Below are 144,179 nucleotides of genomic sequence, written 5' to 3'. Positions count from 1 at the left end.
GCCTTCAGTACATTCCAAGGATGAAAGATAATTCATAAAAGGAAGCTGACAGGGGTAAAGGTGATCAAAGTACCAATTATTAGATATGATAATGAAGACTGGAATGTAGGCTGGTAAGATTCAAGAAGTACATGTCATGTAACAATAAACCTTAGTTCCTTTATCTGTATGGGGAGGGAACCCTACACCCCAATCCTTTTCTTATATGTGTCCTTATAGCATGGAGGTGACTCTGAATCTCAAAGACTGTGGCAATAAAATATAGACCAGGAGATTTTCCCAAATTAGAAAGGTATTAAGGTATTAGCTAAGTAACATTTATTAAGAACCTGCCATATGCCTGGTCCCATTCTAAGTGCTAGAGATACAAATAATGACAAAGTATAGAAATATCGTCTAGGTGAGATATATGTTTCTTTTCCAAAGATCAGCCTGAATTCAGGGATTTTGTAAATTGTTGAATTTTTCAAAAGCAAAAACTGTCAAAGGTCTTAAATTAAATTCAAGAGAAACTTGAACTGTTACCTTCATTGGTAGAAAGAATATTAATATGGATGAAATTTGATCCACTGAAAATAACACAAGTTTTGGTTTTAGAATGGGTTCATTTCCTGCCTCTGACACTCACTATCTAACTGATCTTGGACAAATAATTTAAGACTGATCTTTAAAATTTCCTGAAAATTGGAAGGGTGAACTAAGTGATTTAGAAGAGTGAACTCAGTGATTTCTGGGATCGTTTTCTTTGGTCCTATATTGATTGATACTTAATATATTATGGGGTAGGTAGGTAATAATTGCATTGCGTACCTCCAAAAGATGGTATCAAGAAAGAACTTGTCAAACTGTATATGTAAACTGTCTAACAATGGTAAATATGCAAAATGCTAACTATTCAGCTTTGACTTGATAGTGTGCCTGCCAGCCCAGGGATAGAATCCATAGCTCAAGGCTTCCACAATGCGTCATTTCTGTTTTCTTATTACAACAGTGCTATTATAAGGAAACCTAACCTGATAAAGTAGGCAGATTTGGATCTAAACAAAAGTTCTAAAGAACAGAATGTCTTTCTTTTCCCTTCTCCCTCACACCCCATGAGTTTCATTAATTGTCCTTATGTCGAATTGCATGAGGTTCCTTCAACAGGAAAAATGGAGATGTGACTCTGTGAACTTTGGTTTATAATCTCTCCCATTGTCTGGGCCCGTAGAAGGACGCAAAACAAGCTAGCAAAGGCATCATCACTAGAATACAGTGTTTCCAGTCTTGGCCCACCCCCTTCTGATCCCATTAATTATAGAGGGGACAGGACAATGTTGGTTCCCCCTGCCCCTTCAGGAAAGGAACATAAGTGTAGGGTAAATAAAGAGTGTCATGTCTGGGGAACTAGGACGTGGTGGATTAGAAAATTACAGACATCTTGTGCAAGCTCGGTGAGGTTTTCCTTGCAGGATCATACCAATTATGCAGGTCTTTCTATTCACATAAAGCATTCATATAATCACCGCCACTTACAACTGGCCTATTCTTGGAAGATGACAAAGCATGCATTGTAGAGGGCTTTATTAAACAATTATAACAGGTGAAAACTTCTGCATTCCTTTTTCATTATGTCTTAGGCACTTAGGCACTGGGAACAGGAAAGGTGCTGAGCTGCTTACATACCTGGCCCAGGCCGTGCAATTTTGAACCTGACAAGCTAGTTAGATTCTGGCTAAGGAGCCTAGAATAAATAATGCTTTCATTGTCAAGCCAGAAGGAAAACCTGCAGCTGCGAAGTGTGGAGGTAAATACATGAGAAAGGAAGAAGATTATATGCAGGGTCAAAACCAATGATAATGTATCTTGCCTACTATTCTGAGGAACTTGGTATGAAAAAGTACAGGTTTCAATTTAGGTAATGTAGATTCTGCTGAAGCTAAGCAGAGGTCTGTGACCATGACAATCTATCTCTTATAGACTGATGTATTCTGGAGGTTGATATATCATAAAGGAGAGTTAATTCAGGGGGGTCACCTCTCCATATTTCTCCTCTTTTTCCCTTATGCCTTTGTGTTTGCTTGCAAAAGAGTCTTGGGTCGGTGTAGGGTTTTTGCTTTAAATATTGCCCCTGACCCAGATAATGTCAAAATGTCTGAATGCTTGCAATACTCTTTAAAAAAAAGAGCATCTCTAATGTAATGCAAATGCACATCATGGGGAAATTCCAGCTGAGAAAATGAAGCCTTATATTTTTAAAACCATATACATGTCAATAGCCCATTATTCTCCAGTTTTAAATGTAATTGCAGCCCAGCTTTGAATGAATTCCTGAAATAATAAAATGCACCAAGTAGCAAGCCCCGAGTTCTCCAGTTATTTTACCCTTGCTCTTCCTCCTCCCTAGGCCCTCCCATTCCCCTAAAGCAAGAGGAGACTGTAAAGAAAAGAGGCAATGAAGGAGGGGCTAAGAGAGAAAAGTGAAAGTCATAGACTTCTTTTGAATGTGTAATTGGAATAACATGTGCAAAGAAAAATATGCTGTCACTACAACAAGCATGCATCTGGAGCATTTATCGAAACATATTATGGTCCAATTTTGCATGATAAATTATTTCCAGGCAATTAAGAATACTTATAATTATTTTCTTTGGTAAGGAATTCTTTCTATGTCCAATTTTCCTTTAAAGCTAATGTTTCCTGTAATATCTGAAGAACAATCATCTTGAAAGAACCCTTTCTTCAGTATGTGCTCTGCTCCATGACTCTCTTTGAGATATTTACCACCTGTGGAATAGGATCTTTATAACCAGAATTAGTAAGTTCTACTATCACATGGCCCTGCCTCCTGCCACTCTGTCGACTCATCTTCTCAGGAATATTCCAAGAAATGTCTCTCAGGATCAAAACCAGCATTGATTAAAATAACAGTGTGGAGGCTTGGAGTGATGTTTCTCATATTTTTTTACCTCTTCTCAAGGTGGCAGAATCTATATCTCATTTCAATAAGTGAAACTGATGTCTCAATTTCCAGGAATAAGAATGACGGACCTACTAAATGCATTTCTGGAAATAGAAAATGCATCATGGAGACTCTTTCGAGAACTGGATGCAGTATTATTTAGTGAATACTGCATTTGGATAGCAATTTTAACCTAGCAAATCTATTTAATGTGGGGGGGGGGAACAAAAGATTCTTTGACTTTATAAGGTAATTGTTCTAAATATGATTTGTGGGCCTATGAACTTCCTCAAGTATCTTTGGTTTGGTAAAGAATGGAGACTGGAAAAACTATTAGGTGGTAGATAATTGTCAAAGGGTGAAAGATGTGGGGGGTTTTGTATTCTGATAGTAAGAAATTGTACAGACATTCATTTACTTTTAGCAATTTTCTACACTAAAATATCTTTAAGCATTCACATCCATCAGGAGTGCTATTCCTTTTGCCTAAAGATTTGAAAAAGGTTCTTTAACATTCACAGATCCTCACAAGACTTATGATAAAGATAAGCTTAAGTCTATCAAATAGATAAGCTTAAGTCTATCAAATAGATAGGGAATAGCTAGTTGACACAGTGGATAAAGCACTTGACCTAGAGTCAGAAGGATATGAGTTAAAATTTGACCTCAGACACTTAGTAACTGTGTGACCCTGGGTAAGTCACTTACCCTGTTTGTCTCTTTTTCTTCATCTGTAAAATGAGCTGTAAAAAAATAGCAAACAGTTGAGGTATCTACAAGGAAAAATCTGAAATGATGTCCCAGAGGTTAGACACAACTGGATAACCACAACAACAGATTATGTATCTAGATATGCAAAACTTGAATTGAGAAACATAGATTTAGTCCAGAAAAGGAATTCTGAGGAGATTTAGGTCAATCACCTCATTTCCAAGGTGAGAAATTAAAACCCAAAGTCATTGCTAAAAAAGAATTGAGCTGGGATTTAAATCTCATCTAATTCCTAGGACTCCAAACCAGTACTCTTTCTGTTGTGCTACAGAAAAACACTGCATTCTTGACATTCATTTCCCTAACTTAACCTTAAAAACCTTTCAAGCACATGTACCTACTCCACACCCCCACCAAACTGGATGATTTGCAATTGATATCAACCATGTTCCATCTTTCAAGACTCAATTCAAATTCTGTATCCTGAATGAAGTGTTTTGTTTTACTCCTCATTCAACATAATCTTGCCCTCCTCTGAACATTGCAGGTTTTAACATCACAGATTTATTTTTCCAAAATAAATTTTGATTTATAGTTATTTATGTAAATTTCATCTCATATGAATAAGACAAGGAATTCACTGTATAGGGTAGAGAATTAACCACAATATACAAGCACAGCTCAAGTTGGAAGAAATGGTAAGAAAAAAGAAACAAAACATTCCAATAAAAGAAGGTATTTGAAGTACATTTATCCCTTCTGTATCACAACTTTCCTTAACCTAGTTTCTCTCCATAAAGGGTCAGTATAAGAAATCAAATGAGAAGTTTGGTTTTTTTGTGGGGGGAGATTGGCAGAAGTCACAGATGACATGCAATGGTCAGCAGACAACATTAAAAAGTTTAGAAACACAGAAATGCATAAAATCTAGATATAGAACTGAATAAGATCAACCCAAATTTTACAATAAGGTACCATAAACACCCCATAAAATAAAAAGAAAAACTCAGACTTATCTGGTATGAAGGGAGAACCAAAAATTTTACTCAGATTTTCGAGATCATGGAGGTACTCTATGCCCCCTAAACCCTGTAATGTGGAAGGGGTAACAGTACTTAACTGGATACCTTTGTTATTTATTTTATGTTCCTAGTCACCATACTGTAGCCATTATATTTACATTCTAATGATTATGAAACAGCAAATGAACCATGAATTTACAAACCTAACCTGAGACAAAAGAAACAAAGATCCCAAGGGACATTTATCATTTGGACTATTTCTTAGACTTTTCTTGAGAAAGGGAATCAAAGCTGTGTCAGAAGGGCAGTTCCATAAAATAAGGAGATTGTAGATCCCACTAGTTCTTGTAAGCTTCTTGAGGTCAGGTGGCATATCTTTTTTTTTTAATTTTTCAGCTGACATATCTTACTCAGATTGGAAATCTCTATCATGTCTAACAGTTCTCTGGTACACAACAGCCACTTTGAAAATCCACATAAAATATTTTGTGAGCTTGAAAGAACCATGTAAGTATAAGCTAATATTATGAGAAGTAATAACAAGATGCTTATACAGATTATTATTAGTAATAATAATAATAAAAAATAAATATTGTCCAATGAATGTACTCAGCTCAGAATACCCAGGTTCAATAAGCTTGAAAAAACTATATTCCCAAAGAGAGACTTCTTATGGCCAGGGGTTACTTCAGTCAAAATCAACTTACCTCAGTTTTAGAAAGTACAAGACTTAGATGATGTAAAGCACTGAATTTATTTTCTTTGGTTAAGTTTTGCCTTTCTTTTTTTTTAAAGAAATACTAGGGTCCTCAAAAAATATTTGCTGAGGTGTTACTGGCTACCTTCAAGCTTTCATCTTTCTTTAATATATGTCACAGGATGAATTCATAAAAATTCCACCTATCTGTTTCCCATCAAGATGAATGTCTGTCACTGTTTGAAACCCTGAGGACAGACAAAACTGTAAAATTAACTCCACTTCTGTCCGAGGGGGGGAAATACAGATAAAAACAGTCTCCTCAGGACTTAAAGTCTGTGGTGGTTGATTAGTCCCTGCAGTAGGGAAAATTAAATTTTGTGGTTGAGACCAGCATGCTTGGATGGTTTAATAATGCTATGGCCATCATCCAATGGCTGACAACCAAAAAACGGAGGTACTCGCTGTACTTTACTCCCTCGTGCAACACCTGAAAATCCTGGGGCGAAGCAAACAGCAAATTAAAGCTCAAAAACCTTCACCTGCAAAGCATGTACTGTACAAGGAACTCATTTTAATGCTTTCTGGCTGAAGTCATAGGGGCAGGAACCTCAAAGGAATGACAAAGGTATCCTGGGAAGTTCTCTCAGCACCTTCTCGCGGGGTTTTCTTTGTTTCATCCCCTTTCTTCTGACTCGAGCTGTGCTTGTAGCTTCATGGTACATTCTCAATCCAAATCCCAAGCTGTACAAGTGCCAAAATGCACACTGAGTGGCAATCAATTCTCTCTCTCTCTCTCTCTCTCTCTCTCTCTCTCTCTCTCTCACACACACACACACAGACACACACACACACACAAACATACACACATGCACGTTATGAATGAACATATACATGAAGGGCTGTTGTTGATTGAAAAGGAAAACATTTCAGACCCTGTCTCCCATAAATCTCTCATGGAGCCCCTTATAATCCAAAATGGCATCAACATTGCTTTTGACCATCCAGTTAATCTTCAGCTTTGGACATGAGGAGTCCACATCCCTTGGGAAATAAAGGATGAATCAAGTGGGTCAAAGTTCTTTTTTTTCCCAAACTGAACTGTACATTTAAATAGCAAAATGACCCCAAAGCACCTTTAAAGAAAAAAACAAAATGAAACAGGATACTGAAAGGGAAGTGTTTGGTGAGATTTAAAAAAATAAAAAAGAATAATAACCAACAGTAATATTTGTCTTAAAATTTGCAAAGTGTTTTAAAATATTTTGATCTTATTTGATTCTCAATCAAATCTTGTAAGATCAAAATGCTATAGGTAGGGGCAGCTAGGTGGTGCAGTAGATAAAGCACCTGCCCTGGAGTCAGGAGTACCTGGGTTCAAATCCGGTCTCAGACACTTAATAATTACCTAGCTGTGTGGCCTTGGACAAGCCACTTAACCCCATATGCCTTGCAAAATAAAAAAAAAAAAACTAAAAAAAATGCTATAGGTAATATTAGTCCTGTTTTGCAGATGACAATAAGCAAACTGGGACTTAAAGAAGAGAAATTATTAATTTAAGATTTCTGAATTAATAAAGATAATTTGTAGTGTTTAAGTAAGGTCTTGTATTTTTATTCAAAGACCAGAAGTGGACTGGGGTTAGCAAAATTTGTGTCAATATCATTGTACTGGAGGGAGTACAGTGCATATGTAACAGCTGGGGTTGAGGAAAATATTTCCTTTGGGAAGAAGATGAGATGAATAAGTGTGGGTTCCTACTTGTGAAGCTCAGGAATACATCCTTAAGGTTGGGAGTAACAGGAAAAAATTATTTTTGCTTTATATTGGAGTATTTTAAAGACACTGCTTCTCTTCTCTTTTCCCTGCCACTTCACCTGTACCTCATCACTCTATGAGTAGGCTAACATTTGAAGCCAAAATTTATTTAGAAATCATAATTGTACTATGTAAACCAGAAGAAATAACTTATAATATATCTTGCATAATATTTAAATATATGGTAACTGGCAAACCACATAAAGTTGAGAGAGATCTCAGAGATGATTTAATCTATTTGACAAATGAGGGAATTGATGATACCTAGAAAGGTTATGTGACGTGCCCAAGATCAGACAGATGGAAAATGACATAACTAACATTTGAACACAGGGCTTTTGAATCTAGAACTAGGTGTAACCTTTCCTGAAGTGCAGTAGAATGGGGGAAGGAGGATTCACACAGCTATTATTAAGGATATCAAAATGTAAAATCATAATGAATTTGGAGGTTACCCTGAGAAAGGAGTAAAATTTGCACCAGTAAGAGGAATCTATGCTGTAAACCAAATAATGAGACTTGCATCTGGCTTACTCTGATTCACAAATTTCACTTTTAAGAGAATAGTAGAAAAAGCTTATTCATACTCAAAAGGAAATCAAGCAAGAAAAGGAAAACTCAATCCTCATCCTTTTGATTACCTACTAATTATTGTTATACCCCCCAAGGCCTACAGGTGAGCATTTTGTTACTCAAATAGATTTCAATCTATAGGAAACAAAATTTTTCACCTTGATTATTTTTTATTCCCATTGCAAGGTCTGAGAAAAAAAAAAAATAGATTCTCCTTTCTGTAGATGCAAAGCAAAATGGAAAGAGCCCAGGATTAGTGACATGGGCTCTTTGCCACTAGCTGACTGTGACCAAGTCATTCAATTGTTCCAGATCTGTTTCCTCATCTGTAAAAATGAGGAGATGGTCTAGTAGAATATCTACTGGTACAAACATTCAATAGATTTATGGGTTTCAATGATCTTGAAAGACATTATTTTCACAATTACTAGTTACTTGGACAGAGAGTGATCACTAGTGGAGCAATAGCAACCTGAGAAAATAACTTAATAGTTATTACTATACCAACAGGCATTGGAGATTAGCATTATCCTTTAATAAATGATCTGGATGATAGCCTGGAGAACACTCATTAAATTGGCCAGAGGGCTAAACTGAGTGGGAGAAGGAACAGCCATGTTAGCCAGAAGCTTGTAACAGCAGAATTGAAGTTAGTAATGACCTTAAATAATTGGAAATATAATCAGAAACAAATGATTGAAATGAAGTTCAAGAAAGATAAGTCACAGGAAAGAAAAGCAGATTTCCAAAACAAAATCTGGGCGTTATGCAGACATCTAATCAGAATTCTCTGGCAAACTAAGTCATGTGTCCTCAGAATCAGTAACTCTTGGCAGATATAGTGTTAGATCTGGGGCCAATGAACTAGAAGTTTCCACTTCCAAAGATCTCTGTCTTCCCTAGGCTGCAGCAGCCACCAAAGAGGAAGCCCTACCACTACTAATATTTTTTTTACTTTAAATATGCTACTTCAAATATAGTCTACACTCTTAAATTGAATCTCATTTAAGAACTGTATATACTAATAAATATCACAAAGTTTAGGTCATGTGCTGATTTTATTTAAGATAGATTTGGAGAAATGGAATATATTCCAGGCAGTACCCTACTTGCTCTTTCCTCCTCCTATTGCTTCTGTCAGCGGCTACTTTTGGACCCTGGAAGCTGTCAATTCATCCACACAATTGGAAACTATTGACACACTTTAATTCTTTCATATCAACAAAGAAAAGAATCAGTCTACAATCTTTTAGAGTTTTCTATTTTCCAGTTAGTATCCTAAAGCTCTGGGGATGTAAAGAAAAAGTAAAATCATAATTTGACCTCAAGGTGTATTCAAATAGTGGGGACAACACATTCAGGTCTAGATATATACAAATTGCATGCAAATTAGATATCAAGTGACCATAAAAAAAAGCTGGATGGTACAGAAAAGGTCTCCTGAAAAGGTGGTATTTCAGCTGAGTCTTAGAGCATGTCAGGGATTCTAAAAAGTGTAAGTGAGGAGGGAGAACATTCTACATATGGGGAAAGCTCATGTAAAGGTATGGAGATGGGAAACAAAGCTTCATTTATGAGGAACAGCAAGTAGATATTGTTTTTGAATTATAGAATTCATGGAGGGGAGTATAAGAAGACTGGAAAACTAAGAAAGGGCAAGGTTGTGAAGAACTTTAAATACCAAATATGAATTTCATTTGTTCTAGAGGTAACAGGGAATATATTGAACAGAAATGACCTGACCTAAGCTTTAGGAAAACCATTTTGAACACAATATGGAGGAAGAATTAATTCAGGGATCAACATGAGGTAGGAAGAACCAGTTAGGTAATTGCAATAGTTCAGGTGAAAGTTGATGAGAGCTATGCTGAAGAGGAGGAAGAAAGGACTAAATTGAGAGATGCTGTGGAGATATAAATCACACAGTTGACAAGACTGGATATATAGAATGATGTCAAGTTTGAAAATTCGGGTGATTAAAAGAATAGTGATGTCCTTGGCATCAATTGGGACGTTTAGAAGAAAGTTAGGTTTGGGGAAAATGTTGAGCTCTGTTTCAAACATAGTTTAATATTCTTTTGGATATCCAGTTTTGAATCCTCAGTGATATAAAATTGGTATTCAGGAGAAAGTCTAAGTTTAGAAATGTAGATCCGAAAAGAATCTGTATAGAGACAATAATTGAATTGCTGATGAGTTCACAAATTTAGGAATTACATGGAGAAAAAAGAAGAGGTCGAAAAATAGTCTTAGCACAGACCTAACATGATCTCAAGTTGGAGGGGTCCTCCAGTTTCATGTAGTCCAACACCACTCATTCTACAAATGAAGAAGTAGACACGAAGAAAAGTGACTTGTCTAAGGTTACAAAGACAGAGTCAGAAACAGGATTTGACTGTCTCCCTAGAAAGTAAATAATCTTTCCACTATCACAGACAACATAGATACAGAAAATAAAACTGAAAAGGAACTGTCAGACAAATAGAAAGAACACTCAGAGACAAAGAGTATTAGGGAATGAGAAGGTGTTACAGAGATATATGATCAAATGCTATAAAAGTCAAGAAGGATGAGGGTTGACTTAATTGCCATTAGGCATGGCAGTTAAAAAATCATAATAACTTTTGAAAGAGTAGTTTCAGTTAAATGATGAGATCAGAAGTCAGATTGCAGAAGGTTTAGAAGAGGATAAGAGGAGAGAAAATGAAGGTGTTGGGTGTAGATGACTTTTTTCATGGAGCTTAGCTGAGGAGGCAAAGTGAAATGCAGCATGATAAATGGTCACGAGGTTAGGATCTTTTAGAGGCATTTTAAGAATGAGAGAGTTATGAATTATTTTTGAGGGTGTCAGGGAAGAGATTTGTAGCTAGGGAGAGATTAGAGATTAGACAGAGGAGGGTATTTATAGGGGCAACCTTGGAGAAGATAGGAAAAAATGGAACCAAAAGTACATAAAGATGGGCTGCTCTTGGCAAAGAGAAGTACATCCTCTTCATCAAAATGTTGGAGTGAAGGAGTGGGCAGATGTCAGAGGGATATAAAATAAGGAGAAGGGGAGAAAGGCAGTTCTTAGCCAAAAGTCTCATTTGGTGAAGTATTAGGAGAAGTACTCAATTCAAAGGGCAGGGGAAATGGTGACATAAAAAAAATAAGGAGAGAAAATAAGGCTTGGAATGGCCTATATGGTGAGTAGAAGGAGTAGAAAATTGCCTTGCTACAGAGGGGATTTAGTTGATATTAAAAAACATAAATTTGGTGTTGATTCAGTCAGCACCACTGTGTTACAACCTCTGGCTTTGCTCAGCTGCATTTGAATAGAAGTGGAGGAGGAGGATGGGAGAAATTCAGGGCAGATGTTTTTATAGGGCACAAGAAGCAATAAGACAGAAAACAAATGATGCAAAAGTAAAAATAACTGTGGAATTGAGGTGATTGACTTAGGCTTTAAGAATAGGTCTCCTCAATTTTATCTATTGGCATTCTGTGTTCTCTTATAATAATGTTCTTCATTGCCCTATCTATACTAACTTGCTATATGGCGTGATGGATAGAGCACTGGACCTAAAATCTAGATGACCTAAGTTTAAAATGGCCTTAGATACTTACTAGTCATATGTCACTTAACTTGTTTTCTTCCATTTCTCTATCAGTAAAATCCAGGGATAATAATAATATAACACAATAGGGATGTTGTGATGACCAAATGAAATAATAATTAATTATAAAGTATCTGACATATAGCAAATGCTTTATAAATATTAGTTATTGTTATTATTATTATTTCTGCTATCACTAAGCAATCTCTTCCCTGAAGTTCACTCCATCCAAATCCATCACCCAATCTAAATCATGGCCATTAATTACTGATGCTCATTCTTTCACCAAATATATATATATATATATATATATATATATATATATATATATATATATATATACATATATGTATATATATATATACCCTAAAGAACCCCAACTTCCACATTCCTTCTTCATTTATACAACTCCCAAGATCTACTCCCTTCCCCCACAACCTCAGATACAAATAGGGATGGTCATACCCTGATCTTACCATCAAATAATCTGTATTCCACCTCCATGGTCAAGAATTATGAAACTCTGATATATATGATTGCATTCTTTTATCATTCCAACTTTTCTTTTAACTTTTTATTCTCTGTGCCTCAATTTTCTCATCTGTATTATAAGGGCAATAATAGCATCTACCTTCCAAGTTCATCTTCATGACAAAATGAGATATTTGTAAAATGCTTTGCAATTTTTAAAGTAGTATATAAGCATTAGTTATTTTATTATTATTATTATTATTATTATTAATTATTATTTACACAGACCTGGAATGTCAATCATTAGAGGTTAAGTTTGTGGTAAATGGGCAAAGATGACAAGAAAGAGATGGGGAAGGGAGTCTGTTCTTTACCAGTTCAGACTACTATACTGGGAATAAAAGAATAGGGTAGTATATCAACCATTAGAGAATAAATCAAGGTGAATTTCAGTGATTGGAGGAACTCTAATCTAACTCTAATTGGAGGAAATCTCTCAGGTCTTTCAAACATCCTTTGCCCTTATCTATCATCAAGGGTCCAATGAGAACAACCCCCATTACCAACCCCAGAACATCCCTTCAGGTATTAAAGTTCTTGACATCATGAAAGATGAGGCCAAGTCTATCTCTCAAGACAGATTCCAGAGTATCCCTTCACTTGATGCCCCTTTTATCAACATGGACCATGAAGAGTCAGATCAAAACTGTTCCAATTTCTGCAGACTTTCAGATTCAGAGATATCCTCCTTTTAAGGCATATTAATACTTATTAAAACGACATTTCTAAAAAAAGATTTAAAGGTTTTTAACCTGGCACCAAGGTTTCCTGATAATTTCCTAGACTTTCCTTCAGTCAGCAAAGAGTACTAAAGGCTAAGGGTACATGACTAGAAATTCTCCTACACTTTACACTTTCTTCTGAAAATCTCAATGAATCTAAAGATCTGGAGAGTTTACCCACATAGAGTACTGTTCCCCTGAAAATAGGGAATCAACAGAATCTCAAAGAGAAGCCTAACTTGACCTTATCTCCAATTCAGTAAGACTGTTCTTGAATACCTTCCTCGGACTTCTCTGACTTCAGTACCAAATCTACCCAAGAAAGTGACCAAAATGCAAAAAGAATATTAACTCTCTCACTTCATTGCCAGTAGATATTTAGCAAGAAATATAATATTCCAGTAGTGCACAGAAGGCACAAAATTCAAGAAGACTCAATGCCTAGTAAGCTGTCCAGATTCAACAAAGGTGCCTCATACTTCCATAATTACTTTAAAAAAAACTGCATGTATCTGTGACCAAGATAAGGGTATGTTACAGATCTCAAATATCCCTACTTTTCCATTCTTTGTGAGTTTATTCATGGGCCCTTATGAATGCTTTATAGGAATTCCTCCTAATATTGGAGACCTTGAGAATATCTTAACATTACATAATGATATTGCATACAGTCACTTTTAAGGTATTTGACTAATTTTTAATAGGGAAGCTTTCCATGCAAGGAAGGAGGGATGGTCTTCTGAAAATGACTGATGTAAAAAGAAAAGACATCAATAAAACTTATTTAAAACCTGAAAAGAAACATATATGGTTAGTGGTGCAGTACTTAGGTTGTTTATCTGTTTTCCCTCCTTTTTGTCATATTTGGTCTTATTTCTTTACTGCAGAATATCTTTACCAATAATTCATGAATGCAGTTCTTCATGGGTAATATGTCATTGTAATATGCCCACCACATGTCTCTTATTTGCTGGAGTTGTCAACAATACTGATTCTTCAGTGATTCTGGGGTACTCATATTCATGGGGCTTCACTGGAAGAAGATGTTTCTAAAAAGATACATTTTTGTTTCATGAGCAATTGAAAGTATTATTCCATTTCCCTAATCTCATCATTCTACTCCCTTCTTCCTATTCCATTTTGAGGTTAATCTATTATCTGTCTGGTGTCTACCCAAGAGAAATATACTGATGAACTAGTTCTACAGGCTCATATTCAATCGCATATCACAGTATGGACAACAAGAAATTTTTGAGTGACTTAATACATAATGTTTTAGTAGTTTAGTAATTTTTTAATTAAATTCAATGTATTCCTTAATTCTTCTTCTGGTGATTGTTAGGCTGAACTCTTCTGAGTGATTGAGTCTCATTTAAGAAGCTATGCAATATTCTGGAGCTTAGTGCAATCAGTACAATGTCATCTGCAAATGGGAGCATCTGGAAAATTTCACCATCTACAGAGAATTCTTCTTTCAGTTGGGCTCTATGCTGGATATCATCCATAACAATAGGAAAGACTTTTGGCAAGCATAAACCTCCCTGTTTTATGCTTCACTTGATTTTTAAAATCAGAGGATCATCAGACAGCGTTATCTGTTTTCCATCTATCAAGGAATTTTGTATGATATTAACAAATGTGTAGGAAATACCTCATTAGCAGAATCTTTGAGAATGCAGTTTTGTTTCATCTAATCAAATGAGAAAATGATACAGGATTTGGAGGTAGAGGACCTTGGTTCAACATTCTGATTCTGCCACCTGGATGAACTTGGGTCAGTGACTTCCTTTCTCCAATCCTGCATTCTCTCATTTTTTAAAACAAAAGAGTTGAGCAAAAAAGACTTCTAAGATCCATTTCATAAAATACGGTCTCCTTATAATCAATATCATACTGGGATCAGGGATTCTTGTCACCTTTCAGTCAGGTGATTGAATTCAAGTGTGCTTAAAAAAATTAGTTTGTTGTTTTGATTTTTTTTTTAGTTAAAAGGCTACAAGTAATACCCAAGTAGCAATTTAGCACATAGGAATTTTCAGAGTATCTTCCTGATATATATTTAATTATAGTCAAACATTTATTGCTAATATGACTGCAGAGGAATACAGTTCAGATCATTAACCAGGGATTATTTATAATAGCACCTCCCTAACTCAGGTTAAAGAATAGAGTAGGTAGGTTCAGAGACCCAGTATAGTATTACTGTACAGATGTTTCAACTAGTAAACCCTTTGGTGAAAGTCACCACCGTCCTGTGTGTGGTATACTGTGTGAATGAATGGCCAGAGAATGTGTGAGGAGTCCCACATCTTTCCATTTCCACCTTGATTTATTTTGCACAGCTTTGCCTGCTGACCTTCTTAAAGGGGTGGTGGGAGGTTTTATCTGTACTCCTCAAGTCAAAAGATCATAGCAATCATTAGATTTAAAGCAGGAAGGGACAATATTGACAATTTAATCTAACTCCTTCATTTTATAGAAAAGAAACTAGAGTCCAGAGAAGTTAGATAATTTGCCAAAGAACACAGGTAGTAATCAGGAGAGCTAGAATTTTGAAACCATGTCTTTGGACTCCATATCCAATTTGGTATGTTGTGTGGGTTCTCAATCAGGTCCTATATTATTCAGAGACCAGATGCAGAGCACATCCAAAACGGAGCTGGAACTTTGCAAAACTGTCATAGATTCAGCCTGCAGCGGAATATCTGGTTTTCATCAACTAAATTCATTCCTCCTCTCTTAAAGGAGTCCATGAAGGTGGACATAGGGACATGCCCTTGTTGTGGCTTCCCTGATACAGAGGGATGTGAAATAACTGGGAAAGAGATCAGAAGACAAGATTAGAAAATAAGATGAATAAGAAGACTTGGAGGCTGGTCCAAACATAGTACTAAGTATATGGAAAATGATGACCAGCTGCTCTCTACTCACTTAGAGAAAAAAAAAAAGAAATAACATTATGTTGCCAAAGGAGAAATTTTGGAAGGATATAAGGAAGAATTTCCCAACAATTATTGTTCTTAAAATATAGGAGTTTATGTTTAAGATTCTGTAGAATATTTTCTTGTCAGTGGGTAATGAAAAATGAGCTCCATATTTATTTGAATTCTATGTTCTAGCTTGAAGATGAATATGTGAACTAGAGTCAGCTTTTTTTTACATAGGAACAAAGAATAGAATTCTTCTACATTTTAGGGAGAACAGAAATATGGTAGAAATTTTTTTCCTGTTGAGGTAGACACCATAATATCTGCAGCCTGATACACCTACTGTTGTGTAAAGAAGTTGATTAGGAATGACCTTGATCAATCTGATTAGTTCCTATAGTGTGCAGACCTATGTTTGAAGGGCACATCCCATAGAGGTAGGTATACATCCTGCTATTTTACTGTGGACAAAATGAATTCCTCTGGTCAGTTTCCAGTACCCAGATCTTCCTCCAATATGATTAGAGATGAAGAGTAAAAATTGCATGGACTCTGAAAATCCTATTCCTACTCATGAATATATTTCAGTCTTATCCTTGACATAACAATATCACTCCTTTAAGAGTTGTAAAGGCATTTCAGTTGAGTGTTAGGTTAATGATATGGATGAATGAAATTTACAGAGAATCATGAAATTCCATTTTAATACTTTAACCAATTACATAATTTTTTGTTATGAGGAAAGTTGCCAATATGAATGTATCAATTTTTCATGAGTGATCTTTCACATAACAAATACTTTCATTGCCCTTTTGAGTTTTAAAGCCTTCAATGACTTCTGAATATTATCAAATAATGTTCAAGCTACTAAACATGTCATTCAAAAGTCTATAATCTTGGGTTCAAACTATTGTTTTGCTTACTCAACACTAACTCATTATGCCAAGTCATTCCTATCTCCTTTCCTTTACTCATGTTTTAACTTGATTCAAAATTCCTTTATTCTCTATTCTGACTCCCCCACCTATTCAACTTCAATCCATCTATCAGAAACAAGATTCATTCCTACTTCCTTCATTGTACTTGTATCTCTAGCATCTAGTACAGTATCTAGCACATAGCAGGCAACAAATAAATATTTATTAATTGAATAATTAATGAACAACCAATTATTGTGAATAATGAATGAACAATTCATTGCCTACAATTACCTATAAGAACCTCAATCAAGTTAGTATTTTGCTAAGGGATATCACTTGCATCAAGTAGAGAAGCATAGTAAATCATAAAAGTCATATCAAGCTCCGTTTTTCTTCAGATTACAAAGCTATGTTGTATTTTATCCAAATCTTTTTCAGTAGAAAATCTCTAGAATATGAAGTCAGGTCCATGTGAGTCCAAAACTTTTTTGGAGCAGCTGGTACAATTTTTATTCTAGTACAGAAACCATCATTACAAAGTTCTAGAGTCTCTGGGAACAGTACTGTACTTACAAGCAGATGATCTGGGTTCAAATGCTAGTTCTGTCACTTTTTGTAGTCTTTAGGCAAATCATTTAATCTGTGTGGACTTCATCCATTTCTTCATCTATAAAATGGGGATGAGGAGTTTGAACAAGATAAATTTTAATTCCCTTCTGATTCTAAATCCAGAATTCTATGAACCTTTGATCTGAAACAGTTATATAACTGAAGGGCACCCACAAATAGAGTGTAAAAAAACTCTAATATAAATGTTTTATATATATACACATAATGACCCCAACTCACAAATGAGTTGTGTCCCAAAAGTTCATTTTTAAGTTTGGCATTTGAAATTCAGAGCACATTTTCCCAAAGGCACAATGTCACAAGAGGTAGTTAGTTCCTTAGACTAACCTATTAGATTATGAATTTCACAACAGTAATGAAGTTGTCATATAAATTCTACTTACATGACCTGAACTATAGATCTCTGGAGTCAGGAAATCATTTGGCACTGATGAAAAGAGAGTATCCTCCCTATTTTCTTTTATATTGGTTCAGTGACACTAGATGTCATGGGGGTAGCAGGAGTTGCTGAGGATAGAGTAACATATATACATATATATATATATATATATGTATATATATATGCATCATTTAAAGGTAAAAAAAAATTCTTAAATTGAAAGCTATCTGTTCAGCTATGTGGCATCTCTTTTAACTTGTCCTTTATTTTGCTTAAGTTTCCACAATATGCCATATCTTCCTGACAAGTTTCCTCTAGCTTACAAATTTTGTGTTGCCCTTTTGTTTGTCTGCCTCATACAACTTTCTTAGTTAACTACTCATGGTAGATGTTCAATAAATATTTGTTGAATGAATGGATTCAATCCTAATAAAAATAAGGAAAAGGTTTCCCTGGATTATATATATATATATATATATACACATTAAGTTGTTTCATAATACCAACCACCCCTGCTGATAGATTTGTTATACTCTATAGGAATGAATAGAATTTTATAAAGAAAAAAACGTGGTGAATACCTGGTATCCTTAGGGAAAAAAATTACAGGAAATCAATTTTCAGCAATTATCATGTCCTGGATAAAGAGATTTAAGAGGTTCCAATGGTCCAAATTCATAAGTCTACATTTCCAAACTGTATCATACCTTGCCTTCATTGAAAGGTTAAATATCTGAGACTTTAATTGGGAAAAAAAATTAACTTTAAATAGTCAATCAATAAACATTTATTAAGTACCTCCTATGGTCCTGGTACACTGTTAATGAATGGGAATACAAAGTCAAAAGACAGTCCTTGCTCTCAAGAAGCTCACAGTCAAATGGGGGAAACCATATGTAAACAATTATGTGCAAACAAAACAACTCACTGGATAGAGCACTAGCCCTATTGTCAAGAAGACCTAAAGTCAAATCCAACCTCAAATAGCTGTGTGACCCTAGGCAAGTGACAACCTCTGTTTGCCTTAATCCACTGGAGAAGGAAATGACAAACTATCCCAGTATCTTTGTCAAGAAAACTCCATAGACAACACTGGTATGCCATGGTCCATGGAGTAGTCACAAAGAGTCTGACGACTTAATGACTGAACAACAACAATGTGCAAACAAACTGTATACAGGCTAAACTGGAAATAATGAACAGAGGGAAGGCAACAGAATTAAGAATAGGGGAAGGCTTCCCCTAACTAGAAAGTAAGATTTTAGCTGGGATTTGAAGGAAGCCAAGTAAATTTGAAAAGAAAAAAAATCACATCAGAAATATAGTAGCAGATATTCCCTTAGAATATTCAAAAGGAAAGCATTTGTGTATTCTCAATCAATAAATCTTTTTATTACTATATGATTGTTTGAGATTCTGGAAAACAATTTGAAATTATGCAAGAAAAGTTTCTAAATTATTCCTACTCTTTGACCCAGAGAATTCACTATGTGTTTCCCAGCCTACACTAAATTTCCCAACAGTAACCAAGGAAAGTCCCCTACAAATTACATTCCCTGAAAACAGAAGGGCAAAATAAACTAATTATTGTATTATTAGAATCATTGCAATTGATACCACATGTCACTTTCCAACCTTGCAGTTTATCAGTTGTTAACAGAAAGAAAGAATGTGTGTTTTAATTTCAATAACTTGGTACCAACTCTCCCCTTTGTACTTGACTGTAGTTTTGACATTAAATATTGCTCTTTTTAAATTATTATAATTGTGTAGTGTTCCTTTGACTCTGCTTTCATCACAAAACAACACTTCACATAAATATTCTTGTTTCCTAGAATTATTCATACTTTTCATTCCTTAAAATATAACATTGATTTTATTTATACGCCAGTTTATTAGTCCATTTCTCAATCACTGGGCACATATTTTCCTCTCTAGATTTTTATTATATCATGTAAAGATATGACACTGTCAGATTTCATTATACAGCAAGTTTCAAGGGCAATGAGATATAAGGGCATTTTCAATTAAGTTTTTGTTTACATCTTATAGAAGATGAGTTCAAATCCAGCCTCAAACTTTCTAAGCTGTGTGACCCCAGGAAAATCTCTTAACTCCTGGTCAAAGGAAATGGAGCTCATTCTAATATCTTTGCCAAGAAAACTCCATTGAAAATATGGTATCCAACTGGTACAACTAAATGGCTGAGCAACAACAGAAAAGATCTTTTCAAATTTGATTGGATCATTCTCTGCCTAATAGAGAAGGTGAGACTTTGATTTGTTGTGCAGTTACCTCTGACTTTTCATGACCACATGGTCATGGGGTATTCTTGGCAAGTATATTAGAACAATTTGCCATTTCCTTTTTCAGTAGATCAAGGCAAAAGTAGTTGTCACTAGACCAGGTCACACAGCTACTAAGTGGTTGAATTCATGTCTTTCTGACTCCAGGTCCACTGCTTTATCCAATGAACCATCCATCTCTCTTCAAGGCTTTGAATAGATCATGTGTATAAAAAAGGCTTTGTGAGACTGAATCTTGCTCATGAGGTAGATTCCCCCAGTTCAGCTGGAAACCTAAGACCAAAAGCAAAACTAAACAAAATAAAAACCCAGAAAACTGTGAACTTCAGAACTGTTTTATGTTTGATTACTGGTCAAATGACCATTACTTATTTATGGTCATATATACAGAATTAAAGATTTGGTGAATTTGACCATGAGTAAGAATAAGATCTTTTGTTGAGAGGAACTATTACCGAAGTGGTGCTAAATACATAAAATACTAATATGAATATTTTTATTTATTTAGGGAATTTCTTATTGTTAGTTTCCTTAGGGTATTAAAGGGCCCTCTGGGTCAAAAGGTATAAACAATTTAAAAACTTTTCTTGCATAATTTCAAATTGTTTTCCAGGACATTAGCCAATTTATCATGAAGTCGACTTTGTGTTTATTTTTCTTTTATATTGATGTCTTTTTCATATGAATGTCAACTACTTGATTATCTTATGTTTACCACTCACTCATTGTTCTCTTCCTTGAAATGAAAAAGTTAAGCAAAACTTATTGTACTTCTTTTGAAGACTTTATTAAGAAAACCAAAACGAAAATAGTAAAATTTGTGCTGGCATTACGTTAATTCTGTTGAATGATGAACAGATACAAAATATTTGAAAAGAAAAGTTCCCTGTGAAATATGGTTTCTTTAGAGATAACATTTGATAGTGGAAAGAGCTCTGCACTTGGAACCCAAAAAAACTTGCATTTATGTAAACTTCACTCTACTGAGCAGGTAGAGGGTTTTGCACAGAAATTTAGAGAGCACTAAATTTTAATCTCTACACTCTCTCAATTGCTAAAAGTAACAAATCAAAATAACCAGAGTGCATAAAATACCTGAGAACATACCTGCCAAAACAGACATAGGAACATCATGAACTTAAATAAAAAAATGCTTTTTTCTATAAATAATGCCATTATTTAAATAATTACAGTAATATTTATTATTTATGGTAGGTAAAGCCAATATATTTTAGAAAATGAAATTTTTACCAAAACTAATCTCTTTATTCAATGTCATCCCAACTAAATTGCAAAAATTATTTTACTGAGTTGGAAAAATAATAACAAAATTCATTTGGAAGAATAAAAGGTCAAGAATTTCAAAGAAATTAAAAATGGGGAGATAAAGCAAGAAGATTCAAGAGTACCAGACCTTAAATAACATTACAAGGCAAGATCATTTTTTGAAGTATAAAATGCATAATTTTGATTATTTTAAATTAAAAATTTCTTGTGTAAATAAATCCAATGTATCCAAGAATAGAAGGAAAGCAGAAAATGGGGGGAGGGGAAGTGGGCAGAGCTTTCATAGGCAATCTCAGTGGTCACAGAGAATGATCGTATTTTAATACAGCTATAATAAAAGTAATAATTAACTGGTTGATTTAGAAAAATATGGAAAGACTTGAACCTATGAAGGAAGAAACAGAGAAAGACATGACAAACAGAAATTTGTATAGTTCGATCATAGATATGTGTATAGGTATATGTGTGTGTTTGTGTGTGTATGTTTATAGTTATCTATGTATGTATGTATTTTTTGTGTGTTTATCTGTAACCTTCTCTAGGGTGGGCGGTTGTGAAGGGGAAGAAAAAGAAGTGAAAAAATAAAGTAAAAAATGCAGAGCAGAGAACAAAAGAAAACTTAGAAGGAAGCAAAGAAAAGCTGAATAGCTTTGAAAACTGTGTAGCATTTATTGCTGTATTTATTAGTATTTATTCATAGATTTTCTTAAAAATGGAAACCATTGATTATGTTCTGCTATATATATATATGTATATATGGAAATGTTCTTTTTTCATTTTATATTTAAGTTTAAAATGAATTAAAAATTACATTTAAAAGAATAAAATGTAAAAGAAGCAAGTCAAGTGAATTCAATTCAATAAATATTGATTAAGCAGCTTTTATATTTTTATTAAATGCTTTTTTATGGTTATCAATGAGGAGTCAAGGACAAAAACAAATTCAAATCTTTTCTTTCTAGGAACTTATATATTGGGTTGTTGTTATTCTCTGGCCTTCATTTTCAAAGAGGACCATGAAATCAGGGAGGTAATGTTATGACATACAACATGAAAACAGATGACCAAACATAAAACATTTGGAAAAGTAGTAGTTAGCATTATGTGACAGGGTTTGCCTGTCTAGGTCAAGAAGTTATCCCTATACTTTGGAATTTTTGATGATTGGCTCAAGATTTGAACTCTTCCAAAATCACTGGACAGATCAGCAATGAGTGAGAAAGCCTTCCCTAGGCTCCCCTTACTCTGGAAGCCAAAAACTATCAAAACTCTTGTTATCTGAATCTGGTGAGCCAATGACTCCATAACTTGGAGGTGCATGGTACCAAATTACATGGTTTGTCTTATGATGAACTTTTTAGCATTATTAATAAAGTAAAAATCCTAAGATTCTCTCCCAGTTGCCTGGGAGATGGCAACAGTGAGTTGGGAGAGAAAGAAAAGAGTTCTTGCTTCTCTCACCAAAACCCCATTCATAGAGAAATGTCTTCCTCTCCACTTCTTTATTTCTGTAACACAAGCTGAATACTGATTTCTTCCATTGTAATTTTCCTGAAAACAATTAATTAACAGGTACAAATCAAAAAAAATTATGAGAGATCATAGTTTTATACTTGAATTGGGAAAATTAGCCTAGAAAATTCCTGTCAGATGCAGGGTTTGGAAAGGGAAGAAAGAAGTTAACTTTCCCAACTTTTTCAATGATCTTAAATAAGGAGGAACATGATCCAACACCATTAGAGTTTTTCCTAATGAACATAAGCTGATGTCAATGAAGGCAATCTGCAACACCAGTGATCTTTGTCCCTGGACTCACATGACAAAACCCTTGCAGGGGTTTCTCTTTTTTCTCTCTACCCATCATTTCACCATTGCTTAAGGACTCAATGTGGCCAGCTTCTGCAAGAGACTCCTACAATAGTCTCTATTCAACAATCTCTCAACCTGTTGTACTTCTACTCCGGAATTCAAAGCTCCAGATAGCCTAAGTTTCTCCAAAGACAAGAAGAAAATTGCCAGCATTCATTTTGGTTTCAGAGTCTTTTCCTGTCTTCATGGGGATCCACTTTTATACCCAGTTACATAGAATACATAAAATTTTGTTATTGTTGTTGGAGGAGAGGACTAACAAATTGAAGGGGAAAGGTGTCAGGGAAAGATTATCATAATAAATGGCATTTGATCTGGATCTTAAACTTTAAGAAGAAAAGAATAAAATGTAATCTTTCTAGAAATTAGGGAAAGAGAATAGGGAGAAAGGGATTTTGCCTCTGAAAAATTCTGAGATACGAGATTAAATATCATGTACCAGGAAGAGTATGAAATAACTTTAAATAAGACTAGGAAGGTAAATTGGAGACAGAGAGATAAGGGTTTCAAATGTCAGAGAGAGACAAGTTAGTGTTTTATCATAGAGTCAATATGAAACTACTGATGTTTCTGGACAGAGGAATGATATGGTCAGAGTTGTGCTTTGGAAAATAATTTTGGCTGCTGTGTGAAAGATAATCAAAGAAGGAAGAGACTGGAATCAGAAGTTGTTTTTTCATAGACTGGGCTGGCTTCCCTTTTAATGGGCCAGGATGCTGTCTTCAGAATTTAGTTCAGAACTCCAGGGTCTTCCTTGTCACCTGTAGCATAAAAAGTCCTGTCTATGGTGGTTAGTGTTACTGAGATTTGGGTGAATTCCCATTCTCTATCTATGTCTTTCTGACACAAAGTTAATGGTCTGGCAATTGTAGAAATGGAGGGGAACAGCATCAAGTTTTAGAAAAACATATTGTTGTAATTATATTGTAAGAAGTTAATTTTCATTGGATTCCATTTTCAATGAATGCTACATTCTAATCCTGAACTTGAGTCAGTGGACAGATCTGAGCTAGATCTAATGCAGTATATTTATCAGTCACTGACATGTTTGTTTCTTGAAAATTTCATGTTTATCAAGGCTAAATTGGGGTTTGGGTGAGGAAAATGATACCATCAAGCAATATCTGATATCTGGATAGTTAGGATTCTGGTTGCCATTGGCTATTACTTTTGTGACCAAATATGGTCCCTCCAAATGGTATAAATAAGGGTCCCACACTTACCCTACTGGATTATGTCAATGAGTACTTAAGGAACTTGACAGGGACAATAAGAGAGCTGCAGAAATAGTATTTCCTGGCTCTTACTAATGGTGTTAGAAAAACTGGATCAGTGGCATAAGGACAATAGAGTAAATTAATTCATGATCTGATTAAAATTATATTATTTACCATAAATAGACACTGCTGCCCTAGAACTTCACTTCACCAGGTCAGATCCTATGGTCAAAAAGACATGTTTTGAGTCTATGAAAACCTTCTCTACTCTAAGGAATACCAACCATCTATAGGCTAGACTTTTCATATTTCAGGCAAAAAAGCAAGCCTCTGAAACAACCAAATTCTTGCTACCTATCAAAGCCCTATTTAATCATGAATTCCAAGAATTAATGATAAAACAAATCACCTACCTGGTAGCAGTGAGACACTAGAGATACAAAGAACATTGTAGATAGTAATGAGGTCAGAGATAGTAACTAGACCTGTCATTCCTTCAACCATGGGAAGGTAAGGATTCTATTGGAGGAGGCATGATTAATAGCACTATATATGTAAGAAAATAAAGCATCAGTAAAACACTTCTGGAGCACAGAAAAAAAATGAGAAATAAATTACAGAAGGGTACACAAACTAATAACCCATTTTAAACTACCTTGAGATATATATATATATATATACACATATATATATGTGTGTGTGTGTGTGTGTGTGCATATATATTTAAATGAATTAAATAATACATATTTCTGTAAATCAAACTTTATATAACAGAAGTTCCTTACAGAATCTTTAGTTATTTGTATACTGAACTATTTGAATTTTTTGGATGTTTGTTAAAATAATCATAAAAAGATAACTAAAAATCTGATTACTACAGTTATATAGGCAAGAGGTGATTAATACTTTAGCTAAGGAGGTAGCTATGTGAATGAAGAAGACAGTAAAACAGAGAGAGAGACAGAGAGAAATGGAGAAAGAAACAGAGACAGACACAGACAGAGAGACAGAGACAGAGACAGATTGTTCATGCTAATGTCTTCCTACTATTTTGTAAAGGTCAGTGCTTTGGACTGCTAACCCATATTTAATGTTTACTTCCATGTGTTAAAATTGTTAACTATATTTCTGACTTCATTTTTGGAAGTTTTGTTTTCTCATCTGTCAAATGGAAATCACACACTATTACTGTGGCAAAGTGAAGAGCTGGCCTTGGTACCTGACAGACCTGAGTTCAAGAACTTTTTCCAAAGTACATTGACTATGGATTTGGAAGTCAATTAATAATGCTTTTTTGTAGTTGAAGGAATGCCAGATTTAGTTCCAATCCATGTCCCTGTTCACAAAGCATTATGGTGTGTTTTATACATTTTAGAGTACTATGAAATATGAATTGTTAATTAGAGGAAAGTCATCTGCAAAATTTTAAAGGCTCAAAGATGAGGAAAACACTCCCTGGAACTTGAGTCAGGGAAACTTCCTATATGATCTTGAGCAAGTTGCTTAAATTACAAATTTAGGATTCAAAATTCTCAATAGTTAAATGAGATCAATGGATTATAAATCTTCTAATGTTTTCTCTAGTTCCAAATCTATGATCCTAAAGTCACATTTACTTCAAGAAAATCCATATCACAGCAAAAGAATGGGGTATTTGCATTCAAATTTACCTATAGAAAAAAACATACAACCTGATTTTCAATCAATATTCAGAATATATTGAAGTTGCATTTTAATGCTTTCACACTGAGGTTGAGTATACATTGAGGAGGCAAACTTGATAATTAAGAACATTATCTTTAAAAACTCAGGGGGGAAATTATCTGTCTTGGGCACAGCTAGATAGCTTGGAAAATAGAGCACCACCCTTGATTTCAAATTTGGCCTCATGCAATTGACAGTTTCTAGCTATGTGACCCTGGGCAAATCACTTAATCCTGATCTCCTTGCAAAAAAAAATTATATACCAGTTGGATATTTCCAATTTTTGTCTACATTGTTTAGATCAGAATCACTGCCTCCATTCTGTGCTTTTTTTCAAACATCCTCTATAGAGAAACATTTAATTTTGTACAGTAGAAATTTAGCTTTATTTTAACTTAATTTCCAAAAGAAAGTTTGGAGTTTGTCTCTAGAGTAGGAATCCATGTCACCTGGCCTTTGGACTGACAGGACTCTCCTCAGAATAAAGAAACCTTTTCAAAATTTTCTGACTAATAAGAAAGACTGCTAGCTTGGAGATGAATAGATTACTCTCAGAAACGCAATAAGAAATGATATTTTGAGTTCTTATTGAAAAGGATGAAGTGCCAACAGTCATAACTTGAACCTTCACCCCAATGGCTCTAAAGGAATAGACAATACTAATGAGAGGGAGCAGAGTGCAAGGAAAGAATAGATAGCACCAGTTATAGTAATGTTGGCACCTTTTTTGGGGTGTAGTATAAAATGTTGGGAAGATTATTTACAAGAGAGTTATCAAACTTGAGAGTCAAAACCAGACTGAAATTTAATTGGGAAATATTTGAGAAAATTAAAATACAACAAAGCATAAATAGAATTGATTTGTTATTTTCTAAGTCAATTTGAAGACCATAGGGATATTTAAGAAAGGTTTATTGGTCTCTGTTTCTATTTTAATTTAACACCACTGGCTTCAAAGGTGAGCATAGTAGGGAGCTGAAGATACTATTGCCAGCTGCAAGGGAATTATGTAGGAACCAAAGCAAAACCATCTATGATTTACTGACCCACCACCTGGGCTATTAAGAAAGATCTGAAACTGGCAATAGATTCTGGAATCCAAGCTGGTATTGTGATTTATAAAAAAGACTTGTAGTAAAATTCCACATCTGGGGAATTATGATGTCCAATAGATTCATCAAGTCAGTGCCAAACCAATACTAGAATCTAGGACTCTTAATTCTTATTCCTATGTGTTACATTATTCTCCCTAACATTAAAAACATTTTTAAAATTCTGTGAAAATGCCTATCTTGATATAATCTAATAGCTTAGGAAATTTATAAAGTATTATTACATATTTGTGATATTATACTTCAATAGCTTTCTGAGGCTCCCTGTTCTAGGAATGGCCTAATTCAGGTCAGTCTTCAGGTAGTTTAAGTTTCATGCTGGAGCAGAGTAAGATATTCAAAGCCCATTTAACCATTATCAAAAGGTGGCTTGCTTAGCCAAACCAAGGGGAGAGATGAGAGGAAAACATATAAACAAGGAAATTCTTTTCCTCAATGATGTATAGTTATCAAAATCTTCTAGCAATGTCATTGAATAAGCTTCTTCCTCCTCTGAAGCATTCTGCCATTTTCTTTGTTCTTCTGACTGGGCCACGCTACTCTGCAGTGCTTTTGTTACTCTTTGCTGCCATCTATTGGTCATTATCTACTAGTGACCTTTTCCCCCAGAGGGGGTTAAAATCTTCATAACTCCAAGATATAGCTTACTATCTTTTGTGATGCAAACCCCAGCCAGTAGTATCGAGTCAACCAGCCAGAGAAGTCTTCAGACATTATTTTAGAGTAGTTTGTAAATACTTGTCTCTAGCTGCTGCTTAGGATTCTTCATTTAAACTTCTACTTGAGACATGGTTCAACATTTGTTTTTAACTCTGATAATACTACACTGGTCATTTCTTTTTATGCTTCAAATCATATCTGGGGCTCCACTTAACAAAACTGCAAAAAAATTGTGGAAAGTTAGGGCAATGAAGTATATCTCTATCTCTATCTCTATCATCTCTATCTCTATCTCTATCTCTTTCTCTGTCTCTGTCTCTATCTCTATCTCTATCTCTTGAGATAGAGATAAAGATAGACATAAACATAGAGATAAAGAAATTTGGAAATTAAGGTCATCAAAATGTTCACCACTGTCCAAGAAATGATATTAATATTGTACTCTATACTTTTAGACATAAACTTGCCAGAAACATTTTTAGATTAATTTTATGATTATTCTAAATTCAAGTATTGTTCTACTTGAGAAAGAAATGAGAGAAATAAACCAAAGTGACAGATCCCCCACATGCCCTTATATCTCTTCCCTGTAAGACATTTTTGAGGTAACATTTACAGGAATCTTGAACAAGGAACATTTCACAATATGATAAAACTTAGTTATACAACTGTGGGTAAGTTAAAAGTTAATGTTTTGGTTCATTGAACAGAACAACACTTAATCCTTCCTCAGTGCTTGTTATACATTACTGCCCAGAACATCTACTCCCCAGACTTTATATTTACTTATCCATAAACATATATTTGAGAGCAAGGAATATTTCATTTTTTCTACCACTAAATAGCTGTTTAATAACTGTTTTTAAAAAATAATTATATATATATATATATATATATATATATTTAATCTTAAGGTATTCTTGACAATGTGACTTTTGCAATGTAGGGGAATATTGCATAGAACAATGTGATCAGTGAGATGATTTGGAATTATTTTTGTGTGTGTGTCCTTTTTTGAGATCAGTCAGTTAATAACTATGAGTCAGGTACTTTGCTAAGTGCTGAGGATACAAAGAAAAGAGTTCCTAATATAATGAAGTGGAATGAATACTTTATTCCTTGGCCTTCAAATACATCCTGCATTTCTGAACCTTATAAGCATCCTGGATTCTGCCTAAGATGCCTTTTCTCCACTGAATAAAACCCTATTTTTTAAAGTATCACCAGATCAATCACTGAATTTAGATCTGAAAGGAATCTATTAGTCATCCAGTCATATGAGAAAAATGAAGAGTAGAGAGTGGTAATGACTTGACCAAGGTCAAACCAGTAATAAAAACTACAGATACAAGAATCAAATATTTTCCTTCTGACAAAAAGCCCCAAATCCTTTCCACCTCACCTTTACTTAATTGCCATGGTCTCCATGAAGTCTTCCCTTTTCCAGTCTAACTTTCATCTGAACTTAACTCTCCTTTAGAACTCTCATAGTTCTTGGTTTTCCTTCACTTAGGACATTTATCATAAAAAATCCGATATGATAGCTATTTATGCAAATTCTTCCATAATGGACAGTAAAGTCAACTGGGGACAATATGAGGTAAGAAAAAAAAGATTTTAGTGACCTCAACTATAAAAATTAAAATATTTATTGAATGGCCAATATAGGATTTTTGGATTATCAAAAGAAGACAATCTGCAAGGAAGCAAAGAAAATATGGATAGTTTTGATCGCAATGTATAATATTTACTATATAGGTTTTCTCAAAAATTGAAATTTATCATGTTATATTATTAATTCTCTCATGTTTTCTGTGTATATGACAATGGAGAAATTTAATTAACTGAAAAAGAATAAAGTAAATTTTATAATTTTTTGAACAATTAATCTCTGTATAAAGGACAGTTAAAGTTATTCATCTCCCTATCATTGTGAATGATACTTAAGTTGGAGTAATTGTTCAGTGAATGTGGAATGAATGAATGAATGAAGAACCTATACTCACTCACCTGCTTCTTAGAAAATTTTCAGCCTCTTTTATAAATAGAATATGTCTCTAGGTATTCTGATCTGGGTCTGATTCATGCCCATTCTCTGATAGTTTATGTTTTCAACTGGCACAAATTAAGACTCAGTTTATTCAACAGTTAACAAAAAATATACTTAGTCATAATGGCAAAAGGATTATTCAGCAAGGATATGCATTGAAGACATGTTGAGTTGATTTAGTTATGCTCTCTCTACTGAATTGTCCATCATTTTTCTACTATCCAAATAGCAGGCTGTGCTTAGACTGTTGATTGCCTTGTACTTGGAAGACTAGGAATTTATATCATCACTATGTATCACTACCCTGACCTCCCTGATCCAATTAAATCTTGAGGATCCTTTCAGTATCTTTTAAGATATTAATCTAATTTGGATGGAAAATAAGAATATGATCCTGCTTCTACTATACCAGGTCTAGATTTTTTTAGGGTTTTTTTTTGTAAGGCAAATGGGGTTAAGTGGCTTGCTCAAGGCCACACAGCTAGGTAATTATTAAGTGTCTGAGACTGGATTTGAACCCAGGTACTCCTGACTCCAGGGCTGGTGCTTTATCCACTACACTACCTAGCCGCCCCTATAGTCTAGATTTTTATTAGACAGAATTGAGGACATTTGCAGGGTACTTGAAGACCCTGCATTCTTCCCATTAGAGTAGAAAATGATTTAGAAAGAAGTATTATTCTGTCTATAAGACTACTGTCAAAACCTACACCAGAAAATCACATATTTAATACTAGAAAGGCCCTGAGAGATCATCTAATTCAACCCTTCTATTTTGCAGATTAAGATACTGAGGATTCTTTTGAGCAGAGATGTGAGGTGACATTCTCAAGACCACATGAATATGTATTTGAGATGGTATTTAAATACAACACATCTGATATAAAATCTAAGTTTTTTTAATTCTATTCCACTGTGTTCACTGAAGAATTATTGTTAAATGGTACTGCTCATTTTGAATAGGGTGACAAGAATTCAGGCCAGTATAACCACACACTTGGGGGGGAGGGAGTTGATGTTTTTTTGTTGTTTATCTAGGGCGGCTAGGTGATGCAGTGGATAGTCCTGGAGTCAGGAATACCTGAGTTCAAATCCGGCCTTAGACACTTAATAATTACCTAGCTGTGTGGCCTTGGGTAAGCCACTTAACCCCATTGCCGAGAGAGAGAGAGAGAGAGAGAGAGAGAGAGAGAGAGAGAGAGAGAGAGAGAGAGAGAGAGAGAGAGAATAAATACCAGTTATTGTGCACATCATACATAACAGCTCTCTGTCACTGGAAAGTGTACAAATTTCAAAAGATCTTTTCTTTTGTGAATCTCATTTATTTTGTGCATTCTTATCCATACATTCTAGAGGAAAACATCAGAAGAATGTGACTTAATAAATGATTCTTTTTCTCATTAGAAGTGTTTAACAATCTGTCCTATAAAAAGGGGGAAAAAAACTAGGCAGGACTAAGCAGTCCTGAACAGAACTGGGAAATTCTTTGATTCTAAAACTTTGGGTTAGCTTATTTCATAGCCAATAGATAACTTGGATCCTCAGGAAATAGAGGGAGGAATTTCAATGGTATGGTGAAGAATGTGGCTGCATCATATCTCAAATGATGAACTGGAGAACATCATGAAAATGCACCTTAGTCCATTTTATAATTGCTCCCAAGACTTCTTTATAACTGAAAATTGATAAATAAAATTCCATGCCATGATGAAACCTTTCTCCCTTTTACAGGATGACTTTATTATGATAAATATTATATGACATTGAACCATATTTTGAAGATGTAGAAGAATTTATTTAGCTAGCTCATAATCCCTCTTGTCCATTTGCATATGATTTTATCTGCAAAAAGAACATTTTTGTTTGCCAAATATAATTTTTATGTGTCTATACTGATTTGCTGCAAATTTCTATTTCCTAAGTGAATTATATGGGACAACTAGGTGGTATGGTGGATAGAATGTGAGGCCTGCAGTCAGGAAGACTCTTCTTCCTACATCTGGCCTCATACACTCAGTAACTGTATGACCCTGTGCAAGTCACTTTACCCTTTTTGCTTCAATTTCCTCAGATATAAGATGAGCTAGAGAAGGAAACAGCAGACCACACACTGGTATCTCTGCCAAGAAAACCCCAAATGAGGTAACAAAGAGTAGGACCCACCTGAAAAAACTGACTGAACAGCCACACCAAAAATGAATTATATGAGTAGGCACTTAATAAATGTTCATTGAGTGAATAAAAGAATGAGATTGCTTCCATATTTTCTTTGCCCTTGGGCTTCCACCTTTTGAATCTCCTTTCCCTTTGGATCATGTCTGCCCTTCTAGGGTGGATACAAGTATCTAAATAAAGCAAATGGCCAAGTCAGAAAGGTAAGAACAGTCCTGTGACCAGGCACTTTATCCAACAGTCATCTTACCTACATAGTTCCTAAATGCAGAAAAAGAACAGGGCAAAGGGTGAAGGAAGGCTATAGCATAGTAAACAGGGAGTATGGTATGTTTCTTATCATCCCTACTTTTTGTTCCCCTAAATCCTGCTTTCTGAGCAACCATCCTACCTAACCTGAAAGCTAATAGTCATACCATACCAGTTACATAACTTTCATTCTGAAGTTGCTTTGTCAGGGCTAATGAATCTGAAATGAAGTGACACTGGGTAGTTATGTCTGGGATAATAATGATGAAAATGGAATACAGATGTTCAACATCTGCTAATCCCAAATTAAATAGCTCCTCAAATTAATGCGCATTTAGGGGCAGTGGAAATAGTTGCTGACATATATGTTCCCAGATGTTGGTAGTTCAACCACAGTTTTTCATTTGGTATCCAAGCAACTAAAATTAGTATCATTCAACTATACCTGTTTTTGGTTTTTGTAGTTTGGTTGAGAAGATCCTATAAGCATATGAGCACTGTTTATAAAGGGTGTAACTCTAGACCTTGGGCCTTGTGGGGCTGCATTGTCTTCCTACTCGTCTAGGAGACCTTGCCTTTGACTTCAGGGTTTTTGCCTTCACTATTTTTTAAAGTTCTCCTAATTTATAGCCCTCTGGTTTGAGACATTGAGACTCCTGGACTCCTGGTGCCCGAGCTTGTCTTGTTCCTTGATTTGAGATCTCAGCACAATGAAGAACAAAGAGCCCTAGATTGAGAATCAAATATCCTGTGTTTGCATTCTAGCACTTCTGTCTCTTTGTGTGACCCTGTATAAGTCATTTAGCTTCTTGACACATGAGTTTTTCATCTGTAAAATAAAGGTGTTGGACTGTTTGATGTCTAGGACTCTGAGCTTTAAATCCTACCATCTGCCCAACCTGACTTCTCATTTCACGTATGCCTTTTTCTGTATTTAAAACTGTATATCTTTGTTTGATACCTGTTCTCTCTTTCCTAGTTTTTATTTTACATTTCTAGACCAAGAGAAGAGATTTTTCCAGGACTTACTTGCAAGGAAAAGGAGAACATTCTAATTCAGAAATAATATCGGCATAAAGTGATTTATTTCTGTTCATTTCATGAGTGACTCCAGAAGTCTAATTACTTACATGGCCAAACTAATGATATGTAGCATATAAGATATGATCAAGGAGATGTATAGCTGGAAAAGGAGTAGACTCCTTAAAGTATGAATATAAATCAAGCAATGAGCCCACCAAGTGCTATAAATGAAATATGAAGCAGCAGCAGCAACAACTAGAGAGTAGGCATTTTATGGAGAATTTAGAGAAAACTATGGAGAGGAATCACACAAGAACAAGTAGACTTGAATAGCTATCAATCTGAATTAGTACAGGGACTAGTCATACTGATAAAATCACCAATCCATCATATTATCAAGGTAATTTGTGACTTCCATTCTTTTGATACTCCTGAAGATCAGTGATTTTCTGAGTACTGATAGCTGTTTCATTGACCCCTCCATATCCTTCACCAATTACAAGTTATCTTAGAAAAAAATATATTAGGGACCGCTAGGTGGCGCAGTGGATAAAGCACTGGCCCTGGAGTCAGGAGTACCTAGGTTCAAATCCGGTCTCAGACACTTAATAATGACCTAGCTGTGTGGCCTTGGGCAAGCCACTTAACCCCATTTGCCTTGCAAAAAAAGAAAAGAAAAACATATATTATTTCTTGGTGGTTAGTTTTTAAGTGTTGAGCTGTATTTAACTAGATTGGTTCTACAGTCTACACAGATCATTTACTGGACCCATAATCAAAGCTTTTCTAATTTGACAGGCCTACCAGTCCTAACACTCCATGAACATAGACTCAGAGAGCCTTGGTCAATTCTGTTTCAGGATGAGTTATCAGAGGAAGATTTTAGAAGAAAAATTAGAACTATAAACATAAGTTTCTCTTACCCTGATTTGTGAATGTCTTAGTTTTCTAATCTGACCCTTAACTAAATCCCTTGAGCAGAGCTAGGCCTTTATTATCATCACTACACCAGGAATGATCCCACTACTCTGTGGTCTCAGAAGAGACTACCTTCCCCATAAACCCCAATTACCCAACTGAGGGCACTGGATTGAATGCTTTCATTTCTTCTGCAAGTCCAGACTCAATGTTAGTCAATTGAGAAGTCTCCACTTATATGGCTGGGTTTTTTTGTTGGTACAAGATATGTTCGATATGCATATGTTTATGGTGTATATATCATGATCTAATTCATATATGTATGTATGTGTGTATGTTTATGTGTGAATGTGTGTTTAATTATCCTTCCTTTAAAGATCTAAAGCTATAAAATACAATTTTTCCAGTCACTTTTAAAAATAGATCCCATACTAAATGTGCCTAAAGGTAAACTTTTCCATTATATAGAAAATTTACACTGATAAGAGGTAAATGTTATTGATATGTAAAATGAGGACAGGCAAACCAAGACCTAGGTGATTTGGTTTATATCATAAGAATTACATGTAAAAGTGGTCAATGTCATATCTCTCTTTGTATCCCTTCCTCATTAGGAAATGGATATACAAACTGGATGATGAAAATCAGAAAATTTTAATGAGGATTTGTGTTTGAAATGTAACTGGGGGGCAGGCAGCTAGGTGGCATAGTGAATAGAGCAACAGCCTTGTAGTCAGGAGGACCTAAGTTTAAATCTGGCCTCAGAGACTTAATAATTTCCTAGCTGCGTGATCTTGGGCAAGTCACTTAACCCCACTGCCTTGTAAAAACCAAAAAAATAAATAAATAAAAACACAAATAAACAATAAGAAACATAACTGGGTGATTATGAATTTTTTAAAATTCTTATATATCTGTACTATAAATTTTATCAAAAATGTTGTTGATGCTCTGTTGATATTCCTTTTCTATGTTTGGCTTTCAGTGCAATACCTTTCTGGAATTTATTCTTAATATGGACTAAAGATATAGTCTACTATTGTGACCAATGAAGCCCCCTTTTCCATTGAAGTTAGTTTTCTTTCTTCTTCAGTTAAAGGTAAGCTAAAACAATTAAAAGTGATATTTATGGTTCCCTAAGGGGAAAATGGGAGGAACACACCTAACACTATTTGCCTTAAAGCAAAAGACTTAACTAACAGAGGCAAGAATCACACCCTGGATGCTTCATGCCAGGGGCTCTTTGACCCATGTCCATAGAAAATGCTTTCTTAAGAGAATTCTTCCTTCAGACAGAGAAGTAATTTTTCTGACTAGTCAATAATTAGCACTGAAAACGTTTATAAGTTTTCTTAAAGGCAAAATGCTTGGGGTATTGCATGAAAAAAAAAAGAATTTGTGTAAATTCTCTAAAATACTCTGTCTAGATTTTTTTGAATCAAATGTATGTACTTCAAACAAAGCTTTATTTCCAAAACAGCCAGTAGCAAAAGACACTCTTGTAGAGATTATTTGTAACTTTTCTATCAGACACATAATACCTGAAGCCTCGGATTCCCTGGAGTTTTCACAAAATGATCTGAATTCAAATCTCAGTTCTGTTGCTTACTATTTCCATAAATTTGGGCAACTCAAATTCTGTTTCTCACCTGTAAAAGAAGAAAACTAAATGAAATGCCATTAAAGATCTCCTTTAGCTCCAGATACCACAGTGACTGATTTTGTTTTATTTTTTGATCGTTCATTCTGTGTTTTGTAGGGATTCTTGTTCTGTAGTAGCCATGCCTGTTCATGTACTGTTTATAAGGACAAAGTACAATGGTGGATTGTGCAAGGCTTGGTAAATTTATAACTATATCTACAATGAATTAGGATCATTCTGGAATAGGTGCTTAGAGGGACAAGAAGGGTGAAAAATAAGGCACAAAGACAAAGGAACTGAGACATTAGGGTCTCAAGTGAATTCTGTGTTCTAATCTGAGATCTCAAATCTGATGTTTTTCCTAACTTTGTCAGTTGTAGCTGCTCCTAGATTGCTAAAAGAAAGATTGTGTGTATCTCCCTGAACTTATATAAGAGTGATGTCAGTGTACTTGACTCTTAGGGTTATTTATGTGAGGGCAATGAAATCAATAAAAAGAAAACTTATTAAGCAGCCACAAGACTTTGTTGGCCTCATAAACACTACAATCCATCATAACTAGGGCTTAGTTGAACCTCCAGGGGTGGGGTAGGTGAAAATGGATGATCCAAGATGAGGGAAGGGTAGGCAAATTGTAGCTGACCTAGGAGTGGATTGATATGTGTAACAGAGATTCAGGCAAGTAATTCAATTCAATTCAGTTCAGACATTTATTAAGCACCTAGTATGAACAAGTCAATCTGCTATTCTCTAGAAATACAATGAAAAAAAGAAATGGCAGGGTCCATTTCCATAAGGAAAGGCAGAGAAGGAATGGTAGATATGAGATGAACATAAAAATAATGCTAAATAAAATGTGATAGGTTATTAGGTCATTCCAATCCTATCTCCACCACACATCTAGTATCTGTCAATTCTCAACTCTCAGTCAAGCAACCTAGTCCAAATCCTCTCATCTGGATGAGTGCAGTTGCCTCCTACTGTCTTCCCACTTTCAGTTTCTCTCTTTTCCAGTGCAGGTTCCAACTACCATTCTACTCCTCAGTGCAAAAAAACCTCTGAGGGTTACCTATTGTCTCTAGGAAAAAATAGAAATTCTTCTATCCCAAAACTACTCTACACAAACACTACCCTGCCTTAATGGTATCCTGAAATTTGGTATAATAGGAAAAGCAAAGTTTAAGATTGGGGTCAGATGATCTGGATTTGAATTCTAACTCTGCTCCTTATTTATTCGATGACACTCTTTAGAGCCACCTGTGCACTACTTTTAACAATGTGGGGGCTGAATTCATCCTATGTTCTCTAAGTGATATATATATATATATAGATATAGATATAGATATAGATATATCTATATATATAGATATATATAGATATATCTATATCTATATCTATATCTATATCTATATCTATATATATATATATATATATATATATATATACATAGTTTGAAATTTTATGTTGCAGAAGCTGAGCTCCCTCTAACTAAACCCTGGAATTTTTCATCCATTAGCTCTTAGAGATAATCTCACAAACTGATTGTGTGCTTTTGCATCATGTCAAGAGATTAGTCTCATTGAATTTCAGACTTGGAAAGAGCCTTAGGGATAATTTAGAGCAAACTCTTATTCCAAGGAGGAAATTCTTTTACAATGTGTCTGACAAGTGTTCCTACTAACTATAGCATGTTAGAGGCAGTGTGATATAGAAAATCAATGAATTTGGAGTCAGAGAGTTTAATCTTAGTTGTTACTAACTACTTGTTTGACTTTTGACAAGCCATTTAACCTTACCAACCTCCAATTTATTCCTTTTTTAAAATTATTATTTATTTTTACATTCTTTCCTTATTTAACTTTTGAGTTTCAAATTCTCTCCCTCCTCCCACTCCTCCCACTCAATGAGAGGGCAAACAATATGCAATCAATTTTACATGTGAAATCATGCAGTACTTATTTCCATATTAGTCATATCACAAAAATGAAAAGAAAAGAGTAAAAAAACAAAGCAAGAAAATTATACTTCAATTTTTACTCAGAGTTCATCAGTTCTTTCTCTGGACGAAGATAAACAGTTTTTTTTTCATCATGAATCCTTCAGAATTATCTGGGATCAATTGAATTGATCTACATAATCAAGCTCACTGAAGAAAATAATTCCTTAAAAATTAGAATTGGGCAAGTAGAAATTAATTGATTCCATTGACTTCTGTGGGTTCTAGCTTCAATCTTTAAGTTATCAGACTAATTTGAGGCTCAAGAATTCTAAAAGAAATTAAGCTGCCTGGGTTCTGAGAAGCCATCTGTCACCCTTATCCATTTCCCCCCCAAAAAATGAGAATTTCGAGAAATAAAGCTGCCATAGCTGTATCTTCATCCAGATAAAACAGAGAATAGAGATGTTTCAGTATGACGTACGATGGTACAGCTAGGTGGATCAGGGAAAGAGTGCTACCCCTTGAGAAAGGAAGACCTGAGTTCAAATTGGTCTCATATACTTGGTAACTGGGTAACCCTGCACAAGTCACTCAACTGTTCTCTACCTCAGTCTCCTCAGGGAAACGTGGAGATTAATAGCCCCTATCCTTAAGGGCCATTATGAAGGAAAAAATGAGATAAAATTTATAAAGCATTATATAAATGCTAATTATTATTTTTGGGAAAAACATTGATTTGGATCAGATTTCAAATCCAGACCCATCAAGTTGCTGCCAGTATAATTCTGGACCATCCACTTAACTCTCTAAACTTGAGTTTCCTTAGCTGTAAGATTTGATAATAGGCTACTTCCCTTTCAGTACTATACCTAAAATTAAAAAAAAAGTTAAGCACCTAGGATAGTTCATTTCATTTCTAAACAGATGCAATTTGTAAACAGACATTTTGTATATTTTTCTGATATCTGCCTCCCTAAAACATCTCCCCACTGGTTTTTATTCTGTCCTCTGAAGTTACATAATATAAGGCTAATTTATTAATAAGACCAGGAAAATCTATTTATGTATTAGATAATTAAGTGCTTAATACAAGCCAGGCACTGTCTTTCCCTCCAGGAGCTTACATTTCATTATTTATTATTGGTCCATTGCCATGTCCCATTGTGAAACTGAATGGTTTACAAGTGGTTGGGTATTATTTGTGAGATGCAAGGAAGGGTACAAATGGTACACTGCTACAGACAAGTCTGTAGAAGTATTTAGAAGGAATTAGTTACAATGTTCAATCAAGGCAATACTTTCAATGATGATGAGTTCAGGTCTATTTAAAAGCTCCTTTTTTAGTCAGAACTTGACAATCATCTTCTAAAATAAACCATATCTTTCCATAGTTTCCAGGCCTATGTGAAAGGCTATCAGGAAATGAGGAGAAGAGTAACACTGACCAACTCCAAAACCATTGGGACAAAGGAAGAATATGATAAGGTATGGGTAAGGGACTTCTTCCTCTTGGTGACTTTGGACAAAAAACAAGCCAATTTCTTCTGAAGGAAAAAAGGAAATCACAAGACAAGTAATTAGCTGTATTCTTTTCTCTGAAATATAGGGAAAGGTAGAACTGGATGTGTAGGGGCAGGCTACCACTATTGCCTTTAATGTGATACACACTCTCAATCAAAACCAGCTGCCAGCTGCACCAATTTCAATGGGTGATTTGGGGACCAAATCAGATGTGAAAGGCACAGATACAGTATGCCAATAGTGGAGTTTCCTCCTTTGCTTTCTCCAGCTGCTATTTAGAAGGTGGAGACACAACAGTGCTATTCTGGGAAATTAATGACATTCTACTCTTCCTTTTAAATAGGTTTAGCCATATGATTCCATATTCTATATTTCTGGGTTCACTACCACTGTAGTGTGTATGTTTTCAACAACAGATGCCATTTTGTGAGTCTGAGAATTGAATGTATTCACGATGCAAGATTCACAAAACTAATTATTAGGGAGCATAAAATTAATTTACTGTCTGAACATAAGCTACTAGCTAGCTAATCTTCTAGAAAGTAAAACTTTCTCTCTTCCAATGGCAATTTTTCTTACCATTGGTTACAAAGAACATGGGATGTTCTTTACATTTTTATAAGATTTGTAAACTTTGAAGGACCTTATAAATGTGAATTATTATATTACTATTATTCATTAGCATTGGTTATTATTATTTATTATTATTATTATTATTATTATTATTCCAGAACTGCATCCTGAGTCTTTTTTATCTCATCTAGAAGTGTGAGTTATATGAATTGTATGATGCTAGTTTGTAGTTAGTACTTTGAAATTATATTTTCTTTTCTGTGTAAAATGAGATAACTTTGGGACCAAATTTGAACATTCCCAAATGGCTTTTGCCACCTTCCCCTAAAATCATTATGGTTTTTGAATGTCTCACTCTCAGCATTCTAGAAGTTAATATTGCTTATAAGGTTTAATAGAGGAAATGAGGAAATGGTGATACACAGCAGCTCTTTACAGTATTCTAGTAAAATTCCATATTCTTTTTTACACCTTCATTTAACAGTAAAATTTGCAAACCTGAACTTAAGGGGAGATATATTTTATAAGATACACAGAGAAATTAAAAGTATTTCCCAATATCCCTTTTAAAATAACATATTTTTAAAAGACATCTGATATTATACATTAGTTAATGTCTAGCACAGTTATTGGCTCATAGTTGGCACTAAATAAATATTTGTTGGTTGATAGATTAGTACTGAGGTGAAATGTTGTTCAAAGCTAAACTTAGGATGGTGTAAATTAGGGTACAGGAGACATAGTCCAAGTTGTTAGAGACCTGAAACTGCAAAAACTTCCTCCTGTTCGCTTTTACTCCTCATTTTCTACCAGGGATATCCCAAAACAATATTCTAATAATTTTTCATTGTCTATATTGAGACTCACATATGAAGCATCAATCCAAAAATGTCCTAAACTGCTTAATGGCATTTAAATGACTTTCAAAGATCTTTTTGGTCACTTCATAATTATATTGGCAATTTTGTAAAACAATTGAGAAACAGAAGGCATGCTTTATCTACCACCAAAATGATAGTCACAGAATATTGAACTAAATTATCCAGTATCAATACATCATGAGTATAGCAATAATAATCTAAATGGGTGATTTTAATACTTATTAGGGACAGTAAAACTGGCAGTCCTAATAATATGCTTATAATATTAATAGTATAAATCATAGCATAATTTAATTATAACTCCTACAGTAGTCTAATTCTTTAATATCAGTGGCCTGGAAGTAATACTATCGCAATAGAAAACCAGTTTTGACAGATACTACACTCTTTAAAAATAAAGAAAAAAGTTTTGAGTCTATTCTTAGAGGCAGGTTAGGTATACACCTTCAGAACAAACATAGCTAAAAATGGAAATGTTCTCTACTGGTACCCTGGATATTTTGTAATGAATTTTTCAGTCATAAGTAATCTTGAACTAAATTAAGCAGTGACAATGTCTTCTTGATTGGAGAAATCAAGATGACAAGAAAAATATTTTTAACATTTATATTGGTCACTTAAATGTGAAGTTCTTGTCTAACAATGAAAAAACTGGCATACAAACTTTCAGTTCAGTAGAATTGAAACTTATCATTAATGTACTTGCTACAAATTAAACCAAGAGACAGCAAGAAGTCACTGCTAAATCGAAAAGTGAACCACAGACTCTCTTCTTAGAGAAGAAAAATGAAACATCTGGAAGATTTAATTTAACTCTGTACTCAAAAACTATCAATTAAAAAAAGCCATTTCATGGCATAATTGGTCAACTGGCCTTGCAGTGTTCATGTGGAGTATAAATAAGAATACCATAAAAGAGTGATAATTGACTCATATACAACATCTCTTGTGGAAGATAAGAAGGCAGAAAAGATTATTTCAAAACTAGATAATATTTCTAACCAAATCTGACATGTGCTTCAAAACTCAGTTGGAATGAGATTAGGGATGAAAGGGTGATAAGGCTGGTTGATTTTGACTGATTAAAACAAATTAAAATCTATTTCCAAAAAGAAATTCACTCATTTGATTTCAAGGTAGGCCTAGAGAAAAAAAAAGTAAAAAAAAATTACACTGGAAAATATGATTCAAGAATAAGAAACAGATGAGATCAAAGAAGCTTTATCACTATATTTGCATTTAGCAGCATTGTTACTCATTATACATGTTATTAATATTTTCTTCAAGAACAAAGTTGAATGGCATTAAATGTGGTATCTCTCTGTCTCTCTCTGTCTTTCCCTCTCTCCCTCTCACATACACACATACACACACAAACACACACACACACACACACACACACACACACACAAACACACACTCTCAATTACACAATGGTATCTTCAAAGAATTATAGGTTTAGACCTGAAAGGAACCTTAGAATTTATGCAGCTTGGCTTCCTTATTTTACAAGTGCTGAACCTGAGACCCTTAGAGATTGTTAATTTTGTTGCTTGCTCAAAGAAATATAACTATTAGAAGATTGAGACTTTGACCTAGGTTGGCTGACTCCAAATTTCCCACTCTTTCCATTGTATTGTGTTGCCTCCCAATAAAAAGGAAATCTTAGCAGCCCCCAAAAAGATGTAAGAACAATTTGAAAATGAGTTGGTCAATGTAGATCAGTCATCTGACCTGTTAGGACAAACCTTGAGAACTTCCTCAAATCCTTCGTAGTAGGGATCATTTTTGCATTTCTTCCTGTCTTCAATGCTTAACCCAGGACCTGTCATAAGAACTTGTTGACTTCACCTGATTTGACGAAGTTAGATGAGAATATATAATGGGATGAGAATATATAATGTATAATTACAACAGCTCCAACCTAACCTATTCAATTTGTTATTAAGATTAGGAATAACTAATAAGCAATAGAACAAGGAAATTACATTGATATTTACTCGCATCAAATCCTGTAGATATCAAACCAATGCAAAGCAGCCATCACAAAGAGGAGGATAAATGAGTCTAAAATTCACTTCAGTCAACAAACTCTTCCAAAATAGGCATAGAAGTCACACCAGTTTCTAATATAAATTTATTTTAAAAATCTAATAGAGCTTCATGGTGAGAAATTATGAACATTATTGCCTCATAAAATAGCAAGAAGCAGTAGACAGAAAAATAAGCTTGCAAAAAGTCTGGCATGAAACCCAATTAAACCAGATCCTCCCAAGAGCACATAACGATGAAATTGAAGGAAGATGGGCAAAATTAGAAAAATGTCAGTATTTCTATAACAAACTATGTTTAGAAAAATCAATGATGGTGAAACTATTACATTTCAACTCTAAAAGAAGGAAATGGAAATATCAGGAAAGAAAATGATCATGAAACTAACTGATCATTTCATTTTTTGGAAATACATCCTGAAAGTGTTATAAAAATGAATATGAATGATCTGTTAAGTATTTTTAATTATATATCAACATTATTTATAGCTGAAAAAAGACTAGAATAAATCTAAACCTCTAAAAACAGGAGATGATACAAATAGATAAAGAATTTTGATAAAATCTTTACAAAGCAATATAAAGTGAAAAAACATAATCAGAATACACAGCAACTGTAACTAGAAATAAGTAACAGTGAAGAGGAATGTATACAGAGTTCTGATGAAAATTTAAAATAATCAAAAAGTTGATGTTTATGCATTTTAGAATTCTTTTATTTTAAATGTTAGTAATTGGGAAAAAACTTAATTTGTTGTACTAGTGTTGAAATTTTTTAATTTTTTTTTTAAAAATAAGACTAAGATGGGAGGATTAGCAAGTACAAATAAAGAATCCATGCTAAAGAGAGGTAGATAGGCAAAAGTATAATTGGCTATCCTGCAAACTTTGGTATTAAATGTCTTCAGGAAAAGATTAGATGACTATTGCAGAGTTTGCTATACTTGGGAATTATTTTTCAGTTATGGATTAGAGTAGATTGCTCCGAAATTTCTTTGGATTATTCCAAGATTATAGTAACATTTTAAAAATTCTATTATCTAACTGCAAAAAAACCTAACCATAACTCTTGCCAATTTTGAGCCCTAGATTTTCTTATATATGTACAGATACATTCATGTATACACACATGCATATCTATGTATAAATATTTATATGTGTGCATATATATACTTTTGTGTATGTGTATATGTAAAAGCCTTCTTTGATCCTTGCAAGCAATCTGTGAGATCAGTACTGTTAGTATTTCCATTTTTTACATGAAGACTCTGAACCTTGGAGTTTGTCTTGTCCAAGGTCACTCAGCTAGTAAATGCCTGAGACAGAATTGAACCAAACAGCTAAACCCCTGACTACCAATCCATTCATTTCTCTACCTACTATGTCATACTTATGCTCAGAGGCTTCTAACTTTGGGAGTTAAATGTCAAGCCCTGTGGAGCATTTACTAGAGGAATTAGATAAGAGTTCAAGGGGATGGGATGCCAATGGTTCAATATCATTCCCCAACATGAATCTCTAGAACAATGTGTGTCACAAAGCCCTGAGTTTCAATCCTGCTTTAGATATTTATTTAGTTATGTGATGCTGAATGAGTCACTTCACTTCCATTTGCCCCAGTTTCTTCATCTGTAAACTAGAGATAATAATAGCACCTACTTACAAGGGTTATGAGGGTCAAATAAGATAATATTTACAAAGTGCTCAGCAAACCCTAAAGACCCATATAAATGGTAGCTATCATTATTAAAGATCTTTTTTTTAAAGCACTCAAAGATATCTTTAATCTGCTTTCATACAAAATCTCCAAATCCCAGCAGCTCTAACATTGTGACTATTTCTGAGAGGCTTTCTTTAGCAGTTCAAGAAAATGCTCAGTTTGAAAAAAATACAACCCACAAAGCATGATAACATCGACTCAACTATTGTACTTGTTCTGGGATAGTTTTCGCAACAAGTGAAACCAAGAAGCAAGTGAAAGCTTGGCATTTTTGGCAAAATCTAATTCTTATCAGCTTGTATGAGCAAACTAAATAGTCTTGAGCATATGTAAACAATTAAATGTAGGAAGGTAGTATAAGCATTTAACCCAATTCAACTAACATTTATTTAATAACAGCTATAAGCAAGGCAATGTGATATGATTATTTCCCTTATTACATAGACAATGGAAACTCAAACCTAGCAAGGTAACTTGTATTCATGATACTCTTATCCTTTAAAAGGTGAAGGGAGGGACAAAGGGAACTTGCTATTCTGGATTTGATTCTGACTAACAAAGAGTTCTCATTGCTAAAGCAGAAACAATAGCAACTTTGGGGACAAGAGACTATTTCATAAAAGAATTAATAAGGCAAATTGAGCATAGTCTGGCACTCTAGATTTAGAAAAAGATTTCAAAAAGGGTTCAGAAAAAGGATACATAGGACCTAGTGACCTAATATTTTCTGGAAAGCTAAATAAAAAATGATAGGAAGAGATGTTGGAGATCATCTAGCCCTACCCAGTCTCTTTTTTTAGAGGGAAAATATTGAAATTCTGGTAGATTGTGATTCATTTAAGATGATATAGTATATGATACAACTAAGACAATCTTGCCAATTGTAAATTGTTTTGGCATTAACTTATTATGTGAAAGATTGTGGCTAAACATATTAACATTAAGAAAGGGAAGGAAATTATTATAATTGCATTCCATTAAAGAAAAAGTAAGTTGGGGATACCTTATTTATATAGTTTGAGAATTTTTTTTAAATTCCCAACTGACTAAACAGTTTCTAAACCCCCTTTTCTTGACCTTACCACATCATCATAACTCACATTTATATAGAACTTTAAAATTTATACAGGATTAAAGTTTTTATTTTCATGAGGCAAGCATTACTGTTCCCATTTTGAAGAGGAAGCTAAGGCTCAGAGAGACTGCGATTAATTCTTGAATGTACCATGAACTTTTTTAGACGCAGAATGATGGCCCAGAACTCTGAATTCCAAATTAGTCAGACTTTTTTTCCTCTGTAGCAAGCTGCCTATACAAGGTACAATATATCAGTCCAAAATGAGAGCTGGGTAACATGGAGCACTGTATCCAAATTGCAAGCTCCTCAATCTCCTTATAGCCATTGTGTAAGTCTCTAGGACACTCAATTTCTTTAAAACTTCCATGTCAGTTTTAATATCAAAAAAAATTCTGGAAAGAAACTCAGTCATGAAATCTGAGATGTAAATCCGATGCCAAATACTTATTATCCATGGATGCCACAGACGTTTGTGAAAGCATACTTTCAAATCTAGTACAAGAACAAGCTCTGTGATTGAAACATTTTCCTCCTACCTGATAGGCAAAAGAAAACTTAATTATTTTAAAACATGACAAAAGTTCTAGTTTTAACAAATTTATACATATGCTTCAGAAAAATATGAGATTGTTTCTCACACTTCCCTCAAGCCCTCGGCTCTGATGGGTTTGGGGAGACAGGGAATATCTTCTAACATCATTAAAAATAGCCGTGTTTCTCTCCTTATGCCAGACAAAGACTTTCTGACAAACTGCTGTTTCACTATTCTCTGGATAGTAGTAACATAGGATTTCCCTGGATAGTGTATCTAACTCTCTGGGGTTTCTTTCTGATACAAGCTGAGTTCAAATGAGTACCCCCTAATCAGTCCTGAGCATACCACCTATGCTGGAAGTTGGGGAATAACCAGGGTAAATCCTCTGTCCTGTCTCTTTTTTTCATACTATTGGTGGTGTTGCAGAACACGTTCCGCTTCTACAAATTTTAATTCCAAGCTGGAGCAAATAGAAGTGCCGGCTTTGTACTTGGCAGCTGCACAGTCCAGATGTGCAGGCCCTGGAAGGAATCTCTTTCTAGCAGTGTCATCTGGCTATCACCTTCTCTTTCCCAGTTTCCCTCAACAGATCTGACGTGGGGATGCATTATCCACTTTTCACACCATTTTCTTGTAAATGTGGAGTATCAGCTCACTTTTCATGTGTTTCTGGATAGAGAATGAACACATTCTTCATGCACTGGATTGTCACTTTTAAAGGCACAGAGAAAAAGAAGAGGTTTTTCATGCTTTCTCTTGCTAAAGCATATAGTAACTGGAAAAATTTTTTTCTGGATTGAAGCTATACAGACCCATACACACATGCATACATACACACAATACACACATACATGTACACACAGTCACTCACACACACACACACACACACACATACACACACAAAGTTTATGCACACTTAAATGAGACTAAATTCTTAACCACTTTGCTGCTATAGATTTAAATACCATGTTTGTGCCTGAGTATAGACTCCTTTTAAACAAAAATCCATTGTTCCTGATTTGGGCCTCAGAGTCTCTTTGGGCTTCTGTAGTTCCAGTCCTGAAATAGTAATTCAATCTAATTCAACACCACATGAAATCAGAACTGATTCTGCAAGATTTCCCAAGTTCACACATATTTAACCTCTATTGGAAATACTTTCACCTGATTTCAATGTAGGATCTATTTTAATGGTTTTGATTCCTTTGAAGTGAAGGAAAAAATAATGATTTCTTTTCCTTTGGGAAGTAAAGGCATTTTGCTTGATGTAATGGATTGTGTTATAGTGGCCCAGTCACAGGAAAATGGTATGATAGATTCTTGTACAATTTGTCATGGTGAATAAAATTAAGAAACTAGGAGAAAACAAAATTACAGGGGAAAATAGTCATTTGGATATTAATTTGGATTGCAGCTATGTAACAATATTTTAAAGAATGATAATATATTTCTAATGAATCCAGTAGGGTTTCATAGCAATAAAAATAATAATATCACATATTAAAACAGCTAAGTGTTGCAAAAGATTTTGAATATATTATTTCATTTGATCCTCACAGCAATCTTATGATATCAGCACCATTATCTCCATTTTACAGATAATAAAACTGAGGATGAAAGAGGCTAAATGACTTTAAATTAATGAGTCAAGATTTGAATTTCAGTCTGAACTCCAACTCTATCAATCTATTCATCATTCCACCTAGCCATTTTTCTCTCTCCAGAGTAGTATTCAAAATAGGTTGAGAGAACGTTCTCTTGGATACAGAAGTTTAGAGGAAACAAAGTTTTGATTAAAACTTAGCCTCTAGTTCTCAAGAATAATTATTTAAAATAAGTAGCTACAGACTTGTTAATTTCAGCAGTATAATAATCAAAGAAAATTTTAGAAGACTTGTGATGGAAAAAACCATTCATATCCAGAGAAGGAAATAAGAAGTTTTGAAAAGTTTTCTTTTGAATGTCATTTTTTAATCTAAAGTTTTCTTTCTTCCATTTAGATCTGATTCTTCTCTCACAACATGATCACTATGCATCTATGTTTAGCATGGTTATAAATGTAAAATCAAACTACTTTATGTTGGTGTAGGGGAGGGGAGGGAGAGAGGGAGAAAAACATAAAACTCAAAGCCTTGCCAAAAAAAAAGATTGGTTAAAAACTACCATTGTTGGGCCAGCTAGGTGGCACAGTGGATAGAGCACCAGCCCTGGAGTCAGGAGTACCTGAGACACTTAATAATTACCTAGCTGTGTGGCCTTGGGCAAGACTCTTAACCCCATTGCCCTACAAAAAAACTACCATTGTATGTAAAAAAGAAAAGACATATATCTTGAAAAAAATAAAATAGCCAACTATCATACAGCTTAATAGCACTCATCTCTAAGCCACTAGAGCAACTAAATTCTCCTTCCCTTCAAATGAATTTGTCACAATTACATCTTATAGTGTATTACATTTTGAATTGCAAAGTTGATTTTTGAGGGCATATTTAATAATCCTTTCCATAGGAATAAAAACTATTAGCTATGTACAGTTCTGACATATATGGAGTATACTGGATATAAGAGAAGGAAAATATAAAGAATTCAGAGTAAAATGAGAATGCTTCGGTGAACTGATGAGAGTGACATCAATAGAAATAGGGCAAATATAAACAATAACAAAGTAAATGGAAGGAATGAAAAAATGAAAATAAACTCTGAAAAATTATAATGTTTAAGCTTGGCCTAGGGAAAGAAATAAAGGAAAAATTATACTTCTCTCCTTTTATTGGAAAGGTAGGCAACTATGGGAATGGATTACAGAATATGCCAGACACTGTCTGTGTTTTGATTAGTTTTACTGAGAAGCTTTTTCCCCTTCCTTCCTTCTTTCCTTCCTTCCTTCCCTCCTTCTTACATCTTTCCTTATTTCCTTCCTTTCAAAATATTTGCTGCAGGAGATGATTTCCTGTGTTTAAGGGAGAAGGGGTGTATTTGGAGATGAATATGATATAAGGTTAAGGAGATATGTTTAGTATGCTGCTACAAAAAATGGAATTCTGCCTAAGGCTAATTTTTTTTCATGTATCTATCAAATTATCACTCTTTCCCTCCTCATCTCTACTTCCTAGCTTCCCTAACTTCCTTCAACTCTCAGCTAATGTCCCACTTTTTGAAAGAATTCCCAATTCCCTTAATTTTGGTTTCTTTCTTCTGTGAATTATCATCAATTTATTCCATACATATTTTGTTTTTACATTTTTGTTTACATGCTATTCCTCCCATTAGACTCCTTGAGAGTAGGAGTTGTTGGGTTTTTTTAAACTTTCTTTGTATCTTCAGTGCTTAGTACAGGGTCTGACACATGGTAGGCTCTCAATAAATGCTAGTTGTCTATTTGCTGAAATCCTGGCCTTTTCTCCTCCATGAAATTTTCATAACCTTACTCAATGAACATCTCTAAGTGGCATCATTAAAAATAGAATAATTTTTTAAAGAAAAATTCAATGAGATTCCTTATCTTTGCTTTTAAAGGCAAGAGCAATGAATTTTTTTCTTTTTACACACCCTGATAATAGCAGAAAACTTCAAGATACCTTAATGAGAGTCTGAGACTAGAGATTTGAACCTATGAGAAATCTATCTTTATCCATATGAATCCACTACACAAGATGCATTTTCATTTGGACCCAACCTGTTTATACTGAAAAATTCCAAATCTGGGATAGAGAAGGAGAATTTTGAGTTCACCCTTCTACCCAAATTCTTGATGAATTTATGAATTATGAGTAAAGTAGATGCTCATAAATTATAATTGAATCAAAAACTCCATTTTATGAAATTTTTCTTTGTCTTAATTTCTGAGAATACCTTCTCTATTAATACTTTCCTCAAAATAACATGACTGTACAACATACTGACTACAATAAAAGACTGTCAGAAAAGATTTCTTTCATCTATGCCTTTTATTCTCTGGTTACAGAATGTCAGTTCCTTGTTAGTTAAGTTTGTTTAATTATTTGTATTTGAATCTCCAGCACCCAGGATGCAATCTCCTTTCCAATAAGAGTTATTTCATTATTTTTACTTGTATTCTTAGATTCTAAGCACACATAGGTGTTTATTAAACACTTGTTGATGATTATCTACTGATACATAGATGAAGTTCAGCACCTAGAAGGAACAAAGTAAGCTTATTTATTGGTCCATGCTATAGTGAGGAACATCTTGACTGGTAGAGATTGTAATGGAGAATCTCCTGAATGGCAGAAGGTCTGCATCCTCTATTTTATTAGTCACTGATCCTGTTTCATGCTTTGGTTTTCAGTTTCACCAGTGCTTTTCAATTGCTACTAAGACATACAAAAACAGTACATTGGACACTAGCAGCTGAATGTATTGAACCTGAATGACATTTTGCCTTACTCTCCATTGAGATGAAGTCATACCCTTACTAAACAGTTATAGAAGAGGCTGTGTATCTAGTGTCACAAAATAAAAGGAAAGAAGGGAATTCTCTTATGCATAGTTCTATTGCTCCCTATCCCTCAGATCTGCACATTATTCTCCTGAAAGTTATTCTCAGTAGAAGAAAAAACATAACATAGGGGTGAAACAACTATTTGTAATTAGAAATATGTTTGAAGCATGAAGGCATACCCTGGGCTAAGTTCAGTCCTCTATCATCTCTCTGCTAAAAATACTCATCAGATCAACCAATAACACATACTCAAGGTACTATTTTTTAAGTAAGTTAAATTTTACTGTCCCCTGAATTCAATGACTAGAAGGCAGAAATGTATCATCACAAAAAAGTAATAGATCATCACCTCTCATATTTGGCCAATCATCCTAGTTTGACTCTACCAGCATCAAGTACATGATGGCTACTCCAAGTTCAATGATCTAAAATCCAAGGTGGCAGAAGCAAAAGGAAATCACTTTTTTTCAGCAAGATCTTTCACTCCTACTGACATATCAGATACCTCCCTCCCTTCAAAGAATCCTAATGTGTGGTACTCTCTAACTGTCTGACTGTCCAGCATCTGGGTCTTTGAAAAGGTTTGAAGGACACTGCCTAAGAGATTTGGCAGTCAGACTTATGATGTGACTTTTACTAGTTTGTTCAGTCCTGCAACATAAGTACCCATGGGAAAAGTTTTAGAATGCTTGCTAACCCTAACATCTTTAGAACTCTGAGCTAAGGCTTTGGATTTCTTTGTGAAATTGCCCTCAAACCTGGAATGCATTGCTTTACTGATGTCTGGAAGAAAGCCATTTTGATTTAGATTCTTGATGAAAATGTTTCTAAAAATATGTATTAGTCAACTTTCTTATAAGTACCTTTAACATAGTGAAAAACATTAAAGTTTTCTTTAATGATTGAAGATTTTATGATGCCTCTGATTCATTCTGGAAATGAATTATGATTATATAGCAGGGTCTGTTGCCAAAGAAACCAGGGCAGGTGAGCTGGAGTTAATGCATAATAGAAGTTGTAGGTAAATTCCCCAGATTCTATAGCACCCCCATCTCTTTCTTTGGGGTTGCCTGCTTCAAACAGATGAAATCAAGAACAAACAAAATTTCTAGTATTCTGTTTGTAAAGATGGTACCTTCTGCTTTGGAATTGCATCATTGTCTGGAGAAGAGAGAAAAAAGTAAAAAACAGATAATGCCTCTTCATGGTAATAAGTATGACTACAGGGGCTCTGGGGCTCCTTTTATATCTGTCTTTGTGCTTCTGTATCTATGGATATCTTATTCTCTATCATGCTGCTAAAAATGGTCACATTCTAGAGTATGGGAAATACTTGACATTTTGGCAAGTATAAATCTATGTGAGGTCCACAACAGGATACCAGGGTATCCTGGGTCCTCCCTTTGTCTTTCAGGGGTGCCTCTGCAAAAGTCAAATAACTTGATCAAAGCAAAAGGGAACAGGGGCAAGACAGACAACAATGAAAGACCAATATTAGAAGCATGAGCCATACATATGAGTCATCACTGATTAGTCTTCCCCCCCCCCACTAGCTTGCTTATCCACACTATAATCTGGAGTTTGATTTTCTGAATAAATTCCTGTTTCAGAAACATGATGTTTTACAGTTAGACTAGACATTAAAGACCATCTAAGCCAAAGCCCCTCATTTTCAAGATGTGGAAACTGCAATCCGGAAAGGCTAAATTATTTTCCCAAGGCCACAGAGGTAGTTGAAAAGCTGTACCAGAATCCAGATTTTCTAACTCCCAGCCCAATGCTTTTTCCACTGCTGCATGTCATCTGTCTCTCTTCTAAAAATCAAGTGTAGGAAAATTCCAGTTAATCAGGGATTTTATTATATCTACAAATCAGTGTTTTAGAGTTTTTTGCAGCTGACAACAGAGGCAGCCCCACAGCCGAGATGGCCCGAGGCTCAAGAGTGCAAGTGTGGCAGGTGTGACTTGGACCAGACCCACCAATCAGAGATTGTCAAGGGATCCAGACTGTCACAGCTGAGAAAGAGAAAAGAGGTGAAACACAGGCAAGTGGAGAGCAGTCACACAGGAGCTACAACTGGGACTGTGTTCTAATCAGCTGGTGCCCCTACCTGAAACATTTTGCTTAGGGCTATATTTACCAGCATCAGAGAATTCTCTGATGTTGGTTATCTGCTTGGGGCCCCTGTCCTTCCTACCTAACCATGCTTTTCTTTTGTCAAAGTAGATTATTTCAGAGGGACTCATACTCTGGAATTCTATAGCTAAGATACTTGTGTTGGATCTAATACCCCTTAATTGTTCCATACTGAAAATGTCTAAGATTACTTCTTAAACCTGTCTTTTTTTTATATAAATTTGATGAAAGTAAAAGATGACATATTCTAGTAACAGAAGCCCCTCTAGTCTGTTGTGATTATCATTGTTTGTCCTTCGTTCTTGAAGAAGACCATGACATCACAAAGGCAATGCTTTGACCTACAAGGGAATTGGATTTAAGTGAGGGAGGTCTGTACAGTTTGTATCTATCTGTGAATGGTTATACTGGGATATGCTGGATCCAATATATATTAGCAAAAGCCAATTGCAAAATTTTTACCTTGGAAACCAGCAAATTTACAAATCAGTGTGAGATTTATTCATTTATTGGTTATCTACATTTAAGAAAGTGGTGGGGGAAATAATAAGAATGCATATGAAATTTAAAAGGGAGTCCTGTGCTTTTGGAATGTTTGTTAAACATTTATCAGCACATCCTTGGATAAGGAACTTGATTCTAACTCAAGTTTGTCTTTTTGTGAGAATCAGTGATTACTGTTGAGAAATGGCTCCATACTAGAATAATCAGAATCTTTCCTAAGAGTGAAACTCAGAGATTTCCCTTTCTTTGTCATCACTGAAGAACACTTAGAGAAGAGGAAATGTTCCCTCATGTTTGTCAGGAAAATCCTGTCTACTGCCAATTTCGCTGGGGATTTTCCCTCCACCTCAACATCCCTGATCCTTTATAGTTCCCCAATCAACTCCGCCTCTACCCCTGAAGCTATTCCTATTCCCCCATTTTCGCTCTATTGTCTCACTGAGCCTAGATTCCTGCACCATGACCTCAAAAACCTTCACCACCAGAACTTCTGTCTGAGATCAAGGAGTCATCAGACATTACAAATTCCCTGACTTTTCCCATCACCAAACTATATCAGAGCTCTGGTGGTGTTCACTTTTTCTGATGGAATTCCTGTGAGGGGCACGTGCAAAAAAGCCCCAGAGAGGATTCTGACTATGACTTAGGTTCAGATTGTGCCTCTGAAACTCATTAATTTTACCATCATGAGCAATCCACTTAATCTCACTTTGCTTCAGTTTCCAGGCTGATCTTGAGACTCAAAAGTGAACATAATAAGGCACTTAAATTCTAGTAATTGATACTAAAAAATTATTATTATTCTCTATATCCCTAGTTCCAAATCTTCATTTCAGTCTTTCTTCCCATAGAAACAATGCAGAAATATAATCACAAATGTTAGAGTTGAGTTAAATTGTTAGTTAAATATACTTCTGTGGAATCTCATAACCAATTATGGTTTCTGTGAGGAAATGACTTCTGAGTTTCAAAGAACTGACTTGCAGACTTACAGAACAACTGACTTACAGTTGAGAATATAGCCTATTTCTAATTTTAGAACTCTCTGTATTTGGAAACTTCTGAGAGATTTCTGAGTTTTTTTTTTTTATTTTTTCCCAGTTTCCATATTCATGATTAATACTATGCAATCATATCCTGAATCTGTCTTATAGCTTCTGCATCTGAACTTTGTTCTTATCTGTCAGATATAAAACAATAAGTGTTATATTTGAAAAACCTCTAAATTTGAAGACAGAAAATCTTTGTTTCCATCTAAGCTCTTATAGTTATTGCTTGTGAATTTTCTGAGACTCAATTTTCCTCATTTGTAAATTCCTAGAAATCTTAGTGATTTCTGAGTCCATCTGCAGCTCTGAATCTATGATCTCATTGTAAATAAATCAGTTCCAAGTCATTCCTGAGACTTAAGGATGAAATTTATAATAAGAATCTTAAATGGATTTAAAGACCAGCAATCAAATAACATTTCATTTGAAAATATTAAAGTTTGAAAACAATTCCTATCAAATATGATTATGATCTACTTCTAGTATTTTTTCTTTAAAACTATCCTTCTGCATACTCTATCATACCACAGATAACAAAAAGTCAAAAGAGCAGGCTTCTATATCTGATTCTGCTACTTAACCTCCTCCTCTGACTTTGGACAAGTCATTTTCATACTCTAGACCTCAGCTTCATGAGCAATTTAAGTAATATTGGTGATCATGAAGTTCCTTTCCAAATCCCAAGAGCCTAAAATTGGTTAGATTTTTATTAGGGGATCAAAGCAATTCAAGTCTAGAAAAATATGCCAGCATACCACACATAAACTTGAAATAGCAGCATTTATATATAAAAGAAAGCTAGGGGCTAGAATTTTTATTATCTTTTTTATATATTAGCACTTCAAAGATAGTGGGGTTTTTTTCTTATAATGAAAGAGTGCTGGGTTTGGAACCAGTGGACTAGGTTTAATGTTGATTCTTCAACTTACTACCTATGTGACCTTGAGGAAATCCTTCATCTCCAAAGAGAGGGGAAAGTCAAATGATCTCAAAGACCCTGATCAAAGTGAAAACAGGATAATGGTTTTTCTTTTCCCTTTCATGTTATTCCTTTGACAAGGAGTCAACATAAGCCCTACTCCATTCCCCACCAGTATTATCCCTCATAGAATAGATTTAAGAGGACAATGTCAATGGAATTTATATAGTACAAATTTTCATGCCAAAGGCTTCTCAACATTTAAAATTAAATTGAAGTGATTAGAATATTTTAAAGATTCATTATTTAATATAAATTTTACTTACATCTTTTGTTTTTGTTTCCTAATTTTCTCCCATATTTCTTTCTTCCTCCCAAAAAGTTGAGAAAAGGGGAAAATTAGAATAATGATCAATACAACAACAACAAAAAATGAACCCCCACCACTGCAAAAGATGGAGAGGGGTATACTTTATCATATCTCTTTTGGGGGGTCCTAGCTTGTTCTTTGAAAATTTCTTTTGCTTTCTGGTTATTCTTTCTACTTACATTGTTATAATCTTGTGTAGATTTTGTTCTTGGCTCTACTTATTTCACTTTTCATCTGTTCATGTAAATCTTTCCATGCTTCTCTGTATGCATCATATTTTCCTTGCTTTAAAGCAGTAATTCCATTAAATTCATATAACACAATTTTAGCAATTCTTAAATCAATGAATATTTACTTTATTTCCAGTTCTTTATTAACACAAAAATTATTGCTATAAATATTTTAGTGTATATAAGAATTGATTGTTTTTATCAATGTGGGGTCATATGAAATCTCTAATTCAAAAGCTATGGCTATTTTTAGTCACTGTCTTTGTATAATTTCAAGTTTCCTTCTCAAATGGTAGTACTGAATCATAACTCTACCAAGAGTATTTTAATATACCTATATTCTCACAACCTATCCAGCATTGACTTTTCACATCGTTTGTCATCTTTGCCACTTTCCTGGATATGAGGTGAGACCTTGGAATTGCTTCAATTTGCAATTCTCTTCTTATTGTAATTTGGAGCATTCTTTCTTATGGTTTTAATAGTCTCAATTCTTTTGAGAACAGTTCATAGCTTTGAACTACTTATCTATTAGGCTGGCTTTCAGTCATTTATACACAAATGTGTCTAAGTAAATATAAATATGTATACATATAATTGCATTCCCATATTTACATGTATGCATATGTATCTGTGTATATACATTCCAAATAGTGTGTAAGCATCTTGAGTGCAAGGATTTTATCACTTTTACTTTTATTTTATGAAGTACAATGTCTAACCCATAATAAATGCTTGCTGACTGATTGATGGGTTTATCCTAGGAGTCTTTCCAATTTTTGTAAGGACTTTGAGAATGTTCAGGAATCCCAGACCACTTTGACATCCATCAATGAAGTCCTTCAATATGACTATCTATTTCCTTGCCATTGGGAAGGATTTTACACTTACTGATCAAAGAACTTTTTGCTAATGATAAGGTATCCAAAGTTTACTCATTATGTCAAAGAGAAAGTCCTTATCAATCTTATTTAATTTTTTTACATAGGTGTTAAGAAATTAGATTTCTTTTAAAGACTTTATTTTGTTTTTTAGGGGGTTTTTTGTAAGGTAAACGGGGTTAAGTGGCTTGCCCAAGGCCGCACAGCTAGGTAATTATTAAGTGTCTGAGACCGGATTTGAACCCAGCTACTCCTGACTCCAAGGCCAGTGCTTTATCCACTATGCCACCTAGCTGCCCCCTCTTTTAAAGACTTTATATCTAAACCACAGAAAATCCTCATGGGGCTTATCCTGGTCATTTTGACACATTTTCACTAAGAACACCAAGAAACCTCCTCTTAGAAAGAGGCCCTTGGAAGAAGACAAAGAAGCAAAATGCCTCTTTTGGAGTCTATGTTAAGAAAAGTCAGCAATTCAACTAAACAAACATTTGCTAAGTACTGGGTTTCTTGTGTTTTTAACTCAATGTTCCTTTCCCAAAGCCTACCACAGTACTTTGTAAATATAGTGAATGGACATAAAGGCCAAGATGAAGAAAGAAACAGGAGAAAACAAGAGAATGACTCCATGATGAGACAGCCAGAAGAAAAAGATAATGGAAAGGGAAAGGAACTAGGAGATAAAGGAAGAAAGTCTTTGCCTGGTTTATGACAAAAGAATGAAATAGAGGCAAGAAACTAATATGGTTTTAAGAAATTTGGAAAAGGGTCATCATTGTTTTTTTAGCCAAAGCTCTAAAACATCTGAATTTCAGCTTCCCTCTTTGAAATAATAAAAGTGAGACTTTCTCACTATAGTCTTTTGACCTATTCATCCAAAACCACATACTTCCCTATAATATCAATGACTCACTGAAAATCATTTATAGATTTCTCCTCCAAGATCTCAATAACCAATCTTTAAGTAATAAAATTCAAACTGAATTGCAGTTATGTGTCTGGTTGAATTTTAGGGATAGTCAGACTTTGCATCGTATTTCTCTGTCTTCCAGTATTCTAAATAGTCTTTATACTAAGCAGTCTTCACACCCTCCCTGTGGGTCTTACTCACAGAGCAAGTCATAATAACAAGCTTCCATGCCCTGGCTGGCTTTTGGCTCAACAGGATAGTTTTAATGCCAAATCCTATTTCGAGGTCTTCATGGGTTTATCCTTACATGCACCTAAGTGATGTGTCATGTTTGGTCTCTTCAGAGACCTGATTCATTGTCTGTGTCCCCTGTTGCTATTTTAGTGACAATATGTATACATCTGAATGGAAAAGAAACCCCTAATTTTTTTTCTTCCTCTTTGAAAAATGTCATACTGTGTGTGCATGTAGGGAGAGGATGTTAGTATTAAGAGAAGGAAATGATGGGGTCAGATGGGGTTGTCAAAGATAGTCCAGATGAAATTTAAATAAGGAATTATGGTGATGATGATGCTTTTTAGAGGGGAGAAAACTAGGTAATGTGAGTTTCGAAGCATACAGTCTATAATCTGGGCTCAACTGAAGCATACCAAAGAGTTTAGGTCAGACCTACAAGGTTCACTTCTTCTAAACATAAAATAAGGAAATGTTGAAGACTCTCTTGTTCTCTCTCTCTCTCTCTCTCTCTCTCTCTCTCTCTCTCTCTCTCTCTCTCTCTCTCTCTATCCCCCTCTCTAATAAAATACACTAACAGCTTTACAGAAGACAAAATTTTTTTATGAGGAAAGAACTAGAGCTTTAAAAACTGAAAATATGTGCGGGGGTTGTATTTGTTTATACATACATAAAGATATACACAAAGGCAATAATTATTAGTATTTACATATACATGCCCGTATGTTAATAATTGTGTAGGAAAAGTGACTTAGATCTAGAAACAACTGGCAGACAAAGAAGGAAAATTGAGAATGATCCTGTCTAAAAAGTCCATTCCAAAGGAAAATATTCAAAATAACATGAAGAATAATAAACCCACAAATAACAATATTTGATGGAAATGAATCATCATACCAGGTTCTAGAACCTAATTTCTTTTCCAATCGAATCTTATTTATGTGTGCAAGAAGAGATTGACAGCTTTAAATGAAGGGTAGGTGGATGTCAGATTCTTGGCAACTAGTTGGTATTGCAGCTCTTGGGTGGTGTCAGATAGAGAGGGAGAGGAGGCAGAAAGAGAGCACTCAGTCCTGAAAAGATCTGAAGATCACAAAATTTCCATTCACTCCCCACTCCATGGAATACTTTTTGTTATGTCTGTAGAGGATTGGGCTTATATTTTTTATCCACAGACCACACATTATAGAATATTTACATGTTTATATAAATTACTGAAAGTAAAAGAAAACACACACACACATACACACACACACATGCTCACACATGCACTCACACACACAAAATGAGTTTGTTCTCCTTTGTTTGGCATTTTCTGTAACACAGATTGTGGTAATTATCTCTCTGGTGTTATAAGCCTTTTCTTTCTTTCTAAAGGCAGTTTTTTTGGAATCACGTTACAGTTAACTCAGTTTAACAAATAAGAGAAGTCTGGCAAAATTGCCCCATGTGCTTTACCCAAATATTTGTGGTATAGGCAAGCTCTCAACGTTTTTATTATACCCAAGGTTCTTAGGTTTTTAATGCAAGTGGAATAACATAAAGAAGAGCAAGAAGCACAACTCTGAAAACTGGGTGTGCGTTAGATATACTTTCCAGCTTACTCAGTGCCAGATAGTGAACAAGAAAGAGATAGATTTTTAAAAATAACTTGAATAAAAAGAAGCAAATAACGTTTGGAGGCATTTAGCACAGTACAGTTTACCCTGGCATGAACTACAGGCTAATGATGGAATAATAACGTTTGGCGCTCAGTGAGTACAGAAAGCTCAGCAACAATGCCTGTACTGTGGTACTGGAACCCATGCACTTCCCATTTATCCTAGTGCTCTATTCAAGACAAAGAATTTTAGAATAGAGGCAAAGTAGAGAAGGGGGGGGCGAGGCTTGGAGGGAAGGTGACTGAACTCAAGTTTACTGTAATATAAATACGCATATACACTACTACAGATGTTATTCATTGGCGAATGTTGCTACATAATTATGCTATGTGCTTCATAATATTTTAATGAGCTTTTACTCCAAATAGAAAAGAAAATGAATATCAAGAAGCTCTTAAGGGGGAAAAGTTGGGGTTGTTTTTGGTCCTTGGGGGAAAAAAAAAGAAAAAATCTCCTAATCGGTTATGTTCAAATGGCAGAGAGGGGAAAAAAAATTGGTCTGGGTTCAATAAAATTGGATTCATTCTAATAGATGAATAAATGGTTTCTGAAGTTTTTTTAAAAATAGTTCCTGTTAAAGGAAACCCAATCATAAGGGGTTACAGAGTGATTCTGGTAGATTATTCCTTTTCTTTTTCTCTTTTTGAAAGAAAAAAAAAATTCTTAAGTGGAACTGTTGCAACAATGCTGTTAATATATTGTGCCAATTAAAGTCTTGAAATAAATAACAAACCACTTAATATGTGTTGTAAATGTCATGCTGATTTAAGCATTGTTATGCAGAGATTACATCTCTTTGGGGGATGGATGGCTAAGCACTCAATGGAGGTTCTCTCTCTCTCTCTCTCTCTCTCTCTCTCTCTCTCCCTGTGTGTGTGTGTGTGTGTGTGTTGTGTGTATGCGTGTGTTTCTGTTGTTCCTTTTATTTTGTAAGAGTGATTTCCAAGGAAAAGAATAGAAATTTGGTAACTGCTTTATTACATGTCATATTTCATAGTAATGGTATTTGGAAGCAATAGAACTATTTTATCCCTGATAAATCCCATAATGCCCCCAATACCCTAAAGGATCAAAAGACAACTCAAAGCATGAGCACCATATGGGTCTCCCCATATGAGTAGGTAGCTTGTTGTGTGAAATCGATATAAAATATTATTTAATTTGGAGAAAGGGTGAGGATGAGCTATAAGAGGTGAGAACTGATCAAATGTTCTTTACAAGTCATGAGCAAGCTCTTTGCCAGTAAAAAAAAAAAATCATTGAATATGGTGTTCTCTGATATTGTATTAGCAATAGATCAACTACTTTACCTGTAGTAGAGTCAAAAATTTTTGTTATCCAAGATTTCTAAATCTTTTCTAAAGATTCTATACTTTCCTGAACTAGAAAGACAATGACTCACAGAACATACTATTGGTATATACATGGCATTAAATATGCATAGGTCCTATCTATTGAGAATCCAAGTTAGCAGAAGATTCAAGTAAGTATATTTTTTCAAGTATATTTTTCTTTATTTATTAATTCTATAGTTCATATTTTACAAATGACAAATAACAAGCCAAATGATATTCAGTTTAATTTAAAAAAAAAATTTCCAGGATAAGAAACTGAGAACTAAAGATCTCTTAGACTAACAAACTAGCCTTCTCCATTTATAGTGTTGTTTTCTAGTCATATTCAAAGGTCCAGAATTGCCTTTGTAAAACATCAGGGAAAAATTTAATTAGTTTTCAGATGATCTGGGTATTTGTATAGTTGCTTTATAATTTTTTAACTATAAGTTTAACCTATATGTATATGTATATAAATATATATATATATATATGTATGTGTATATGTGTGTGTACAAAAATGTGCATGTGTGTATTTGTATGAATGAATATTTTATATATAGATACATAAAATCAGTTTCCCTACTGTTCTGAAGAAATGGGAGCTTATCATATATTGTCATAAAGATTTCCAAAAAGGGTATATATGTTACATGCATTTGCATATATGTAAAATTTGTGAGCATTGACTGATTTTATATTCTTGTTTATTTCAAATTATAAACTTTCTAAAATGTGGGATTCTACAGGGCAGTATTCCCTTCATTACCACATTGCAAGCTTGCTGTACCTCAGTAGAACATCATTGGAAACCCCTATGTCTAAATAAACTGAATCACTCCATAGCTAGCTTTCTATTGAAGAGCCTTTCTGGGCCTAACTATGCTAGTCCTTATTTAGCAGGCACTAAGAAAAAGTCTAGTCAGCCTGGAATTTGTCCAGAGGTCAGGATAATTTAGGGCTTGAAGACTCTTAGTGCATTCTTCAATGCTACCATGCTACCATGAGATAACAGAGAAGGATTTAAATGGGGGAAAAAAGCATGAATCAGCTAGAGAATGTTCAAGGAAGGGCAAACAGGATGGGGAAGGTTCATGGCATATAAGATAGCTTTCTTCAGTATGTGAGGACATATTTGTAGCAGGGATTTGACTTCTGTTTTTCTTCAAAGATAGAATTGAAAAATTAAAAAAAAACAAATATAAGTTCTATCTCAATTAAAAAAATCTTTTAATATTAGTCCCTTCCAAAAGTGGAATAGTTTGGGAAATAGCGGACTTCTACTTATCTGAGGTCTTAAAGACTGAATGGTCACCCATAGCATGTGACTAAAGAGACTAGACAGCTGCTGGTCCCTGTCAACTCTTAGATTCTGTGATTCTTTGTTAGAGTATAAATTTATAGGCCTGTTTTCCTTATTTGTAAAATAAAGAATTTGGACTAGTTGCAGTAATTCTTCATCTGTGATCTTTGGATTTTAAAAAATCTTTTGACAACTGTACTTCAAAATATTAAGTTTCCTTTGCAATCTTGTGGGATTTTTTTTTAATTTAATTCATTTTAAAATGTGATTCTAAGGGATACATAGGTTTTTTTCTATACCGTCAAGTGTCCCTGACCCAAAAAAAAAGGTTAAGAACTGGAAGAAGATGCCTAAAGTTGCCTCTATTAATTTATGAATTAAAGTCTATTAATAATTTATGAGTAAGGAATGACTTTCCTACACCACAGACTTCACAAAACACAGGCTATTAGACTAATAACAAATTTTGAGCTGGAAGGGACCTTAGAGCTCCTTTAGTCACAGATTCATAAATGTATTGGACTTCGGAGAAACCACCTAATCCAACTCTCTCATTTTCCAGATAAGTAAACTAAGGTTGAGAGAGGTGGTGTGCTGTCCCTAATATCTCACAAGCAGGAAGTTGTAGAAAGAAGGTTTTGACACCATTCACATGACACCTCATAGGATTTCTGGCATCTTTTATGCTGTTTTTAACTCAGAGATCCTCTCCTGCTAAAACCACTTTGATGGTGTCCAGAATGTAAACAGATTGTTTAAAATGGGCATTGGAAAGGTGAAACTTTTTACTTCAATTTTGTTTGACCCTTTGCTATCATTCCTCTTTGTCAAAAGATGAAGGGTCTGGTAGAAAGACAAGATCAAATGATACTGGAACTGGGAGTCAACTTGAAAATAATTACATTATATGCAGATGGGGAAACTAAATTCCAGATCAGTTCAGTGACTAGCCCACAGTCACATGGCAAATGTCTGATGGGAATGTATGCAGTTTAGGGGAAACCTATAATAGTCCTCTCTTCTTAGTTCATTTAAATCTTCTAAGATACTTAACCTTTCTAAACTTCTTTTTCATCTATAAAATGAGAATAATTCTTATACTAAATCCTCAGGATTATTGTAAAGAAAGCACTTTGTAAAAGTTACATACCAATGTGAGATATTATCATGTTCCTTGTTTATACCTTCCCCTATTTATAATGAAACATGAAAGTGAAACACCAGTAATTTCTTTCTTCAACTTTATAAATTCCTTTATTTCCATCTTCAATCCAAAACTTTTGAAGACATCATAGTTTGACCTTTTTTTCTGTGAAATAGGTCTCTGTTCTTATTTTTATCCAAGTATTCAAAAGTTGGTTCTATTTGAAAGTGATATAAAAAAGAAGTCTTTGTGAACTAATTTTTATTTTTTATTTGAACTAAATAAAGTTCAAAATATCTTTGTCTGGAAATCTAAGCCTGCCATAACCTGGTGTCTCACACCTTTGCAGCTTTATCTTCTATTATTCTCTTTCATGTTATCTGTGCTCCTTCAGCTGAATTGAACCAATCTCTGTCCTCCATCTTCCAAACATGATCTGAATTCTTTTCTCCATGTTTTTGTCCAGACTTTTTCCAGTATCTGAACTTTCTTCCCTCTTCTTTTCAATTAAATGTCTAGCCTTATTGTATAATGCCAATTCCTTAAGGAAATTCCCCTGATTTCTCCCCCCCCCTTCATTTTCTATTCCCCTTTCTCTTCCCTTATGGATAATAACCTTTATCTCAGAGGAATACTTAAAGGAATCTGCTTTATTTCACAAAATATTGGGTTTTAAAGTTATCTGAATATATATCTTCCTCTCTTCTAAACTATGAGTTCCATGGCAAATGTTGTTCCTATACTTTACAGCTCCCCTATCACCTAGGAAAAAGATCCTGCTTACACTAAGTACTTAACAACTGTTATTGAATGAAAGAAGGAATGAAGGTGGTTGAAAGGAGATAAAAGTGAAATTGCAAATGGGTACTAACATGCTTTTTATGGCAAATACCTCACTTCCTTATTTCCCAAGATTGTTGTGAGGTTCTAGAGAACTAATGTATAAGAAAACAAATTGAACAGTATTACTCACAAAACAAATCAAAGGCATTCTTACTTGAGAGGAATAGTAGCAAGAAGACTCCTAGGATTAGGCCAGAAGGTGGACTGAGGTGAGGGATTCCATTTGTTTTTGTTTGCTTGTTTTGTCTCTAGCCCTGAAGGCACACTACAGACTTCAGTAGTCATAAAATCAGCCCTTTCAAACAATAATCATTCAAATAATTGATATTTGTGTGTAAGAGGTCATTGCAGTTCCCTGGATGATTTTCTTTAGAACTGACTCCTATTTGAGGACATTTTTATATGGTGACAGTAAAAAGGAAGAGAAGTTTCAAAGAAACTGAATCTCTCAATCTCTCTTTCTCTCTCTCTCTCTCTGTCCCTCTCTTCCACTCTCCCTCTCTTTCTTTCTGTCCCTCTCTCTCTTTGTCTCTCTCTCTGTCTGTCTGTCTCTCTCTTTCGCTCTACATATATATATATATATGTATATATATATAGATAGATAGATAGATAGATAGATATCTTTCTCTATCTCTCCCTCTCTTTGTCCCCCTCTTTCACTCTCTCTCTCCCTCTCGTTTCCTTTCTGTCTCTCTCTGTCCCTCTCTCTTGTCTCTTTCTCTCTGTCTCTTTCTTTCTCCTTCTCTCCCTCTTTTGCTCTAACTCTTTCTCTTTATATATGTATATATGTATTAAGTATGCATATATATAAATATACATTTATGCACATATTACATATGTGCATGTGTATGTGTGGAGAGTGTGTGTTTGTGTGTGTGTATGTGTGTGTGTGTGTGTGTGTGTGTGTGTGTGTGGATGTAGCTAGGGGGCACAGTGGATAGAATGCTGGACCTGGAGTCAGAAAGTCTCATCATATTCCTAAGGACAAATCTGACTTCAGACATTTAGTAGCTGTGTGACCCTGACCAAGCCAATTAACCCTGTTTGCCTCAGACTGTAAAATCTGTAAAATGAGCTGGAGAAAGAAATGGCAAACCACTCCAGTGTTCTTGCCAAGGAAACCCCAAACGGTATCACACAGAGTCAGACATAACTGAAATGACTAAACAACAGCAATATGTCTGTGTATATGTGTGTGTGTGCATAAAATGTATATAATGTGCATATGTGAATGTGGGTGACAAAGGTCTCCCTTTCTCCCACCCCATCCAGACACATTTTCACTAAAATCGTTAATTATATGTGAGTATATGTGTGCATTACATATGCATACATATACACATTTCACTTTAATATAGAAGTGTCCAGGTTAATTAGAAAGAGCAAGGGGAACTCTTATCATGGGAACAAGCATAGTGTAGTCGATAAGATACTGTACTTGCATTCAAGAAGACCTGGGTTCAAATCTAAATTCAGATACTTAGTAGCTATGCAACCTTGGGCAAGTCACTTAACCTCCTTCTAAGTTTCCAAATCAATAAGATGAGGGGTTAGAGTCAACATTCTATAAATCCTTTTCAATTCAAGTAAATTTATGTTGCTAGAGGAATCTGCTCATCTCTTAAGACCATTTTATTGATCTGCTCTTCCCATGCCAATTTTGTAACTAGAAAACTATAAGGGGAAAAATGGCAACTCTCAACACTGAAAACACAAAGCTGTATGATAAGATCAAATTTCTAGACTGTAAAATGGAACCCATGTTATTTCATAGGGAGTTGATGAGACCCAAGTCATACACAACTTGGGGAAGAATCAGTCATTTTTTTCATGCTGAGCACTTGGAAATTGAACTTCTATTTTTTTTCCACCCCTGTCCATGTTAAGTCAGCTTACTAAGAATCACCCAGTCAGTATAGCAGAGATAGAATATTGGCTTTGAGACCAGATCTTTATGCACTAAATTTTCTTTATTCTCTCTCTCTTTCTTTGGTATCCTACTTCTTCAAAAACTCTCTTTTGTTCCTTACTGAAGCAATCAGAGTTCTGTTCTTCTTCCTCAATCCCAGAAGACCTGCAGTAAATAGTCAGAGGAGGATAGAAAGAAGTCTCAGGAAATAATAATAATAAATAAAATTGGATAAAGAAGGTTAAGAGCAGAGAATTGCACAACTACCTTGCTTAGCTTCCTCTCTCAAAGGAGGCAATACTTACTGTTTTTTCAGTAACTATTGTAAAAGTCAAGTTTAAAGAAACAACATTCTGGATAAAGGCAGCTCTTGAATTCAAAAGAGGTCTGACGTGACACTGACTTGTTAGTAGAAACCAGAAAGGATTGATTAGAAATCAGATCTTACTGGCAGCCCAAAGCTCATATTTGGTTATCCACATACACTGTCCTGGAGTGCCCAAGCTTCTGATTCTAGGGTCCCAAAAGGATCTCAGTACCTACAGGAACAATTAGGTATATGGATGAAGTCTAAGATATGCAATCCTTGGGACAGGGCAAGGGAGAAATGTGGCAAAGACAGTAAGCAAATCCTTGTGACAAGTGTCCTAGGTATGTTTTTTGGCATACATAAAGTGGACCTAGCTGAACTGCTCTATGGAAGCTCCATAGGTAGGGGAATGATTTCATGAAGTTGACCATGAGTCAATAGTTGATAATTGAACCCAACTGACTTACTCATATGTCTATTAAATTCCAAATCAGCCCAACTCAATTCCTGCTGATACTATGATATGTTATGGGGAAAGGAGTTGTTGGAAGCAGAGAGAGGAAGGGAGTAGATGAATACTGTTGATTCATCCTATAAGGTTTATTCCTATTTCCTTTTCAGAGATTAAAGGAAGAATAGAACACTTTCTGGTGAGCATATTCATAGTTTTAGTAGAAAACTTCTGATGTTACAGTATATACTGAAATCTCGATCTTAATATTTATTGTAGAACAGAATAAGTTAATAAGAGGATCCATTTTAACTCCATCCATCCAAGAAAGTTTCATCACTGAAATATAAGGAAAAAGGAGGCATGGATGATGACAAACATTGAATCTAGAACCAGAGGACCTGGGTTCAAATTTTGCCTCATTTTGTTTTACTGCCTGTTTGAGCTTAACCAAATCATTTATCCTTTTCAGAATTCAGTTTCCTCTTGTGGAAAATGAAGGAATTATACCAGGGAATTTCTAAATTCTCTTCCAGCTCTCAATCCTCTGATCCCTAATATCTTTTTCTGATCCAAAATTCCATGTTCTACACAAAGAGTTTCATTATAAGGTGAGATAATCTTAAAAGGCAGTTCTATAGACTTGAGCCCAGATAAGGACAGTAATATTTCATTCAGTTCATTAAAAAATTCTAAAAAGAAATGGAAAAGTCCTAGTATCTAGGTATGTTGAATAGAAGAATTCAGTCAATTTTTAAAAATTGCATAAAAAGTTATCTCCCACATTGCCTCTTTACCATTTGTGTGTGTTTATCTATCTTTCTATCATCTATCTATCTATCTATCTATCTATCTATCTATCTATCTATCTATCTATCTATCTCTACCTATACCAAGAAAAGGGAAAACAGAAAACTGTACTAATGAAAGTTCTGACCTCCTCTGATCTTCTTATTTCATATATTTATATGAATATATATTTATATGAATGTATTTATATTAAGGATTCAGAGTCTGTGAATATATTTCAAGAGGTATATGAATTGAGGTGAGAAAATTTTTGAAATTCTCTGTAATTGTATATTTTTTATGTTTTTAAAAAAAGTTATGATGACAAGTTCACAGGTTTCATCAGATTGTCAAAGGAGTCTAACACACACACACACAGAGAGAGAGAGAGAGAGAGAGAGAGAGAGAGAGACAGAGAGAGAGAGAGAGAGATGGCTAAGAACCAATAATTTAGATTCATTTCCTACATTTATAGAGTAAAAAAAAAAATGGATCCCAAAGAGAGAAGAGGTGCTTGTCCAAAGTTACAGCTAGTTAAAAGCTGACCTGTTATTACAATCCTGACTTTTTTTTTTCAAAATCTTGTGTTTTTCTACCCAACAATCTCATCTGAAGGGGTCATCAAAAGCAGAGAGTATAATTGGAAAGACTCATCTCCAGCATGCAAACTCTGGCTTCTTTGGCTCCTGTGTCCTCCCATGAAGTTCACTTACGTCCTTCTAAGCCTTGGTAGCTTGACTGGAGGCAGTTTTCCCAGCCTTGTATCAGAAATTCATGCAATTCCTTGGCCCTACCCACTCCCTGAAGGGATAGCTTTTGATTACAAAATCAAAAGCATCCTGTTCAATATCCTTTTATAACCAAGCCTTTGCTAGTATGATCATGTCAAAGGGGAAATCCCTTCTTTGTACTAAGCATTCTCATGCACCTCTGTATCCAGATGGTATGGTGAAAAGAGTGCAGTATTTGGAATTACAAGACCTGGGTTCAAATACCATGGATACCCCATAGTAACAAAAAATAGCTCTTCATAATTGCTTTAAATTCTTCTTCGTTAGTGGTATATTCATTTTGTTTTTAATGCTACCAATTTGGTTTTCTTCTTTTTCTTAAATCAAATTATGGTTTATCTATTTTATTGGGTTTTTTTCATAGAACCAATTCATAGATTTATTTATTAATCCAATAGTTTTTATGCATTCAATTTTATCAATTTCATCTTTAATTTTTAGTATTTTAAACTTAGAGATAATTGAGAATTTTTAGTTTGCTCTTTTCTAGGTTTTTATTCCATACTCAATTCAGTGGTCTGTTCTTTATGTTATTAATGCAAGCATTAAGAGATATTAATTTTCTTCTACTGTTTTTGAAGTATCTCTTTTGATATGTTGTCTCATTATTGTCATTCTTTTAATGAAATTATTGAGTGATTCTATGATTTCTTCTTTAGCTCACTTATTCTTTAATTGTTTAATCTCTAATTACTTTTAAATCTATGTTTGTTTCCATTGTTAAGTATAATTTTGGTTGCATTGTGATCCAGAAAGGATACTTTTATTTTTTTTGCTTTTAACTATGAAATTTTTATGTCCTAATATATAATCAATCTTTGTAAAGGTACATAGCCCATAGTTTTCAAGTCAAATTTCCATTATTAGCTCTCGGTATTTTATTTTATTTCATTTTTGTCTTAATGCTATCAAAACATTGGCAGATTCATCTACTTGCTTCCATTGCTCATAATACCAATAATTTGCTTCTTGTTCTTTACATTGTGATTGCAAATATTCAATTCTATATTCAACTGAACTAATGAAAGGCACACTTCATTGGGTTCACAACACAATCAGTGAGCTACTGTGGTAGGGTACCAGGAATGTAGAATCAAGAATAAAATCACCCTTGCTCTCAAGAAACAAATATTATATTATGGAGATAGAATGTGTATGTAGAAAGAAATACAACATATGTATTAAGTAAATATAAAGCAACTTTAAAGGAGACAAAGAGCTAACATTTGGAATTGGGAAATTTCTAATATCAAGAAGAACTCTGCATTATGCATTATAAGAAGTTAGGGATTCTATGAATCCATAACACAAAAAGACATGGGAACAGAATAAAATTTACAAACAGGAAGGTAAAGCAATTCAGAGTAAATCAAGGGGTCCATTTAGTTATAGTATTAACAATGAGAAATGACTTTGACAAGTAAAAATAGTACAAGTTTTTAGCCTTATAAATGTGCTAAAACAAATTTCTATGAAAAAGGAATTTCCTAAATACAGTCTAAACTTCATTATTTTTTGTACTGGTTCACAAGTGGGAAGGGAAAGGAAAAGAAGGGAAGGGACATAAAAGGAGAAATGGAAGAGCAAAAAGAAAACTAAACAAAATTAATCACTAAAAGTTCCAAACAATGCAAACAAAATTAAGTATAGTAATTATAAGATAAGCAATGGAGTAATTTTCACTTGATTGGGTGTGGGTGTATGGAAGTAAAACTATAGTTTGCCTGCTGGTGCAAGAATGTCTTACATGCCAATTAGTGGTTATTGTGACTAATTATTTAAAACATTTTTAGCAATAATTAAAAATAAATGCACCTGTATAATGTCTCATAACTGTGTTGTGGTAAAATGCTCAGATTTTTCATATCAGTCAGGCATGAAATGCTTAGTCAATCTAAATAATACAGTCTACCATGTGGAGCCAGGATCCAGGAACAAACTTCCATATCGTAATGTCACATAAAGTTGGACTACTACTGGTATTTCTTTAATTCAAGATACAGTATCAATGAAAAATTGATGAGAAGGGACAATCAATCAGTATTACTGGGTAGGTCAAATAATAATAATAATAATACATAATCTTTAAGGATGTTTTAATAAATGTTACTATAAAAATACACATAATCAATCTTCTAACTGCATGAAAGAAAAGTTTTCAAAATGTAGAGACTTAACAGAGGATCTTCTAGCAACATGACACTAAAAGCTTTTAAAATATAATTATCAGAGAAAAATAAAAATCATTTTAGAAGTTCGTTATGCCTGTTATTCTCTCAAATAGAGGAGTTATACACCAATGATAAGTTTACACACTTACACTTTTATTCAAAGTTTTTAAAGTAATTTTATCCACCTGTTCCTGTAGAACATTAAATTTATAAGAATTATAGCAAGATGACAATTTGTTTCAAAATCATTTCTTTCTGAATCCCATTGAAAATGATAAAGAGAATGATATAATAATTTATCATTATGATTGTTGTTGTTCATCTCATTCTCATTATCCAAATGAGAACAAGATAAATAATAATATGACATTTATATAGTACTTTAATTTTTGCAATGTGATTTGCATATGTCATGTCACTTGAACCTTATGCATCTGTATAATCTTAGGATATTAGCCATGTGTTTGTTGACTACCACCAAATACTACTAAGATGAATCCCATCAAAAGTTTCTAAATCATTGAGTTCACTCTGTGGGAGTTAATATTATAGGAGAAATGATTAAAAATAATTAGACTAGGAATCAGGAAATCTGTGTGTCCACGCCTTTGGGCTGTTACTAACCAGATACTAGCTATGTGATCTTTAGTAAATCACTTAATTTCTCTAGGTTTCAGTTTTGTCTTCTGTAAACTAAGAAAGATAGAGATAGAGAAAGGTAAGATGAAAGAGAAATAAATTTAGGGGTCAAAAGTCCTAGGGTCTACTTCTAGTTTTGCTGCTAATTCACTGTGACTATAAAAACCAGTTCTCCTCTCTGATCTGTTTTCTTTTAGATAATGGGAATAAAACAGATACATTCTAATGTCTCTTCAAGTTCTATCACTTTATTTTATTTCTAGATATCCTTCCATCTCTAAAATTCTATGTCTGCATGAAAATGTCATTCAATTCACATTTAAAAACATTACTTAATCATGTATTTTCCCCTGTTACCATTCCTGTTTTCAAATCTCATTAAAGTATGATTAAAGTTAATATTACATCTATTTTGTCCTTTATTCTGAAACTATTTTAATTTATTAATTTAGAAAAAATGAATTATCATGTTAGGAGGGAGCAAAAGACATCAAAAAAGCTTTTTATTTAAGATTAGTTTTTACTTTGTTCTCAAAGAATTATGTGCTGTGAAGAAACATATATAGAGGTTAAAAATGCAAGAGGCCAAACTCCCAATCCTGGAATGTTTCTTTAAACTTAGAACTACATGTTTCTAAGAGACTCCAGTACTAATCTACTATAAGAGAATCTGTCTGTTATATGGTAGCTGGAAGATGGAATGAGGAGACTTGGTTCTTCCAATGCCTGAAAAGTTTCCAGGTTTTTAAGTCAAGGAAGGTAACAAAATTAGACACCTGCCTGATAGCAACCCCTACTAGCTTTTACCATGACAGATGTCACATTATGAGGCAGATAAAAAAAAGTCAGAAGTATGAGAAATTCTTGATTATGAAAATCTTAAAATGTTGGAACTGCAAGAACCTTAAAAAATATTCTAGACTAGTCACTTCATTTTGTAAATAAGTAAGCTAAGATCTAAGGGTAAAAATGACTTGCCCAAGGTCATGCAATTACTATGTGATAGACAAAATTAGTTCTTGCTTAATATCTCAAATACATATAAATACATGTATTTATATACATGCACACATATTCAAAAAGCAATTTTTATACTAATTATCTCCACTAGAACTGGAGGGAAGCAAGGAAGGAAGGAAGAAAAAAAGCTGAGAAACCTTTTTTAATTTATGTACTGATTGTCATGTAATTTGTTGCCTTGATGTCACATTAATTAAAGGCTGTGAGGAAGAGTAGTCTTGACCTGGTTTTTTGGTAAAAATGTATATTTTGTAAGTCTTCTACTTAGCACATTGTTGTGTACACGAAGGCAAAAACATACACTATTACTATTATTTTCAAATCTTACTGCTTAAAAATTCACACTCCAAATACTGACTGGCACACCTGAAGCAAGGAGGAATCACATTTTCACTCCAGCATGTAATTGGCATATCCATATTTTGTTTTTACTTGTTGTTTTTAAATTTTATTTTATTTTTTATTTTTGCTGGGGCACAATCAACCTGCCTTCCTTCTGCCTCTCCCTGCCAAACACATCAGATTGTGGGTGGTTTATGGATACAAAATAACTCACGGGCAACCTGAAAATCAAGAAGATATTGTAAAGGCCTATTGTGGAAAAAGCATGGGAGAATAATAGAAGACAGATTTGAGATAATTGTTTGGGAGATGACAGAGTCATCTCTGCAGGTTCTGCCAAGTTGTCCCTTCAAAGTTGGTGAAGAGATGCTGTTATCTTTCCATTCTCTTTCTCTTTCCCCTCTTCAAAGGGGATAAATGTACAAATTCAGATGATAAATAGCAATAATGATCAACAAGGAAAGACCGCTGTTGCCTGAAATACACTAAAGAAAAACATTTAGAAAAGGCATTGCAACTGCTGCCACTTCATCCCGGCGGTTTCTGAGCCCCGTTAAAGCATCAAGACTTGGATCTATTTTACATAAATAGGATGACGGCTCAACACAGTTGGGGGTGTTTTTATTGCCAATTTAACTGGTGTTAAATTAGTGGGTATTTAACTGTCACTAAAACAATTTAGGGCCCAATTCACTAAAGTATCATTTCTACTAATATTTTAGTGAAAATGAGGAATTGCACCTTCGCCCGGCCGGGGCTGGTTGGAGTCACCACTGTGTGCTAGTCAACAGTAATGAAATTTGCATTAGGCAAAGCGGCCTGTCGCCTCCCGATGAAAAGATAAGCTCTTTGAGAACTTGGTATCCTGCTGGAGTTTATTGCAGCAAACCATATTTTACCATCACTCTTCGCTGACACGAGATTTTTGAATTCCTAAATCACACGCCAAATGAGTCTGGCCATAGCCAACATTTCATAGAAGGCTTTAATTGTGCGATATTTACTCTGCTCCCAACTTTTTTTTTTTTTTGGTTGCTGTCGTTTTTGTTGCTTTCATGGGGGGAGTGGGGGGAGAAGCAAAAAAGAAAAACATATTTCTCCACCCCAACGGAACAGGCCGAGCCCCCCCCCCCCCAATTGTGTTATGTTTAGAAATGCCACAACACAGCCCTCTCCCAGCAAACATATCATTTCTTTGTTTTGGAGGAGACTCGGGCTGAATTATTCATGAGGCCCAATTTCCCAGGCTCATTGTGTCTGGTGGTAAAGTCACAGCCTGCCACAGCACCAGGAAATCTCGAGTGCTTTGCTCAGAGCACACAAGGGTTGTGTGCCATCCAGGGGCTTATTGTGGGCTTTCGGGTGACTGGAGCAGCGCCGGGACTTCCAGTGGCATCAGCTGTGGAAGCAGCTGTTTGCCCACCCTCTGTGATGGAAGAAATGTGTTGTCGCTTCCACCCTGGGTACCCCTCACACACACCCCTCCCCCCTTTCCTACCCCACCCCCATGCTAACCCACTACCAATAGGGTGTGAATGAGCAGAAGTAAGACCCAGCTTTGGGGATCAAAGACAGACCCATGTTTCACAGTTAGCCTGACTGTTTATTTTGTTTTGCAGCCTCCAAACTGTTCATGAGTCACTGCTTCCTTGTAATTTATGTATCAGAAGTTTATTTTTTTCTTGTGAAATTCAAAATGATTTATTGTTTAGTTATTGCTTTATTTACTTACTTAATGGATTGATTGATGTGCCAGGATGCCTCAGGCAACAGAGGCAGATATATTTTTTTTTTAATTTTTAAAAGGAAATAGATTACAAACAGGAGTTTCACAAACACAGAAAGTCAGACTCTCCTTATTGTTTTGTGTTCATAATGAGTTCCTGTTGGCTCTTGTACAGTACCTGTCACTGGCTACCCATTGAAACCAAACACTGCACCTTACACATGGAGACTAGTGGCAGAGACAAAATGATAAGATATTCTATGTATATACTGATGGGAGATATCATGTGTATGTGCGATGAAGAGAGGACCATTCAGGTGAGAGATGGCAAGGAAGCCTGGAACATAGACTACAGTCTGAGGCCAATCTAGGCACCTACAGTAAGCAATTCTCTTGAACAGTACTTGTGTCTGAAAGTAATAGAGCCATTCCAAAACAATGGAAGTTATTATAATTCCATCTGGCATCATTTATCTACAGATGAGAGATGTGCAGACAGAGAAGTCCCACAATTGGAATTACTCATAGAGACTTCAAATTATCTGTTTCCCTCAAAGACATTAAGCCTACTTTCATTTTATTCAGGATACCCATTGCACCTGAGTTAGCAAGCAGAAGGAAAATGAGTCTGAATCAATTGAAATATTTGGAAAGAATGTTGGTGGCAGTAAAGATTGGAACAATTGTCATGCTATTAAAACTTCTGCAGACTTCTTAGAGTGTCACTTGGTTTCTTGTTTACATTTCACTGGGGATCATAATAAAGTATTTTGTCTGTGTGTGTGTGTGTGTGTGTGTGTGTGTGTGTGTGTGTGTGTGTGTGTGTAGTTTGTCTTTTTTTTTTCAAAACCTGATGTCAAAAATGCCCAGAGCCCTCATTTGCTCCCTAATCCTCACATAGGAGTGCCATTGTTGTGAGGGTTCTGAAACCCCCATTTCCAAATGAACTCTAATTTGACATAATGCAGCAAAGAAGGCATCAGTCACTGAGATGCATCAGAAATGCACTTTATTTGGATTCAGTTCAGACTCTTAACGAACTGGTTTCCCGTAAAAGCAGCAGATGGAAGTGAGGCAAACGGGAGAGTATGTGCGGGCTTACAGCATTAGCTGCTGAGCAGCGATTACCAAAGTCGCTCCTTAGTTCGGGTTGGCACATTCCTGCTGAAACTTTTAATTAGAAATAACATCTTACATTTATCTGGTTCTCCAAGGTTACCCAATCAGGGAAGGCACGAGTTCTTACCTAGTACAAGGAAGTAGACTCGAATCTCTCTCTCTCTCTCTCTCTCTCTCTCTCTCTCTCTCTCTCTCTCTCTCTCTCTCTCCTCTCTCTCATTTTTGACTTCCTGATTGCAATAATGAACATTGGACTGCATGGTCCAAAAATTTATAAATCTGGCATAGCTGTAAAGGTCAATTAAAAATCCTAGTTGTCCTGTAAACAGAATTCTCCATATAAGACTATCACACAATGCCCTGAGTTGTCTCTTAATACAAAATATCAATTTGATTTTCCTCAAGAGATTAGCTCTCCTTTTGCAATGCAAATATTTTCAAGTGTACTAAACACGTTTTAGCACCTCAACGTAGGCACTAAAACTATTTGCATGCAAAATTACCCAGAGTAGGCAGACTGGCACAAGCTTATGCTAGCACCATATGTGCTAAAGAATTTGAGCCAGGAAACAACTAGTATCTGGACGTTATTTACAATTTAAATTTAATTTTATATTATTATTCAAAAGAGAGCTTAAATATAAAGTCTCTATTAAAATTAATGCTTCACATGGAGCTCAATTCCACCCTAAAATTATATTTTAATCATTGTTGTTGTTGTTAGTTCCCCAACTATCTAATCCAGTCAATGAGTTGCTGAACTAAGCACTCTCCAATATGGCACTTTTGTTTCTGGTCTCCAATTCAACCTCCATGTTTCTAAGGCTGTTTGGGTTCTGGTTTGAGAACCACTGCTCTCCAAAATACATTACTTTGACGGAAAATAAAACAAACCAGCTCTTCATATTTCTGCTAACTCAAACAGTATAGTACATAGAGAAGACCCAGAGTGGGTCACAAAACAAAAAAAGAGGCCCTCTCTTATTGCCGAAGATAGATGTGTTGATCTTTAGGCAAGTACTGGAATCTACTCTACCTGGAAATAACATAGAACAAAGTTCACATTCAAATAAATGACAAAGCTATTTTCCCAGAAGTACCACCTTCCACACACAGCAATGCTTCCTGAACAAGGGAAATGACATTGGCCTGGCATTTGTTGTGGCAAATTGCCAGCTGTTCACCCTGCCACGGGAAGGTGGCACCTCTGTATTCAGGTGCAAAATTAACTATAACATCTTTGTTATAGAGAGTAATGGCTATTAATTTAAGAAACTTGGATCTGCAGGCAATGACTATACTTTTTTTAAATGACAATTTCTTAATGTTAATTGCAGCAGAACACTGTTATCTTCTATTCGCCTTTCAGTTTTTCCCCCACCTATTTTCTACTTCAAAGTTGGCAGATTTTCAGGACCTTAATAGCCTTAGTTTAAATTATTTAATGTTTCATTTTCATGTTGTGCCTACTTCTCGAAGAAGAAAAAATAATTCTTGAATGGATCAGAAAGACTGTTTTCAATTCTTCCCGGCCTCCCTCTTTACCTGAGGCTGGCAACTGGATCCTTAGAGTGATATGAAAACTAGGGGCTGAAGAGGGTTTGCTCATCTCCTGCAGAATGCAATAACTTTACATTATAGTTAGTAGTGTTTGTATGTGAAAATGTGTATATCACATACAACACATGTTACATATAGCACTTTGCTACTATTTTTAAACCATAACTTTTCTGAGCAGTAAATTACAGTTAGAATCTAAGACCCAAATACAAACTATCTTTTAAGTACCAGGTTTCAAAAGCATTTTACACAAATGTCTGTGTAAAGGACTCTTCTCTTGGAAATGTAAGTCTAATCAAATATGCTACATTTCACCACAAAAACTGCATTGAAAATGCCCCGAATCTAAACTGTGGAGAATTGTTCTCCTAAACAAAAGTACTCAGATTTATTATAAGCTCAATATGCACATTTCTGACCATTCTAAATGCTTTTTTTTAGGTCAAATAGCTTTTCTTTTCTTTCTTTTTTTTTTAAGGAAGAAGCAGCTTTCTTGATTTGCAATCAGTCTTAGAAATGTTGAATCATTGCCTAGGTGCATGAACTCAATTCGGAGCAGCTTTAATTTATAACGGCCAACATTTCTGCAACATAAGCTATCCAAAAGGGTCCCACAGAAGAACTAGAAATCTGTGGTTGTGTAGAAAGTTTAATGGGAATGGAAATTCTCCACGTTTGCATGTCTATCCTTGCATATTAATACCATTACATTTTAAACGGTGGTTTGATTTCAAACATTGAATTAATTAGAAAGGGAACAGTGAGGGTGCTCTGAGATGTCAAAAGAAATGCCAACATCTCCCTCTACTGGTTGTTAGAGGCAGATTCTTAGTCCCCCCCCTTAAGGCAAAGAGAAAGGAAGGTACTTCTGTTTGTGGTCTGATTTTGTTTCTTAACTACACTAGATCAACTATATCAATCTTTTTTTTTTCAGAACAAGCAGAACAAGATGTTCAATGACACCTGGTTTCGCTCCTTACCAGTTTGGAAATTTTGAACAAGCCAGTTAAGAATCAAGCCTTAATTTCCTCATCTGAAAAATGAGATGTTAGATTAGTTTGCTTCTAAGTTCTCTTCTTGCTCTAAATCTATGCTTCTATGCCTTGTCTTCAAATCACTTATCATCTTTGAGTCTTGGTTTCCTCATCTGGACATTTGGACTGAAAAATCTCTAAGGATGCCATCAGTTGTAAATACTAGGATCCTTTAACTGTGGATCTTCTTAAAAAAAGGGAAAAAAGTACACTAGATTCTCGTATTTAGGAAATTTCATGAGATTGTAGATACAAAGAATTCAAGCCTGGAAGGGACCCTGGAGAATATCTAGTTCACTGTCTTTACTTTCCTGATGAAGAAAATTAGATCAGGTAGTTAAGTGACCTTGCCTCAAGGTCATACAGCAAGTTTGTAGCAGAGTTGTAATTTAAGCCCAGATCCTCAGCACAGTGAAATCACCACCAGTAAACTCCACCCCATTAAAAAAGATGGAAAAATTTTTTTCATTATAATCTAACCCAGTAACTCCTACTACTAATAACTCAAGAGTATGGGTCATATAAAAATGTAAAACTTCCTGACTAGATTTCAAATGAGAGATTTATAGGATTCAAAGATAAAGGATACCATAAAAATAATCCAGGTCAATATCCTTATCTTCCAGATGGTGGTATGTGAAGATGCATGTGACTTTTTCAAGATGACATGTTGAGATTTAAACCTAGTTGCTCAACTACTTCTATAACAAGTATACTTCTATACCTGTTACCTCTTCTTTATCTATAAAGGGGAGAGGGGAAATATAAAAAAAAAATTCAGTCCTATCCCAGCCTAGCAACTACTGTTGCTAATAAGAATTTTGACATGAAATCCAGTTTCCACCTATGAAAGTAATTAAACTACATAGTGAAACTTCTTTGTTAAATTTGCCCTGAAAAATGTTTCAGTGTTGGAGTTCATTTCACTCCAATGTACAGTTTTTTTGGCAATGGTATAGTGGAATAATTTTGAGTAAAGGAAATCAGATGTGAGGCCCAGCCAAATCTCTATAGCAGACCACATCTTAACAGTCACACAACTTACTGAAAGATGCAGAGAACACAAGATCTTATTGTTATTGAATATTAAATCTTTTTTATTTGGTAGAAAGAAATGCTAGCTTAAGGGTTCCATCTCTTCCAACAAGGTGTCTCTCACACACATATGTGTATATCATCCAAGATTCCTTGAAAGATACAACAACAGATGTAACTTTGTTTTCTGGCCCTTTACATTATTAATTTTAAATCAGGAACAAAACAGGGAGGCACTTGCTTGCCAAAGTTGCATGCCATTGTCATGGAGCAAGTCCAGGACAGAGTCCAAATGGAAGCTAGATCCTGTCCAGAAGATGAGGTCCTCCAGCTGCTCCTGTTTGTAGATGACATTGTGTTGATTGCATCAACCCCCAGAACAATACAGAACCTCTTAAATGACATTCACAATCAAAAGAATTCAGCCAACTATCTCTATAAGGGAAAAAAATCCAAGGAAATGAAGAATGTTTATTATATAGTTCCTGATTTACCTGTTGATAGCCAACACAAAGAGCCAATCTATAATCAATAACAATAAAAATTATAATAAATAATATTTATATAATGTTTTACGGTTCTCAAAACTCTTTAAATATGTTGTTTCATTTGATCCTCATAGCACCCTGGGAGGTAAATTCTATTATTATCTTCATTTTACAGATGTGGAGACTAAAGGATTTGCCTAGTCTTGTACAGTTAATAATTGTGTGAAGTAATATTTGAAATCAGATTTTCTTGACTCCAAAACCCACACTCTTTTCACTGTACGACCTAGCCATTCTTCAATATAAATAATTATTTTAATAAATAAGTAAATTGAACTTAAACAGATGAAGATCTGGGTCTCTGATGGATAAGAAGGGAATGGACTACATTATCTATGAGAAACTGCATAGTGCTTTGCGTCCTCAAGTTGCTCCCTGAAACAAAGGTTTATCTTTTCAACTTTAATATTCTTCTGATGGCATTATATGACTGTTAAGTCATAGAATAGCAGTGGTTCCTCTTCACAAAATTAAAACTGAAGATCATTTAAAGACCAACTAAGTGGCATAATGAATAGCACACTGGACTTGCAAACAGAAAGAGACTCATCTACATGAGTTCAAATCCAGCCTCAGACAGATATTACTTGTGTGACTCTGAGCAAGTCATCTAACCCTCAGATTGTCTCAGTTCCTCATCTATCAAATGCTCTGGAGAAGGAAATGGCAAACCACTCCAGTAGCTCTGCCAAGCAAATCTCCCAAACAGGTTCATGGAAAATTGAACATGACTGAGAAACAACTACAATTTAATAGCAAGAATAAACCCATAATGGATACATTATCATTTAAGAGAAAGCAGAAAAATATTAGATTTAGAAAGGGAGATGGATCAATTATATGGGCAGACTAAGGAATAATAGATGATTACCTTCATTTTTCACTGGTATCCTTATAATGTTAAGTAGAGAGACTCAAGCTTCTTAGCTAGATGGGTCCACCTATGTCTTACAAGAATAGACAAGAGTAACTAGGAAGAGAGAACATGGGTAGATTATAATGCACTGCTTTGAAGGGAAAAAAATATTTTCAGAATATCACAGATCCACTGATGTATCAACTGAAGCAGAGTTTTCTCTCCAGCATTTAGCATAGTGTCTGGTACGTGATAGGTTCTTAAAAAATGTGTATGGACTTAACATAATAGTGGCTCATTTCTATAAGGCAGTTTTACAAAAAGATGCCATGCATTCAAAGAAAGTATGCCCTTAGAAGGGTAGGCAGTTATGAAATGTTTGTGTTCATGTCCCAGTTAGAGTAAACTCTCTAGCAATGACCTGGAGTTTGAGCTTCTACTGCAGCTGATCCCTCTCTTCTATGTGGTTCCTATTGAACCTTCCTCTGCCCTGAAACAAAAAGACATCAGGAGACAAGAACAGAGTCAACAACAGGTATTTATGAGAAATTATATTAAATCTGACAAATATATTATTTAATGAAACAAATACCTACAAATAAACAGAAGTCGAAATAAGACAAAGGTGTAATAGGGTCCATCAGTTCTCTTCTTGACTGGTTTGCCTCTTTCCACACTCTTGCTTCAAGAAGCTATGCCACTCCATAAACACACACCCTCCCACTTTCTCCATTTAGAAGTCACCTCTCCTTAAAGAAGTAAACTATAGATGTGGCAGACATCAGTTACTACAGCCACATTAATAACCATATTCAACTACCAACTCATCTCCAACTGGCAAGGTAGATGAAAGGCTAAAAAAGTTTGTGCTAATTTAAACAGGTTGTTCTTCCTGATATATTTTGTCTGTCTATTTCGAGCCTGAAAGCAAAAGAATAAGAAAGGGAATAAATTATTGTGTCAAATTTCTGAATTCAACCTTGGAGCCAATGGATAACTAGAGAATCTCCTATCTTTGAAGCAAACATGATGGATAAGACAACATGATAAAAATGAAGTAGCATTAGACTTGGATTCTAGATGACTTTGGTTTGAATTCCAGCTGTAAAACATGTGTTGTGTGGCTATCAGCAAGTCATCTCATTTCTTTCAGCCTCAGTTTTCTCATTTGAAAATGATAGAAGCCTGAACCACCAAATCTACAATTCATTCAAGCTCTAACTCCTAAGATCTTGGACTTGAAGTCTTAATAAGCCTGTGGCCATTTAGAATCTGGATACTCATCCAAAATTGACAGAAATGTCAGACTTGAAGATTTGATTCTTGAAGATGAGACTTTTGTGTAATTCCCTCAGTACTCCATGGACTTAGATGGACCAGAAGGATAATAGGAAACATTTTTATTGCCTTTATTACTCTATTGGACAAAGAAGAAATCAATCACAACTAAGGTAAGTACCATTTAAAAGCAAAAGATGGTTGGATTGATTTAATTAAGCTATAAAAGCAGTTCAAGCTTTTGGGCAATATGTGTATATTTTATTTGAACTTCTTGCCCCATCCCTACTCAGAGCTGCTGTCCTTTGACCACCTGAAATAACAGAGCTCTTCTGTTTCACTTATTTAAAGTAAGCTGTCTCCCCCCACTTTTGACTTCATTTGCACATAGCCATAAAGATTCACAGTGCACAGAAATGGACAATGTAATAGCACACTCAAAAGTTTTCAAATCTCACTCATTTCAACAAGTGAGACTTGACAAGGCTAATGGGATAGAATCACGTGAGAGGGTTTAGTATTTTGACGTAAATGCACTGTGAAATGAAGTCTTTTTACTTTAGGAATGAAGATTTACAAGGCTTTGTAGAAAATAAAAACTTGCTTTATAGATGGTCTGTCATAACATTGTCCTCTTTAAATTTTTTTAACTGCCCTATTTTTAGTACCAAATAAGAGCCTCATTTAAGAGACTAAACCAAGCTATAATATCTATCACTGATTTTGGTTAAAAATACATAATCATGTTCAATGGAAGAGAAGCAAATTTGCATTTAAATGAACTTTTGTACAGTATATTAATCTTAGTTTCTCAATTCAGTATATTTCCAGTGTGACTAGGACAAAAAAAAGGAAAAAAAATAAGTCCTTTGTATATTCTTTAATATATAGCTTTCTAATTATACATACACATATATATATGTATATATACACATATATGTATACATTCTATATATATATATGTATAAAGAGAATTCAGTATTTTAGATTGTCATTGGATATGTATATGGGATATATACATATATATATATATACATATATATATATATAACTGTACACTTCCTCATCTTGGGTAAATAGTTCAAGTTTCACCATTAGAATTGATAATAACAATGCAAATTTTTAGTGTTATTTTGAAAAAAATTTCCATCTTGATTTACTGATTGTCTAAGAAATCCTGTAAATTTTTCATTTTTCAGTACTGTATACTTACAATAAAAATGCAGAATTTGGAAAACATGCAAAGATACAACTTGTACAAAAGATAGCAAGTATAATTTGACTATCCATTTTCATATCCCAGCATCACTTTCCTGGATAGAGTCCAAGAGAATTTCCAGGTCAATTTGTTTTGTGAACCAATTGAATATTGAATGAAGCAAAAATACCAATAGCTAGGTTTATTTCACAGAAAACAAAGATGTCTTCTGAAAGTAAAATTTATGGAGAATGAAGGAATATCACTAATTAACTAAAATATTAGTGGGAGTTTAGGTATAATACACATAAACCTGATGGGGTTGGAAGTTTCATGAAAGTCAAAATTTAGATAGCAACTTATTAAATAATTCACAATTACTATAGCTCAACCTAACCATGAGCAATTGACATTTTCCAGTTCTTTAGATCTGATTTTATTTGTGTGAGAAGTGCTTTGTACTTGTGTTCATACAGTTTCTGTGTTTGTCAACAGCTGTTTTAAAAGGAATTTCTCTATCTCTAATTCTTGGGTTCATTCTACCCCAATTATATTACTTATTCAGTGTCATACCAATCAAACCACCAACTAACTACTTTACCAGAGCTCGGAAAAAAAATAGTAACAAAATTCATCTGGAGCAACAAAAGGCAAAGAATATTAAGGGAACTTATGAAAAGAAATATAAAGGAAGGTGAACTAACTCTACCAAATCTAAAACTATCCTATAAATCAAGAGTCATCAAAACAGCCTGGTACTAGTTAAGAAATAGAGTAATGGATCATTGGATTAGGATAGGTTCAAAAGAAAGAGTAGTAAATCACTACAGTAATCTGTTCTTTGACAAACCCAAAGACCAATTACATTTTGGGATAATAACTCACTCTTTGACAAAAAAAATATTGAGAAAACAGGAAAATAGTATGACAAAAATCCCATCTCAGACATTATACCAAAATAAGGTCAAAATGGATACAGGATTTAGATGTAAAGTGTGACACAATAAACCAATTAAAAGATCAAGAATTACTCTAGCTGTCAGATCTGTGGAAAGGGGAGAAAGTTATGACCAAGCCAGAAATAAAGTACATTATAAATTACAAAATAATGATTTTGACTATATTGAATTTTCAACTATTTGCACTAATAAAAATAATGCTGCCAAAATTAGAAAAAGAAAGCTGGGAAACAATTTTCACAGCTAGGAGTTCTCATAAAGGTCTGATTTCTAAAATATATAGAGAATTGCATCAAATTGATAATGTTACAAGTCATTCCCCAATTGATAAATAGGTCAAAAGATAAGAAAAGACAGTTTTCAAATGAAGACTTTAAAGTTATATATATATATATATATATATATATATATATAATCATAAGAAAAAATGCTCCAAATCATTACTGATTTGAGAAATGCAAATTAAAACAACTGTGAAGTTTTAGCTCACACCTATCAGATTGAATAAGATGACAAAAATGGTAAAACATTCAATATTAGAGAGGTTGTAGGAGGACTGGGACATTAATGCATTGTTGGTAAATTTGTGAATTGATCCAAACATTCTGTAGAACAATATGGAACTATGCCCAAAGAACAATAAAACTGATCCTATTTTGACCCATCAGTAGGAATACTAGACCCATATCCAGAAGAAATCATAAAAAAATTGAGATAAGTACCACATGCTCAAAAATATTCAAAAAAGCTGCTCTTTTTGTAGTAGCAAAGAATTGGAAATTGAGGGAATGCCCATCAATTGGGAAGACTGAACAAATGATGGTATATGAATGCTATAGAGTACTATTATTCTCTAAGAAACCATCAATGGTAGAACTCCAGAGAAGCATGGAAGAAATTACAGGAATTCATTCTGAGTGAAGGGAGCAGAATCAATAGAACATTGTACACATTAACAACAACACTATGAGTTGATCTTCTTTGATGGACGAAGCTCCTCTCAGCAATTCAGAGAGCTAGGACAATCTCAGGAGGCCTGCTATCAACAATGCTATCTCCATCCAGAGGAAGAAAAACAATGCAAAACATTGAAAAACCCTACAGAATCTGAATGAACACTACATTCACTTTTTAAATTTTTTTTCATGTTTCTCTTTCTTATCACATGATTTTCTTTCTTTTCCCTTAATTCTAATTCCTCACACAGAAAATAACTACCAAATTATTCACCACTGTGGGGTGGGGAGTGGGAAGGTAGGGTTAAAGGAAATTATGTAACTTAAAAATATGCATATACATTTGGATGAATGTTGAATAATTTTCATAACATGTAATTGAAAAATTAAATAAAATATTAATTAAAAACAATTGTGGAACTTTGTCAAAAATGAAAAGTAGTTACTGCCCTCAAAAAGTTTTTATTCTTCTAGAGAAGGATACAACATAGCCATACAACTGTAATGAGCTAATCTAACTAGTCTGAGAGCACTAACAGCTGGGATTTGGAGGAATATCAGGAACAGCTCTGAGTAGGAAGGTGTGACTGAAGGCTGAGGTTTGAAGGAAACTCAAAATTCTAAAAGTAGAGGTGAAATGAGACACTGGGCATGAAGGACAGACTGCAAAGACAAGGGGAGAGAGGAAATTTGGAATTCTGGAAACTGCAAATAAGCAAATTGAATTGAACAATGATTAAAGGGAAAAAAAACATCTGAGATATTTGGAAATGGAGGATGAAGCCAGATTGTGAAAGGCTTTAAATACCAGACTGAGAAAATGGGTATTTTAACCTAGAAGCAATAAGACAACCACTAATGCTAAGGCAGGATTTGAACTCAGGTCTTCTTACTAATCTACTGTGTCATGTAGCTATAGTCAAAATTGGTTTAGGAAAAAAAGATAAATTCTGTTTTGGGCAAAATGGGTTTACAGTTGATAGAGCTTTTTAGTAGAAATGCCCAGCAAGTAGTGATATGGAACTTCTAAAGTTCAAGAAAAAAACTAAAATGTTCTCTGTGTCTTTTTTCTCTGAATGCTTTTCCTTTTTCTGTATCTCTCCATATATGTGATTAAATATATATATATATATATATATATATATCACATATACACACATGCATATATATGTATATATACATATATGACATACATTATTGTCCAACTCTTGATGACCCCATGGACCATAGAACACCAGTATTTTCTATGAAGTTTTCTTGTCAAAGATACTTAGATGGTTTACAATTTCCTTCTCTAATGTATTAAGACAAACAGAGGGTAAATGACTTGCTCAGAGTCACAAAGCTAATATCTGAGGTCAAATTTGAATTCAGGTCTTCCTGACTCTAGGTATAGGAACTATTCACTGAGTCACCTAGCCTTCATACAGTATATAAAAATTTAAATTTGTATTTATAAGTCATCTATCTAGAAAAGTTAACATGACAACTGAGCACAAGGAAGCATATGATTACATGTAGTTATACACATATAATATATATAAACATGCATGTATATTGTGAAGAGAGAAAGAGAGAGAGAGAGAGAGAAACTCATAGAGAAGATCCTTCAGTGATCCTCATGTATAGAAGGCAGGTGAATCATGAAATGTTTATGTTTTATCTATTACTTTATATTTCCATTATAGTATCATAGTGTAAAATATTAAAGATGAGAAAAAACTCACAAATTTTCTAGTTAAAAACTTAATTCACAGATGAAATTTAAAAAAAAAACAGAAAAAAATGAACCTTTTAATTGTTTTAAATTTCCAGTAATCACAAATCCTTTTCAAGGCAAAAAAAATAACCAAAAATGATTGTTTCTTTGTTCACTCATTGTTCTACATTGAGGGTCTTGTTTTCATTGGTCCCTTTTGATTGTATCCAGAATACTCACCTTACACTGTAAATAATGCTTCCTTTTCATAAAGGGGAATGTATTGATATTAACTATGAATTGGGCTCTCCAACAGGGGATTTTTATGTAATAACTGAAATAGGTAATATTTGCACTGAGAAGGCAACCCATATGTGCATTTATATGCAGTCAAATGGCATAAATTTTTGTGGGAGTGGGAGATACTAGAACTGCATTCTCAGATGATCCTAGTTTCTTTTTTCCCTAATTACCTTCCTATTTCAACCATTAGATAAATATAAAGAATTTTCCTCAGAAATATTTTTGTTACAATGATAAAACCATTTGAAAGCACAGCAGAAATTTTATGTAGGAATCGCCACGGAGAAACTGCAGTGACTTTAAAAAATCCCAGTTAAAAATTTGGGAAGGTAGATACACTAAGAGAAGTTAAATTCATTATTTACTTTTTAAAAGTTAGCCTTTTTAAATAGTCATATGCCTTAAACCTATTTTAGTAATATGACTGATTCCAGATTAAATCTGAACTCCTCTATAAAGTGAATTATTTTTAAAATGACATAACTGAAGTCTTCCATAGTGAGGAGAAATTCAACATATTGAGAGTAAGAAAATATGGATTTGAATACCAGCTCTATAATTTCCTAACCATATCAAACTAAACAAAATTTCTTTGCTTTTCTGAGCCTCATTTATGTCATTTTTAAAATAAAAATCATTTTACTATCTATCTTGCATGGTTGTTATGAAGAAAATGTCTTATAATCCTTTATAAATGTGAGTAGCTATGATCCATACTATATCTTTCATATTGAATGCTAAATGCTCAGAATATTTATTATCCATAAACTTTAGAGTGGAAAGGGGATTTAAGTATTTTACCTTCAAACTATGAGGGAATTATAGCCCACTGAAGTTAAATGATTTGCATAAGCTCATAACTAGTTATTAAGCAGAGCCTAGCTCTACAATATCACACCATGCTCAATTGATCATCTAAGACTTTTTGTTTTTTCATTAACTCTTCATAACTATGAAGATGGGAGACCATGAATTTATCTTCCCTAACCTTAGTGACTAAATAAGAAATAATCAAATTATTCTTAATTCGTAGTGTGTAATCCACCACCAAACCTAGATCATTTATTAAAAATTGTGGTTTTTTACAAATACAGTCTTATCTTACAATCTTAGAATCAAAAGTTTCTTAGAGTCCATTTACTATAGTCTATGATTAAATGGAAACCCCTTTTTCAAAATCCTTGATGTGTGATCTCACAACCTTGACATAAAACCTCAATTTTGAAGAAATATATATTTGTGTGTGTATAGATAGATAGATAGATAGATAGATAGATAGATAATTAACTGTATACACTATTAATGACAGTATCTCAGAAATCACATTTTAAAATCTGAAAACAGCTTACATTATGAGATAGTTTTTGCTTATATCAAGTCTACTTGACTAAAGCTGCCTCCCAAAGTAGTTCTCTCTAAAACAAGTCCAAGTGGCTATTCAGTCTTTGCTTGAAAACCTGAAATGAATCAGAATCTATGGTAAACTAAAATAGCCCATTACAATATTGGTTGTTCTGTTCAAAAGGAAGTTTTCCCTTATATAAAAACTTATATTTGCCTCTTTGCAACTTGTATTTATTGCTCTTAGTATTATTCTCTGGGTCGCACAGAATAAGTCTAATCCTTCTTCCACATCATGGGGTCTTCAAATAATTGAAAGCATCTCTTTTAGTCTCCCAAATCTCCTTTGCCAGGCTAAACATTCCATTTCATCATTACATCTTAATATGACATTAATTTGAAAATCTTCATATTTGTATCCAAATAAAACTTTCAAAAGTCATTTCTATTAAATTTTTATCTTTTTTCCCCCTATTTGGATCCAGACTTTAGGTTTCTAGGATCTTTCTGAATATTGATTCTGTCATGAATATATTAACTATCAATGCCAATGTTAATGTATTAACTCTCTCTTCCAACCTTGTGTCTTCTGCCAATTAGGAAAGGTACCTTTGTTCATTTTATTGATAAATTCAAGTGATTAGAATGCAGTTGATACACTATAACAGAGATTTACTTCCAAATTTACATTACAACCATTCAACTATCATCTTTCTAACTCCAATCCTAGTGCTTTTTTTCAATATATTCAACTTCCATCATGGTTAAATTTCAAAGGTGCTGTAGGAAATACTAGTCAAGTAATTCTACCTCTTTCAGTTCTACAACTTGAACATCCCACAAAGAAGAAGATAGCATAGCTCTTTTGAGAAATTATTTCATGGTATGATCTTTTATTTAGAACTTTAGTTGTGACAATGGACAAGTTACTTGACTTCTCTGAATCTTAGTGTCCTCATATGTCACAGTATCATAATGATATCTGGAAGGCTTACTTCACAGTATTGTGGTGTGTCAAATAAGATAATCTATAAAAAATGTTTAGTAAAATTTAAAACATTATAAGAATGGTCCCCCCAAAATTTAAAACATTACAATAATGGTCCCAAAAACCTAGTTCAAAACTATTTTCTTAATAATATTATGACATTTTCATTTCTAGTTACTAAGTATTGCTAGACATAATGCACATAATCAAAATTAGAATTGCAAAGGAATAATTTACTTCAGAGGAGTTAAGATTTAAGATAGGTCTGGAATCAGTCATATTACTAAAATTAGAATTGCAAAGGAATCTTCAGACTTAAAAAGTTTGAGAACCATTGTCCTACACCAGCAACTCATTTTAGTGCAAAAGCAAGCCCAGGTTCTCACAGCCTATGGAACAAGCACTACCAAGATGGAAAGTATTTCAAATATATATCTAGTATTACCCAAGCAATAGCCTAGCTAAATTCAGAAACAAAAAAATGGACACAGGTAATGAAATTTTCATAGCCATAATTCTTGAAGACTAAGAACCAAAGAGAGAGAAAGTTGTGACCTGTCAAGGGAGGGTTTAACCTCAATGTCAAATCATGGATCCTTGAAGTAAGAAACAGCTCTACATTTTAATTTCACTTGGAATTCCATAGTGTGTGTGTGTGTGTGTGTGTGTGTGTGTGTGTGTGTGAGAGAGAGAGAGAGAGAGAGAGAGAGAGAGAGAGAGAGAGAGAGAGAGAGAGAGAGAGAGAGAGAGAGAGTTGTGACCACTGGCTAACGCCAATGTTTTTAAAATCCATTGGAAGGACAACACAAGTGATTTGACATGTGATTCCTCTAGGATACCTTACAAGAATATGGTCTTGTCTCTACTTGTGAGTAGGGATGCCATAGAAATAACTAAGTACATATGAATAGAGCCAGGAAACACTCTCACTGTTTGGGGTTATAAGAACAAATCATTTTTCTAAGAACCTTCCTGAAATGACTGAGAATGCCACAAGTTTTCTGCTCCTTTGGAAATAACTTTAGTGTTTATTTATTTGGGGGTTTGGGGGTTGGTTTTGTGTGTGTATATGAGTGTGATTGTGTGTGTGTGTGTATGTTATATTTAAGCTCTTACTCATCCCATGGAATTATGACTCTCACTGAAGAAATTGAAAAGTTTCCTACACAGACTGAATCATATCCCATATCTAGGACTATGTTTCATTTTGTTTAATTCTAAGTAACACAATATGGTGTAATAAAAAGTGTGATGGAAATCTAAAGTCTGAGTTTAAATTCCATTTCCAAAGCTTCATAATTATGTAATCATAAAGGGTCATTTCACTTCTTTGATGCTTATCTGTAAGATGAAGATGATAATTCTCACATTGCCTGCCTCAATAATCTATGATCCACCAACCATTATTTAATGCTATCAATAACATTTTTCTAACTGAAGGGGCTAATAATTGCCAGGTAGCAGTTGACAAATCATGATGTTAAGAATGGGTTCAAATCCTACTTATGTCCATTTCTATTTCTATTTCTAAGATCTTGAACACTTCCCTATGCCTTAGTTTTTTCATTCATTTAATGAATAACAGCCTGGACTAGATGGCCTCTGGGATTTCTTCCAACATTAGATCTATGATTCTATGATTTCCAGTGATGGGGAGCACAAAACCTCCAAAGATAGACCATTTTTCTTTGAGAGGTCTATCAGGAAGTTCATTAGATTACAGATTCCTTCAGGGTAAGAACTATTTTTGTGGGTTTGTAACTGTTGACTCAGATCTACCATGGTACTTTGCACAAAGTAAAAAGTGTTTGCTGAACTGAAGTTTTCCCTTATATTGTTTGAAATCTACTTCTCAGCAACTTCTATTCAATAATTCTACTTTTGCTATCAGGGAAAATCAGAGTAAGTTTTCCATGTAAGTCCCAAATAATTGAAGACAACACTAAATCTCCCTTGACCTTTCTAAACCCTAAATAATTCCCACCTTCTTCAAGTTTCCATTCTCAGTGCTCACTGTAATGTCCCAATTTTTTAAGCTATCCACTCCAAATTAAGACTCCAGAGTGGTCTCTGAATGAGACTGGTGAGAAAGTTTGAGGAACATTTAGACACATCTGTGCCTTTCAGTGCATATGACCAGCTATGAGAAAAGAAGTACAATGTGAATCTTGGGAATACCCATTGGTATAAGGGATATGAGAAAATGGAGAACAAGATAGAACTCAAAGACAGAAGAACCACAGAAAACTTTCTAGAGTAGCTCTCATCTGCTCAGAAATGCAACATCTAAACCCCTCTCCATGAGAACTCAAATGTCTTTATGCCTCATTTTCCCTCATATTATATCCTATGGCTTAAACTGCCAAGCTGAATCATTCTTTGGCCCCTAGAGAATTTGACTTGGGGCAAAATGTCAATTTACAAGGAAGCTACCATGCAAACAAATACCCCTCTTTTGGACAAGAACAAAGATGTCTCCCACCTAGATCAAAGCTTTGGGATCCCAGAATATAACTGAAGCTGAAGAAACTGTTTTTTCCCCAATAAAGATAGCATTCCTTGGGAAGGGCTTTCAGAACTAAATTTATACTTGAGAGCATTTGTTCAGAAGCCTTAAAGAATGTCAGACCTTGGAGGCATTTTAGCAGCTGTAGGATTAAAGGAATTAATACTAGAAGTGAACCTTAGAGTACACCTAGTCTTACTTCCTTGTGCCTTGAATTAGCTCTTGGTGATATTAGTCAGTTTTGTTAATTCTGAAAATACCATAGCAAAGCTTCCCCCTCCCCACATGCAATTTTTCAGATTCTGTCCCATAACAGCTTCCACTGTTTTTCCCATTTCCTTCTATCCCTACCAATGCCTTAATGCATATTAAGTACTTAATAAGTGCTTATTGGCTGAATAAATTCTTATCAGGCTTCTCCAACTGAGCTTAAACTGGGCATTTTGTCTTTTGGTTCCATTTCCAAGGTTCACCTTCTTTTTTGGTCATTCTTATTCCTCAATGATTTTTGGTATTATGCTGAAACCTAATTGCCACTACTACTAGCCCATCCATTCCTTGTGTCTTTCTCATCGCTTTTGGATCACCTGCAATTTTGGCTCTTCTAATGTCATAGGGATTCTCTCTCTTACCACACTCTAAGGACCAGGTCTTTTATACCTCCCCTCCACCTCCCCCATATCTAGGAGATCAGGGAGATTTCTTCTCTCTTCTCTACTATTGGATAGAGCCTCAACTCATTGTGCTCCTCTAATTTTAGGAATCCAATAATCCTAGTTGCATTTAATCACATATTAATCACATTAGTTTATACAAAGGACTATTTACTTTAAAGATGTAACAAGAATAATTATTAACTCCAACCCCAATATCTTGGGAGATGTAACCTCTCCCTGCATTCCCTCACTCTCTGAAGGAAAAAAAGGTGATTGGGTTGTGAATTTAACTCTGTTACCATATAGCATTAATCCCACCCTGTTTAAATTCAATCACTCTTCTTTCACTCATTGAGGTAGGCTATAGGATCCTTGCTTTCCAGGCATTCTCTGATAGGCTTACTGCATCATCCAATGTTCATTCCTCAGCTTCAGTTATTCCTATCACTCAAATTCAAGTATGCAGTGCTCCATTTTTTATACCTAGAATTTAAAGGATCAAATGAACAGACCAGAACTTTATACCAATGCATCAGAGTCTCAAAACCTGTTGATAGGGGGAGGGAAAAGAAAATAGCCCTTTGACCTTTTTCCCCTTACTGCATTATTTCATTTGATGTCAATGGATGACTCCTTCATCCTTGGATACTGAAAGAGACTACCTAGTCAAGTAGTTTCAAAGAGACAGGCAGTTCACTTGTTAATGATGTTTTGTCCTTCATTTTCAAAGAAGACCATGGCATCAGGGAAATAATGCCATCACATACCATGAATTGTATTTGAGGGAGGGCTGTGCAAATTCACCAGCCTCACTGTCTCCTCTAAAACCATTGGGGTACAATGGACAGATATGAATCAGGATGACTGGAGATAGCTCTGGATATGAGACAATTACGCTTAAATGACTTGCCCAAAGTCACGCAGCTAGGAAGTGTCTGAGATCCGAGTTGATCTCAGGGCCTCTCCTAATTCCAGGACTGGTGTTCTATCCATTGCATTACTTAGTTGCTCTTATCATTCACTTATAATTGCAATTGTAAGTCAATGAAGAATTTCTACACTTGCACCACTCCTCCTATCCCCCAGAAATAGTCCCTCAGATCTTCTGTGATACCTCCATCTTAGTTATTCTGGGCATATTCCAAATAATTTTATGCTGATAGTAGTGTTCCACAATTCAGATGACAAATACTGCTCAGAAACTTCTGGTATTGAAAGATACCAGAAATATCTTCTGTATTTTTATTACAGAAAAAGAGGGGGAAAGGTGGGTGACTATTAATTGAATAAAAACATAATTGAATAATATTATATATTCATACATAAATGTATGATAAAATTTGTTGTAACAAATGACAAATTTTAGAAATTAAAGAACTCAAAAACATAAGAAATTAATTTCAATAACCAATATTGGTGGCAGGAAGCAAGTGATGAAAATTATCTTCCTTGTTAGAAGAGAGGCAAAGGACCATGGGTTGTGAATATTGTACACAATCAATCTAGTCATGTTTCTAATCAGCTTTGCTTAAGTGTTAATTTTTTGCTATGAAGGAGAGGTCAGTGTAGGAAATATCATAATATGAAGTTAGTTCTAAAAAAAAGTATTAATTTTTTTAAAGATGTGCTTTCAGAAAAATAATATACAGTTACTTCAAGAATAGCAATAGAAACCATGAAACAACAGCAATAACAAAATAGAAATTAACTCTATTTAATTATTGAATAAATTTGGTCCCAGGGCCAAGATGGTGGAGAGAAGACAGGCATAGTTCTAAAGTCTCCTGATCTTCCCTTATAAATAATATGAAACTTCAAATCTGGTCTCAGACACTTAATAATTACCTAGCTGCCTGGCCTTGAGCAAGCCATTTAACTCCATTTGCCTTGCAAAAACCTAAATAAATCAATAAATGAAGTGAAATGAATCTCTTAACAGAAATCCAATCAACAAAACTCAGAAAGAAAATCCAGGAGAAGAGCATCTACCTCAGGATTTGTCTTCTGCAATCATGAGTGAGTTGGGATGCAGAGGGACCTGTGAGAGCCTGGGAGCCTGGATCAGCAATGGGTTAGCCTGATTAGAGGTGGGGCTGGAGCCTGGGAGTCTGAGGGACTGAGAACCCAACCAGCTTTATCAGCAGAGGGTCTAGAACCTGATCAACCACAGGGGCTTGGGTCTACTAGGGAGCAGAGGGATTGGTGGTGGGGCTGACCATCTGCAGCTAGTCAGCAGGGCTTGAGGGACAGTTCCTGGGAAGGAGATTTGCAAACATGATCCCTGAGCCCCTCTGGTCAGGAAGAACTCAAGAGTCCAAACCTCCATTTCAGCTGAAGCCTCTTCCCAGAACAAACACAATTACAGACTTCCTCTGCCCCAGGCTAAGGCTAAGCAGAAGAACCACCTCAGTTGACAATAGGGAGAGTGATGAAGCTCACCCCTGGGTATAGTCCACATTCATCAAAAACAAAAGTATTTAACAGCTTCAATCACTCCCACCAAGGGAGAGGGTCTCAATCAAGGTCACAGGCATTCCAGAGAAAGCAAAAAGTACCCTCTGCTGGCCAGATGGAGATATTGCACTCAATGAGCAAAACCTTTAGCACAACCTACTGGCCAGCTGTAGATATTAAACTCAGTGAGTAAAGCCTCTAGGGATCCCAACACCAAGCCCTGTGAAACAGGCCCTCCCCAACACAAGGCTTTAGGTTAATGAAGAAAGGCCAGCGCAAAGAATCCATAGAAAAATTCTTGGAAGGAAAAGACTAACTCAGAGAGACCTAGAACCTATTAGAAGAATATGACCTGCTCTCCAGCACACTTCCTTGAAGAAATAAAGAAGGAGTTTAAATATCAATTGGAAAATTTGGGAGAGAAAATTAACACCTTGCAACAAGAAAACAAATCATTGGAAAATACAATTGGACACATGCAAAAAGAAAATAATTCTCTCAAAACCTCAGTTGGTCAAATGGAAAAATCTTTCAAAAATAGAATTCACCAATTGGAAAAGGAGTTGCAAAAAGTAAATGAAGAAAATTCTTCTCTAAAAAAAAGAATGGAGTCTGTGGAAATTAATGACTTCATGAGATAGCAAGAGTCTGTTAAACAAAACCAAAAAATAGAAAAAATAGAAGAAAATGTAAAATACCTCATCAGCAAAACCACTGACCTCAAGAATAGATCAAGAAGGGACAACCTGAGAATTATAGGTCTTCCTGAAAACATTCAAGAGGAAAAAATGCCTGGACTTAATATTACAGGATTTGGTGATGGAAAATTGCCCTGATATAATGGAACCAGAAGGCAAAATAGCTATTGAGAGAATACATCGATCCCCTCTGGAAAGAGATCCAAAAATGAAAATACCAAGGAATGTTGTGACCAAATTTTAGAACTATCAGATTAAAGAGAAAACCCTGCAAGCAGCCAGAAATAAACAATTTAAATTCCAAGAAGCCACAATAAGGATTAAGCAGGACCTGGCTGCATCAACATTCAGGGATTGAAGGGCCTGGAATAAAACATTCCAATGAACAAGGAAATTTGGGAAGCAGTCAAGAATCCACTATCCAGAAAAGTTGAGCCTTCTCTTTCAGGGGAAAAGATGGACATTTAATGAAATGAAAGACTTCCAACAATTCCTGATGAAAAAAAACAGAGCTAAATAGAAAAATTTGGACATCAAAGAGGAGGTTCAAGGGATACATAAAAAGGTAAAAAAGGGGGGATAAAGAAAAGAAAACTGCTATCCAATAAGATGAAACTGGCTATATCCCAGCATGGGAAACACATTCTCATAACTCTTGAGTATTGTAACTCTATCAGAGAGAATATACTTAGCCAGAAGTGATGGACACTCATGACCTAGCCATGAGACTGCTACCCAATGGGAAGAAACTGGCCAAATCCCTACTTGGGAGAAAGACTCTAATACATCTCAAGAATTGTAACTCTATTAGAGGAAATATACTTAGCCATACTCAGGATTTTCTATGACTTAAAAAGAATGATTTAAAAACACTTCCTCCTTAAAAAGGGGGGGACAAGAAGAGGGAGGGACTAAATGGGATGAATCTCATTACATTAAGAGGGAAAAAAGACCTATTATAATTGAAGGGGAAAAGGAAGGAGATGAAAAACACCTGAATCTTCCATGAATCTTCCTCTCATAAGACTTGGCTTAAAGTTAACTTATACACACACACACACACACACACACACACACACACACACACACACACAGCTAACTTAAAAAAAATCTTACCTTTCAAGTATTAAAAGGGGGAAAGTGGAGGGGGGACACAGAGACAAGGAGGGGGAGAAAAAAATGGAACTAAAAGAAGGAAGGGAAGGGAAAAGGGAAAGAGGAAAGAGGGGAGGGGTGGATGTAGGAGGGCAAACACAATGAATGGGGAAGTATTCAGAAACAAAGTACTGGGGAATGCAGATAAAGGGGGGAAAGGAGAGGGAAGATAGCATGGAAGACAATAAAGTTAGTAATTATAACTTTGAATTTGAATGGGATGAATTCTCCCTTAAAACATAAGTGAATAGCAGACTGGATTAAAAACCAGAATCCTAAAATATGCTGCTTACAAGAAACTCATTTGAAGCAGAGGGATACATATGGAGTAAAGGTAAAAGGTTGGAGAAAAATATATTTTTCTTCAGCTGGAGTGAAAAAAGCAGGGCTAGCAATGACAAAGCAGCTGCAAAAATAGATAGTGTTAAAAGAGACAAGGAAGGAAACTATAACCTCCTAAGTGATTTCAATACTGAATATGTATGCACCCAATGGGATAGCATCCAAATTCTTAGAGGGGAAGCTGAAAGTACTACAGGAAGACACAGACAGCAAAACTCTACTAGTGGGAAATCTCAACCTCCCACTCTCAGATTTAGATAAATCAAATCATAAAATAAACAATAAAGAAGTTAAGGAGGTAAATAGATTGTGAGAAAACTTAGATAGGATAGACCAGTGGAGGAAATTGAATGGGGATAGAAAGGAATATACTTTTTTCTGTAGTACATGGCACTTACACAAAAACTGACCCCATACCAGGGCATAAAAGCCTTATAATCAATTGTAGAAAAGCAGAAATATTGAATACATCTTTCTCAGCTCATAATACAATAAAAATCATGTGCAATATTGGGCCAGGGAAGTATAGACCCAGAACTAATTGGAAACTGAATAACCTCATTTTAAAGAATGAATGCATTAAACACAAAATTATAGAAAGAATTAATTATTTCATCCTAGATAATGACAGTACTGAAATAACATATCAAAACCTATAGAATTCACTCCAAGTGGCTGTCATGGGACATATTTTATCTTTAAATGCTTACATGAATAAATTGGAGAAAGAAGAAATCAATGAACTAAATATACAACTAAAAATTAGAAAAAGATAAAATTAAAAACTTCTAAATAAATACCAAATTAGAAATTTTTAAAATTAAAAGAGAAATTAATAAAAGCAAAAGCAAAAAAATACTATTGAATTAAAAAATAAAACCAAGATTTGGTTTTATGAAAAAAACAATAAAATTGATAAAGTTCTGTTCAATTTGATAAAAAAAATAAGAAAACCAAATTGCTAGTATCATAAATGAAAAAAGGTGAACTCACCACCAATGAGGAGGAAATTAAAGTAATAATTCAGAATTAAATTGCCAAACTATATGCCAAAAAATTTGACAATCTAAGTGAAATGTATAAATATTTACAAAAATATAAGTTGCCCAGGTTAAATGAAGAAGAAATTAAAAACCTAAATAACCCTATCTCAGAAAAAAAGAAATTCAACAATCCATCATTGAACTCCCAAAGAAAAAATCTCTAGGGTCTGTTGGATTCACAAATGAATTAAAACTAACCATTTAAGGAACAATTGGTTCTAATTCTATATAAACTCTTTGGAAAAACAGGGAAAGATGCAACTCTGCCTAACTCTTTCTATGACACCAATATGGTGCTGATACCTAAACCAGAAAGAGTTAAAAAAACAGAGAAAGAAAATTATAGATCTATCTCCATGATGAATATAGATGCAAAAATCTTAAATAAAATCTTATCAAAATGATTACAAGTTATCACTAGGACACTACATTATGACCAAGTAGGATTTATCCCAGGAATGCAGGGTTGGTTCAATATTAGGAAAACTGTTAGTATAATCAATTATATCAACACCAAACCTGTCAGAAATTATATGATTATATCAATAGATGCTGAAAAGTTTTTTGACAAAATACAGCACCCATTTGTACTACAAACACTAGAAAGTGTAGGAATGAATGGACTGTTCCCTGGTATAATAAGCAGTATCTATCTGAAGCCATCAACAAGCATTATATTCAATGGGGAGAGGCTAGTGGCATTTCCAATAAAATCAGGGGTGAAACAAGGATGCCCATTATCACCACTACTATGCAATATCGTATCAGAAATGTTAACTTCAGCAATAAGAAAAGAAAAAAATGAAAGAATTAGAATTGGGAAGGAAGAGACAAAACTCTCACTCTTTGCAGAAGACATGGTGGTATACCTAGAGAATCCTAAGAAATCATCCAAAAAACTACTGGAAACAATTAGCAATTTTAGCAAAGTTGCAGGATATAAAATAAACCCTCGTAAATCCTCAACTTTTCTATATATGATTAATAAAATACAACAGGAAGAGCTAGAAAGAGAAATCCCATTCAAAGTAACTTCAGACTGTGTAAAATAACTGGGAGTCTGTTTGCCAAGTCAGACTCAGAAATTTTTGAAAACAATTACAAAACACTTCTCACACAAGTAAAATCAGATTTAAATACCTGGGCAAACATCAACTGCTCATGGATAGGTAGAGCCAATGTAATAAAAAATGATAACTACCAAAACTAAACTACCTATTTAGTACGCTACTAATCAAAATGCCAAAAAATTACTTTAATGTTAGAAAAAGTTGTTAAGTAAATTCATATGGAGAAACAAAAAGTCAAGAATTTGCAGGGATTCAATGAAAAAAGGAAAAAGAAGGTGGCTCATCATTACCAGATCTAAAATTATATTATAAAGTATCAGTCATAAGAACTGTCTGGTACTGGCTAAGAAATAGAGTGGTGGACCAGCAGAACAGACAGGGTGCAATAGCAGGAAATGCTTATAGTAATCTGTTGTTTGATAAACCCAAAGAGTCCAGCTATTGGGATAAAAATTCTCTTCAATAAAACTATTGGGAAAATTGGAAGTTAGTAGGGAAGAAACTTAGATTAGACCAACAACTCATACCCTATACCAAGATCAGATCAAAATGTATATAGGATTGAGACATTAAAAACAATATGATTAAGCAAACTAGCAGATCAAGGAATAGTTTACCTGTCAGATCTATGGCAAGAGAAATAGTTTATGATCAATAAAGAGATGGAGAACATACTAAAAAAAAACTAGAGGATTTTGATTGTATTAAATTAAAAAGCTTTTGCACAGACAAAACCACTGTAATCAAGTTTAAAAGAAATGTAGTAAATTGGGAAACAATCTTTACAACTAGTATTCCTGACAAAGGACTCATTTCTAAAATATACAGAGAACAGAGTCAAATTTTTTTTTAAAAAAAAGCCATTCCCCAATTGACAAATTGTCAAAGGATATGGAAAGACAATTTACAGATGAGGAGATCAAAGCTATCCATGGTCATATGAAAAATTGCTCTAAATCATTACTTATTAGAGAAATACAAATTAAAGCATCTCTGAGGCACTCCCTCACACCTCTGAGACTGGCCAACATGACTAGAAAGGATAATAATCATTGTTGGAAGGGATATGGGGAAATCTGGGTCACTAATACATAGTAGGTGGAGCTGTGAACTCATTCAAACTTTCTGGAGAGCAATTTGGAATTATGCCCAAAAGGCAACAAAAATGTGCATACCCTTTAATCCAGCAATACCACTACTGGGCATTGGCCACTTAATAAGGTCACTACTGGACCTATAGCCTGAAGAGATTATGAAAAAGAGTTAAAACATCACTTATACAAAAATATTCATAGCAGCTCTGTTTGTGGTGGCAAAGAATTGGAAATCAAGTAAATGTCCTTCAATTGGGGAATGACTTAGAAAATTATGATATATGCATATATATATATATATATATATATATATATATATATATATATATGTCATGGAAAACTATTGTTCTATTAGTAACCATGAGGGATGGGAATTCAGAGAAGACTGCAGGGATTTGCATGAACTGATGCTGAGTGAGATGAGCAGCACATTTATGTATACCCTAACAGCAACATGGGGGTGATGATCAACCTTGCTCATTCCATCATTGCGACAATCAGGGACAATTTGGGGATATCTGTGATGGAGAATACCATCTATATCCAGAGAAAGAACCATATAGTTTGAACAAAGACAAAGGACTATTACCTTTTATTGGGGGGGACTGATTATCTTATTGTCTGATCTTGCTATTTCTTTTACTTTATGTTTCTTCCTTAAGGATATGATTTCTCTCTCATCACATTCAATTTTGATCAATGTATACCATGGAAACAAGGTAAAGCCTGGCAAATTGGCTTATGTGGGGGGGGGAGGGAAGTAAGATTAGGGGGAAAATTGTAAAAGAAAATAAATAAAATCTTAAAAAAATAAAATAAAATAAATTTGGCCCAAGAAAAGATGAAATAATGTCCATCCTTCCCAACTTACATTATTGGGGAAATTCTGAACATTGTATAGATTGTTAGCCTGGGTTTGATGAACTTTTTTTATTCTTTCTTTTTTTATTTCTTGGTATAAAGGACGGTTCCCTGGAAAAGGGGGAAGGATAAATTTGAAAAAGAAAAATATGTTTAAAAAAAGAAATAAAAACAAATTGAAAAGTACATTTTAGCAAAAAGAGAAGCCTAAAATTGAAAATACAGCAAAATTTTCCCAATGCAATATTTCTATTGATCTCTTTAATCCCCTTGGGCTCAGTTCTTTGTCAATTTGCAGCATAAAGCATACAATGATAAATTAAATCATAAATAAGTTATCATTTAAGTTGGTTAGGTTTTTAACCAGAAAGTAATAAAAAAGTGAACTTAATGTAGTTATAGATTTGAGTCACTTATAACAGAATATTCTGCAATTTCTTAATATTTCTCTTTTTGACTTCAACTATGTAACTATTCACTATTTTAAAACAAGATCATGGTTGTCAACACAGGGAACTTCTACACATAAGTTATCAAATTTTATTTTCTCATTTAATTTGTCACATTTATTCATTTATTTTTCCACTTGTTGTGAATTCTGGTTTGGTTTGTTTTTTTACAAGGCAGTGGGTAAAGTGACTTGCCCAAGGTCACACAGCCAGGTAATTATTAAGTATCTGAACCAGGATTTAACTCAGATTCTCCTGACTTTAGGGCCAGAGCTCTATTGACCTTGCTACCAAACTGCTCACCTCATGTGAATTTTGAAGAGTAATTGCATAGCTTTTTGTTGTTGTTGTTCTGTAGGTATTTTCTTATGTAGCAGATTTTGGAATCTGGAGGCAATAACAGGTCCTGAACTCAAAATTTGATGTAGGCAATTAAATGGACATGAGAACTACTCTTTTGTGAAAAATGAAAGGAAAACTGCTTCAGCATTGCTCAAACTTCTTATGTTCTTCTTCTCAAGTCTTCAGTTTCTCTACTAGAAGAGAAATTCAAAGAAATATTAGGTAAAAGGTATGAAGAAGTAAAAGAGTCCTTAGATACCCTGAGAGTTCTGGCAACTTAAGGGTTTCAGAGTTCTCAGTAAAAAAAGAAAAGGAAAGAGAGAGAGAGAGAGAGAGACAGGAAGGAATATAAATATACAAATACTCCAAAGCAAAACCAGAATATTTGACATATATTTTGACACTTTTTGATAAATGATTGTTAATGTTTTTCTTTCCAAAAGCCCAGAATTATTACAATAATAAGAGAATTGCCCGGGGTCATCCAATCCATGATAGAACTGGGAGAAATACCTAGGTCTTCTGGAAGCATGGAGGCAAGAAGTTATGGCTTCAATTCTTATCTGTAATATTTTCTAGATGGGTGCTCATGGGAAGTCACTGAACTTCTTTAAGTCTAAATTTATTCCTCTGGCCTCTATAGTCCCTGTCATTTGTATATAAAAGTGACAGAATATTATTGTGCTATACAGCACAATGAAATGAATAGTTTCAAAAGGAAATTGAAAAAAATCTCAATGAACTGATTCAGAATGAAGTGAGCAAAACCAGAACAATTTATATAATGGCACTTTATAGAAGAACAACTTCAAAAGGCTTCAGTACTCTGACTGGTGCAATGATAAACCACGTCCAGAAGACTGAAAAGGAAACACACCACTCACCATCTGCCAGAGAGATAATGGATTTAAAATGCAGAATAAGAAACATTTTTTTTTGATGTGGTCACTGTGGGAATTTGTTTTATCAGACCATTTGTATTTATTATGAGAATTTTATTTTTTGTATTTGATGGGGGGGCAGGGAGAGATAATAAAGACTGAAGGAAGAAAGAAAGAAAAGAAACAAAAACACTAGCCATAGAAAGAAAGTGGAAGGAAAGAAGGAAGGAAGGAAGGAAGGAAGGAAGGAAGGAAGGAAGGAAGGAAGGAAGGAAGGAAGGAAGGAAGGAAGGAAGGAAGGAAGGAAGGAAAGAAGGAAAGAAGGAAAGAAGGAAAGAAGGAAGGAAGCAAAGAAGCAAGGAAGGAAATAACCAGTATTGCAAACAGGATCTAAAGAGAGAAGCATGAAGTGGGCTAATCATTTCCCTAATTCTGGATACTATCCTTCAATAACAAAGCCAAAATTCTAGTTCATTTCATGATTGCCATACCATAGCATTGATTCTTATTGAAGTTTTAGAAAATTAAAATATCCAGATCTTTTTCAACACAACTGCAAATGTGCCTTATTTCCTCCATTTTTCATTTATAAATCTGATTGTTTTAAAATTCATAGGAAACTTTACTATTAAAGTTCTTCTTGCTTAATTCATTTCAGTGTTCTTTCCTCCCAGGATCATTTTGGATCCTGATTCCATCAACAGAAAGATTTAGATGCTGCGACTATCTTGGTATCATCTTCTATTTTGATAAGGATACCATCCCTGCTAAAGAAAATTGAAATTCTTTTGATCTGAAGTATCAGGCATCTCTTATGTCAAAGGAGAGGCTTTTCTTGAGAGAAAAGCCCAGTATAGTGGAATTTCATGCAATTTACTAGCCTAAATACCAGGCTAGAATATTTATTTAGTAGCCAGTGATAACCTGGAGGCTGTAATTTTTCAAGTTGAGGCGTTTACTTACTATCTTTAATCTGGTCATGTCAAAGCATTTTACTAGCAGGCTATGAAATTTTAGGTTCCATGAAGAATGGGTTGAATTTATGAGTCTTATTCTCTCTCTGATCCATAAGGGGAAAGGAGGTTGTCATTGAACTAAGAGAAGAATATCCTATCATTTCTCAAAGGAATTATATAAAAGAGAGTGAATCACTACAATTTATACATTAGGACTGTTAGAGCCAGCTCACATAAAAATTGTATCTAACTGGAAGTCAACAGTCCCTAGCAACTTTGTCACTACTGCCAACTCTGTTACTAATTCATCTTGTGACCTTGAACAAATCTGTTCTGTTCCCCTCTCTGGGTCTCAGTATCTTTAACTGTAGAAGGAATGCACTGGAGATTGATACTTAGATCACTAAATTTTTGCATTCAAAATTTTATCACTGGCAATAATTCTGTATAATCCTGAGCAAGTCATTTTAAACTCTCTGCATCTCAGTTTCCATCTTTAAAAGAAGAGGTTTGAACTAACTGAACTCTAAGGTCCCTTTCAACTCTTGTCTATTGTATAATTCCATGATCTTATGATTCTAAGGCTAGTGTAAGGTTCCTTACAGCTCTTAAATCTATAACTTTGGACAAAGCTCTTGAACTCAAGTATTGCCTTAGGGAAAATATCACTAAAGCAGGACTAACTAGGTCCAATGCCATATCCAACAGAGATCCAGAGACAAACAAGTGCTGTGACTGCTGCATAGCCATAGAAGGCTATGTAAATAGGCTGGGCTTTTCTCAAACCAGATCTGAGGCCAAGCTTGACTGGGCCAAAGCTAGTGCAGGAGAAATAATGAAAGACGAACACTCAGCATGTTCTTGGGCTGGAAGGGGAAGAGCTGAGCTTAATGTTTTTCATCAACACCAACTGTTCTTCAACGACAAGGTTTCTTAAAATATCCCTCAGCTACTTTTATTCATAGACACTGTGCAGAGGCTGTTTGTGCCAAGTTTGGACCAATGAAGCTATAAGTCAAAGAAGGGGGCTTGAATTTTCATGAGCAAAAACAAGCTTATAGAATTTTATTACCATACATATTCCTAAAGGGTGTGCTGATATTATCTCTGCTTATCTTGTTTCTTGAAACCATTCCACTCATCTGACTATACCCTTCAGCTTTTCAGAAGAGATATTTTTGGTTTAGGGTAAGAAAGGGGGAAAAGGAAAGAGAGTTTAAATGACTTACTCAGGATTACACAAAGTAATTTCCAGTGATAAAATTTGAATGCAAAAAGGAAAGAAAGATGCTCTGAAGAAAAAGAAGCAATATGGACTAGGACCATAAAAAGTGAAGCAACTAGATAAGTCAGTGGATAGGGCTATAAGCCTGGAGTCAGGAAGACCTGGGCTTAAATCTGGTCTAAGACACTGGTTGGGTAACCCTAGGCAAGTCACTTAACCTCTATTTGCCCTAATCTACTAGAAAAGAAAAGAGTAAACCACTCCAGTATCTTTGCCAAGAAAACCCTGTGGACTATGTTGTCCATCAAATACAACTGAAAGACTGAACAACAAGAAGTCCTCTACATATGGTGATATGAATTAAAATAATATATATATATATATATATATATATATATATATGTATATACTGACATCTGAGGGACCCAAAATGGTCACTTTCAAAATCTCTTGCTATAATAATAACTTATTTATCCTGCGATCACAAATTCAGAACCAGAAGGGACCCTATATAGAGAGGTCATCTAGTCCAACCCTTTTATTTTATAGCTAAGTAAATTGAGAATCAAGGTGGTTTGTCACTTACTTGAGGGTCACTCAAGTAAGAGTGATAAGAGCCATCATTTTAAATGATCAGGATTATTAGAATATAAAATCTTTGTGCCTGAGGGTAGCTTTGTTTATAGTATTTGTACCCTGGGGCCTGGGTAGTTAGTCATTTGGTCAATAGGCATTGACTAAGAGTTTAGTATATAATGCATTATTGCAGGAGCTATGAATTGGTCCTGTCATTCTTGGATGCAATCTATAAAAGATCCCATTGATAGTATTAGATCTGGAGTCATGAAGACCTGAGTTCAAATTCCACCTTAGATATTTATTGAACTTGGACAAATCACTGAACCAGTCTGCCTCAGTTTCTTCATCTGTAACTAATGATAATAATTCCTCTTAAACTACCAAGATGTTCTGAGGAAATATTTGCAAAGTTCTTAGCAAATCTTAACATTCTTAACATTCTTAACATTTATATAAACACTGGATATCATCATCATTATCATCAAAATAGAAAAAAAAATCCCAAATAAACCCAAATAATTACAGTAGCACTTTATTGTAGCAAAGAATTGTTAACAAAGTCATTTCCAATATTTGTGAAATAGTAGACAAATTTTGATACATAAATGTAATGGAATATTACTGTGCTATAAGAAATTATAAATTTGAAGAATCTGCAAAGTAGAATAAGAAGACCAGGAAAGTAATATATGCAATGACTCTAACAATGTAAATAGAAATAAGAAGACTGACACTGGCCAGAATGGAAGCTGAACACTGAATAGAGCAGGGGCAGGGAATCTTCTGGCTGACTATACTGGTTTGGCATTACCAAGGCAACTGCAGGAAGTACTCTAAATTCAATAAATCTAGGTGCTTTTTAGGGGTGAATAAATTAAATATTTGACCAACTATAGCTCAAGAATGATATTATAAATAGCCAAATAGTCCTTGGCAGAAAAAAGGTTGTCCATTCCTGGTACAGAGTGACCAAGCTTGGCCCTGATGAGGAAACGAGAGAAAGGACCTCCCTTCTTTTGAGAGATGGGGTACTATGAAGGTAGAATATTGTTCATTGGGTTCGATAAATATGTAAGTTAATTTTGCTAATGTGCTTTTTCCCTCTTCTTTATTCTTTATTGTAAGTGAGGAAGACTTTGCAAAAAAGACAGAAAACTGTCTTTGAAGTCAGGAAGAGAAGTTAGGCAGCTCAGTGGTTAGAGTCAGGAAGACCTAAGTTCAGATCCAACCTCAGACACTTCTTAACTCTGTCATCCTGACAAAGTCACTTGATTTAGTTTCCTCAACTATAAAATTAGGCTAATAACAACTCAAATCATACAAGGTGGTTATGAGGGTCAAGAGAGGCAATATTTGAAAAGTATCTGGCATATACTAGCCACCATATACATGATTATTCCTTTGCCTTCCCCCTGCCCTCACTCCCTAATTCTGAGATGTATCTGACATGTCATGGTCAGGTCATGGGGTTCTAGGTAACTCTCCAAGACTATAAGTTGCAGAGTGGTTGTGACGATAAAAGAAGCATCCTTAACTAAGAATTTTCTATAAAAGGAAATCACACATCAATCAATCTATAGACACTTATTAAGTGCTTACTATATATCAATCACTGTGCTGAGCTCCAGGATTCAAAAAGGAAAAAATAGAGTCCCTGTTCTCAAGGACCTTACAATCTAATGTAGGAGATAACATGCAATAAATTTATACAAAGCAAACTATATACAGAATAAATAGGAAAGAGTTAATAGAGGGAGAGCTCAAAAATTAAGAGGGGCTGGTGAAAGTTTCATGAAGAAGGTAGGATTTTAATTATAGCAAGCCAGGGAGGTCAGTAGCTGGAACAGAGAAAGAGAGTTCCAGACGTGAGGGACAGCCAAAGAAAATGAACAAAGGTGAGAAAATAGCAAGGAGACTAATGTTACTGGGTTAAAAAGTACATGGTAGAGAATAAAGACTGGAAAATTAGGGCCAGTCTAAGCTAGAAAGGACTCTGAATGTCCAACAGAGAATTTTGTGTTTGCATCTGGAAGCAATAGAAATTCACTTAATTTTATTAAGGGGTGACATGATCAGATCTGCACCTTAGGAAAATCACTTTTGTCATTGATTGGAGAATGAATTGGAATGTGAAGGGACTTGAGGCAAGCAGACCAAGCAGCAGTTATTGCAATAATATAGGTGTGAGGTGATGAGAACCAGCACTAAAGTGGTGACAATGTCAGAGGAGAGAAGGGGGCATATTGGAGAGATGATGCAAAGGTGAAATCAACTGGCCTTGGCAACAGCTTAGAAATGAGGAGTGCGGGATAGAGAGGAATCCAGAATGACTCCTAGACTGCCGTCTCTAACCCTATTAAAAAAGTTGACTCTTTGAGCGGAAGAGGACATAGAGATATTCTGAGAAATATAGTTCACATACAATTTATAAAATATAAATTTTTGAAATTTGTCTTACAGTCTTAAGATTTTCAGTGAGAGGAAACCCTTTCCAACTATAGAGAGCTCTAATATTTAGAAAATATTTTCCTTACATCCATCCTAAATAGTCCTTTTTAAAAACGTTTATCTTTTACCTAGTTCTGTGCTCTGAGGTCAAGGAGATCAAGTTGAATACATTTCCCATGGAATAGTCTTGCAACTGCTTGTGCAAAGCTTTGTTATCTATCCTATAACTTTTCTTCTCCAGGCTAACTCTGCTCACTTCTTTCAAGCCAGGCTTCAACATTATTGTAAGTCTGTCTGTATTACTGTAGAATTATCTTTTACCATCCTAGTCATCCTGCTTTTGACATGCTCTGATCAGAGCAGAATACTGCAGGGTGTAGCATTCTCTATCACTACAGAAACTCCACCATTCTTATTGCAGCATAAAATCACATTAGCTTTTTTGACTGCTAAGCATACCCCTGAGTCATTTTGACTTTTTATTTCAGAAAACCTTTTCCAGTCTATTTTCAGATCAATATACTTGTTAAATTCCTTTTGGAACTTGTGCAAGACTGTAAATTTATCTTCATTAAATTTCATATTATTATTCTCATTAGGACTTTAGAGGCCATGACTTAAAAATGATACATTATGGATTTAAATTAATTTAAATACTTAGACTTTAAATTAAATATTTTAATTCACTTCATTTAGGTAGGATGAGCAATGTGCCAAATAAGTTGTTTAGTCCATAGGAATTCAGAGTTAAAGGGAAATTGTGGAAAATGCTTTTTGATCGAGTTCCATTTTAGCAACGTCACTTTAAATAAGGATTCTATACACATTAAGTACTGAGGGGGAGAGGGATTACCATACAAAGTTTATGTACTTTTAATGTGGTTATCAGTTCTATGATTAGAGGGGGCCCAGTACTGTACCTTTCAAATAGTTGCAGCATCATCCATCATTCTCCAAAAGAAAAACAGCGATAAGTATGATACCAGACATTTACACAATCTTTCTCTGAGGTCATACAACTAAGCAGGGATAACTTCTCAAAAGACACAAATTATCTGCAACAGACATTTTTGTTTCTCTTATTGTATATGTCTGTATGTACATATGCAAAAATATAATATATATACTTCAATTTCCATAGCCTGAAGTCATTACTACCTTGTGATATGAACCTGGCAACTTTCATAAATCCTTTGAGGTGGGGCTCTTTAAATGTAACACAGTGGAAATCTTTATAGAACACCCAGGAATCAGAGAAAGATGGGTGATTTTTCAGGTGAGGTTTCAGACTAAGGTCTTTTTGTTCAAAGGCTACACTTTCTAAGAAAGAGAATGCTTTTCATTCACCTGCCTAGGGAATTTTTGTCTGCCAAAATTCAATTTTGCCTTATTGGATTTCCTCTGTCCTTGGAAACACATAGAATAGTCTTCTATTTCATCTTGATCCATTGTGGAAAGGTAGTCTTAGTAAAATGGATGAACTGATACCAAGATGATAAGATTTAATGCTGGAAAAGAATTTTAGAAATCATCTAGTGCAAATCTATCATTTTACAGAAGGTAACATGAAATTGTGGAAAGAGTTGATCAGAGGACTGGCTCAAATCTTGCCTCTATTACCTACTCCCTGTAAATCCTTTCCTTACTTCCCCAGATCTCTGTTTCCCCATCGGTAAAATAAAGGATTGGGATTAAATGATCTGTCTATGAGATCCCTTTCAACTTTAAACCTATGAGCCTATAAGTAACTTAAAAATAATAACTGACTTATATACACTATTTTAAGGCTGGCAAAATACTTTGAATACATGATTTCATTTGACTCAGAGCAACATTGTTAAATGGGGACTGTGATTATACTTATTTTACAAGGGAAACTGAAATTGAGGGATTTCTTGACTAATCTAGAACCATATGACTAGTATCTAAGCCTATTTTTTATTCATTTTTATATTATTTAATTAATGTGACAACAATAAAGAGATCCCTGGAGTCAGGGTCAAGAAAAAATGAGTTCAAATCCTTACTCAAACAATTACTTATTTGAATTTTCCCTGCCTGTTTTCATATATATATATATATATATATATATATATATATATATATATATATATGTATATATAAATAGGAATATTGTTACCAAAATCACAGGGTTGTTGCAAGAATCAAATGAGGTAATATGTAAAATACTTTACAAAATCTGAAGTGTTATATAAAATAATAGTTATTAGTATTTTAAAATAATAGTTAACAAGTTGCAGAGCCTGGATTCAATATAAGTCCTCTGACTTCTGATTCCATGCTTCCCTACTGTACCATGCAGTTCTGAGTTTTTCTGTTCCATCTTATTAAAACCATTTATGAACCTTTTGCCTTAACATGCCTGAAATAAATGTAAGGTAGTAATTTTATTCAGACAACAGTGAGCACAATTCACTTGGGAAAATGCTTCCTGATGCCTAATTTATCATCCAGAATCTGTCCATGAGTATGTTACTCCCTGGGAGTAAATTAAGCCCTTTGAAAGGTACATTCAACTCTTCCTGGCTACTCGGTACCATTTCATGTGATAATTCACTTCATGGTAGTGACCTGGAAAAATAGGGTTCATGTTGTTTTGAAAGTCCTTAATTTACTTCCAGAAAATAATTTACACACTGGAAAGTTCAGTTTGCTTATAAATGTTTCAAACTAGGCAAAAACTATCGCATGAAATAAATTACTTCAATTGTCAACCTAGGAATCAAATGAAATGTTCTACTAATGTTGTCAACTCTATATAGGTAGAAGAAACATAGGGCATAACAAACAATTATTATGAAGGATTTCATTTTTATTTATAAGACTGCAGTACATTTCATTTTAATTAGTCACGCTTTATAATTTCAAAGGTTTCCAGATTCACATCATTACCTTTTTTTCTAGTATGAAACATATCTCTCCAAAGTAAGATGAATGTGCTAAAGACTCATGGTTCTAATATTAACTTACATTCCAATTCTTTGTTACATATTCATGTAAAAACTCATCCATGGTGAAAGGGTTGGTTAGTTGGTTTTTTTTTAAACCTCCTCCTATTCACAACTCTTGTTTATTAGGCTCAATGAAGAAAATGAAGCTTGAGGCCCTTAATTTAATTAAGTTGGTAGAGGGTTGGTGGTTTGTTTGGGGTTTTTTTTGCCAATATGTAAAGAGAGAGAGAGAGTTTGTGTTAAATTGTAAAGCTGAAAAACTGGCCTCAAATAGGGAATGACTTACAGAACATGACCAAATTGCCAAATGAAGCATTGCTTGAGCCAGAAATGTTTTCCCACCCATTTCAGGCAGTATTGCCCCACTGAAAATGTTCTTTGACCAGTGAGTGGTTTGGGAAATGCTTAAAACAAGCAGACACAGAACACTTGGAGGAAGTCTATAGGAAATCTTGAGAGAATACAGAGCGGTAACTAGTCAGTGGAAACATTCATAAAACATATGTGGTTGTCCCGACTGTTCTCAGAGCAAATGGGAAATCTGGCCCCTACCAATGTACTTATGAGTAAAAATAATTGTGAAAGATTGAACTCTCAAATTGGGAAGTAGGAACTGACCAAATAAAATATCTACTTACAAATGATCTATTTTCTTTTGCCAGAACAAATATGATCCCAGATGGCAAAAAGATGGTTTCTTTAACTTTTCAGAAATTTTCTTTATCAAAAGGAAATAAAAGAGGTGAAATTTATTACCTCTTATATATCTTATATAAGATATGGCTCTTATAGAAGTAGCCTGTAATGCTTCTGAAAGAGGCAGTCAGTATGTAGTTGTACTACCCTAAAGATATCTACCCCAAGCATGTGAAAACTTTCCCTGGAAGAATGGGTGGATGAAAACAATTTGTTCCAACAGCTATGAAGATGATAAGGTCATCTACTAAATCCTGGCCATGACCAATCTTCTTGACGTTTGTCCTGCAACTGAACTTCAATGACTCAGGAAGTGTGAGAGAGAGGCTGATGACTTTGTGCACCTCAACCTCACTTAAATCCAATTCAATCACAAGTCAAGACATCATAATGTGATGTTATTGGTCCTCTTAGAAAATGCGGGATAAACAACAACAGTTATCCCAAAAGAGTACCACGATCAAAGTGTGAATTCTCTTTAGAATGGTATACTGGCTATTACTGATCATAGTAATTCTGTAGAAGTTAGATCAAGAGTGGAGGCTTAATTGAGAATGAAGCACTGAAGAGGACAAGTGTATATATACATATATATATATATGTATACACATATGCACACACATGCATGAACACATATAGACACACAAAAGTAATTCCATTGGAGAAGAAAAAGGGGAACTAACAAGACTGATGTAATGCACAGAGTATTTATTAACCTACTTAGATTTCTAAAAGACATGTTTAAAAATGGAAATAGGAGCAAGTAATAGAGGAATGTAAAATCATGAAAAATCCTGAAAGAATAGAATCAAGAATTCTAATGCACAGAACAAACTGAGGCTGGCAATACATGCGGAGTGACATAAAAAGATTTTTCTGAAATGTATTGGGTAAAAGCAGTTGACCAAAGAAGGAAAAGAACTGCTGTTTGCAGTGTAGAATAATAAAATATGACAGCAATAAGGCAAAATATTCGATTTTTAATTTTGCTTTTATTTAGATTTTGACTGAAAAATATATTTTAAAAAGTTTAGTAAGGGATTGAAACTCAATATGTCAGGCAGATAAGCACTGCAGAATATTGGACCTGAAGTCAGAAAGACCTATGTTCAAATCCTGTCTGTGTGACCCTGGGCAAGATATTAACCTCTTTTTGCCTCCTTTTCCTCATCTATAAAATGGAGATAATTATAATAGTACCTAAATTATGATGATTTGTGAGGATGAAATGAGTTATTAAGTAAAGTACTTGCAAATTTTAAAGTGCTATAGAAATGCTAGCTGTTAATATTTTGACTGATTGATCAAGTCACCTGGTATGGATGAGCTTCATCTCAAGAATGAAATAAAAATGACAAAATATAATTGCTTAGGTTCTGTCAGGAAATTTTGACATATTATGGAGAATGGGAGTGATACTATAGATCAAAAATAACAAATTTCTTGATTATATAAAAAACAGAGCAGTCTTCAAATAATATAAGTCAGTGAGTGGAACTCCAAATTTAGTATAAGGGTTATTAAGAGTTTGAGTTTGGAAAATTCTAGTTGAAGAGTTGGAGTCAAGACTTTGAGAGGAAAACACTGTTTTGAGGGTTTTGCAAAGTAGGGAATTTTTATTTTTCTATCCTTCCTTTCTCCCTTTGACCACATCATGTGAAAGACTAACATACAAGCATACAGAGGGAATCTGGCTTTATTCAGCCTGGATCTTTAGGAGAAAATGGTTTTAGTCAATAGTGATAGTTATCCATGGGGAGTCATCTTCATGGCAAAGAAGTGATTAGCTTGCTATGGACTCTATAAAGGCACTTTTCCCCAGAGTCCACCTGAGTGCTAAATCTCAGGGGAACTCCATGAAGTCTCTCTAAAGAACAAAAAGGACTTTCAGGAACCAGGAATTCTGAGTTACTCCTTTGTCACATGTGCTCTATATGTGTTCCTCTCTACCTTTCTACTTTCATCTATGCCCCTATTTATTAGTGGAAAAATATTTCTTCAAAATTTTGAGGGGAGATAATTTTTAATTGCCTTTTTTGCTATATCATATTACAAAGTATTTTTACTGAAGAACTAATGAATTAATTATTAATTGGAAGTACCATAATGGGAACTGATAAGAGCAATAATACTAGAAAGCCTATAGAATACTATGAGTATTGTTTATCTGTCCTCTAGGAATAAGCTACCAATATGAATGAGAGCTGAAGAAATAACTCTAGAAGGGTGATATACACAGGTTTGGTCTTATTACTCCTTTGATCAAAACTTTATAATGGTTTTTAATTACTTAGCAAGTAAGGAGCTAATATTTTTGCCTGGCACTCATGGTCTTTCACAATCAATCATCAACCTACTTTTCCAATCTTATTTTATAATACAACTTTCAGCAAACTATGCTCTGGTCAATTATTATCCTCTGAATGAACTTCACACTTTCTGACCATGCTGCCTTTGCTCACACTGTTTCCTATGCATTTTCCTTGCCTTCTGAATATTGAATTCCTACTCATCCTTTCAAGTCCAGTTAAAACAATATCTTATTAAGAAATATTTTTCCTGCTCTCAGTGGAAAAATATTTTTCCTCTTTCTCCTTGGACTTCACAAAGCACTTTAATTTACACCTTGTTAATACAATCATCTCATAATGCTGTGTGCTATAGTTGTTTGTTTCTATGTCTACTAAGCTATAACCCCCTGAAATTAAGGTTTGTGTCTTATCTAAATTATGCATCTTCCTTAGTGCTTAGCTCAGAGTTCTGTACACAGTAAATGCTTAATAAATGTTTATTGAATTGAATTGAATTCCAGAGCAAGATGAACTATATATATTGCCTCTCATAACTTTGTAATGGAGGATTTAATTAAATTTATGTAGTTATTTAGGAAACTAATTATTCTCAAGTGCATTTAAACATTATAATATAGAATTAAATATTCATATAATTATTAAAAGTTCACAAGATTTAGTATGACTCCCTAACCAAGCACTTGAGTTCAAGAAATCTGCAAACTAATACTTTTTTCAACTGTAAAATGGGACTGCATCCTAAGACTCTTGTGAAAATAAAATGAGATGATATTTGGTAAATGCTTTGTAAACCTTAAAATACTATTTTATAGCTAGCTATTATTTTTCTTAGCCCTAAATCTTCACCTATGAGAGATCAACACGGACACCCTAAATCATCTCATATGTGACAACTGTATTCCATATTTATTGGTCTTTTCTCGATGTTTTTTAGCTAATGTCATTAAAAGACAAATTTCAGAGTAATTTCTTAGTGTTTTTTTTCTCTGTCCACCCTTCTTATTGGAGTCCATTCAAAATATTTTGTTTCCCTTATTATTAGTAGTTCTATGTCCCTTGCCACCATTTATCTTCTTCCACTACAGTCCATGTCATTTCACTGGAAAACAAACCTTGCAATGTGTGTGCCCAACATTGTATAACTATCAAGGGAATATAATGTAGAATAAGTGCCCTTGGGGAATCTAGCAAAACTGTCCAAAAAATCAGAAGGGATGTATAACTCAGTTCTGAATGACCAAGCAAAATAAAGAGCAGGATACATTTAATAGAATTTTAGTTTAGTAGAGAGCTCAATGGAACCTTTGAGTTCTAATTCTATTAAACTTGCCATTCTACTATAGCAAGAAACTCAAATAAAAAATTGACTTCTAATTTTTTCCCTATTTCTTATTCAAAGTCTTCCCATTTACCATGAATACTATGTGGGGAATGAATCTGGGGCTCAATTCCACTACTCCCTTCCCAGGGAGTAACTCTCCCATTTGGCCAATTGACAGCATGGAAGTCTGAATATCAAAAAAAGATAAGAGGGGTCTTTTTCTTGAAGACAAAGAAACAGATTGGACTTGAAGGAAAAATTTCCAGCTCAATATAAACATGTAATCTATCAAACATAGCTTGCATAAATTGAGAATATGCTTTGAAAAACCTTCTAAAGAGTAAAAGCAATATGGCTGGTGCACAACAAACAATAGCAAAATAATGGCAAAGTTCTATCATTACACCCCTGGATAGCCCATGAATGTCAATATATGCTAGATTTTTCACTCCTAATTTACCTTGTTCCATAATGAAAGTCAGTGGGATTCCTCTCCTGTCCCTTCCAAGGAGTTTCCTCATCAATAATTAAGGCATTTAGATTGGATGGCCTCAGGTGCCTTTCCTCCTTTAAATCTATGTCCTATGATCTACCCATTGGAAAATATTCATGGACTTAATTTTTAATATGTGGAAAAGTGATTATAAGAAAATGTTTTAAATCCAGAGTGTTTGAATATCTAATCAAAGGTTTATGAGTGTTATAGTTGAAAGAGTCAGAGGACCTGGGTTCACATTAGATTCTGATGTTTACCACCTGGGTTATCTTAAGCAAGTCAGTCACTCTCTAGACCACAGTTTCTTTACCTGTCAAATGAGGGGGTTGGACTAGATAATCTCTGAGGACCCTTCTGGTTCTAGATTCATGAATGATGATCTTATGATTAGATAGCCTTTAAAATCTTCTACAACTCTAATGTTCTAGGAGACTATGTTTTTTATAGTTAAAAAAGAGAAAAAAATTGTGTAATTAGAGCATAACCAATGCTCTAATTTTTCAAAATAATAATAGCACATTTACATAGCACTTTAGCATGTACAAAGCATTTTACTTATATTATGTAATTTGAGCCTCACAATAACATATACTCAATGGACCTTAGGTGAGTTTGCACAGTTTTCACAAATGGAAAAAAAATATTTCTCTAGAAGTTTCCCTGTCAGTTCATTAGCTAATCCTGTTCTAACAGGCTCCCTTTTATAACTGGATAGTGTGAGGATTTATTGTTCTCAGAACCTGTGGAAATTAGAAAATGGACTAATGGAATCCATTAATATCCTCTCAACAATCAGATGAATTGTCGATCGATACAGCATATTAATAGAATCCGTTTGATTTATATAAATATCCAATCTAGAGGTCCACAGAGAGGTAAAAATATACTCAACTGTGTCAGGGTGAGGACATGGGGAGGATGGTGAAGGAAAAAAAAGAAATTTTTCTTGTAACATAAAGACACTTTTTTCCTCACCTAATATTTTGATCTTTTTTTAAAAATTATAAAAAGGGGGAGATTGTATTACTTAATAAAAAATATAGCACTCATTTTGATAGGAGAATTGAATTGTTTAAAAATAGCAAATTGTTAAGCATTCATACAATGAATAAATCCTTTGTCATGAAATCCACAGGTAAAATATTTGTTGAGTTTTTAATAGGTTTCAGACAATAATTGTTACTTTCTTTCGTCTCAATGTCCTCTTTATTTTCATCATACACAGAATGCTGAAAAGAGGAATGATTCAATAAGATGGTTATAACAGTCAAACTCCCCACACACATTCTGCATAAACCTCAAAAACTAACCTCAAGTTGGAAGAAGGGAAAAAAAAAAAGAACTCCAAAGGAAAATTGCTGCAAAAGTACTTTGTGCTACACTGGCATCAGGCATAAAAATAAAATAATGTCTCTAAGTGAATGATTCTTAAACTTAAGGGACTAATTAATATTTTAATGTGGTCTCATTCCTTGGAAAATATTAGAAATGTTATGATTCAAGAAGCTGCCTCACAATTTTTTTAAAGATCTTATGGAGATCAGCCCCTTGACAGCTTGCAGGATTGGGGCTTAATTTAAATGCTTCAATTAGTACATATTGGAATTGCAATTCGACATTACCTTTGAAAACCTCTAATGAAAAGAGAGTGATTTGAACTGCCCAAACTCACATGGAAAAAAAAAGGTCAAAAGGTAGACCATGGCCAGTTCAGCAAGAGAGAGAAAACAAACTATAAATTATCTTCTCTGGAAGGACAGTATGTCCAGCCAGACATAGCAGGTCTTATTTTTTTCACTGCACAGGGTGCCTTGACACCCTGGCTTATGAATTTATATTTAATGGATGGATAGCTGGGCTCTTGGGTTGCTTGCATTCAAATGAGGGATGGGTTCTCTCTCTCTCTCTCTCTCTCTCTCTCTCTCTCTCTCTCTCTCTCTCTCCCTCCCTCCCTCCCTCTCTCAATTTATTTAAGGGGCAATAGGGTTAAGTGACTTGCCCAAAGTGTCACATGGCTTGGCAACTATTAAGTGTCTGAGGCTGGATTTGAACTCAGGTTCTTCTGACTCCCGGGCTGGTGCTCTATCCACTGCAACACCTAGCTGCCCCCATCTCTCGGTCTTTCTTTCTCTGTCTCTGTCTCTGTCTCTGTCTCTGTCTCTCCCTCTCTGTTTCTCTCTCTGTCTTTCTGTCTGTCTGTCTGTCTGTCTGTCTTTCTCTCTCTCTCTCTCTCTCTCTCACACACACACACACACACACACACACATATGATGCCAGAAATAAAATAGGGCAACTGTGGAAGTATTGCTGGTCTTACTAGAACCAAAATAAATTTTAGCAGGTAAAGCAGGCTAAAAAAAAAAACAGGCTTAAAGTTGTAAGAAGGACTGAAGGCAACCCAAATATCCTTTTCCACTTCTGTTGACAGCACACAAAAATGAAAAGTAAAAAAAAGAGCACACTTTATCAAAAGCTGTTTCTTGTTCTTGAGTAGCTGCAGAGTAGATTGGGGGAGGGGGATAGAAGAATATGAGTTAGAGCTTAGCATGGGGAATTAATTGCCATATCTCTGATTATGAATTTGCTTCCTCATTAATAGAGTGGATATAAGTGCCAGTATTGATATTCAATTAAAAGTCACTGTTACTTAAGCATACAATTAAAATTCTGTTCTACCAACATAGGCAATATTTACTTAATTTGATTTGACAGGGCATTTTTCAAGTGAAATAAGATAAAAGATGGTTGACCCCACAGTGGTCAACAAGAAAGTACATTGTTCATTCCCAGTCAGTTAAAGCACCCTAAGACTCTCCTGTTCATAGAAGGACAATGTATTAGAATAGTATTAGAATACTATGGATCTGCTACAAGCATTCTCTTGTAAACAGAGCGGGGAAAATGCATGAAAATATTGCTGTCAAAAAAGTTAATCTCAGGCATGAAGAAAGGAATAGTGTCCAAGACAAGTAAAATGACAGTCTTGAAGTCTACTCTGTTGAAAATATTTCTATTTCTGTTTCTATTTCTTTGTTCCATTTTTATATGCCACTTTATAGGAAGTAATTGAATAAGCAAAAGGATGTCATGGAAAGGACAACCAAGATAATGAAGAATATTCCCGCAATTCCATATGAAAATCAGTTGAACTTGGACTATTTAAGCTGGAAAAGGAAAAAGTTCAGAATATAATAGCCATCCCCATGCATTTGAAGGTTTGCAAATATGAAAGAGGAATTATTTATTCTGTTTAGCTCTCAAAGGCAGAACTAGGAGAAATACAGGCTACACTAGAGATTTACTGGGGTTTCTTCTCCAAGATTTCATAATTCACACATGAGAGTCTCCCTCCTTCCTAGAGAACCTGGGCGTTTTAGGATGAATTCATTTTTGGTCTATCTTTCTAGTTTTTCTCAGTTACTTCTCCCATTGCTCATTCAATGATCATAGCTTTAAGCCTCTGTGGTGTTCCAATGACAGTACAGAAATAAAACGATAAGAACATCTTCAAAGTCTGCAACATAACAACAGTGGTAGCTGCTATTCATTGACTGCTAGAACTTAAAATAAGTGAATGAACAAATAAAGAGCATTTATTAAACACCATGCTAAGTAAATTATCCTTCGTCTGGTACAGATCTTTATCAGAGACCAGTCCTTGTTCTATCATGGATCAGATTAAATGAATCCTTAGGTCCCTTCCAACACTGAGATTTGAGAAGTCTAAGGCTAGTTACTGTCATTTAAATGTTCCATGACCAATTTCCCATCTTTTATTTTTAAAAACTCATTTTCTCAGGAAAAAAAGAAGGGAATAAATAGTAGGAGAAATGATAGGGAAATTGAACAGTTGACAAGATGAGTAAAAGTGTAAATAGATGGAATTTTTTTTGGTCAAGAATTCAGAATCTGCAACTCAAATAAACAACTATTGATATCTACCTTTCTAGAAAGGAAATTGAGGAGAGTGTTGGCAGTTGACCCCATACAGCTTTTGAGTGTGTTTGCTTCTTCTCACAATAAAATATTTGATTAGGAATGAAAGTAAGAAGGGATTACCCAAGTAAAGAAGCAAAGACTCTTCTATAGGCGAGCATGTGGACCATTCACCAGACCATCTGCATGGACTTTGACAGCTGGAAAAGAAAGAAAAGTTCAGAATATGAACTAAATTTATGGCGCTGATGTTATTTTGGCTCCACATAAAGTGTGGATGTGATTTCACTAGGGAATACTGCTATGCACAGCTCTACATAGAATGCTATAGGAGGACCCTGCAGAGACTGAGAACACACACACATCAGAGACTAATCAGGATGATTCAGTACAAAATCATGAAGAGGGATTATCCAGCCTTGGCCTGAGTCCTTTAAGTAAAAAGAAGATGTCAAGGAATATCAGAGAGGTAATGAGATCCAGAAGGGAGTGGAACAGGTTATTGCCAATAATCTTCCCACAATAATGAGTAATTTAAACTTAGTATAATAGCAATTTCAAGAGATGTTCATAGTGCAGACTTAAAATATGGAACCAAGGACTTGAAATAGAAATTCAAGCACGGTAAGTAAATTAATTCAAGAGAGAACTTTAATTATCCTTTGAGAGGTAGGGGTGGGAAGAGGGAGAGGACTTGGGAATAAGGGAGCTAATTGTTCTTGTTAATACCTGATAACACTTGAAGAAAATAGAGGGAAAATGCTTCTTATCTGTGATAATAGACTAATAGATTTCCCCCCATTTGCCACACCTTATTATATAATAGTACATAGGTTATTATATTTATTAGCACAGATTCCTTTACTGATGCCTTATTATAGCATGGAGTTCTTGATGTCATATTAAGGACAGTACAAACTCTGACAGTTTCTACCATCAGGTCTATATTTTATCCAATATAAGATAGGTCTATATATTAATACTATGTGTATTTTTATTAAAATGATTTTTCAGATTTATTAAGTGCTGAAGATTCAAATATAACCAAAGCAACTCTTGCCCTGGGCCCTAGGGTAGGAGTTGAAGTCTTTCACAAGTAAGAAGATGTGACCTGAGATTAAGTGAATCATTGACAATTAAGAGAATCTTGACCATCTCACTAAAAATAAAAACAGAAAATAAAATGAGGTTGTAGCCAAATGGAAAAATTCACAATTTCTCCTTGGACAAATGACAAATAAATTAATTTCTAGAATTGGTTTTATCCTGCAACTAGAGAAACAGGTGACAAAACTTCATGTGATTCTGTCTTCTTGTTAGTGAAAAGATCAGGAACACAATTGTACCTGAGCAGCTAATAGCTGTTATAGGATATAAGGAGGTAGAGAAATTCTAGGAAAACCTCAGTAAGACCTTTAAAATTAGATCAACATATATTTTAAAAGCTAATAACTTCTGTGAAAAGATTAGTAAAGGGGAGGACAATGGAAACTATAGAAAAACGGGAGGTAGGTGAAGAGAGAGGTTCAGCTTGATCATCTCTTAAGGCCCTTTCAGCTCAAAATCTGATTTTATGATCCATGAATTACCAGATATGATTGAGAAGTCAGAAACAAAAGAGGTCCAAAGCTCTTAGACTACATTTCTGTCTTAGTGATATATCATGCCTCCTTGGAAGATTTTAAGATTTATAAAGACTTTCATGTTAGAGTTCATTTGCTAAATGTCAGAAATCTCCCTTGAATTATATACTCATGAGGTCCTCTCCCCAAAGAAGTGAAAAAGGTTTTGACTTTTATTTACACACTTTAAGTGACCGATTTTACCTTCTTATCTATGCATTTCAGGCACAAATCTTATTCTACTTTTCTATGCATTTACAGAGAGGCACCCTTCAGATACCCTTAGAGTAAAAAAGATGATGGAAGTCTCCACCTTTGTGGGTAAAGTAATCCAAAACAAAACTAAAAAGTAATAACACCTTTGAGGAAGGGAGAGGGAAGTTTTTACAAAAATGAATTTTAACACTCTCTTCTCATGTAATTGGGAAAATACTAATAATATTTAAAAGGAAAAAAGGAACAACACTTACTCAATTTATAAGAATACAAAGAGCAATGATCAAGTTTTCCAATTTTCTAATTAATTGCTTTTGTCCCATGTAACAGAGAGAAAGGGAGAGGTTGGGACTACAACTAGACAATAGAAATAATAAGTGTACATTGGTATTGCCTGAATATGCTTAGCCAGAATCCTTCAGAATTTTCATTGGATAAATGAATGAACAATTGTGAAACTCAAAAGTTATGGACTACTGTACCTTTACCAATCTGATTGTGCTACATATGATTAAATAAGATGAAGATGAAATGCCTAAATGTTTGATAAGATCCAGAGAAATGGAAAGTAAAAGGAGATGCTGCTATGGTTGTTTTTTTCACTACTGGTCTTATATATCCACAGAAACAGTTTTCCTTTTATTGGTAGAAAACAAACTTGTAATGAGCACCTACTATATGCCAGGAACTAAGCCAATTGCTTAAAAAGTGTCACCTTATTTGATCCTCACAATAGTCCTGGGAAGTAGGTGCTGTTAATATCTCTATTTTACAACAGAGGAAACTGAGACTAGCAGCAACTATATGACTTGGCCAGCTAGCAATATTCTGAGCTTGGATGGGAACTCAGGGCTTTCTGATTCCAGACCTGCTGTGTCACCAAGTTACCTCATTATTTTCTCTATGAAGACTTTCAGACTGTCACTGCATTTGTTCATTGAAAAGTCTGCTTGTCCTTTCTATCATATCATCAGATTGTTAGGAAGAGAGAAATCTCCTTCATTTTCAGTACTTCAATGAATCTGATAGTTTTCTTCTCACAAACGACTTTAACAAACACTACTGATTGGATGGGCAGGTAGAGGTGCAATGTAGAGAGTGCAAGGACTGAAGTCAGGAAGATCTTAGTTCAAATGTGACCTCATATACTTTCTAGTTGAGTGACCCTAGGCAAGTCACGTAACCCTGTTGCCTCAGGGATAAGTAATGAACTGGATAAGGAAATAGCAAACTTCCCCAATATCTTTTCCAAGAAAACCCAATAGGGATCATGAAGGATCAGATACAACTGAAATGACTGAAGAACAACACTGATTTCATAGTATAATTAAACTGGTATATACGATTTCTTTTCAAAAGTGTACATAAAAACAGTTGCATAGAGAATATATTAATAAATTTCAGTCAAAAGATGTATAGACAAGAACAGCATTTGGTAACTGCTAAAAACAAAGGAAGATTTGGGGGGTATACTGAGAAAAGCATGGAATTTACAGTCAAAGACTTCTATTGGTGTCCCAGTTCCAACATTTACTATCTCTTAAATAAGTCACTTTACTTATGAGGACCTCAGCTTCATCATGTGTAAAAGGAAATAAATAGACTAGATTAAAGGTTCTTCATTTAGAATACATACATAAGAAGATTATTAAGAGAATATGAGGAATATTTTTACATGATTTTTAAAATGCTTTCCACATCCCATTCTTACAAGGTTCTAATTAAATGATAACAACTTGATTTCTTCATTTTACTTCTTCTTAAAATTTTTTTTCATCCATATGGACATGTATATTTTTAAGTTACAAAATACCCTTCCACTCTCCCTTCTCAACCACCTCCCATCAGCGACAGTCAGGTTAACATTGTGCATTCTTATTATTGATAAACATGTCTACAGATTAGCCATTTTCAGTATAAGGAGTTAAGATTAAGGGTAAGAGACACATAAGAGATAATTTGTATGAAGTGTTCATCAGATTCTACAGGATTTTTGTTTTGTTTTGTTTTGTTTTTCTTCCTCTGGATGTGGATACCATTGTCCATAGCCAGGCTAATACAGTTGTCCTAGCTTTCTGAACAGCTGAGAGGAGCAACTTCCATGAAGGTTTCTCATCTCATAATGCTATTGTTAATGTGTACATTGTTCTCTTGGTTCTGCGCCCCTTTGCTCAGCATCAGATCCTGTAAGTCATTCCATGCTTCTTTAGAGTCCAGCCAATTATGGTTTCAAGTAGAAAAATAATATTCCACAATATTCATGTACCATAACTTGTTCAACCATTCCCCAATTCATGGACAATCCTTCAATTTCCAATTCTTTGCCACTACAAAAAAAGCTGCTATGAATATTTTGGAATATGTGGGACTTTTCTTATTTTTTATGATTTCTTCTGAATATAGACCTAGAATTTGAATTGCTGGGTCAAAGGGTATGAACAGTTTTATTGCCCTTTGGGCTTAGTTCCATATTCCACTCCAGAAAGTTTGGCTGTGTTCAGTATCCCAATCCTCCCACAACCTCACCAACATGTTCCCTTTTTTTCATCTTGGTCAATCTGATAGCTGTGAAGTGATACCTCATTGTTGTTTTAATTTGCAATTCTCTCACCAGTAATGATTTGGAATATATTTTTTTATTATTATATATAGCTTTAATTTCTTCATTTGAATACTGTCTATTTATATCTTTTATCTATATCTTTTATCAATCAGTGAATGACTTGTAACCTTATAAATTTGATGCAATTCTCTAGTTAATTTTATAGATCAGGAAACCAAACCAAACAAGCATAAATGATTTGCCCAGATTCACACAGGTAGTAAGAGTCTGAGACCAGATTTGATGTCAGGTCTTCTTGACTTCAGGCTCAGCCCTCTAGCCACTGAATCACCAATTTCCCCTCAATTTCGATAGTTGTCATAATTTTAAAAATCCTCAATTTCTCTTTTTTACTTCTTAATTGGTACTTGTTGGCACTAACACATGGCATTGTTTCAATAAAAAGAGTATCTCCCCATCTTTTAATTTACCTTTTAGCAAACCAACAAATACAAAATGAAATGGTTTTGTCTTATGTTTAATTTTTATTTAAATAATGTAACTAGTATTAAATTTTTTAAGATTTCTTTTGTATTAGATAAAAATGTATATATCCAAGGAAAAACCTGAAAAATAGAATGAATTAGAATAACTAAAACAAACTTGTGACATAAGCTCCTCCATTTATATATGAAGAAACTAGAACTCAAAAAATTAGTGATTTGTTCAATATCATGCACCCCCACTTATGTGGGACTAGGAAATAGGTCTTCTAATTTCTATACTTAAACTGAATGGTCAAAGACATTTATAAACAAATGAGCCAATGATCTCTCAGGGTATGAATTTAATTAGAATAAAATTACAAATTTGTCAAAGTTTCTATTATATTTAGCATGGATCACTTTTGTCTTTTAAAGTAAAAAAAGAAAATCACTAAAATAAAAAAAAAACTTTGTCTTTCAGTTATTTAAGTTTATTATTTACTATTCAACCACAGAAAGCTTCCATAATAACCTAAACTCATACATCATCATGGCATGAAAATGAATTTGGAATATTGAAAGTTATGCCATTGGGAGATAGGTTTTAGCCAGTTGTCTTATATTGGAAAAAAATAAAACCTGAGTATGATCACAATAAAAGATTCTGTCTTCTTTAAGTGAACTCTCTTAAGTTAATATGCAGAGACTCATTACCTATAGAATGTCACCTAAGTCATCAATTCCCTAATCATGAAAAAAATGTGGAAGAAAGAAAATGTAAAAAAGGCTCTCAACTCACTTCTATTTCTGCAAGATCATAGCAAAGAAGGATAGGATAGTGCTAAGAATCACATTACATCTAGGTTGTAATGCTACAATCCAGAGGTAATTGGTCTTCTTCTATTGATAGAGTAAATAATGTTTTATAAGAATCCTGACAGAGTTTTTGCATATCTTAAGTTTATTGTGTTTCTTCTAGTTTTAAACTTGTCTTGAGAATCATCTGACAACTCTCTTGCCAGACTTTATGTAAATTTTTTCTCTATATATTTTTTTTATTTTATAAGGTTATACTACTCAAAATTTTCTCTCATCCTCTGTAATTTTTATATTATAAATTCTAAATTATATTAGTATTCTAAATTTTAATTCTATTCTAAATTTATATTGTTATATAAAGAAGTTTATATTCTTGAGACAGATTTTGACTGCCATAGCTCTCCATGTGATAACATTATCTGTGTTCTAGCTGAAATAAAACTCTTTTAATCTTCTTATTGTGAGTATTTAAATTAATTATACTTCCTTAAGAAATGGTACTTGAATTCTGGAGAAAAATTTGAAATTAAGCCCAAGGGGTTATAAAGCTATGCATATCCTCTGACCCAGCAATACTGCAACTAGGTCTGGATCCCAAAGAGATTTAAAACAAAAAGGGCAAGGGACCTATTTGCACCCAAACAAACAAACGAATGAACGAACGAACAAACAAACGAACAAATGAATGAATGAATGAATGAATGAATGAATGAATGAAAAAACAAATAATATATATAGAGAGAGAGAGAGTGAGAGAGAGAGAGAGAGACAGAGAGACAGAGAGACAGAGAGACAGAGACAGAGAGAGCTTTTTTCATTATGACAATGAATTGGAAACTGAGGGAATGTTTAAACAAGTTGTGGTTTGCAATGAAATTTAGATGGAATACTATTGTGCTATAAGAAATCATGAGTAGGATGGTTTTAAAAAAAACATGGGAAAACATAGATGAATGCATGCAAAATGAAGTGAGCAGAAATAAGAGAACACCATACACAGTAAGCAATATGTAGGGATGATCAACTGTAAAAACTAGTTACTCTGATCAAGATGATGACCCAAGACAGCTTTTAAGGATCCATATGAACAATACTGATAAAATATCAATGCTAATTGAAGCATACCTTTTTTAAACCTTTCTTTATATTTATTGCTTTATCTTGTGTGTGTTTTACAGGACCTCACATGCACAATTGAAATCAAAATGTTTTGCCTTCTCAAGGAGGAAGGGCAAAACAGAGGGGGAAAAACTGGAAACTGAAAGTTTAAAAAAAGATTAAAAATTATTTTATTTTTAATTGAGAAATATTTAGAAAATTAAATGAAAAGTTTTTTTCAAAAAAAAGATGGCAGTTGACTGTGACCATATTTGATCTATTTTCTGTGATATTTTATTTAAATAAGTTAAAATTGAGACTTTTAATTGTTTTTCCATTTTTTTTGTTCTTCTAAATTAGAGTTCATTTTGAGTTTAGTCACCTCAAGCCTACAGGTTGAATGCATTTAAACAGTTAATGGAGAAATAATTTCCACATCAATGATAAGTCATTTCCAATCTGTTCAATTATTAATTTGTAATGTCATTCAGTACCTTACTTATTCAAAGCTCCCTTTCTCAATACTTTAAGAAAATATTCACAGTACAGAGATATGATACTTCTCTGTAGTTCACAAGCATTTGACTACTTTAAATTATTGCTCCTGAATCATGTTTTCTAAATTTATTTTTTGCCATCATATCCAATATCAACCTTTATATTGGTGTCATCAAGGAATAAGGTATATGTTTTAATCTGAAGGTCTTATCCTTCACAACAGATGTTGGCACGTAAGCTTCAGTGATTTTCATTCTGATCTTTTTTGTTGTTTGTTTGTTTTTATTTTTTTATTCTGATTTTTTTAAATGCTTGTCATAAACAAGGTTATGAGAAATATCCAAGTGTCCCTAGAAAATGATTTCTCTTGTTGCCTCAGGATGAGCAAGTAAATTAACTGCCAATTTCTTCATTTTTCTAAGTTGAACCCATGAGTCATTTAGCTATAATTTCCTTTTGTCTTTTTATGGCAAGAATTTACATTGTCATTTATATTCTGACATATTGAAATATCCCAATATTCAGAGTTAATCATAGCTATCATTCAAATAACACTTTTAAGTTTGCAAAAAAAAACAAAAAAATTATCTCATTTGATCCTCACAACAACCCACCCCAGAACTTTGGTACTATTATCTCCATTTTTACAGATGAGAAAACTGAGATAGAGGTTTAAGGGACTTGTCCAGGGAGATTTTGAGTATGATCCCAATGGAAGATAGTGTCTCCTTTAATTAGATCAGAGAAATTCATCGTCAGTAGAGTATCTGTTGCATCACTACCTAAATTGTCATTTTTAAAAAAGAACATAAAAATTGGCATGGTTCAATTTTGCCAGTAGGAAATCCATTAATTGGTCACTGGACAAAGATCTCACATTTGGAGCATCAGTGATTAAGTTAATGTTTATAGAAGTCCTAAAAACTGCAATTCTTAATACCATCTGTCTTCTTTCCAACTATTCTGCTGCCAAAAGTGATGAAATGCAGGGAATTACACATGACTGAGGGACATTTTATATTTGTGTTTTATAGATTGACATCAGACAAAGATTTTGACATACTAGTGATGAATCTCTCTCCAAGACTGGTCCTCAGAAAGACACAATCTGTTTCAGAGATCGCCAATCAAATTATCAGAGAAGATTAGAAGTTACTAAAAAAAAGGTGCTGACCTATGTTGGTATAGGGAGTTTCCTCATGTTGGAATTCTCTATAGCACTGAAATCACATATATAATTTCTATATCTACTAGAGAATATAGGGTGCCTCCATTTCCTTCATAGTAGTAGATCAGAGCAGGCTGCTGGGGAAGGGGAACTCAGTCTTTGCCTGAGTTTTGGCCAGCACATTAGTGGGAATGATCCCCACTTATCTCAAAGAAAGAATCTATTACTCTGAACTACTCCTTTTCATTTATGTATAGATAGGTACAGTTGCAAACCTCCAGTTAAAGACCAAGGACTTTGGAATCTTGATATTCACTCTTCTGGCCATTCTCTGAGGAATTTGTGTTGTCTCCATGTTTGTAGGCTAAAACTTTTTGGACTAAAAGGGTTCTCCATTGTCCTCTTGCTCTTCCACCTCATTTTGCAAATGAAGAAACTGAGGCCAGGAGAGGGGAAATATTTTGCCTGAGTTTTTACTCAAGCTAAGAAATGTTCAAACTTGTCTCTGGCAGTTTGACCACACAGAGTAAACACAGACATTCCACACCCGTAGGCAATAGGTACCAATACACAAACACCCACCCTTGTATAGACACAGGAACTTGTATTCCAGCATTTTCTAATGTAAGCATTCCTAAGCAAATGATTGAGAAGTGAGAAATTTGGTAAGTCAACTAATTGTTTGATCTCTATAATGGGGGTGGAGGGTAACCAATAAAATGTATTGTCTTTTTCTTTCATTAACCTTTCTTTTTAACTTGATCTCTTGATTTTTAAGTGATATAGTTCTAGCTTTAGTCACTTTCTAATTTATTCTTTTATAATTAATATAACTGAATAGCTCATAAGATCATGCTAAACGGAACCCCAAATTCAAAGTCCTCATTTTTCACAAGTGGAGCTGAGACTGGGGAGTTAATGCAACATCATGCAAGAAGTGAATAGGAAAAACTGAGATTTGAGTCCAACTCCTCTAAATTAACAATATCTTTCCCACTATGACACATTGTGAATGTCCACAAAGACCTCAAACATGTTAAATTTTTTACTCTAACAACAGAAAATTGTTTTTTTTTTTTAGGATGGGCTAAAATCTTGGCAATTCATTATGGTGAATTTTTCTTTATTGTCTTATGAAATTCCAAAATGCTCCTTTGGTAGAAGAAAACAAAAATTATAAATAGGGCTTATAAACCTTTAAAAAGGTAGATCAAAGAAAAATCAGAAAATAATTTTATTTAGATAAGTATATGATATAACTAATTATTTAAAAGTTTTTATTTGCATTAAGTCTAAATATGCTTCTTTGCAATTTCAACCTATCATTCCTAGCTGTGTTCTCTGGGGCCAGATATAACCAGGCTAATTCCCCTTCTATGAGATGGTCCTTCAGGTATTCAGAGTTAGCTGGAGTGGTCCTCTTAAGTTTTCTCCCGACTAAACATCTATGATTTCTTCAACAGACTCTCATATGGTATCATTATTATTATTATTATTATTATTATTATTATTATTACTATCATTCAATAATAGTAAAAATAGCAGCTAACATATATCTCTTTATGGATATATCTCATTTGATAATAATAGTCAGCATTTATATAGCACTTAAAGATTTATAAAATACTTTATAGATTTTAACTCATTTTATCCTCACACCAACACTGGGAGATAGATTCCATTATTATTCCCACTTTATAGATGAGCAAACTGAAGCTGAATGAAGTAACTTGTCTGAAGTTACACAACTACTAAGTGTGTGAGACCAGATTTAAATTCAGGTCTACCGGCTTCAGAACAGACATTATCAACCCATATATTTGACATGCTTTGTGGAAATAGGAAATAGAAATATGACCACTACTAACCAAGAGAAATGGCGTGTGTTACTCTTAATTTACATGTTGACATCTCTCTTCTTTCTTTATCAAACAATATGCCACATGTTCTGTGGTGATTCAATCTTGTCAAAGGCACCCTCCCAATCCCTAATCTGGGTATTCTGCTGTACCAATCTCCATTCTTCCTTTTCTGTTTTCTCTTCTGTCATTCATGTCTGCCACTATTTTATTTTTACTGATCCTCTCAAGGCTCCAAATTTCCTGATAGTTCCCTAATCTGTAACATCACTGATCTGACTTCACTTATGGTCAAAAACTTTGCTGGATAGGTTCATTATGTATTCAAATGGGTCCTCACTATTACACAGAAATGATTTTACTCATTTCTGATTGAATACTCCACACACCAACTTTTCCAAACTGTCCCTCTTCAAGACTTAAATATCTCTTTTTATTAGACTACCAGGCTTCCTAATATACAATAAAAATTGAGGTCCTTTACCATTAGATTTATCACCTTTAACAATTTTAAAAGACTTATGATGGAAAATACCATCCATATCCAGAGAAATAACTATGGAGTGTAATGAAAACCAAAAGTTTATTATCTTCAATTTTTTCAAGTTTTCTTGTGCATTATGTCATTTTTGTCTTTCTAATGTTTTCTTTCTTCCAATAGGATTTGATTCTTCTCTCACATTATGATCAATATGAATCTATTGTTTAACATGGTTATAAATGTAGAGTCTATAGCAGATTGTTTTCTACCAAGGGGAGGGGGAACTTTAGGGAGGATGGGAGAAAAATGTAAAACTCAGAATCTTGCCAAAAAAAAAAAGATTGGTTAAAAGCTACCATTGCATGTAGTTGGAAAAACAAAGAAACATATAAGTAAATAAAAAATGTATATATGTGTTTATTTAAAAAATAAAGATTTATCACTTTATTTTCCACACTAAAATTCCCTGCATCCATTTTCTCCTCCTTTGTTCCAGCATCAGAGAATGAAGACCAAACTCTCTATTTCTATCCTTAATATCTGCCACAGCCTCATCTGAGACCCTGCATCACTGAATATACCCCTTCTCTGCCTGTCATGTTCAGTCTTTCCCTGCCTGTTGTCTGTATTTGTTCAGCTTAATAAAACATTACCTCTCTTGACAACTTCCACTTCATCCTGCCATCTCTTAAAATTATTACTATTTCTTTCCTTCATTCCTAAACTCTTTTAAGTAACTTTACTTTTTCAGTCTTCAGTTTCTTCAACGCTATCATTCTACTGATTAGCAATTAGCAATTAGTGACCTCTTATGTAATCTGGTGGTCTTTACTTAGTCTTAATACATTTGAATTTCTTTACAATTTTTAAAATTATAGACTACTTCCTTCTGAACTGTCACTTCTCTGATTGTTTTATCTCATTATTTGCTATTAACTCTGTTGCCTATTGAACAGTCTGTCATTGGTTTATTGCCCTCTTCCAAACTCTTGTATTAATTAATCTCCCATGAATTCAATTATCATGTTTATGTTGTTAATAACAAAATTCAATTTTTCCTATCCAAACTATTCCCTGGGATTCATCTGGTTCCATATCACCTATTGAGTATGAGACATCTTTACCAAGACATCCCTCTAACATTGCATCATATCTAAAACTGACTTCGTCTCCTTCACCCTTAAACTTACTTTGCCTTCCAATTTTCCTTTTTCTCTCAACATTATTAATTACTCAAATTCAAAATCTTGGAATCATCTTTGACTTTTCCATCTCCCCTGTTTCTCACATCCAATCCATTAAAAACTCCTGTCAATTCAACCTTCACAGGGTATTTTATCCAACCTTTACTCTTTGTACATATTTCTATCCTAGTTTAAACTCATAACATCTCACCTAGACTACAGTAATAACCTCTTGATTTATATCACTGCCTTAATCATTTCCCCAAATACAAAATCACCTTCTATTGTATAGAGATACAACCATATCAGTTTCATGCTCAAAAACCTTATGTAGGTCCCAGATGCATATAGGTTTAAATAAAAGCTCCTCTGACTTGAATTTAAAGACCTACACAATCTGGCTCCAACCAACTTTCTCAACTTTATTTTATATTACTGCCATCCATGTTTTCTATCTTCCAGCCAAGCTGTTCTCCATATATTTTCATTGGCTTCCCCACATATGTGTAATGGATGACAGAGAAATGCTATGGAAATAACTTGTCTAAAATTTGGGAAAGCAAATGGTGAAGTATTGTGCTATTATTCTATAGAATGCAGGACTAGGAGCAAAAGGTACAAGATGCAAAGTAGATTTAGGCTCAATATGAGGAAAATTTTCATATCAAAACTTTTAAAGTGGAATTGGGGTTGTAATGGGTTTTATGTCAATGGAAGTTTCAAAGCAAAGAACAGATGACAAAGGAATCCTTTACAAATGATCCTTTTCTAAGAAAAGGATGAAAGATCCAGGAATGTTTTAGAACCAGTCTATAGCAACTAGCATGAACTTATTGTTAAATTTTTATTGTGGACGTATATACCTGAGAAACTGGCAATCACTATAAAATGGGTTTTAACTTATTACTCTGTTGATTATCTAGGTGTAAGAATGTGATGGGTAAAATATTAGTAATGCACGTAAAATGTATGATGATTACTTTTTTGTAGAGTTAATTATTAAACATGCCAGCACATCCCTGATTTGAAGGTTTCTGAAGTATTTTACAATTCTGAAAATCTGTTATTCTGTAAAGTAATTTATGTTGTCTTTGTGTGTGTGTGTGTGTGGGTTTCCGTGTGTGTGTGTGTGTGTGTATGTGAGCATATATTTTATATAATATTGCATTATTACAATTCATGGTATTAATAACATGTATATGCATAATACATGTTAAAACCATTTTAACATTTTTTTGTTTTAAGTTTAAAATTCTACTCCTGTTCCTCTCTCCCTTCCCCTCCCTTGAGACAGTGAGCAATCAAATAAATGGATTATACACATGCAGTCACGTATAAATAGAGTAGTCATTTTTGTGGAAGATTCAAATAATAGAAAAATGAAAGAAAGAAAATGAAAAATAGCATGCTGCAGCCTGTATTCAACCAATATCAGTTCTTTCTGTGGAGGTAGATATAATGTTTCATTGTTAGTACTTTGGATTGTCTTAGAAGATTGTACTGTTGAGATTACCTAAGAGTTCTCCATTGTACAATATTGCTGCTATTGTGCACAACCTGCTTATATTCACTTCATTTTGTATCAGTTCATATGTCTTTCCAAGTTTTTCTAAAATCATCTTGATTGTCATTTTTATAGCACAATAATATTTTATCCCAGTCATATATGGCAATTTGCTTAGTCATTCCCCAATCAATGGGGAACCCCTTGATTTCCAATTCTTATCCTCCACGAAAAAAGAGGTACTCTAAATATTTTTTAGAAAATATGTCCTTTCCCCCTTTTTTGATGTCTTTGAGATACAGACTTACCAGAGGTATTGCTGGATCAATGGGTATACACAATTTTGTAGCTTTTTGGTAATAGTTCCAAATAGTTCTCTGGAATGGTTGGTTCAGTTACAATTCCACCAAGAGTTCTTATGCTATCTTTCTAAGCAAGATGGAAAAATGTGGGGAAAATTATAGAAAAATAAGGCATATTTAGCAACAACCAGATGAATATACCTTTAGGGTAGTAATGAATGGATCAATGTCAAAGTGGAAGACTGTCCCAGGAATCTGTCCTTGACTATGTTTTGTTTAACATTTTCAGTAATGACTTAGTTTGGGGGAGGGATATAAGAGGATGCCTTTCTTAATTGGAGAGTAGAATAAAGAGCAATGATCAGAGATCATAGAGATTCATATTTTTGCTTCAGAATATAATGAAACTATTTTTAAAAATTAGAATGAACAAAAAAAAGTAGCATGAGATTCTCAGATTATAGCACAGCTTTGCATGTAGGTAATAAATAAATATTTGTTGACCTGAAATCCAACAAAAAATGAAATTGAGCAGTGAACATTATACTCTCAGACAAATAGCACATTAAAGACTGTACCTCACACACACATATACAAATTATCCTAATTTTTGAAAAAAATAATAAAATTGTATATAGTATGCTTATCCATTTTTACAGATGGCACAGCAAATAAAATAAAATGTAATAGGCATAAATGTAAATTCTGTCTTTAGATTCAAAATATCAGTGTCAGAAGTTTAAGATGGAAGAAACATTGCTGTATTATATTACATCTGAAAAAGATATGAATTTTTAATGGACCTTTAATTCAATATGAGTCAAATCTAAATGGCAGACTAGACCATTTCCATTTTTATGCAACACATTTTAGAAAATACGTTGATCTGGAAAGTGTCCAGAAAAGGCAAAGAGGTACTTCAGATTATGCTATGTGAGAACCAGTAGGAAAAACTGGGAATTTTTTATTGAACTGCCCAAGAGAGGAATTCAGGGAAGGTAAATTTCTTCAGGTATTTTAAAGGTAAAATTTAGAGTAATGAGTGGAAATTGCAGAGAACAAAAAAAAAAAAAATTTCCTAACAATTAGAATGATCCCAAAGTGGAATGAACTTCCTCTGAAGGTTATAAATTTTGCATGTGTTTAATAAATGTTTGTTGAATTGAATTAAATCAAAAGATGAAACTTAATAACACATGCTTATACTATCACAGAGGCAATCCAACTCAGGAGTCGCCTGCATATAGACACATACATACAGACACACACATACAAACAACTTTTTTTTTGCAAAAAGTTTTTTAAATGTTTAAACTATGCCACAAGAAAAACTTTCTCATTGAAATAAATTCTATTTATGTTTGTTTCAAGTGTTTTTGCATAACTGTCATGTACAAAAAAAAGCAAAAAATAAAATTTAATTGACTGATAGTTTCATTAACCAAGTATGATATATCAAGATACAATCTGACAGTACACACATGCACACATTGAATAAAAGACTTTACCCAACAAAAAGATAAACATTTCAAGACATTTAATACCCACTGTGTCCCTAGAAACATCAACCCAAACTTAAGACTTAGAATATCGCACTCAGTTATCATCTTGATGATAGGAGTGAAATCTGAGCAAGCACGAAAAGCACAGATAATATTTAAATTTGAAGAGGTCTGAAAACAAATGCCTGATGAGTGTCATAAATGTCAATTGAACAGATGGGGAGGAGAATGAAGCCAGCAGGGTGGTAAGGCAGAGGTGGCTGTCAGAGGTGGTAAAAAAACAGGAAATTCCATTTGGTAGCCTACGTGGTTAGGATTGTAATAATAACAATCATCATCATCACCATTTCTTTTCTGTTCCCAAATTATCACATTGCTGCCTTTCCTCATTTCTTAAGGGCATGACAACATTGCTGGCAGGAATTTACTATTCAAGATGAAGGAACAGAAACTACTAGGGCTATCAACTGGTAAATAGCTAAATATATATTTTAGTATATGGATATAAGGGATATTACTCTCTGTATTAAAAAATGATAAATAGATAAATAGAAAACCATAAGAAGACTTAGAAGACTTAGATGGACTGATGCATGTCAAATTGAACCAGAAAAGCAATATGCTGCATGCAATAGTTATAATGATGTAAATAGAAAAGATAGATAGACAGACAGACAGACAGATAGATAGGAGATAGAAGGAGGTTAGATAGAGTAACCAAGTGAGTGAGCATATATTTAGCATAGATCCAAATGCAAAAAAAAGAAAACATTTGCTACAAGAGTTTTCATTTTAATAGCAAAAGGCAACAAATAAAGTGAAGCTGAAAAGAAGGAAGTAGTAGGGGGGAAGGGATCTCAAGAAAAGATTACATATCAGAGCCAAGAGGCCCAGGAGCATATATTCTTCTAGTGGGGAGAAAATGAAGATGATGTCCAGAGAGCAGAAGGCATAATGTGCTGAAGATTTGGAAATACTGTGGAGATATAAGTGTGGAACAGGTCACTTAACCTTAGATTTTCCTTTTATTTTTTTGATTAGTTTTGTTTATCTTTATTTTCATTATAAGGGAGGGATTTTTAGGAAGAGAAAGGGCAAGGGGATACATTAAAAAATGTAAGTCATTTAAAAACTGAAGGTATTAATAAATACTTGTTTTTTAAAAAATCTTACTTGTATAGACAGTAGATTTAGAGCAAGATAATTCCTGAATTATGATGGCTTGATAGTCAGTCATGAAAGACAAAGCAGAAAAAAAAAAAACCTAAATCTTCTCCCATCTTAAAGAGCTGAAAATTTATAGCTAGAAAAAAACTGAATCTGCATACTGGTCTGCTAATATAGAGAAACACAGGATGAAGCTTATTGTTCATGTCTGCCTTCAGTGTAACTCCTGGGAATCCAGAAGTTTTCCCAATATTCCCATCTGCATATTGCATCAAGTGCTATAATACTTCACATAGGAGAAAATAAATGAATAAAAAATTCCTCTTGTCTAGACTCTGAGATGTATTAGAATGGATTGCCCATTGAATTAATCTATATATAGATAATGTACGTACACACAGACACACAGACATGTCCACTATGTATGTACAATGAGCCAGATCCAAAATATAATAGAAAGAAGATAGTGGGCTAGATTGTATTTTAGAAATTGTACAACACTTTGAACTGTAGAAAACTTCTTACTGACACAAACCCTTTATTTTTTTACTTTTTAGGTTTTTGCAAGGCAAATGGGGTTAAGTGTCTTGCTCAAGGCCACACAGCTAGGTAATTCTTAAGTGTATTCCTGACTCTAGGGCGGGTGCTCTATCCACTGTGCCACCTAGCCACCTCTAAACCCCTTTATTTTTAACACCAATACTCTTCCAGTGATGTTATATAGTTGAGAATCTTGGAAGAAATAAATGAATAATTAAAATTATAGAGGACTGAAAGGACATTAGTGGTTATATGTAGGCTGTAGCATACTGCTAGCTTTCATTTAATAAATGTCATAAAAACTTTCATGCATGAAATGTAATTACTATTATTATCATAAAATAATATTTATATAGCTCTTACTGTGTGCCAGTCACTGTGCTAAGCACTTTCCAATTATTATTTCATTTGACCCTCATAGCAATTCTGAGAAGGTCCTATTATTATCTCCATTTTACAGAAAAGTAAACTGAGGATAGCAGAGGCTAAATGAATTTCCCAGGACTATACAGCTACTAAGTGTCTGGGATACGATTTGAACTGGTCTTCCTGGCTCCAGACCTGGGGTTCTACTTACTGCACCACCTAACTACCTTTGAAATGTATGATCAGAAAAGGAGAACAATAATGCAGTAAGATCAAAGCCTGAAGACTGTGTGTCTCAGTCACAAAGAAGTCTCACCTGGATTTACTGTGCTTTCTCCTTCCAAACACACCTCTCAGTCATAACTGTATAACAAGATTAACATAATCCAGAGATCCAGGCATTAATTGCCTTGGCTTCCTGGTTACATAAGACAGAGTGATACAAACAATTTCTTTAATAGTGATTTAAATGTAAGGATGATCTTTCAAGAGAACATTATACCACATGGTTAAAGCTTCAGGTCCCAGGGGAAATGATTCTCTTGCAAATGATGGCAAAGAGAATCTTCATTTATTGGTCCTCAAGGACTACTGAAATTTCTTGGGTAGAAGCTGTGACTAGGATGCGGTGATAAAGTGTCAGTTGACAGAGGTTGGGAGGATATGATGATGGTTACCATGGAGTTGCGCTAAGTGTGCCCCAGTCCACTGGAAGGCAAAAGCTGAAGGAGACCGAGCTGGCTAAAACCAACAGTCCAGCACCCAATGATTCTTCCACACCCCCCACAATGGCTAAAATATGACTGTCTATTGGGATGATGTACATACACATAGACACACAGACATGTCCACTATGTATGTACAATGAGCTCACTCACATCATATTTCATTTGGACTATTGGAATAACCTCCTAATAGGACTATCATCTTTCACTTTCTTCCCTCTATTATCCTACCTATAACTACCAATGTACAATATAAAATGAGGGTGTGGTACAGGAGCCACCCCTGGAATTCTCCTTCAAAAGTGTAAACCTCATCCAAGACCTGATAAGTGAGGACCCCAGGACTGGGCTCTGACCACTAAAGCATTCTAAGCAGAGTAAGGCACTGACCCAAGCCATTTGACCTTGCTGACTTCACTCAAACTATGTTGTAGCTGTTGGAGCATCCCCAGAATCTAGCTTGGATTGACCTGTCTTTCAGTGACCTGCTGAACATCGACCCTGTGCTGACCACCTTCTTCAATTTAAGTGTTCTTTATCTCCATGGCAACTGCATCCAACCCTTGCCAGAAGTAGATAAGCTGTCAAATCTTTCTAAGCTTCTGAGCTTGGCCCTCCATGGGAACCCCATAGAGGAAGAAAAGAGATACAGGCAATATGTACTATCCATGCTATCCAGACTTACTACCTTTGATTTTAGTGGTGTCACCAAGCAAGAATGGATCACAGCCACTGCCTGGAGACAAATGAATGTCAAGCCTAAGAAGGTCTGAATCCAAGTGGATAAATTTTTGTAACTCCATATCCATTATAAGGCCCCTAAAGCCACTAAGACTCTGGTACCCTCTCCCTCAACACTTAGTTTAGCAATAAAGGAAATGAGCTGTTTAGGGGGCTTGAATCCCTCAGGTGTGCATTGAGGTGCCCTTTCAAAAGGTAGGCAAATTAAGGCAGCAATTTGGATAGAATGACATAGTCCAGCCTCAATTATGCTTGAGGTGGCAGAATCTGGTCTATATTCTATCTTATTAGCCTGAAGCCTGATCGATAGATCCCTAAAAACTCTCTGAGGGCATTGTATGATCTGACAGGTGATCCACAGCCCCCCTCCATAATTTATAGATGGTTTTACAGAACTTGCTCTTTCTAATGGCAAAGGTTAAGACCTCAGTTGTCCATTCTTGCCCCCTATGAACTTCTCCTGCTGTTAACCCTGCAAAGGCATCTAGTTAAATTTCAAGCTATGCGGGAAGTGGGAGGTTGTCAGGGTAAGGATAGGACAGAAGGGCTGGAACCAAAATGGATAGATATCCTTTATAGAGGGTGACAAACCAAAACAAATAAAATTAAAGGATCAAACATGAAACAAAAAAAATAAAGTGTCAGTCATCAATAATATTTAGTAAATGCAATAAATTTGTTAGTAAATAGCACTCCAGTGCTTTATCAATATAGTGGCCCTGAATTTTCAATGGCTATGCTAACAAAGTTCATATTTTTACAGGTGCTGCCAAACTTCAAAGTCTACAGTTATGAGCCTAGTAATGGATTATTGGTATCAGTCTACAGAATATCTGCTTACCTACATTTGAAAAGGTTTGGAGGAAAGTTAGTCAACATTTGATTGCTTTTTTTTCCAGGTATAAAACTCACAAACACCAAATGCTATGAAGGAGTCTATTGCTGAACATGGCCATGCCAATTAAATCCCAAATCTTTTGAAGTAAATTATCTCTATATAGTACTTTAACTTGCGACCATATCCTCTTGTCTCATCTAGGAGTTTGGCCCTTTCATCACCATCATCATTCTCATTATCACCATATCTTTCGTGTTAGGTCTTTTGTCACATTTTATTTAAACTGTTGGAATAACCTTCTAATAAGACTATAATCTTTCACTTTCTTCCCTCTATTATCCTACCTATAACTACTAAATAATTTTCCTAAAGCACTGGAGTGGATACATCACTCCCCATTTCAAGAATCTTCAATGACTCCTCATCATCTCTAGGATAAAGTACAGATAAACTCAACTTGATACTTAAAGACCTTCACAGTCTGACTAAAGGCAATCTTTCTAGAGTTATTTTACATTATTCCCATTAATAGATTTTATGTGGCTCCATTAATACATTTTATGAACTAAATGAACTCAGCTACTTTTTTCCTCAGAGCCTTGCATTGGATCTTTCTCCTCTGGGATCCATCTATCCTGGAGAAGATCTATGCTTCTTAGAACCTTTAGGTTTCCTGCAGAAGATGACACCTGAGTTGAACTCTTTAGGTTTCTTCAAGGTTCAACTCAGATGTTACCTTCTACAGGAAACCTTACTTTGTTTCAGATCTACCCATCTTATAAGGAGAATTGGAGTTCCTTGAAGACAAATTGTCTTTCTATCATTAACTTCTAACATCTTGTGTATAGTAGGTACTTAATAGAGACTCACAGATTGAATTGAACCATTCTTCATAAACTTATGAGCTTCACAGAAGAAACATGATACACAAAGTAGTCAAGGTTTTATCTGTTTCCAGTAGTCTTTCTTTTATAGCACATTTGAATCTACCTGGGCAAGTGAAATGCCTGAATATAATCCAAATCTCTTTTTCAAGTGCTTTCACTTTAGGTAAGTCTAAAACTTCAAGAAAAGTCAAGAACTTCACCATACAGTGATGTCAAGAGTAATCTCACTTCATTTCACTTGAGCAAGAGAAATATTTTTCAACTTTGCTATTGAATATTTTGCAGATGGTCATGTCTTTGCAAATGTTTAACATCAAGCTCTACTGACATTTTCCAACTCCAAGTTTCTGGAGGTGGGCGTGAAGTTTATTTGATGTTTTTTGATTGAGTTTCTTTTTGCAGTTGTTTTTGCAAAGGCTGAAGGTGAAAAGATAATGTGTTCAGTCAGGTTTAAGCATATACATATGCTGGAATGTTGGGCCAGATTTCTTAAAGGAAAGAAAAAAAAAACTTAAAGTACCAGTTCTCTGTCCTACTAGAGAAGATTCCATCAATAGTATAATGTGTTAAGGTTTAGAGGTGATGGGAGTTTTGCTTCTTTGGTTAGTATATTTTTAAACTTATGAACGATGTTTTAATTATGTGCATGTGTCCAGAGATTTTGATACGCTAATAATGTTTAACTCAAGAACAAATAAATACCTCCAATGTGTCATTTGAAATAATAAAAATCTTCTCATTTACAGCCAGATAAATACACTTACAGATGTTTTCCTGTGAAGCGAGAGATATTCAGTCAATTTCAGGAACTTTATTGAAATGACAAAGTATGTGACTGCTGCCAAAGCCAACATATGAAGTTTATATATTTGGAAGAACAGATTTCACTACATTGATGAAATTGTATTTCTTGGGCCTCATTTTCCATTACTGTTTGGTCAGTGGCCATGAAGACCAGGGTGCTTATATGCAATAAGTATTTCAAATCTCGTATCCTTCTTTACAAACTTCATTAAAAACTAAATCAATTCAAACAAATATTTAATGGACAGAGAAACAAGCATATCAGTAGAGATAGGAATTAAAATCTATGCATATTTAAAGGATGATAATAAGCTTTTTAGGATAAAGGCTATTTCGTTTTTTTAAATTTGTATCTTAAGTGTCTGGTACCTTGTATGTAATGGGTGCTTCATCTATATTTGTTTAATTGAATTAAAGATAAGTACAAGATATATCTCATTTCAAAGATAATTTTGGAAATATATGGAGATTAAAATTATTTAATGCCACAAATTAGTAATGACTTTGCTTAACTCAGAACTCTCAGACACTTTACTCACTAATCTACCATGCCTTTTTCCAATTCAGAATCTATCTTTTTGTAGAGTTAGTGAAAAATTGCTGACTCGGTTTTATATTTCCTTTTGACATTAGCTTTTTGATTACTATAGTTTCCTCTTTGCAGATGAAAACCTCATTGAATTAAAGTAAAGGAAGTAGGCCCTGTCAAAAGATTATTATTTCAAATCTGACATAACAAAATCATATTTTCTTATTCCAAATTATTGTCCTGTGAGTGACTCATTTCTGGACAAGGAAGATATGAAAGGTCATTTTGATGTAGAAAATTATGAATGTGGCTCCAATGATGTTAAAATCTTGTTAATTATGGAAGGTTGTTCCTGAGATGTAGACTGATCATGATTATTCATTGTATCCTGTCACCCCTTGACCCTATTGTTTTGTATCTTGTCCTCCATTTTCCCCTTCACCTAAATTGTTCATATATGCTGGATGACAGGAAATGGCATGTTGAACTTGGTAGTTGAACACCTTGGGACAGGAAGGATTAGTACATAGTTTGCCATTGGAAGATACCTGGCCCAAGATGTAAGACAACTTCCCAAACACCACCCCTTGCCCAACCTACCACTGAAGAGTATTTAACAGTAATCACCACTGCCTCTTCCCTTTTCTTTTCTTCTTCTTTGACTCTAGCAAAATGGACTTTTCTCATGCTCTTTCTTAGGTCACGAGGAGCACCATGGACCTCCCCTGTGCCATGTGGCCAGACTAAGCCAAGCCTCAGGACTGCCTGTCCTTTTCTCTCTCTCTCTCTCTCTCTCTCTCTCTCTCTCTCTGTCTGTCTTTACCTTTTTTCTCTCTATCTCATTCTCTCACTTACACTCAACTTCATCTAACCTATTCTTAAAGTAAAGGATGCTTTTCTAGGAGTTTTAACCTGTAATAATTTGTATTAATTTTTAATAATTTGCTATAATAAAATCCTGAGCAAATTTAACATCCTAGAGAAGTTGAATTCCTTCGTCTTCTAAATCTTCTGTCTTTAATCTCTAAACCTTTAATAATCAGCAACATTTAGATATTATGAGAAATGTTTGAACTGAAGTTATAAGAGACTTGGGTATAAATTCTACCTCTTCCACAATAAAAATATGACTTTTAGCATTTCCTTGCCTCTTTCTGCCCGTTTCTTCATTTGTAAACTAGTTCTAATAACAGCTCACATTTCTATAGTTTTAAGCTTTGTAAAGCAATATATATATATATATATAATGAGATTTTCTCAAAGTCTTAGTGCATTTTTAAGCTTTAATAATTTCAGAAATAGATTTATAAAACTTGCAAAAATTAATTTGAATGTTTCATTACTTGAATTTTGTACTTATTTGATTTTCATAGATTTTGATAATTGTTTTCAATGTTTAAATTTAACAAGATAAGGCAACCTATTATTATTCACTACATATACAATAGCTTCTTGATCACACCTTCTCACACCAGTGACTCACTAGAGGAAGTACTCTTGTTTTTCCACCTTAGTCAACTCATTATAGTCATTAGAGTTTATCTTTTGGGATCATGTCAAATCTGTAATGAATGCATTGAAATTTCATTCTATGGAGGATCTTAAGACTGGGTTACAAATGCAATTCCTTGAGTCATTGAAAAGCAATTTCAAAAATCAACCTCAGTGATGTATAACACAAGACTAATAAGATGCATTAATATTTTAAAACTTGAAATGTTTTGATAAGTTTAAAATATTTATTCTTCTGAAGCTATTAAAATGTAAAACTACATTTGTACTTTTGGAACAACCTATATTACCTCATTTAGTGTGCCTGTAATATCCACCCACACACAGATAAGGTGAAAATTAAATGATATAATAGGTAAAGTCATTTGTAAATCTTAAAATACTATACATAATTTGCTGCTACTATTTCTGCTACTTCTGCTACTTCTCATTAGTCATCTCATTTTTTCATGATGTTCACTGACCATATAGAAACAGTTCTTCAGATGATAAATGGGTAATAAAATAATCACTTTTTTCAATTGAACATTATTATTATCATAATCATCATTATCTTAATATCATTTTTCCAGTGTGTGGCAAAAAATGTTTCTGGAACAAATTTCTCTACTGCTATTATTTTTTTATATTTAATGTTCTACAGATGATTGCATAGATGAATGAAATATCTTTTGTGGTTGAATATAAATATTAGGAAATAAGTGAAGAAGAATCTTCTATGTAGGCTCACTGAAAGCCAGGATGACAGAGATAGTATGGACCTCAAACTCTTTTCATATAATTTTTATTTCTTCTGCTATGCCATCATATTTTTGAGAGCTTTGTTCCACTTGACTTGAAATTATGAGCATTTTGACTGGAAATATCTGTTATAAATAATTTATTTATAAATAAATATAAATATTTTAAATAAATAAATATAAACTTCTTAAGTTTTATTGATCAAAGTTATTTTAAATTGATTTTGGACAATAGTTTGTCTTATGATAATGCTCTGAATCCAATACAATTCCACTAACTGAGTTCTCAAGGATATTTGATATATATCTGTAACATCAGAATTTGTTATCTGTCTATCCATGAATGATAGCAAGCTACTGATGTATATTCAGAAGGTTCTAAATTTTTACAGCCTACACTATTATGTTGCACAGTTTCTAATGGTTCTTTGCAGAATTTAGATTAATCACTAAGTCCAGAATCAATTAGCATAACCTTTATATGATTTCCAAGGGCAATGACCTGCCCCTGAATTGTCATCATAAAGGCCTTGTTTTCCATAAACAAATTTGCTTGAGTTAACCCTTAGTTCAAAGCTTCC

At 34.4% G+C, this 144,179-nt stretch overlaps 1 pseudogene; it reads left to right on the top strand.

The window, feature by feature from the left end:
• The first annotated feature begins 73,604 nt into the window (after nucleotides 1–73,604).
• On the top strand, nucleotides 73,605–138,648 carry LOC141496487 (leucine-rich repeat-containing protein 51-like; annotated as a pseudogene).
• The last annotated feature ends 5,531 nt before the right edge of the window (nucleotides 138,649–144,179 follow it).

Source organism: Macrotis lagotis, chromosome 8, assembly GCF_037893015.1.
Source record: "Macrotis lagotis isolate mMagLag1 chromosome 8, bilby.v1.9.chrom.fasta, whole genome shotgun sequence".
Classification (NCBI taxonomy): domain Eukaryota; kingdom Metazoa; phylum Chordata; class Mammalia; order Peramelemorphia; family Peramelidae; genus Macrotis; species Macrotis lagotis.
This window is presented reverse-complemented; position numbering and strand designations above follow the sequence as displayed.